The sequence below is a fragment of the Orussus abietinus genome, unplaced genomic scaffold (assembly GCF_000612105.2).
Source record: "Orussus abietinus isolate OABI.00-Male unplaced genomic scaffold, Oabi_2.0 scaffold215, whole genome shotgun sequence".
Taxonomy (NCBI): Eukaryota; Metazoa; Arthropoda; class Insecta; order Hymenoptera; family Orussidae; genus Orussus; species Orussus abietinus.
Window position 1 is genome coordinate 28,951 of NW_019394413.1, and position 134,458 is coordinate 163,408.

The window sequence follows — 134,458 nt, forward strand, 5'->3', positions numbered from 1 at the left end:
AAGTGTTGTATTCAAATCGACTGATTTGAAGGGGGTTTCACTTCACCTTAAACCGCGATACTTATTTCCTGAGAAAACTTGTGTTTCTGGGACTCTTTCGAACCTCGTATTTCAGAACTTCTAGAGGAACGGAATTGTATATTAGTTTGTAAAGAAATCTCTGAAATAGGATAAAAGTCAAACAGAAGTAAACATTCCTTGTTCTTTAATGAAACCCTGTAAACATATGTATGTTCGATACAACAATTTCATAAATAACTGAAAGAAGCTTACATCAGCCAAATAAATCAATTTCGTGGAAGGAGAGCACCGTCTCGATTTATTGCAGCCTAATAAAGTCTCATCGGATCGAGAGGATCTTCTTGAGCCAAATGAATTTTCTTCAGCCTCTGTAAATTGCGACATTGCCCCTACCAACTGCATTGATCCATTTGCAGGTTTGGCAAAGTTTGACCCATTCCGGTTAAAACCAGCGGTTTTTTTTCCGTTTTTTTTGTTTACAGTAAACCAAATACATTACATAAAACCCCCCTCGGTTTTAACCAGGGTTTTAATCGGTTAGACCACCTTATAAAATCCATTGGGATGTAAGCAGCGTAAAATTTATTCTAATATTGCGTGCACCCTGGACCTACACGTGCGCTCCACTTACATTTAAACAAATTAAAGTAAATTCAAACCTATCTACGAAGTAGATAGCCTTCAAACGTATTTTTGTTCCTGCGCATACTCGGGATAAAGCAACGAAAAGAACCTTGTTTAAATATGGTTTAAATCAGGTTTTACCCCCTGTTTTCTAGGCAACGATTTAGGCGGTAAAAACCAGCAATTATGGTTTAAACCGGTTAAAACCATTGGGCTGGGCTTTATGTAAAAAAAACCGTATTTATGCCAACCCTGTCCATTTGGCTGCCTAGAATCCTCTGTTCGATGTTCGGATTTCCTACTTTTTACCGTCACCTTCGTCACGACGAAACCAATTAAAGTGCAAGTAAACGAAGACGATCCAATTAGCTGTGACTAGTTACCTGGATTTTTATGCTGATCATTTTTTAAATCGTCATGCTTACCCGAGTCATGAAGAGGACATGGCATGTAGCCATATCGTTTGTCCACGTGTACCAGCGACTTCCCTCTTTGACCAGTGGCCATAATTGCAATCTTGGTCACGTACCACAGAAAGGTCTCATAGAAGAAGAGAAAGCCGGTGGAATTAATAGTTGATCGATCGATCGTTGCTTCCCTTAGATGTCGCTTCTTTCTTTTATCCCACTTGGTTTTTCTTCTACTGCCTCTACTTGAACTTCTTGCTTTATTCTACTTTAACCCTTGACGCGTACTTCTTCCTCTTCTACGTCTCCCTTTTCTACTTTGCAGTTTAAATTCACCTTCCTATCCGGCCTATGATCGTGATCTTGCCGAAGATCGAGCGGATCTTCATGCCCAGCGATCTTCGCTGATCCCTCGTGCTCGAAGACGTCCGACCGGCGGGACTCTCCTCGAATTAACTAATTAACGTCTGGCTCTATTTCTAGTCCAATTAGAGCTCACTGTGGCGGACGTCGGGACACTTAATTAGTGCCGAAATAATTGGCCTTATACTCCGCGAGCCACCAAGAACCGCGACCCTTTCGCGATTTCTTCCGAGAGCTCCTCTTCGTCTAGGTCTTCTTCCTCGAGCGCTGGTGTCGTTCAAAGAGTCAAATAATATATCGTTAGTCTTCAAGTTCTTTCACCGAGCCGGAGGATCACTTGTAAAGTGAGTACAAACCAGGGCTTAGGGTTTTCTCAGAGTAGAAAGTAAGGGAAGAAAGAAGAGAACCGTTCCGGATTTTCCCACCAGCGAGAAAAAATGGCGAGGAAATGACTTCTTTCTTCTCCTCTTGACCTATGTTTCTCAATTTTCCGTTATTGCGACTAACGACTGGACCTACACTCTCGCTCCTAGGATGAAAAATAGGTGGCGAAACTTCGTCATTACTTCCACTCTGGTCTCTTCTTTATCTGGGGGAGAGCCAAAGTTCCTGGATACTCGACACTTCCGATTTTTCAGGGATAACAAGAGAACTCCGAATGTTTCCTTCCTTCTCGACTTTGTCTAGTTTTAGTTCAGATCCTGTCGGAAGTTTCTATTACTTCATCGCCGCAGATTGTCGGTTCGTCTCTTCTTGTCCTCGCGAACTGCTCTCGTTACCCCGAAGTACATTTCCGATTCTCCCTCAAAAGAGATTCTTAGTGACCGGAAGTACTGCCATATCGGTGTCGGGAGATAAGGCCAGCTCCTGGTTTATTTAACTGATCCCTCATTAGCGTGGGATTCGCCCTCAAGGGGTTGGGATAACAAGATTATCTTCTCAGATATGATATTTCCATGCTATTCGGCTGCGATTAATTGAACGACTGCATTGGGTACAATAATCAATAGTGGTCGATAAGTAGTATAAAATCAGCTGATCCCTTGCATACTTCTACTTATCGAAAAGGCACGCCAGGGAGAAGTGTCTCGAGATCTCGACGTTATTTCTAATAAAATCGGCTGCGTTAAATAAACATACCTTTCTATAGTGCGCATACTCCTCCGTATACAATCTGTATATATTACCCACAATGCACCGCCGTAATGAATTAAAGAATAGATTCAATCGTTCGATCATTCGATCATCCCAATAAGTGAAAACCTCATAGCATCGCTGGGTCTATCTTACGTTAAAGTTTTACTTTAATCCCTTTTATAATTGATAGTAATCCCTCGACAACTCACAAAGTTGCCGTAAAAATTGCCACCTATTTACTGCTTCTTACCCGGCATGGTTGTGCTCTGAAGAATTGACTCAATTAATTACAAACAGGACAACGTCCCACTGGTGTTGTTTACCGTGCCGGTAATATCATTTTTACGTGTAAGGCTCAGTTTTAATCTCTTGGATTAAGTGGCAAGGTAGAAAACCTTTAGCATTTACTATTACGGTAATTACGGAACCTCGCAGAGGTTTTTGCCGTTGTCATCCAAAGCGATGTCTATTGCCCAGCTCCAGTTTCGGAGCTCGACGAAGCACTTCATTTAATTATGTACAATCGGGAGCAGATTTTCCGTTTCTCCCTCTAGCGATTTACCTTTACGTTTACAGTTCGATTTAACCATCGCCAGCAAAAAGGTAGGCCGTAAACATTTTTTCGCTAGTTAATTACGACACCCCTTCGAAACTCGCAATGTTGTCATCCAAACTAATGCCTTTTCTTCAGTTTTCTGTCGACAGGATAACTGATATAATTATTTACATTCGAAGCAACATTCTCTTGTTGATACAACGCTGCTCGGTTAATTTTACATTAGCGTTTACCCCGTAGTTTTTATTGCTGTTTTCGACAGAATGCTAGATTTGCATGTGTAACCAAAACTAGATTTTGCCCCTGGGGCCCCTTCCTCCTGGGGATTTAATCCCACGTTTGCGGTTCAATTCGCTTCCCACGAAGTAACAGGTTGAGAGCCACCCCAAGAAGTAATCGCAGTACTTTGGAGAGGGTCTTTAACGTTGGCGTTCAGACCGGCGTCTAGAGTCCCGGTCTACCGTCCAGTTCCCGGAGTGGTGATCAACTGGGCGGGACGACCGCAGCTGGGAAGCTCGGTAGGTAATTTTCCGTTAACAGCTGAATTTACAGCTCGATCGGCCCGATTATCCCAGATGAAAAATAGGAAAATCTCCCTAACAGGTAATCGTAGAATCTTCCGAGACCCCTGGTGCGTAGATAGCGTCTAGCGTCCCGGCTTGTGATCCGGTTTCCGATGTAACAGCCTGGTCATAACGACCGCTGCTGGGAAACCTCGTAAACGATATTACGTTACAGTTTAATTAATTCAATTTAACCCCCGGAGGCTGCATTACAAATTCCCGTAACACGTAATCCTAGAAACCCGTGGAACGCAGCGACGCGAGCCAACGTCTAGTGTCCCGGCCTATCGCCTAGTTCCCTCCGGGTGGTCGAATGGACACAATGGTTACGACCACCAGACTCCGTAGTTGATTTAAACGATAAATCTTTTCAACGAGTAATTGCAAAGTCTCGTCGGTACACCGACCAGCGTCCAGGGTTCGATCTTAACGTCCAGCTCTCGGTGTAACGTCCAACTGGAACGGTCAGGACTCGACGAGCGATGTTGTATACGTATTTCTAGGTCTACAGCTGAATTGAATCTCCACAGGCTGAGGTTAGAAAACCTCCCTAATGAGTGATGGTAAACCCTGTGGAACGCCGCGGCGTCGGTGCACGGACCGGGGTCTAGCGTCCCGGCGTACTGCCCAGTTCCCGGTGGATAGTCGGATGGACGCGGTGGTCACGGCCGCGAAACTCCGTAGTTGATTTAAACAATAAATCTTTCCAACGAGTAATTGCAAAAATCTCGGGCGCCACGGCGTCGGTACACCGACCAGGGTCCAGGGTTCAATCTTAACGTCCAGGGTCTGTGTGGCGTCCAACTGAACCGGACTAGACCCGAAGACCGGTGTTATGTACGTATTTCTACGTTTACGGCTGAATTGAATCTCCACAGGCTGAGGTTACAAAACCTCCCTAACGAGTGATCGTAAACCCCCGTGGAACGCCGCGGCGTCGGGGCACGGACCGGCGTCTAGCGTCCCGGCCTACTGTCCAGTTCCCGGCGTGGCGGTCGACTGGACGGGACGGCCGCGGCCGCGAGGCTCGGTAGGTAGGAGCGAGGATGCTGCGGATGCAGAGGAGACTCTCCCTCTTTCTCCCCCTCGTTTCGCCGCATTCCGTCCCTCTTCATCCCTCCCCAGCCCCTGCGCCCTGTGCCCTGCGCCCTTGCGCCCGCGGAACCCCCTACGCCGACCGGGCCTAACCCCAGCCCCGCTCCATGTCGCAATGTATCCGCAGTCGAAACCCGCCGAAAGTAAACCCAACGTCTTTTCTTTGCGGAGCCTTCCGACGAAAACTTACCCTCTTTATATTGAGGGTATGCCGGTTTTGTCGGTGCCGAGGGTAAAGCGGGTACGCAGGAATGATTACTTAACGTGATATGAAAGAGTCAGCCTATACATATGTGCCCATAATTATGAAAGTGGTCTAAGTCATATATTTTTTGTTTCGAAATTACATTGAATTAATTTAGTTTAAAATAATGTGGCGTGAAATAACTGATAAACTCTTTTTTTTTTTTTAATTTTGACTTAGACCACTTTCATAATTATGGGCACATGTGTATCCAAAAAATCCAATCGTTGGTGAAAGTATTCTCCGAATTGGGTCTACCGATTCGTTTCTAATTTTACCACGTGAATGTGGAGGCTCTACAGTAGGTCCTAAAACTCATGAAATTTTATATTTCATCCAAAATTTATTTACTTGTCACGGACTAGAACCGACATGACGTGGTCCCTGCACGTTTTCGATGTCTTATACTTCTTGGAGGCTTAGAATTGAAAATGAAGAGTTTCAGGACCTAGCTCGAACAATTTAGAATACCGTAGAAATGGAATATTACAGAGTTATATGGGAAGATATGGAAAATACTTTCACCACCGATTGTAGGAGAATGCTAGCTTGTCTCGGGGCTGATACGTGTTTTTAGAGCAAAAATTTAGTTGCAGCTACACGTCACAGATGGCGACGTTGGTCCTAAACAGTTGTTAGAATAATGATTCACTGGATTTCGACAGTTATACATCGATCTCTTCATCACTGCTTTACCGAAATGACATATGGAATGCTTCAATTAGGATAATTCTCAGCGTAGACAGTAAAAGACTTCGACATAAATATAAATGTCGGTAACGTGAAGCGCCAGCTTATGTTCCCACTTGAGTATTCAAAATGACGTTTCCACCAAAAACGGTACGGATGAATTTTAATTTATCGACCAGATTTTGGCCATCGAGGGATAGAATAATCTACCGGAACGTTGGCAATGATTTTCTAATTATTAGTTGCTACGCTAACGATGATTTCTCGGCAAGGAAGGAGGTGTTTTCGGTCAATTTAACCCTTTCGTTACCTTGGACGAGATATCTCGCGACGCAATACTGGCCGATCAACGCTTTTGACGAGATATCTCGCGATCCGATACTGGCCGATCAACGCTTTTGACGAGATATCTCGCGATCCGATACTGGCCGATCAACGCTTTTGACGAGATATCTCGCGATCCGGTAGCAGCGGATTAACGCTTTTAACGATAATCTAGCTTTCTAGCACCAATATTTTGACATTCTAGATGAATACATTTTATAACTAATTCTATTCGTATAGCTGAAAGGAAGAAATAAATACAGCTACTACCGGATCGCGAGATATCTCGTCAAAAGCGTTAATCGGCCACTACCGGGTCGCGAGATATCTCGTCAAAAGCGTTGATCGGCCAGTATTGGGTCGCGAGATATCTCGTCCAAGGTAACGAAAGAGTTAATGAGCCTAATTTTGCGATCGTATCGGTTTATGGAGAGTCGACGTTAACGTCAGATTTAGGATTATTTGTCGATGTACATGTCAAGCAACTCGCGATTAACAAGCCTCCTAATTAAAGCGACAGTTAGCGGGTATTGAATGCGCGGATTCTCAACTGCGAATTGTGGACACAGACTGTATGACCCTCATAACTAATAATCGCACTTCGGGGCGGCCGATCAATCGAGTACACACGTGACAACTGTATCTACATTGTAGGCATTGACAGGGGGGTGTGATATGTTTTCCTTCGTTTGAATCGTTCGCAGATTTAGCCCACGACCAAATTTGATCATCAATCAAGTCCGATTGCTCAATTACTGTGTCTCGCTTCCTGAGGTAATTTTACACATGTCACGAAACATGAGCTCTTTGTTGAAAGAAATCAAGGAAGCGTACATATCGCAAGAAACGCGATAAGAGGAATATTCTAAGCAGGATACGCGAACTCATTGTGCATTTGCACATATGTCTCCGAGAAACTCATGAGACGGTTCCTAATTATCGATCACTTCCCCTAGTAGCACAGAATAATTTCTAAATATTTTTTATAATTTTTGCTAAATATCTCAAGCGACAGATTTTTTAAGACGTCTCGTAGATTTAATTCCAAGATATCTAAAATATTTGTTGAAAATCTCAATGACATATTTAGTTTTAATTATTTAAAAACATTTATCGAAATTATGTTTTTAATTTGTAAAATATAATAGAAATACGTTATTTACTTTACGATTATTATCGGACACTTCATTTGGTATGAAAAGACACGAGAAATTTTTGCAATATTTTCGTTCCGCTATTTCATAATGGGAGCAAAACGTGCGAGTTTGATTTTAAATATTTTTAAAACGCTTATAATGTATTCGGCAGGTAATATTAAAAAAAAAAATACTTATATTAAAATGAAACGAAACGTTTTGTATATCTGTAAGAAAGATATTATGAATCACATGGAGCTAATATTGTACAAAATATTATGAAAATAATATTCTTAAGTAAATATTTTGCAAATATTTCAAATGTCTGCTGAATATTTACAAATTGTACGATATTCTTAAATATATAGAAAATATAACAGAAATATATTATGCTACTAGGGTCTTATCTCGGGAAGTCCCCGTGGGGTATCTCGCTGACGTAAAACGGCAAACTTCATGTCAAATTTGACTGATATACCCGATACACCTTATCCGCGAGATTTCATCTTCAAGAATATCGACGAGTCCGATAAGAGAGCGCGTGGAGATTTGTCATCCAATAAATTTACTCCTACTTGCTAAAGAGAGGTGACACTTTACATACGTAATGCGTAACGTATAAATATGTTTTCGACAAAATCACGTACGTCTCCTAATCATCGATCACTTTCTTATCTTGAAATGTCTCAGTGGGGTATTTTACCCTGGTTAAGGTGAAGTGAAACACGTCGAGGAACTTGATCGACGTCGATAAAGAATATTTTTCTAAATGCCTACGTTACCGACGTTCGTTTTTATATTCACAGCTATGTCGAATTATATTCGACATTGTACAAAATGGATGCATACTCCACCTGTCGTTTTCGTACAATAAATATCAAGAAATCCAAGTAAAATTCCAGAAATCCCCTGTATTTATGGTTTCCGAGGCCCTAATTGACTGCAGAGGGACCCCCTACGCCATCTGTGATTTCGAGGTCAATTAAATTTTCACTCCGAGACCTCGTATTCCCATCGTTTTGGCATAGAACCGCATACAACAATTTTTTTTGCCTGTATCCCGTTCAAATGCGAGTTTATCGATTACCAGAGTGTTTTAAATTGTTGTAAAATTGTCCTGACCATTTCGTTTCTCATATCGGAGCCTTCGATAATTGTATATTGATCGAAATATGAGAGTTCGAGGCCATGTTGGTTCTGGTCTGGGGTGAGTTAAAAAATTGTTTCCAAAAATCCAAATTTTAAATGTGTCAGGTCAATTCTTAGATGATCAGGAGTGATGTGTCAAAGTTTCGGACAATTTGGTCTAATACCCTTAAAAAAAAGTGTTGTATTCAAATCGACTGATTTGAAGGGGGTTTCACTTCACCTTAAGCGTCAATACTTATGTCAAATTTCGCCTAAGCTCCATATATCTTGTCCATAAGAATATCGATACCATCGATAACAGCGCTCAGAGAGGCTCTCTAATCGGGTAGATTTATTGTCTAATTAATTTACTCCCACTGACTATGTAGAGGTGACGTTCTGCCACTCGATGTGTTATCCTGGCTGTGAACCATAGCAAGCAGATTGCTATCACAACGCCTCACCGCAGTTAAGCAGTAGGCGGTGATTGATATCGATTACTTGCTCCACGTCCTGCCGAGTATATTTAATGATAAACAAAGCCGGGGGTCGGGAAAGATTAAGAAAAAATTAATAGGTGTCTGAAATTACAAGACGAACACAATTTGAAATCCACGCAATGCTTTTATGGCAGTTTCCGTATTGTCGCGAAGTCGCTAGTCAATCGAGATCGGTAATGACGATCTTAAGGTGATATGAAAGTGTCACATATATATCCACACACCACAAAGACAAAATATTTATAAATCCACTCCAAACTGGTTGCACCGAATCATTTGAAACTTCAGCAAGCGATTACGAAGACCCTAAGGAAGAACGCGATGCTCGTGAAATTTCATTTTTCAAACGACTTTTTTTTTTTTTTTATTTAGCCCAGACTAGAACCAAAGTGACATTTTGCTTTTTCGAAAAATGAAATTTCACGAGCGTCGGGTTCTTCCTTAGAGCCTCCATAATCACGGGTTAAAGTTTCAGATAATTCGGTGCACCCAATCTGGACAAAAAGTTATATAAATATTTTTACTATTTGGTATGTATACATGACACTTTCATATCACCTTAAGGGGTTTTGATATTTATCATTCGAGTTTATCAGTGACATTAATTTCACGTCATCATTCGAAAGAGATGCAAGAATTTGTCTTAAACTTTGATAATTAAATAGACCAAACGAAATGAACAGCACTGATAAATTCGTATTTACAAGTCCTCTTAATTCGTCATTAAAGGCACCCTCGTGATTCTCGCTAATCTCATACAAAAATATACAATGTTCTTGCATTATGTCCCACTTAATAGTATCTACGAGAGTGTATTGGGTTCTTTATCTGGCCTCGTATTAGGAACCATAGGGAGTTGTCGCGTTCAATCGATTCGACGAATCTCGTGCATAAAAGACGTCTACTTGTCCTCATCTAAGTATATCCGAGTCGATTCCGTGAATTACGATTCGCCTGATTGCACTGACTCGCACACAGAGAGTGTAATTAAACCTGCACGACGTACCGTAGAAGCATTCCGGCATTTATGCAGAAGGATGCGGTAACATTTGCAAGTAGAGCACATATAAGAGGCATTAATTGCACGCTAGTTAATTATGGTGACGTCGTTCTCGGAATCGATCAGTTGTTATGTCGTCTTGAGGTACTTTATGCTGCGACCTTGGCTATGATTAAACACGTTGATTAAAGACGCCGGCCTTTAATGATTTCAATAGATGCTCGGAGGTTAAATTAGGAAATAAATGTCTCATCGTTGCCGTGCATTTACATACGGGCTCTTTAGACTTCTACAAAATGGCAGCAATATCTAATGTGCAAAACAAAATACCGAGTTTCTTGCTATCGATGTCATTTCTCGCGCCTTTATTTCCGCGCTTCACGGTGGACTTGTTGTGAAAGTTCGTATTTTTAAATATATTCCATTTCTTTGGTTTCTAATTTAAATTACTTTTATACCAGCTGAATATATAACACACATAGGACTGTTATTTGTTTTTTTATTATAGAAGATTTTATGCCCCGGTTGATGCAGCCCCATGGGATTCACCTGATCACCTCGTATTATTTGATTTATAAGGTGCTTTTTATATGGATGATATGAAGCAATATGGAATATACGTCCACGAATCGTTGGAAAAGAGAATGCAACAAATACTGGTATTGATATTGAATAGAAAACTATAACTTGAGAATTATTAATTAATCACAAGAACTGTAGTTTGCTGCGCCGTTTTTCATAGACCGATGCGATTTTCTCATTATCAAATATTTTCACACGATAAAGAATTATGCACAAGGTAAATTCGATTCTGCCTGTGGATATCTGTTTTCAAGGCGTAACAAATATTCTTTGACTTTTGTTATTTAGTGCCTGACTCGTGAGTGCAGCAATTATTTGAATAAATGGTTACATGAGCCTCCGAGCACCTATGATTACGGTGCTTAATTCATTACTAAAACGTTTTCTTCACGCACATCACACAAAGGAAGCACATTGTCCCGTCTACTAAAATCTCGCGCGTTAAATGCATTCACTTTCCTAAATGCAAACTTTCTTTGCTCTTGCGAACATTTCTGGTAATGTTTCTAACGAAAATGTTCGCTGAGAAACAACAACGAGCGATCCTTTGGATCGTTGGAAGCGATAGATCCTCGACGCGCAAACGCCGATTCCTCGGAAATGGCAGATTCCGATACTCCCGTTCGAGTTTTTAGTTTTATGTACACGCGACTGAAGAGTATTTACAAGAAAACAAGGCAGTCTTTCCTTAGAAATCTCTGTTGGTCGCCGTCTATCACGACTTAGAAAGGTTTGCGAGCCTCTCCTGTTCTCGGCGCCTCTCCCATTGGTTGACCCTCTTCAGAGGATAGCATATCACCGCCGACATCAGGATCAAGGATCCTGAGAGGTAGAATGAAGCATCATAGCTCCCTGTAGCATCCATGAAAGCTCCTGAAAGAGAAATAAATGCCAAATCATTCCCAAGGAAAGATTGCCCAAAATATATTGCATTTTCTCTCCAATATTAAGGTGATAGTAAGCCTATTTATATCTGAGAAGTCAAATCGTTGAGGAAAGTATTCCACAAATTGGGTGCACCTATTCGTTTGAAATTTTACTCCGTGAATATTGAGGCTTTCAAGTAGATCCTGAAACTCATGAAATGTTATTTTTCATCCAAAATTTATTTATTTGTCATGGACTAGGACCGACATGGCGTGGTCCGTGTATGTCTTCGATGTTTTATACTTCTTGGAGGCTTAGAATTGAAAATTAAGAGTTTCAGGACCTAGTTCGAACCATTTGGAATACTGTAGAAATGGGATATTACAGAGTCAGATGGGAAAATATGGAAAATACTTTCACCAACGATTGCAGGAGAATGCTGGTTTGTCTCGGGGCTAACATGTGTCTTTAGAGCAAAATTTTAGTTGCAGCTAAACGTCACAGATGGCGACGTTGGTCCTAAACAGTCGTTAGAATAATGAGTCACGGAATTTCGAAAGTTATACATCCATCTCCTCATCTTTACTTTACCGAAATGACATATGGAATGCTTCAGTTCGTATCATTCTGAACGTACACTGTAAATGACTTCGAGATAAATATAAATGTCAGTAACGTGACGCGCCAGCTTATGTTCCCACTTGAGTATTGAAAATTGTTTTACCGTTACCACCAAAAAGTGTACGAATGAATTTTAATTTATCAACCTCGATTAAATTTCTCAGCGCCTTTCATATCGTCTTAAAATATTTGAATAAAAGGATAAGAAGTGAGTTCAATGATTAAAATCGATTATTGATAAGCGCTAATCTCTATAACCAATATCGCTTAGACTGTTCAGAGTGTTGAATTCGATATAAAGGTAAATGTTAACGATGTAATTACCTGCTAGAGGTGCACCAACAGTGGCGGCAACCCCTTGGAAAAGAAGAAGCAGTCCGAAGGCATTTGTAAGTTTCTCCAGTCCCATGAGATCGACCACGAGAATCGACCTCAAAGAAGCGAAGACCGCTATAAAATAAAAGTTATACAATTATTCATACGAACATGAAATATATGATTAAGTACGAAAGTGGAATTTTATAAACTGTTTCATCCTATTCATTTTATAAAGTATATTTGTATGACAGATATTGCAGACATTGTAATCAAAGAGCTATTTACATGCTTTTGTCATCGCACTATATCGCGATCGTCTAATAAATATGTACCATTTCTAACAATATAATACTATTCTCATCATCTACAATAGCTTTTGCGGGAGTACTATTGCTGATTTCTTTTCAGGAAACTTTTCGTCTACTATGATCAATATGTAGTTCACGAAACAAGTACATATCAAATTAACGCAAAATAGAAACGGTTCTTATATATACTCAACTGAAACCGACTGCATAAAAGAACTGATATTCTTCCGATTGGGAAATTACTGATAATATGGTCGCTATTCCCCCGATACTGATAAAGATGTTGTTAACTACGAGAGCATCCACAAATGCAAATTATCGCGAAATAAAAATGGTTCTCACATATACTCAACCCGAAACTGGCTGCATAAAAGAATTGATATTCTTCCGATAAGGAGATTCCTGATAATATGGTCGCTATTCCCCCGATACTGATAAAGATGTTGTTAACTACGAGAGCATCCACCCCCGGTATGCTGCTGGCCACTCCGCATACAACACGTCCCACGGTGTTACCAATACCGATCACGGAGACCAAGAACATCGAGGTCGATGCTTGGATTCCGGACATGATGGCCCGATCTGTTGGCAGAGAGATTTATTCGATAGATTGCACACAGATATTATCGAAGCAAATGGTCTGGGAGTAAAATGCTGAATGCTAGTTCGCTCCGAGATAAGATAAATTTCGACCGGACGCATGCATGTAAACGCAGAGCATAGATGCCAAAAATTCAACGTCCTGAAATTTGTAAAGAGAAGAGGAACTCTGAGAGCTTGTTATAATTTACATTTATTCGTTAAATACCAAATCGAGATCGTTCAATCTACTTTAATCGCAGGAAATAAAGAGTGAGACTTTTCGTCCTGTATTTATATGAAGTTCTACGTTTTCATTATTCCCAAATAATTTGGATCTTTGTACTTATAAATGAGAAGAAGATTTAATTGACGAAAGTACTCGTTAAAGTCTACTGAAATTATGTAAATTGAATTGTGTATTCTAAACTGTACCTGGCAGATACATGAAGGGCGTATAGAATCCCATCATAGTAAGGCCTCCACTGACTGCTAAGATCAAGAAAGAAGGGCTTTTAAGCAGGCTCAAATCCAACATAGTTGTTAAGATTCGTCGTACACTTTCTGGACACAGGTAACAACTTCCGCTTTCCTCTTCCGCGACATCTCTTGCGGTTGGTAACCTGGTTACGGACATGTGATAACCAACCGAGGACAACTAGAAAAAGAGATTGACTTTGTAATCGCCTTCGTGGGAACATTTCAATGATTTTAACCGGTGATCAAAAAATATATTGGCAACTTCGTCAAGTTACATTAAAATTGTATCAATTTATATTATTTTCTGTGTTATCTTAGGCTTCCCACTTATCGATTTAAGGCATTTTTACACATTCAATTTACCATAGATAAGAAAGGACGAGAATCGATTAAAGTTATGTGCAATTGTTGTCAGGCAGATACCTGGGATTTATAATGCGGCAACCTGTGCAAAGAACCTCCGTAAAAGATATCATCTCTGTAAAATGGCCTCTGTGTATCTTTGGTTAACGTCCCTCTTCTGCTCGTCCTCAAGGACTTTTGGCTTCCGTCTGAATTGGCCCGCAGATGACGTTCGCTAATCGTGTGCCTTCGGATCTGAAAAAAAAAAAAAAAGAAGTGAGACTCGTTACAAAACCTGCTTGAAAGATATCCCACTTGAAAGAATCAAGGACACTCGTTTGGCTTTAGAAATGTCAGTGTTAACCAAAACTACACACCGTTGGTATCCTTCCGTTGAGCCTAGCCAGATCTCCACTCAGCAGATTGTTCTCCTCTTCCACAATTTTTAGTTCTTGGTCGTCGTTGACGTCCAACTCGGGATAAATCGGAACAGATAATCTCTTCTCCGAGGTGCTCAGTTTTCTCTCTAACTTTGGCACCATGTTCATCTTATGTAACGAGTGCAACGAACGGCTACTAAAATGATTAAAATATAAAAGATAAACGTCACTAGTTGTAAGAATACCATATAACCATCCAAATCCATAATGATAATTAGGAAACATATTATTATTAGGAGAAGGCGTTAAGGAAATTTTGAAACATCAAAAAGCCTTGAAAATTGTTTCTTCGATTTTATATGTTTTTCTTTTTAGACGTCATGTATTGTGTAGGAGGATTTTATATGTAATGAAAGGTAATTACTTCATTATATCTGGACTACTGCCAATCACTTGAGCCGCTGTAGGGTACTCCATATTGTTGTTGGTCCCAAAAAACCGATGTCTAATCGGTTGACCCACGTGCAGCGAAGTCGTAGAAACACCTTTTCCCATCAAAGGTGTTTTGGTTTCGTTACCGACATCTTCCGGTTGCTGCGCCTTTACTTTAATTCGAGTCGGTTTCAAAGGACGAAACATCGCTCCAAAAATCGCACAATTCAGAAGCATTCCTGGAAACAGAACTTAATGTTACGTTCTAGATCATGAAACGATTTTCTTCCTTGAGAAGCGATTGCCTTTGATTTCATACGATAAAGAACAATGCGATTCGATGACAAGTAACAATCGGCCTTAAGATGTGATGAAAGGCGCTGAGAAAATTAATCGACGTCGATAAATTAAAATTCTTCTATTCCCCTTTTGATGATAATGCCATTCCGAATACTTAAGTAGTAACATAAGCTGGCGCGTCACGTTACCGACATTTATATTTATGTTGATGACTTTTACTGTCTACGTTGAGAATTATACGAACTGAAGCGGTCCATATGTCATTTCGGTAAAGTAATGACGAAAAGATCGATGTATAACTGTCGAAATCCCGTGAATTCATTATTTTAACGACTGTTAAGGGGCAACGTCGCCATCTGTGACGTTTAGCTGCAACTAAATTTTTGCTCGAAAAATACGTATTATCCACGGGATAAGCCAGCATTCCATATTTCCCCATCTGACTCTGTAATATTCCATTTCTACGGTATTCTAAATTATTCAAGTTAGGTCCCGAAACTCTTCATTTTCAATTGTAAGTCTCCAAGCGTAAAATATCGAAAACGTGCACGAACCACGCCATGTTGGTTTTAGTCCATGATAAATAAAGTTTTGATGAAAAATGAAATTTCGTGAGTTTCAGGACCTACTTCAGGGCCTCCATGTTGACGTGGTAAAATTTTAAGCGAATGGGTATACCCAATTCGGAAAATACTTTCCCCAACGATTTGACTTCTCAGGTATATATAGACTCTCTTTCATATCACATTAATAGGCTTCGTAATATTCTTACGAACTGAAGCGTTACATATGTCATTTCGGTAAAGTAATGATAAAAAGATCGACGTAAAACTGTCGAAATCCCGTGAATTCATTATTCTAACGACTGTTAAGGGGCAACGTCGCCATCTGTGACGTGTAGCTGCAACTAAATTTTTGCTCTAAAAACACGTGTCAGCCCTGAGACAAGCCAGCATTCTCTTGCAACCGTTGGTGAAAGTATTTTCCATATTTTCCCATCTGACTCTGTAATATTCTATTTCTATGGTATTCTAAATTGTACGAGCTGGATCCTAAAACTCTTCATTTTCGATTTTAAGCCTCCAAGAAGCGTAAAACAGCGAAAACGTACACGAACCGCGCCATGGTGGTTCTAGTCCGTGATAAATAAATAATTTTTGTCTGATGAATGAAATTTCATGAGTTTCAGGATCTACTTGAAAGCCTCCATATTCACGGGGTAAAATTTGAAACGAATAGGTGCACCCAATTCGGAGAATACTTTTTCCAACGATTAAACCTCTCAGATATATATACGCTGACTCTTTCATATCACGTTAAGATTGCGGTAATATTTTGGGTATTTCCAACCATGTCCAGATAATTTCCGCGTGATTTCGAGCATTAAAATCCATTTCCTGAATTAATGCCCCCCGTTATTTTCTTTGCGGATACAACTCTGTATACCATATCTTTTGATAAAACCAGGAGTTTTATTTTTTCCCCCACGAAGAACAGAAGGAGATTAAAGGACCTTACCACCCTGGATCAGCAATGCTCCTCTCCATCCGAACTGCTTGATTAACAAATCGGAGATAGGCGCAAGTAAGAAGGCTCCGATCCCGGAACCGCAGACTGCAATGCCGGTTGCCAAAGCTCTCCATCTTTCGAAATAAAATCCCGTCGTTATCACAGCGGGGACGTAAATCAGTCCGCCAGCGATGCCTCCTGAAGATTTCATTGAAAAGAAAAACAATAATAATAAGAAAGAAATGATTGAAGGTACCCTTTATTGGAATAATGCATGATAACTTCGTGTAAAGTAACTTTGGGAAACAAGGCCTATATGGGGAGCAAGGTCCATGTATATATTTCACCATATAGCAAAAGTGCAATGTTTGTGGCTCCCTCTGCCAATTAGTAGGACAAAGAAGAGTCCATTGCGAGTATTGTCGAGGCTGTGGACGGATCCATGGTAAACCGAGATTGATAAGAAATATTTCCGAGTGAGTTTGACCAAATTTGTTTGCAGCGTTCAAGCTGTTATCACAAAGTTTTATACAGTCCTGTTCTGCCTAGCAGGTATGTACTACCTTACACTTTTCTCTACATCCTGTTGCACGAGTTTTGTTGAAAAGGTTGTTGTTTTAAAAATGATAACTTGGAAATGTAAATTGCGCCGAACGGAAACAAAGCCCGGCATAGGACAGCATAGCGCAACCAAAGATCTTTTTCAAAAAAGACATGAAACTATGACTAGTTGCTGGAAATACAACGTCGCAACAAAATTTGAGCGAAATACCTTAAAAAAACGAAGCCTGGTATTTGAAAGAAGACCGAGAACTGATACCGTAGCCTTTATCAAGAAAATAGGGTTGCCGATATGCGGCAACGTACCTTGTGCAAGAAATATCTTTACGAAGAATGCTCGAAGACAACATTCGAGGATCTTGATGACATAACTTGCCCTAACAGTGCAAATTAATGTGCATTCTCCCATCGATGTCCGTGGGCCTTATTACCTATACGGTTCGGTAACAAAACCCAGGAGCACCATCCTGCAATTTTTTTTAATTACGTATTTATTTAGAATGATATTTTCTTTTTATAGTTCGTAGCTGAAACAAATATTGTTCATGTACCCTCTTCTCAAAATACTTTATGTTTTGGTTTCTACAGGCCTTTCAAGTTATGGTGGGCTTTATTATCCAAAGTTACCTTATGTAAATTTATGAAGGATGCCCCAAGAAAAACGTCTCCGAGTAAAAATGGCGACGTTCTTGGTAGAAGTCGAAACAACATGTCTAGCGGCACTTCCAATAAATGGTCTGACATTTGTAACAAGTAGATTGCATGTACGAACACCACCGTGGACTGAGTAATTGGACATACCGTTGCGTTTGTAATCATTGGAATACATTAATGCACGGCACAGTGAATGGAAAGAATATAAAGTGCACTTATCATCGAGTTAGTCGCAACTGTTACATCAGTACCCGGCAAGGAGCTTTGCTTTGTTTTCCAGACTATTTTCCATCCCAGTGATTTGTATAAGAGGGCGGATTGATAAGAACTAATGAATCCATTTCTCTGAATTTCAGTAATTGCATCCTCCTCTTATCGGTGTGCGGATACTCGAGGTAATGTAACACTTAATCGTACTTTATTATTAGTAATATAAGGTAAACGAATAACAATTTGTAAGATTTGTAAGAAGAAAGAAATGCTTTATTATCTATCGTTTATGACTGTCAATTTGGAAATATATCGAAAAGGACCTGGTAGAATATGTTCGTAGATTTCAACATTGTTCTAGGTCTCCCGTACTAGGATTGAGATAAATATAAATAATTTAAGGGGGCAACAAAATTGATTTTATGAAATTACGTTGTAATATATCTTAAAGTCGTCCGTGAACGAAATATCTTTGCAGCGTAATAAGAATTACGTTTGCATTCCATAATGCAATCTTCCGTACAGAGTACATACTGCGTGACGTTATTCGGAGGGAATTGAACGATTTTATCCAACGAAGCGAAAATCCAGGGGTTATTGTCACCGACTTATTGTCAAAGTGGTATCCATTTAGAATACGCACTGCATGAATGAGATTGCAAGGGTGTCGTAAACAAACTTATGCAAGACGTTCAAAACGCTTACTCGAAGGATCACTTATTCACTCGTTGTCGAATCTCACCCACGACTGTAATCTCGATCAATATAAGATAATGTATATCAGTTGCGACACTGTAATAATTAAGATTAATCTCGAGGTAAATGCACTTCATGGCATTCATTCATTACCTTTCATCTTAATGTAAGCATAGCAAATCATTCATTATACGACATCTCGAAACGACATTTTCACGTTCTCTGTAGTCTGTTTAAGATGATATGAAAGGCGCTGAGAAATTTAATCCAAGTCGATAAATTAAAATTTATCTTTACCCTTTTTGGTGGTAACGTCATTTTGAATACTCAAGTGGGAACATAACCTGGCGACATTTATATTTATGTTGAAGTCTTTTACAGTCCATGTGGAGAATTATACGAACTGAAGCGTATCATATGTCATTTCGGTAAAATAATGATAGGGTGATCGACGTAAAACTGTCGAAATCCCGTGAATTCATTATTCTGACGACTGTTTAGGACCAACGTCGCCACCTGTGACGTTTAGCTGCAACTAAATCTTTGCTCTGAAAAACACGCGTTAGCCCTGAGACAAGCTAGCATTCTCTTGCAAGCGTTAGTGAAAGTATTTTCCATATTTTCCCATCTGACTCTGTAATATTCCATTTCTACGGTATTCTAAATTGTTCGAGCTAGGTCCTNAGATCCAGTTTGTAGGTGTCGTTAAGTTTCATCTTGCTTTGTTCTCAATGGTAAAAAGGAATTTGAAAGATCTTCTTGATGAATTTTCATTAAGCGAATGGCGTTATTTCTAATAGTAAATGGTTTCTTTTACTCAAACGTTCCTGTATGTTTATGTTGTACAGGGATTAAGGTAACTTTGGGTAGTAAGGCCCATGTGGGTAGCAAGGTCCATGCTTATTTTTCACCATATAGCAAAAGTGCAACGTTTGTGGCTCTCCCTGCCAGTTTGTAGGTGTCGTTAAGTTTCATCTTGCTTTCTTCTCAATGGTAAAAAGGAATTTAAAAGATCTTCTTGATGAATTTTCATTAAGCAAATGTCGTTATTTCTAATAGTAAATGGTTTCTTTTACTCAAATGTTTCTGTATGTTTATGTTACACAGGGATTAAGGTAACTTTGGGTAGTAAGGCCCATGTGCATAGGCCCATAGCAAGGTCCATGCTTATTTTTCACCATATAGCAAAGGTGCAATGTTTCTGGCTCCCTCTGCCAGTTAGAAGGACAATGAAGAGTCCATTGGGGGTATTGTCGGGGCTGTGGAGGAGTTCATGGTAGACTGAGATTGATAAGAAATAATTCCAAGTTAATTTTATAAAATTTGGTTGCAGCATTCAAGCTGTTGATCACAAAGTTTCGTGAAGTCCTGCTCTGTCTAGCAGGTATATAGTACACTTTATACTTTTCTCTACATTCTGTGGGATGAGTTTTGTTGAAAAGGTTTGTTGTTTTAAAAATGATAACTTGGAAATGTAAATTGCACCGAACGGGGAATAAGGCCCAGCATAGCACAACCAAAGATCTTTTTTAAAAAGGATATGAAACTATGACTAGTTGCAGTAAATACAACGTCGCGACAAAATTTGAGCGAAATACCTTAAAAAATCGAAGCTTGACGCTTCGAAGAAGACCGAGAACTGGGACCGCAGCCTTTATCAAGAAAATAGGTTTGCCGATATGCGGCAACGTACTCTGGGCAAGAAATGGCTTTACAAAGAATGCCCGAGCAGAAAGCTCAGAAGCACTGTCCTGCAATTTCTTAAATTACGTAATTGTTCAGAATTATATTTTCTTTTTATAGTTTGTACCTGAAATAAACATTGTTCATGTACCCTTTCCTCATTTCCCCTTCCCAAAATACTTTATATTTTAGTTTTTAGAGGTCTTTCAAGTTATGGTGGGCCTTATTACCCGAAGTTACCTTATTGTAATAATCTTGAAGTGTTGGAAGAAACTAATTTCATCGACAAACTTGCAGGATAAATAGTTACTAGTGAATTTTCTTTTAATAGTTCTGTGCTAATTGTGTTTATTTTTGGAACGGAGCTGACGTTTTGAGCACTGTATGACCAACTTATCTGGAGGGTATTTTTTACTCTCAATTCCCCCCAGTTAACCATTCATCAAATATTTGTTATCTCGCACGATTGCACGACGTGACGAATGTTTTGTCAGCTGAAGGCATTTCGATTGACATAGTATTCTTTTATTTAATTCTTTTCCTTGACGTCAATGTCGCCGAAATTTAATAGAGCAAAGTTGATTGCACTCGTTGCGGAAGTTCATACATTTTCTTGTGTTCTCTCGAAAAGTATAAATATTGTTAAGGAATGTTGCGGAAAAACCGGCAGATGATAAATATCCTATCAGCTTCTTGTATACAAATCTTTTTACGTTTTTTGCCAACACTTTCATTGCTTCAACATTGATTGCAGTCTTTTTATCAATTTCACGGTGTGCCGTCAATTTGACCTCATTCGATAAGTGAGCTTTCATGCAAATACAACATGCAAAATCCCTGGAAAAGATTAAAAATTCACAATTTAAATGTCCTTTATTTTCCTACCGTGTAAAATTTCTTTAGAATTCCAAAATCTTTAAAAACATTTAAATGCTGAATAAATTGTTTTAAAAAGTATCATAAGGTTGTATCGAAATGTAATGATTTAATTCCATGCGTCGTCTCCTGATTTAAAACTGAAGTAAAAAAGTAAAAAATACATTTTATTTAACGGAACGTAGCATTAATTATGTAACAATATTTCTTTCAGTACGTATAGTCTGTATTCAATTTGAATGTTTTTTCATCCAGTCCAACTCTGTAATTACAATTAAAATTATGCCGGCATAACTTTAATGGACACGATATGTACTCAGAAAGCATCGGCATCATTATTCGACTTCAAATAAATTTTATTCTCTCGGTGAAATTCATCGATATTAAATAAAATATGTAAGAATCTAGAAGGTTGACTTGGCAAATCATACCAGAGTGTAAACAAGCTGGCGGGCGTAAAGCGAGCTCACGGTAAACACCATTTGGAATAATAAATTACGCGAGTGGAGCACTCCCGCACTACTATGCAAATTTCCTTACTCGCACGTGACACGTGTCACACACGGAAGAATCAAGTATTTCTACCAGGATGCTTACGGGTTGTATACCTATAGGCTTTACGATTTTCTAAACTATAATGTTACGTTTTGTGTCTGTCTGCAATGAGACTAAAATGCACTTTTTTTTTACGAATTTAAAGAAAAAAAAGTGACAATAATATAAACATCGTTGTCCGTCACCATCCCGTAATATCTCTGAAATGTAAGACTTAATCGAAATAATATAAAAATAAATATGTATGTCATTTTTATAATATGTGGTGAATGGAAAAGATTTGCCTTACATTTCACACGTGATAAGAGTATTTATTCCTAATTATCAAGAACTAATGGATCTGAAATCAGAACTGGAAACTCCCCCGACTTTATCATCGAACTTCTGATGCTAAATATAAAGAATATTTCTATAAAACCTCTATCGCACCTGGTATCGTATAAAACATTTGCATCAATAAACTGATCACGATGACCGTTTGAAATTAAATTATAATACATTATTATAATAACTCCTATTTCCAAAAAAATTGCCGCTACATATTGTACACCTGAATTGTTGCCAAAAAGTTATTAGAGTTTCATTCTACTTTATATTTGTCCAATTGATGTTAATGACACTGATTAAAGATTATGATTAAGGTAATATGGAAGGGTCATTCTATGTATTCATATATATATATATATAAACATTTTATAATCAATATATCAAAGCGTGAAAATGTTTATAAAACTTTTCTCCAAACTGGGTGCACCGAATTATTTGAAACTTTAACACGTTATCATGGAGGATTATCTGAAACTTTAACGCGTTATCAAGAAAGAACGCGATGCTTGTGAAATTTCATTTTTCACAAAAAAAAAATGTGGCTTGGTTCTACTCTAGGCTAAACAAAAAAAATGTTGCATCAAACAATTTTAAACTTCGATACGCGATAATGTGGGCCTGAAGGAAGAACGCGATGCTCGTAAAATTTAATTTTCACAAAAAAAAAATGTGATTTAGGTTCTAATCCAGAGTGAATAAAAAGAAATTTAGTTTGAAAAATGAAATTTCACAAGCATCACGTTCTTCCTTGGGGTCTCCATAATCACGTGCTAAAGTTTAAAATGATTCGGTGCACAGTTTAGAGAAAAATTTATTATAAATATTTTGACGTTCTGATATATAGAATGACCCTATCATTTTACCTTAAGGCAATATGAAAGTGTGATATATACATAACAAAAAGTCAAAATATTTATAAAACTTTTCTCCAAACTGGATGCACCAAATTATCTGAAACTTTAACACGTAATTACGGAGTCTCTAAGGAATAACACGCTGCTCATGAAATTTAATTTTTCGAAAAAAAAAGTGTACTTATCTCGAACAAGAGCCAAAAGATTTTTTTTCCTTTTTTTTTTTTTTTTTAATGAAATTTCACGGGCAGCGCGTTCTTCCTTAGAGCTTCCATAATCACGTGTCAAAGTTTTAGATAATTTGGTGCACCCAGAAAAATGTTTTATAAATATTTTGACTTTTTGGCCCGTACATATCACACTTTCGTATCATCTTAATCATTATAATATATCATGTAAATCATTATAAATCATGATATAAATATTTTGATTTTTTGGTACTTATATATCATACTTTCATACCACCTTAATCCTTCATCGTCGCCTTTGCCCAGCGTGCATTTTTCGATACTCACAGCTTTCCTATTTCCATCGACGGGGACGCTTTCGGGGTTGATCGATCGGGGCGCGAACTAATTGCTAGAGAACCCACCTCGTTATTGTTGTCCTCGGCGAAGTCCTCGAGCTGCAGGACGTCTTCGAGCTTGGCCGGAGGGTGGCCATTGGCCCTGGGCTCGTCGTGACGGCGCTCGGCGTCCTTGTCGGCGGCGCCGCTCATGGTTTCCGTCTTCATCCCCGTCATCGTACTCCCAGGAGTGCCCGTGTTCGCCGGAGTCGCTGTCGCGGCCCTCTTCGCGATCTGCGCCCGACTGCGAGACGAGAAAATCGGACCATTCGCAAACACGGGGAGAGAAGAAAAAAAAAAAAGAGAAAAAGAGAGGCGATTGAGTAATTCGCTGATTAATCGGCTGGGCGAGGAGAGCGAGGGCGCCAATCAGAAGCGAGTAAGCCGATGCGGGATTTCTTTCAGGATCTGTGATCGATCTCGCTCGTGTGCCCGACCTTCCGGGAGGAACGAACAAATAGGAACGGAAATTATTTCTTTGGACTATTTCAATTTTTCGATGGGAGACTTTTAACACTTTTCGAGGGAAACTTCTTACACGAGGGCACGTGTAAGGTCCCGTGTTATACAATGAGCGCGTTTCGGTATGTCAAATTGTGGACGGTTAACTGCTATTTTCATTCAGCTTTGGGTTTTAATATTAACACAATTTGCGTAAACGTTTCGGTTAGTGTTATTACTTTTGAATGTTGTCTATAAAGTCACTTAACGGCTGCGCTTCCGGTTTGCCGAAGTTGGCATTAAAATCGCCGCTTATTATTCTTCGTATCTCGTCCCAATTCTATTGTTTTACAGCCAATTACTACTTACATTTATCTTTGTATTTTAGTATTGGCACAGTTTGCGTATATTTTGCTTTTACAGTTCATTTCTATTTAGGTTTATTCATCTTTGTGTGTTAGTATAGAGGCAATTTACGTAAGCGTTTTCCCTCGTATTGACACGTTATTTTCGCGATTTATTATTGACGTTTAAAGTGAAATAAAAGTAATAAAAGAAGAAAAAAAAAGAAATGAAAATAATTTGTGCCCAAAACAACCAGTATCGATAGCACAAAAACATTATGTAAAAGAATGATTCATGATATCTAATAACTCCCGTTAACATAAGGTGATATGACAGGGTCATTTTATATATCAAAAGGTCAAAATATTTATAATATTTTTCTCCAAATTGGGTGTACCAAATAATTTAAAACTTCGGCACGTGATAACACAAGGCATTAAAGAGTTTAAAAAAATCGTTCTATGGCCGCAACGCGCGTTGTAAATAAAACTCTTAAGGTGATATGAAAGGATCATTCCATAGATATAAAATGTTAAAATGTTCATAAAACTTTTCTCCAAACTGAGTGCACCGAATCATTTGAAACATTAGCACGTGATTATGAAGGCCCTAAGGAAGAACGCGATGCTCCTCAGATTTCGTTCAAAAGAGAACTTTGTTTATTTAGCCTAGAGTAGAACGAAGAGAACACTTTTGTGAAAAATAAAATTTCACGCATTCTTCCTTAGGGCCTTCATGATCACGTGCTAATGTTTCAAATGATTCAGTGCACTCAGTTTTGAGAAAAGTTTTATGAACATCTTAACATTTTATATGTATGGAATGATCCTTTCATATCACCTTAAGAGTTTTATTTACAACGCGCGTTGCGGCCATAGAACGATTTTTTTAAACTCTTTGATGCCTTGTGTTATCTTGTCGAGATGCAGTAAGGATAACTGATAAACATTTATAACGCATTGCTCTGTGATATCGCGTCGAGAGGAAATCAATGTGTTAGGGGTGGTTGGTGATCATTTATAGCGCATTCCCCTGGGTATGCTTCCACCAATTTCTAGGATTAACTTTTAGGTGTATACGTGATTTTCTGTGAGGTACTCGGTACTAACAAATTGATAAATTGCGGCGGGTGAATGTGATTAATTACTCTGTTGTCCTAGATAACCTACTTATACAATCAGTTCCTGTGTATAGCAAAAAGTGTGGGTCCACCCCGAGATTGAAATGAGTACACCAAGAATTATTCCCTCCCGGATCTCCGCTTCTTATTAATTGCAGTATCTCGTGTTAATAGGGTAAAGTTGGGTAAATTGTACCGAGTTTACAAAACTGCCAATAGAAATGTTTTTGGCAGGATGTTTTAGTGAACGACTCATATTTCATTTACCTGTGAAATACTGCATGTAATGTGCACACATGCAGGTACATACACGCTATTTAACACGGTAGACATTCAAATGAAATATTCCTTACAGTGGTACGATTTAAACAGCTCATTTGGTAAATCGTCCCACCAGATGAGTAAATTGTCCTCTTTTATTGTAATAAAGTCGGATAATTTTTACCACATACGAGAAATGGATTCACAGCAAAACATTGACCATATAAGTAAAATTCGGAAAAGAAAATTGATTACATAAATCATATTCTACTATAAAAAACGTATATATGAAATTCAGTAGATTTTACATTAGCGCATTTTTCATGAAACCACATTTTATAATATAATGGCTTCTCTCATATCTTAAGATAACCATGTTCCATTATTCTTTTTTACGCCATTTCTAAACAGAATCACGTTTACCGAAGGGTGACTATTTAGATAACCAAAGTTTTGAATTAATAAACACAGTTGGGATAATTGTACCGGGATGAATTACCCGATTATGTAGTGGGACAATATTGCCGATCGGGACTTGTTTTCAGTTTTATAATTTTTAAAATGTCCGTTTAGGGTTATGCAAAAGGTAATACATGTATTGGCATGAAAATTAAATTAACTTTTTAACATTTATTGGTGACAATTTTTTAACGTACCCCACATGGGGTAATCGGTTGGAAACGATGCGGCAAAATTAGTAATGCATTGGCAAACTAATGTAATATGCCTTTGACTTTAGTATTCACCGGTGCTGCCACCAAATATTAGGTATAAACAAATGTTGCAAGCCTATGTTCATAATTTTCCAGTTATATAGCCATTTCTTAGGGTGTGCTTAAATATCGTACTAGTACAAGTTGACCGACGGTACGATATCTCCTACTTACCCTAAGAAATGGCTATATAACTGGAAAATTACGAACTTAAGCTTGCAACATTTGTTTATACCTAATATTTGGTGGCAGCACCGGTGAATACTAAAGTCAAAGGCATATTACATTAGTTTGCCAACGCGTTACTAATTTTGCCGCATCGTTTCCAACCGATTACCCCATGTGGGGTACGTTAAAAAATTGTCACTAGTAAATATTAAAAAGTTAATTTAATTTTCATGCAAACACATGTATTACCTTTTGATAACCCTAAACGGACATTTGAAAAATTATAAAACTGAAAACAAGTCCCGATCGGCAATATTGTCCCACTACATAATCGGGTAATTCATCCCGGTACAATTATCCCAACTGTGTTTATTAATTCAAAACAAATGTTCTTAAATATCGTACTAGTACAAGTTGACCGACGGTACGATATCCCCTACTTTTCCCTACCCTAGAGAAGTTGTCTGCTTTTTACAGATAGTTAGTATTAATTTATGGGGCATATTTCCCTGGGTACATCTGCCCCACTTCCCTGAATTACTTTTAATCCGTACACGTACCTATTTATTCAGTGCATTCTAATGAATAGACTAACAAAAAAATATATACCAAAATTGAACAGGACATACAGGTCTTCAGATACCGACAGTAGACTTCTTTTTTCAATATTTGGGATTTTCAAATATCAATATTTTGTTTCAGAGTTCCTACATAAATGCATGACACGTAGAAATAATTTCTTTGATATACATTTCTTTCGGTACGTCGCTTTACACCTATTTCCCTCGGTTCAAAATTAGTGCACATATTTCCCCCGGCGCACCAAAATATTTATTCTAATTTCGTGCAACGCGAACTGGACCTCTAAAAATAACCCGAACAGCATCCCTGTGATTAATGAGGAAAGATTGGAGACTGCAATCACTCGGTGGAGGGGACTCCCTCCACGGGCGACGTCGCGGCGCCTGAGGGAGCGTCGCGACGCTTCGCGATCGAGGCGATCGAGTCGCCGATTCGCGATCGACGCGAGAAAACAATATTTGCCTCCTCCCCCTCGGAGTGTTTGCGTGGTAAAAACTTTCCAAGACGATAAACTCGCGAGTTGGTCGTTTCCGACGAAACTGATCAACGTTCGAGTCGCGTCGAAAGTCACGTTAGTTGGATCGAAGTACCTTATTTAAGATGATATGAAAGGCGCCGAGAAATTTAATCGAGGTCGATAAATTAGAATTCATCTATACCCTTTTTGGTGGTAACGCCATTTTGAATACTCAAGTGGTAACATAAACTGGCGCGTCCCGTAACCGACATTTATATTTACATTGAAGCCTTTTTGCAGTCTACGTTGGGAATTGTACAAACTGAAGCGTTCCATATGTCATTTCGGTAAAGCAATGATGAAGAGATCGACGTAAAACTGTCGAAATCCCGTGAATTCATTATTCTAACGACTGTTTAGGGCCAACGTCGCCATCTGTGACGTTTAGCTGCAACTAAATTTTTTCTCTAAAGACACATGTTAGTCCTGAGACATTGTCTTGCAATCGTTGGTGAAAGTATTTCCCATACTTTCCCATCTGACTCTGTAATATGCCATTTCTACGATATTCTAAATTGTTCGAGGTAGGTCCTGAAACTCTTCATTTTCTGTTCCAAGCCTCCAAAAATCGTAAAACAGCGAAAACGTGTATGGACCCCGCCACGTTGGTTCTAGTCCGTGATAAATAAACAAATTTTGGATAAATAATGAAATTTCATGAGTTTCAGGGCCTACTTTAAAGTCTCCATGTTCACGTGGTTAAATTTGAAACGAATCGGTACCCCCAATTCGGAGAATACTTCCACCAACGATTTGACTTCTCAGATATATCTAGGCTGACTCTTTCATATCACTTAAGGTAAAAATTTTTAAGATGGCGTGAAAGCACCGAGAGGTTCTGACAAACCGCCCTGTACTCCCGATGTATATTTTTGGTTTATAATAGTGATTCAAACTTAATGATTTAGAGCTACAGAAAATTCCGAAGCTTGTCAAGCGAGGCATAATGCTTCATTTGAATAATTATTCAAGGTGACAAATTACTCGATATACAAGGTGCGAGGAGAAACATTTATGATTGACTTTAATCGGCAATTAGATTTGGATATAGTTTGAGGAAACAATTTTCGAGGTAACAGACACGCGGCATGACCTCGTCTCGTATTAACCGGAAATTGGTCATCCGAGTGGACGGGGATGCAATTGAACTAGTAATTAAATAACAATTCGGCTACCACCCGGGCTCGCGCGTCGATTTTACCGAGGACCTAAGCACCGCTGTCACGTGCTATCAGGCCGATAAGGACAAGGAAACCTTGACCCCCTGCGTTGACCTTACGGAGTCTTGCGTTCGACTTGCTCTCCTGGTAAAGTCTAAAACTCTCCACGGCTGTTAATTGACACTTTCCGTTTCGATTTCGATAACGATATCCTCGCCCACTGAGATAGCAATCTGGCTAAGATAGTATGATTTTCTTTCTAGTCACTGGCCTAAAGACGCCTTAAACAGGGAAAAGTATCTTCCGCTTTCAGGAAATTATTTCCCACTTATCTCGTATCAAAAACTGTACAAACTCGTACTTATACTTCACTTTTATCATTAAAAGACGTCTTTTAATATTAAACGCGAGGCATGAACATGGATCGGTGAATATAGATTTTGTGTGTATAAATAATGAATTTCTTCGGAGAAAAAAATTAAATATGTAAAAGGGAAAATCAATGAGATGGACGATATCTCTGACCCTAACGTGTTTCGTAATTTTCGGAGCTTGCCTTGATTTCACGGTCTACGGTGTTAAATAAGTTACCGTTTTAATTACATCGCGACTTATGTCGGCGTGAAAATTAGCATACGATTTTATCGGCTGCCGCCCGATGAGGCGCCTTGGTCGAGACTTTTATTTCTTCGGACTTTAATCGCCACTTTCGATGTCGATTTCGACAGCCTCGCGATTTCGTCGCTCCAAAAAAGGAAAATAACCGAGACGATGCTATTGCATTGCTCGAAAAGTGTGCTTGAAAAGTTTCCGAGTAAAGTGAAACTCCTTGGACAAATATAATCGTTCGCACGTAACTTTTAATTTGCGAGGTCTACACTTGCACGATAAACATTTGTATTCCATAAGTGTTAAGTAAATTTTCGAATGCTTTTGAGATACTTCTTTTAACACTAGAGTTTATGAAACGTTACTTTTCATAAGCGACGTCTACACTTGCACGATAAACATTTGTATTCCATAAGTATTAAGTAAATTTTCGAATGCTTTTGAGATACTTCTTTTAACACTAAAGTATATTAAACGTAATTTTTAATTAACGACATCTACACTTGCACGATAAACATTTGTATCCTATAAGTGTTAAGTAAATTTTCAAATGCTTTTGAGATATTCCTTTTAACACTAAAATATATTAAACGTAATTTTTAATTAGCGACATTTACACTTGCACGATAAACATTTGTATCCTATAAGTATTAAGTAAATTTTCAAATGCTTTTGAGATATTCCTTTTAACACTAAAATATATTAAACGTAATTTTTAATTAGCGACATTTACACTTGCACGATAAACATTTGTATCCTATAAGTATTAAGTAAATTTTCGAATGCTTTTAAGATATTCCTTTCAACACTAGAGTATATGAAACGTTACTTTTCATAAGCGATGTCTACACTTACACGATAAACATTTGTATCCTATAAGCGTTAAGTAAATTTTCAAATGCTTTTAAGATATTCCTTTTAAGACTAAAGCATATTAAACGTAGTTTTTAAATAACGACATCTACACTTGCACGATAAACATTTGTATCCTATAAGTATTAAGTAAATTTTCAAATGCTTTTGAGATACTTCTTTTAACACTAGAGTATATTAAACGTAATTTTTAATTAGCGACATCTACACTTGCACGATAAACATTTGTATCCTATAAGTGTTAAGAAAATTTTTGAATGCTTTTGAGATACAGGCTGTTGATAAACCGTCGGTGCCCGTGATTTATCGAAATATCCCACTATGTTCATGATAGTAGGGGCGTCTGATTACTACCATCACATGTATAGTCGCTTACTATTCCCGATAAGAACAGATTTTGTTATGAAAGCGCAACAATAATATCATATATCAGAAACGTTTCTCAACGGCAACGCAATCGTGGTAAAACACGTGATTTTACAGATCATGATACAACTATACATTTTGCGACATACGAATGATCGAGTAAACATACATTCTTGAAAGAAAGTATTGTAACTCGTCAACATTTGTTCGGATGTTCTATCTAGACATGTTATACATGTTTTATAACATTTCATTTTTATACTCTATAAACGTATGGTACAAATGTCGTATGTAAGTATATGAATTTTCCTATACAATTTCACAAAATCGTAATTCGTATAACATATTATACCATGATATTACAAGTTATAACATTATAGATCTCTAAAGAAATGTGCACTAATTCACTTTTAAGACATCAAATTTATAATTTTACTGCAGCATTATACCCCACAAATGCACAAATTTTATAGATATTTCTTATCTGTTTTCGCTTTTTATAAGACATACGAAATTATGTTCACGATTCTCGGTAACTCGTCATTTTGACAACGGCCGATAGGCAGCCACTTTTTAAAAACGGAGACGTTCAGTGTCAGTCAAATTCCAACCGAGCTACGGATTGAACCGAATAAAGATTCTTATTTCCTCAAAACCCCTCACATTTTTAAGGTGAAGTGAATCTCCCCTCAAATCAGTCGATTCGAATAAGACACTTTTATTTAAGGGTATTGGATCGAACCGTCTGAAACTTTGACACGTGACTCGTGAGCATCTAGGAATTGTTCTGGCATTTTCAAATTTGGATTTTTCAAAAAAATTGTTTAACTTAGCCCAGACCAGAACCAAAATGGTGTCGAGTTCTCATTTTTCTATCGATATCCAACTGTTGAAGGTTCTAATATGAGAATCGAAGGTGCCAGAACAATTGTACGACAATTTAGAACACTCTGGTAATGGATAAACTCGCATTTGAACGGAATAAAGGCAAAAAGAGTATTTTATGCGCTGCTATGTTAAAATAATGGTAATACAAGGTCTCGGAGAGAAGATTTAGTTGACACGGAAATCACAGATGGCGCATGGGGTCCCTTTGCAGTCAATTAGGGCCTCAGAAACCATGAATCCAGGGGATTTCTGGAGTTTTACTTCGATTTCTTTATAATTATTATACGAAATCGACAGGTGGAGTATGCCATTTGGGACAATACCTAATATAATTCGATACGGCTGTCAATATAAGGACGAATGTCGGCAAAGTAGGTACTTAAAAAAATCAGTTTCACCGACGTCGATCAAGTTCCTCGACGTGCTTCGCTTCACCTTCAGTAGAAAATATTTTTTAACAGAAAATCTGTATGGAAAAGGCTATAGAGGACTTCGATTTTCCGTGAAACCACGGATGAACTTGATCAAAGTCTTGTCTTGGAAATTTTCTACAAAATGTGGAACAATCTAAAACACGATTTCAATGAGAAAAGAAAGAATGAAATGCCGATTGCAATATACATATGTACCTGCTGAGTGGCGGGAAAATGAAAGATCGATTGTACGTCTCCGGAACTCGTACGGATTTTGCGAAGCTGTAAACAGATCTACGGTGAAGGAGTAACTGACTAATGATGAAGTGTATCGGTCAGATGAAAGCTACCTTACTCCGCAGTACACTCAATTGACGTTCGTTTATCTAATTAATTGTTAACCGACTGTCAATGTACCATAAGACAGTGCCATTAACGCTCATTAGCGATCGCGCTTAGATGGTACTATTTAACCCAAATTGAAACGTGGAAGTCTCCTTTCATTCATCTCGACTAGACATATGTCGAGTTCTCTGTAGATATTTTGCCACGAGATACAGCTGATGAAATTACCACTAATGTTGGAATAAAGATAAATGCAAGATTCATTTATTTATCGCCTAAGTCTCCATTCATTCATCTCGACCCGAGATATTTCAAGTTGTTTGCAGATATTTTGCCATGAGACAAAGCTGATGAAATTACCAATAATGTAGGGATAAAGATAAATGCGAGGTTCATTTGTTTATCGCCTAAGTCTCCATTCATTCATCTCGACCCGAGATACATCGAGTTGTCTGCAAATATTTTGCCACGAGACACAGCTGATGAAATTACCACTAATGTTGAAATAAAGATAAATGCGAGGTTCATTTGTTTATCGCCTAAGTCTCCATTCATTCAACCCTACCAGAGATATTTCGAGTTGTCTGCAGATATTTTGCCACGAGACAGCTGATGAAATTACCGATAATATTGGGATAAAGATAAATGCGAGGTTCATTTATTTATCGCCTAAGTCTCCATTCATTCATCTCGATCCGAGATACATCGCGTTGTCTGCAGATATTTTGCCACGAGATACAGCTGATGAAATTACCACTAATGTTGGAATAAAGATAAATGCGAGGTTCATTTGTTTATCGCCTAAGTCTCCATTCATTCATCTCGACCCGAGATACATCGAGTTGTCTGCAAATATTTTGCCACGAGACACAGCTGATGAAATTACCGATAATGTTGGGATAAAGATAAATGCGAGGTTCATTTATTTATCGCCTAAGTCTCCATTCATTCATCTCGACCCGAGATACATCGAGTTGTCTGCAAATATTTTGCCACGAGACACAGCTGATGAAATTACCGATAATGTTGGGATAAAGATAAATGCGAGGTTCATTTATTTATCGCCAAAGTCTCCATTCATTCATCTCGACCAGATATATTTCGAGTTGTCTGCAGATATTTTGCCATGAGATACAGCTGATGAAATTACCAATAATGTTGGGATAAAGATAAATCGCAAGGAATTATTTCTGATCGACAGAAGGCATGTTCAATTCTGCTCAATGATTTCAATTTAAAAGATTATATTCCCTCAAGGATTAATATAGATCGCTGTTTTACCTCTGTTTTTAAGTATTTACAAAATGCATTATGTATTGAAAATGAGTTGTTTTATAGTTGGATATGTAAATCAGGATTTCGGTTATTATATCCAATAATTATCAACGTCAATATCTTTTTTGAATCACTTAGAAGTTTCTGTGGCGTGATATGCTTTTTTATGATTACTCGCGAACGATAACTGTTCCACTTGATAATTTGTCACTTACAAGAATGGTTATCGCGACAGGTAAATGACCGTATATCGTCATTGATAACTGATCGTCTATCGAATTCGTCGATTACTTCCTCTTGAAGAAATGGTCACATGATCAAGTAGGAGAGATAATGTACTATAACTTTACGTACACTACTTAAAAGAAATTGAAGCAATTCGAGCCGCTGATTAAAATCTTTTAATTCGTTACAAAATTGTCAATTTTGTCATTTTCCTATCGAAACGTATAATTATGCATTCCACAATGCGGAATGGAAATCCAATATTAAAATTTAATAAGACCGGGATTTAAATTAAAATCTACATTGTTACGTATGGCATTTAAGCTATGCTTTCATCGCATTGCATTAGATACATCGAAATTAACAATAAACATATCTAATAAGATACATGGTGCTAAAGAAACAAATAAATAAATTGGGAAATAAGTCCATCCATTACTGTAGTTTCTCAATTTCGGATTTCTAAAATTAGTGAAAACCAACTGTTACTTTCCAAATCTCTTGCGAAATGCCTTAATCTCGTGCTTATCGAATTATCGGTATTCCTCGGCCATTAATATTATCGCTGACAAGAGATATACCACTTATCTATCCCGAATGTCAAGAATTCACTCCAAGTTTCTATGACCGACGACCTTTGTTGATGACGACTACTACAGGAAATACGATTTCTGTCTAGACTATTGTACGTGTTAAGGGTACTAAGGGAGTACCAAGAAGTCTCTCAAGAACGTTCATGATCCGTTATCATTGCGCTTGTCCGGTCGATACGGACTAGAAGAGATTACAGAGTGATTCCAAAGGGGTTCATGCAACAGGAGCTAATGGAGCATTACCTCGATAATTATTCTCAATTGTATAAATACAGTCTGAAGAAACTGTCGAACATGCGATTTAATGCGCAACTGCGTCATAAGTCCGGAAGTAATGTTTTGCCATTTGGGGTTATCGACGAAAGTAGTTTCTCATTATTTTCGAGGATAAACCTCGTCTAATGAAAAGTCGAACCTCGACAGTCTGGAACTGTTCATTACGGCTAATCGTCTGCGTCCCTGTTGTAAGAAAATCAGGATGAAGGTTCTTCATAATTAGCTTTTTTATTCCGTAACAACATGATACCTGTTTATCAGAATAATTTAGCATGCATTTATATGGCAGATACTTTCGTTTCTCCTATGTTTACCCCTTAAAAAGCACGTTAAGTATACGTTCGCGGTGAACAGCCGATATTTCCTCAATAAACTCAAGGTCGCCAAATTAAAATAAAATGTATGACGGCCAATCTTCTAATATTGTTAACAGGTCATGGTACTAATTGCCGACTTCGACTTGGCGTGGCAGGGGGAAATAAATATGTTAAAGTAGAGCTCAAGAAGGAATATTTACACGAAACTGTCCTCTAAGGAAACATGCTTGAAATTGTATAAGTAACGCGCGTTAATTTAAATATGGTAATGCTTACTATTAACTGCCAAGTCATGTAATGTGGGTACTAACTTGAAAATTACAGGGGTACCATGCGCACGTAGTAAAAACCTTGACGGCGTTCTTAAATCCAATCCCTCAATTACTACCGCGTGTTATAATTCATAAATTCCAGTGTGAAGTGCCTTTCAATTACCCGGTACAAAGAACCGAACAATTTGTTTAAGGAAAAACGCCATTACATTATTGAACTCGACGGATATCCCAATTTAAATACGAGCTTGACAAATGTCCGCAGAAGGAGTTAAATTCTTGCACGAGAATAAATGTTCGGCAAAAAGTGAAATTATTCGGCATTGTTGCAAAACGAAATCGAACAGTAGTTGCAGAGAGATTGCTGTGCGTGCAATTCCTACTACGAAATACTATTTTTTTAATGTTACTTATAGTTAAATTATATCATTAGGCACGCAACAAATTCAATACGTTCTGAAAAAGGGCGATAATACTGAATAATCTATCATTCGAACACACGCATGAGGTTAATTTCTATTCTATGTCACCACGCGTGCCTATTGTATTCAAATGAAAACCGTGCAACCTTCTCTTTTACTTTACGAATGAATCCAGATCTCCATATTTCATCGCACCCGAGGGGCTATTCATTCAGAAATCAGTAAAAACGATTTCTTTCATTGAGAACCGATTTCCTTTGATTTCATACGACAAATAACAATGCGACTCGGTAACGAGTGGCAGTCAGCCTCAAAATTGCGGCAATGTTTTGGTCATGAAGTAGTATAAGGAGACATAACCTCAATGGTCAGCTGCACAGAAAATGATCCCGGAATTAGGACCCAGGATCTCACAAGGAAGGTATCCCAAGTAGATCTCTCTGATTTAATTTCATTTATAATATGTCATAGTAGACAAAAACTAAGCGACACGTATTTTTTTTTTTTATCTGCCATTTAAACACTTTAAGGGGGAGAAACCACCATCCAAATTGAGGCATGTCAAGGGGCGATTTGGCAGTTTCACCCACGAGAACATAATATTTCTTAACTAATCCACCTGGAAAAACTTTTTCATAACGAGAAATGAAAAATATAATTTTGTCAATTAAAATAAAAAAAAGTTAAGGGGTGAGCCACCCCTCACAGGCCTTACTTTGGATGGTGGTTTCACCCTCCTTAAAGTGTTTAATGGCGGATAAAAAAAATACGTGTCGCTTAGTTTTTAGTCTACTATAACATATAAAAGAAATGAAATCGGAGATCGACCTGGGATATCTTCCTTGTCAGATTTTCGATGATCTCACGATACGAGCAGTACTTGCGGAAAATCAAGAAACTCCAATCCTACGTGACCAAAACATTTCCTACCGACGTAAATGACATAAAATGCCTTTAATTTAACAATTAAGGTACGCAGAGCGAAACGATAATCCGCGGACGAGATACAGAATGTAATGTTTTTAACGCGATCAAGACTAGCAGGCACACTATCAGATTCAGAATTTTTAATTCCAAAATTCCATCGAATCGCTCTCAGCACAAGATCGCAAAAATCTGAATATCTCGGACCCCTAAAGTGGGGACGATTTCAATACATGGCGTTGTATCTCCTTATAATACTTCGTGGTTTGGTGATTTTCAACAATTACCAGCTGATTTTCACGTGATTTCGAGCACTGAAATAAATGATTTCCGGAGATAATACCCCCTTGATTGCATCTATACGCGTTATATATTATTAGAATAGCATATTTTTTCATCGGTCCAAGTAACCGATCGTTATTTTTACTTCATTAAAAGTTTCATTCGGTTTCTAGGGGATTTCTTTTGTTCCTCTGAGGCAAGGAAGGTATCAATCGAATAAGTCATGGATTCCATGCGATCGAAGGGATCGATACCGCTTCCAGCTAGTTCCTGGGTTAATGGGCACCGAGCACGTGCACGGATCAAAGTCCACTGGTTTATCTCGTTCGCTTGCATTTATTTACCAACATTCATGTCGCGATCAACTGTCTCGACGAGTGCTATCCGTAAATAACTGCAAACGGGCCAATAAACCGTGGTAGCGTTCACGGTCCGGCCATATTCTGCAACGGACTCGCCATCATGCTATCTCTATCATATTCTTTTCCCATCAGTGAAAACTGCGGAAAAAACTGCTGCTTACAAGAAAATAAGCTACCCAGCGAACGACTTTTACTTCCCTCAAATCTATGATTCGATGCCGACAGTGCAATGGAACGAAAATTTCCTCGACCGATTGCGTAGACAGCGTCTGATGATTACAGAAATTGTTGGGTACGTGCATGTGTGATAAATTAAATTCAACCTCATGCATTCAACAATCGGATTTCTTAAATTTTCAGGATTTTAGCCCTAATGCCGGAAAGAACATTCCTTCGCGTTTCTTTATCGCTTTACTCCGGTCGTGGTAATTATTGCCGTGTTTTTTCTCGGTTGTAAAATATGATCTGCAATAATTGTTACAACCGATAGTGCAATGGAACGAAGATTTCCTTGACCGATTGCGTAGACAGCGTCTGATAATTACAGAAATTGTTGGGTACGTGCATATGTGATAAATTAAATTCAACCTCATGCATTCAACAATCGGATTTCTCAAATTCTCAGGATTTTAGCTCCAATGCCGAAAACAATTTTCCTTCGTGTTTCTTTATTGCTTTACTCCGGTCGTGGTAATTATTGCCGTGTTTTTTCTCGGTTATAAAGTATAGTCTGCAATAATTGTTACAACCGATAATGCAATGGAACGAAGATTTCCTCGAACGATTGCGTAGACAGAGTCTGATGATTACAGAAATAGTTGCACACGTGCATATGTGATAAATTAAATTCAACCTCATGCATTCAACAATCGGATTTCTCAAATTCTCAGGATTTTAGCTCCAATGCCGAAAACAACTTTCCTTCGTGTTTCTTTATCGCTTTACTCCGGTCGTGACAATTATTCTGGCGTTCTTTCTCCCTTATAAAAAATGGCCCGTAATAATTGCTACAACTGTATTAAAGCGATAAAGAAAAGCGAAGGAAAGTTGTTTCGGCATTGGGGCTAAATTCCAGAAAATTTGCGAAATCCGATTGTTGAATGCATGAGGTTGAATTAAATTTATCACGCATGCACGTACGCAACAGAAATGATGTTTATCCTCTGCAGTATTGAGTTTCCGCTTTTTATTCAATTAATAATTAGCAAATATCTATCGAAACACTCGTCGGCATAATGCTGAAGAACATCTATATATCCGTTATTGATTACTGCATGATAGTCGACAAATTAAGTCATTTATCGCTCCCATGAGTGATAATTGGGTTAAGTATGGATAAATGGAACTTCGAACACGGTGACAATGGTTTTTATGATAAAATAATAGAAAATACAGTGACTGCAAATAAAATTGTTCAACAGAGAGCAATAAATGTATCGAGTACGCTGCCACCTCGTTGGGTATCGTTAAATAGAACCATTTAACCGTAACCACTAAATTATTTATCAGTTCCACTTTTCACTACCGCTTAATTCGTATATTCATGATTTGCGTCACCCCCTGACACCAAGGACATTAAAGCGGCATTATTAAGGCTCAAGTTAAAAATACGAGGAAAATTAATTGCATCTAGGACAAATTGAATTCAAAACCGTCGAAATATTTCAAGATTCTTCACATTTCCTATACGTCTACGAATGATCATCTTCATTCATATTTTTTACAACAGTTAACCCAACGGAAAAGTGCAATGACTTGGCTTTTCGTTTCAAATTGCGTGTCTATCCTAAGGTCGACCTTTGTTTGTTTTATCATTTGATTGTAAGTTTATCTCTTTATACCAATGTGACGTGTGATAACATCGAGATTACACAACGCCAGCGTAGCATCCTAATACTGAATGACGTGTCGTACAGAGGCCAAATAAAGTTGCGCGTTCTCTGGAATTATGGTTAACACTAGGTTTACGGGGCCCGTCAATTTGACGGAATTCAAACTTCGAAAAGAAATACCGAAAAAACCATAGCATTAATTTTAACCATTTTTGTATCGTAAATTAATCATTTCATCCAAAGAATTTGTACACGCAATTATTTTTTCCTATGCCTTCTAATTATTAAAATCTGTATGTAGTATACCTATCTCTACGAAACCCGTCAAATTGACGGACTAGCTAATTTCATAAACAATCCATATATATTTGCTTCGTTGCAGTGAGTGTAAGGCGAAGATGAGAGTGAAAGTTTGCATTGAAAGTGGAGAAATAGAAGGATCTTCGGATAGTGAAGAGGAAAACTTCTTGAAAGGGTGTCGTAGCAAGAAAAGGATGCGCATTCTTTCTAGTTCTGACTCCGAGGATGAGAGGACGAGCATTCCAATCATTTCCGTGATAATTTTTAAAAAAGGACTTTTTACTTATTAATAATTTATTTAAACGTAAAGCCTAGTGTTGTTTAATACAGACTTAATTTGAATAAATCGATTTTTTTAAAGAAAATGCGTGTTTTCGTTTACCCGTCAATTTGACGGGTGCTCGTAGAAACAGGTATATAAAAAACGCCCATAAACCTAGTGTTAAACAAATCTTGCACATTTTTATAAAGTTATTTTGTAGAAAAGTCGAACTATCGTTAAGCTGGTTATGAGCGAGTTAGATATTTAGGGAAATATTTAGATATTCAAATTCCCACGATACTGACGTTTCTTCTATATTTTGATTAGATTCTATAAGAGGTTTAGAGGAAGAGAAGAATCTTCGATTAATTCGACCGGAGACTGACTTCACTCGTCTGTTTCCAAAAGTGGCCGTCGTTAAGGTGGCCCTTTCATATCACCTTAAAGATATTTAGTATGACCCTATCACTTTAAAGTGATATGAAAAGGTCATATGTGCCCATAATTATGAAAGTGGTCTAAGTCATATATTTTTTGTTTCGAAATTACATTGAATTAATTTCGTTTGAAATAATATGGCGTGAAATAACTATTAAACTCATTTTTTTTTTTTAATTTTGACTTAGACCACTTTCATAATTATGGGCACATATATCCAAACGTCAAAACATTTGTAAAACTTTTCTCCAAACTGGATGCACCGAATCATTTGAAACTTTAACACGTGATTATGGATGTCCTAAGGAAGAATGCGATGCTCGTGAAATTTCATTTTTCAAAAAAAATTTTTTGTTATCTAGTGTAGGCTAGACCAAAATCACATTTCTTTTGTGGACAATGAAATTTTACGAACATCGCATTCTTCCTTGGGGTCTCCATAATTACGTGTTAATGTATCAAATCATTCGGTGCACTCAGTGTGGAGAAAAATGTTATAAATATTTTGACGTTTTATATATATATATATTATGTATATAATATTATATATATATATATACATATACATATATAATGACCCTTTCATATCACTTAAAGGCGACAGGTCGCTGAAAACCGTTGACCCACGTGGCGCTGTTTTGTGTCGTAGGGCATTTTACAATTCCGCATTACTAGTTATCCTTTTTAAAATTTGCGGGAAATACTTTGGTCACTATAACGAAAGTAAAAATGAAGAAAGTGAAAGACAATAAAAGCGAATATAAGAGATTTTCAAGAACGGGCATTATGAGTCGTAGGACTTTAACCCTGGATGAGTAATATCACTTCACAGAAACGCGTTATAAGTAGATAACCAGATGAACATAGTGTTCCTGTTTCTAAACATATCTCTCAGGAGAAGAATTTTTAAAATCAATTAAATCATAAAGAAGAAGTGTTAAAAAATTTACCGGCAATGCAAAGTATGCATTAAACTATGATATGTTACTAAATATGTCCAATAGCCGGCGTAACCTAATGTCTTTATGTACTAAGTGTTAATTAACAAAACTGCACGGTTTCCCGAGAAAGTTTTAATCACCCAAGTAAGAAAGAATTTAAAATACCTACTCTTAACCATGAAAAACAGGTTTCTGAGTTTCTGACGACTATTCCAGATAGCGCAACTCCAACTTGCACTAAAGTCGGACTCAAGGTAAATCCTGAATAATGTTTAAAGGACAGGAACAACAAAACCCCCTGTAGCAGCGAATATTGGTAATAGCTTGGTGTGATATTGGTCCAAAATTATCTATTGATACACCATTGCCAATTGTCGGGCAAAATTGAGCCAATATCATATTTCGCGTCGTAGTAAATATTAAATTCAATATATTGGTGCAATATTGGACATTTTAGCTAATTTATATTACGATGTCATATGCTACCAATAAATTAGAAAGCTCACATTTTAATATTGTAGCAGTACTCACAATAGCCGCTATATTAACTAGTTTATCAATATTGTTCGAATTTATATTGCTACACGGGACGTTACATGAATTTATACGAAATCAAGCATGAGCAGAGAGTCCAGAGCAATTAAGGTGACATAAAAGTGGCAGCTTTGCGGCCAATCGTTTATGAAACTTTTCTGCGGACTGGACTTATCATAACTGTATATAAATCAATAAGAAAAAGAAATGCCACGAGTGTCAGGACCTTTCTTAGGACCTCCCTATCCAGGTGGTAAATTTTCAATCAATTCGATAAATCCAGTTTGCAGAAAAGTTTCATCAACTTTTCAAACGCCACTTTCATGTCGCCTTAAGGTGAAGCGAAACCCCCTTCAAATCAGTCGATTTGAATACAACACTTTTTTTTAAGGGTATTAGACCAAACTGTCCGAAACATGACACATCACTCCTGATCATCTAAGAATTGTCCTGACATTCAAAATTTGGAGTTTTGGAAAAAATTTTTTAACTCAGTCCAGACCAGAACCAAAAGGGCGTCGAGCTCTCGTATTTCGATCAATATACAATTATCGAAGGCTCTGATATGAGAAACGAAACGGTCAGGACAATTTTACAACAATTTAAAACACTCTGGTAATCGATAAAGTCGCATTTGAACGGGATAAAGGCAAAAAAAGTGTTGTATGCGGTTCTATGCCAAAACGATGGGAATACTAGGTCTCGGAGGGAAAATTTAATTGACCTGGAAATCACAGATGGCGCAGGGGGTCCCTCTGCAATCAATTAGGGCCCCAGAAGGTATGAATCCAGAGGATTTCTGGAGTTTTACTTCGATTTCTTTATAATTATTATACGAAATCGACAGGTGGAGTATGCCATTTAGGACAATACCTAATATAATTCGATACAGCTGTCAGTATAAAAATGAACGTCGGCAACGTAGGTATTTGGAAGAATCTTTTTTACCGACGTCGAACAAGTTCCTCGACGTGTCTCACTTCACCTTAAACTCTTTTCCCTCGACCAAACGTGTCTCTTTAACAGAATTCACCTCTTGAAATTCTTTTTAGATGAAGGAAATAAGTGAAAGATCTGTAATTATGAATAAGGGTAATTACACGATCAGCCGTCGAGTTAACTGCAAGTAGAACATTCAGGGTGCTTCACCCCTGCGGCCTTTAACCCTTTAACCCTTTTAGCCGCAGTTAAACGCATCCTCTAATTAACCGTGGCTTGCTTGAAATTCTTCGCCTTGCGAGAGTCATCGGAAAAGGCGAACGATGTCGAATGAATCATCGACAATCTGCTCGGGTAATCAACCTTTAAAGGGGTTCGAAACCGACTCCTTGCCAGGTAAACTTATCGGCGTACGAACATCTCATTATTTTTTGCAATTAACACCGTGAACTGCATGACACTCTGACAGGTGCAGATCTGAATCAGGGAGGTCATTTCGTGACGAAGGAAAAGATTATTGAATCGTGAAGGGTTGTGAATGGAGCGTGAAAAGAAAAAAAAAATTAAACCAGGTAAAGATCTTGACCGATTACTTTATTTCGATCAGTCACATTAATCTCGATTCAGAGATAGTTAGCGTTGCAGTCTCTCTGTACGAGTGCGGATAATTACGAATGTATGTGCAGCCAGGTGTGCAAGGTGTACAAGGTGTACAAGGTGTGCAAAGTGCGCGAGGTGTGCAAGGTGTGCAAGGTACGGTTACACCTTCGGTGTCTCGTGTCAAGGTTGCCCGAATCCCGGAGAAAGTGATCGACAATACGTCAGTAACTTGAAATTCTACGTAACGGTTATTTGTAAATCATTTTTGAGTACATAGAGGGTAACGTGAGGACAGGACAGAGGTACAAAAGTTTCTAACGAATCGAGCACGTGTCCCGCGTTAGGTCGCAGCGCCATCTTAATTTTGCCAGACGGTAAACAAGAATAGAAGAAAACACCCCTTTCATCAGATTTGATTACACGGGATTCGATTTCCTCGGACAGGAAAGTATCCCCCTGGTTAAGATATTTAAGGTGATATGAAAGCATCAAATATACATACCAAAAAGTCAAAATATTTATAAAACCTTTCTCCAAACTGGGCGCACCGAGTCATTTGAAACTTCATTACGAGATTATGGAGGCCCTAAGGAAGACCGCGATGCTCGTGAAATTTCATTTCTCGATGAAAAACGTCTATTTATCTCGGGCAAGACTAAAGAAAAAAGACATTTTCTCCTCGGAAAATAAAATCTCTCGAGCATCGCGTTCTTCATTAGGGCCTCCATAATCACGCGTTAAAGTGTCAGATAATTCGGTGCACCCAGTTTATAGAAAAGCTTTATAAATATGTTCACGTTTCGATATATACAGAATGGCCCTATCATATCACCTTAGTCGTCGGAGTTTCCCGCAAGTCCCCGGACTGTATTTTAAAAAGTACTCCGAAACCAAGTCGGTAAGCTCACCTGGCAAGAAGTCAACATCGAACTCCCTTAAAGTCCACGCTGATTACGAAATCGATCCCAGAATCGTCGAAAAAGCCTCCCGTGTCGTTCGTCGGACCCCTCGCGCCACGCTGCACCTCTTGCGCATTCCTCTCAATAGTGCGCCGCTAAACGGGATAATTTATTTAAAAAAGAATCAGTGAAACAGGTCCCCGACGACTTCGAGATTCCTCGTATGCGAATCGAAGCTCGACACGATACATCCGGGAGCCGTTAATTCGGATCGCAAGACTCTTGATGGCCGAAGATCGGTCTCCCTCGGCACCCACGGCAGTAAATTTGGAGAAAGAGAACAGATAAACCGCGATCGAAGGGCAAAATCGGAAGTCGAAAGCGAGATAACTCCCTTGGGATGCAAACACGTGACTACGCCGTGTCCACGTGGGCCGCCGTGGAGATGCCGAAATAGCTCGCGAATCTGCCGCGGATGGGCGGAGAGAGGCAGAGAGAGAGAAAGAGGAAGCGAGAGGGGCCGATGACACGACGACGGGGGCGAAAGGGAGGAAAGATGCGCTACTTACCGCGGTCCGGCTGCTTCTGTAGGTCGCGCCGCCGCACTGGTCGGCGCACCGCCGGTGCGCACGTGCTACTCCGCGTGCGCGCGCACCCGACGAGGGTGAGTAGGGCCGCGCGAATGCGCGAACCCGCTGCGCAGGGCGTTCGTCTAAGACCGGCAGGAACTAAGTGTACAGAGGATCAAGGATATTGCGTATACTCTGCGAATCGGTTGACATTTCCATCTGAAACGATTTTATAAAACTATCAATGCTAGAATAAGGAAACAGTGCCCGGGGAAAGTTGCTCGATGACGCAGGAGCACGTAATGTAAATTTTAAATCTGTACAGGGCATGCGATAAAAGGCGCGAATGGAACAGAACTCGGACAAGATTTAGGAGAAAAAAACGATCTTTCGGTCTCGTTCATTGAATTAGAATTCTTTCTTATAATGGTCCGATAGTTCATGGTCGAATGAACACGAGTGGAAGTTGTTTGAAGAGAAACGATAACGCGGGAAGTCTCAAGTCGTGCCTCGTACTTACCCGTGGGGTTCTACTTTCCGAATACCGCTAGGTCTCTACCTAACATTTTATTTTAAGTAATATTAAGAAAGAAACTCTAAACAGCGTGTGCTCTCCCTCGTTCTTTACCTCCCCTTTGTTTTTCTGCGTACTTCCGCACCCCAAACCAGATAACAGCCCTGGGAAAGGCACCATGCGGATTCTCTGGGAAAGACGACTTTCCACCTATTTCCCCTTCAACCTGTCCCCAAACCAATCACGGGAGACATTACCCTTCTCAATCTTAAAAACCCACCAATAAGCATCCTTCTCTGCATCTAGGAACATCCGGTTTGGTACAAAAAGGCCCGCTCCGAAGGGCTCTGTCTCTTTGACCAGCGAAGTTTGACCTGTCTCCACTCTGTAACCTGCGTGCGAGGCACCTGTAACTCTGGGCGAATACCAGCCCCCTTAAATCATTCCTGTAAACCACGAGGCACCCGAAAATAAAGTATCTTTATCGCTTTACTCGACGAGGTCTTTGGCTGGTTTCAACCAACCGGAAGCGAATCCGAAAAACAACCCACGAGGCCCGGTCCGATCGAAATCCTCAGGCAACCGTTATCGGTGCTCCTGAGCAAACGATCCCCGACCTAACGATACCTGTCCGAAATGATTTTTTGAACCACATCGCTCTCCCCATGAGCGCTAAATTACGTCTCCCCGTGACATCGGTAACCTTCGTTCGTAGCATTTTGTCCGCACGCTAATGATTTAGGAAATACTGCCGGACGTGCATCCGGCAACTCACCCTGTACCCCGAGTGCAAGTATCCACGAAGCTCTCGCCTGTCCCGAGCTATTTCCTTTCGTCGCAACCGTCTCGTAGCTCCTGCCGAAGGCGGCAAAATTTCAACGGCGAGAAATGTGCTCGGGTGAGCGAACTATTCTCAGATACGGGCACGGCTGAGCTTCGAATCGAACCCTCCGAGGATGAGCGGCCGCGACGATTTTCAAACCCCGAGGACCAGCAGTCGCGCGCGAGCTGGATCAGCTGGATAGCAGTCGTCGATGCTCGCGTCGGACTGGAATCTCGAAGAAGAGGCGCGCATACGGTTAGCGCGCTCGCTACGACTGGCGATTAGTCGACGCTGCTAATTCGCCCGACAAAGCGGGCACTAGCCGCTCTCGCTCGGCCTCCGTCCCTCGCCGTCCCCTCTCGCGCGACCGGTAGCCGATACGAAAGTGCGCGGCTTCGGTCGCGATTGGCCGAGCGGGAGGGGCTCGTCCCTCTTACGAGTATCCCTCTCGAGGGCGCCCCAGCGCGCACTCGCACGCGCGGCGACACGTGGTCGGCCGAGTCGCGCGCCCACGCGGGAGCAACGCGACCGGGAATTCCTCCGGACCAATCAACGCCGACGGTCGATCGAGGTCCGAAGGACGGCCGAGGCAAAGAGCCACGACCGACCTTTCGGCCTCTTTCGGTCAAGGAAAGGTCCGCTACCTCTGCATGTAATTCAATAGGTTTGATCGTTTTGCCAACAGTTTTTACACTTTTACGAAAAGTGTACACTTTGGGGTTCGTTTTGCGTGGGCATCTACCCCGAGGGTACACTTTCTCTACACTTTCTACCCTCGATCCCGAACGAGGGCAAGAAGGGTAGCCCGCGAATTTGGCGGCAAATTTGAAAATTGAAAAGACCAACCAACAGGAAAATACAACATTTATGCTACTGTCTCAACGTAATATAAATAGACCGACCTTTCGGCCTCTTTCGGTCAAGGAAAGGTCCGCTACCTCTGCATGTAATTCAATAGGTTTGATCGTTTTGCCAACAGTTTTTACACTTTTACGAAAAGTGTACACTTTGGGGTTCGTTTTGCGTGGGCATCTACCCCGAGGGTACACTTTCTCTACACTTTCTACCCTCGATTCCGAGCGAGGGCAAGAAGGGTAGCCCGCGAATTTAGCGGCAAATTTGAAAATTGAAAAGACCAACCAAGAGGAAAATATAAAATTTATGCTAACGTCTCAACGTAATATAAATAGACCGACCTTTCGGCCTCTTTCGGTCAGGGAAGGGTCCGCTACCTCTACATGTAATTCAATAGGTTTGATCGTTTTGCCTACAGTTTTTACACTTTTACGAAAAGTGTACACTTTGGGGTTCGTTTTGACGGAAGTGACGCAGACGTCGCTGTTCGTTTTGTGTGGGCATCTACCCCGAGGGTACACTTTCTCTACACTTTCTACCCTCGATCCCGAGCGAGGGCAAGAAGGGTAGCCCGCGAATTTGGCGGCAAATTTCAAAATTGAGAAGACCAACGAACAGGAGAATACAAAATTTATGCTAATGTCTCAACGTAATATAAATAGAAGTAATTGTTAATGCATCTTCTTCGTGTATAGAACGATTTAGCGTTTTAGTTTAGTACGTAATGTTTGAAACGATTTACAATAATTATGTATTACTACCTAACCGCGGTTGGAATGAACTAAACTATTATTTTTCTCTGTTGTAGTTAAATTGTTTTTCATCCTCCTGTAATAATATTCTGACGCTTATTGATCCTCAATACCTGAAACTCGTGAAAGGAATTTTCAGCTTCTACAATTACAAGGTAATAGAACGAATTGTAGGAAACGAAGACGGCTCAAGAATGAAGGCTGGAAGAAGCATTACATTTTCGTATTCATCTTCGTCCGATACGGATAACCTCAAAATCGCGTACCTCTTTACTAAATCGTTCATCTTGGACTTTCGTGAGGTTTCCGGCGTTCGGAACGTCGACGAAAGTGTATCTACCCTTCTGCACTTTTCAAGAAAAGTAGTACTCTCGTTACCCTCGAGTATAGAAAGTGTAATCAACGCGAACAAACCTAACGAAGGCCGGGATTTTGCCGATATTTACCATTTTCTTCAAATGTATTCATTAGGAATCTTATGCGCGGAGAAAAAAAAAAGAATGGGCAGGAAAACACCACAATTGTGGGAATCGTAACCCTAGTGCAAGGGAACATACGAGACAAGGACAACCTTCGGAGGAGGTTGCATTAACCAGCGCAACATAGTAAAAAGAATATAGTAAGGGCTACTTCACTATTTAGTCAACGTAACTACAGGGAACGAGTTGTTCCAACATTGGGCATAGCTACGAATATACATTTATAAATTTACCGGCGACATAAAGAATTCGATTTTTATGATTACATACGTTATACATATGTTTCTGTCAGAGTTCTCATAAATTTATAACCTTAAGGAGTAAGATGTCATTTGATGCTCGGAAGGGTGATTTCTGATGATTACTTCCCTTTTTCCTCTTCTTCGGGGAGGGGTACAGTCATTGTATCGTAAACGTAAGGGATGGTAACGGGTCTTATATGCAAACGAGCAGTCTGCATCGTCTGCGAGAAGTTTTGCCTCCTGGTGATCCTGTCGAACCTAATGGAGCCTAACCATTGTTTCTGTAATCGCATAGGTAAATTTAGAATAACCTCGCAACGGGTATAACCTTAATATAATATGTGGTTACAGCTCCCAGATAAACCTTTCATTTTCCTGGGCGTATTGTACCTTCTTCGTGTAATTAATATTACCATTCCATTTTGTCAATTTCACCATTTCTGTGGTTTTACTTCCCACAGTATTTTAACCATGTCCCTATAGTAATTGTAACGAAATTATTTTTTTTCCGTGTACGGTTTCAATGTGGAATGTTAGGTGTACGGCCAATCAACGAGAAAACCCGAGTCGTTTTAGCCTTACTTTGAACCTTTGTAACGGAAGTAAGCCCTTTTATGATCCTATTTCGCTCTATAAATTCTACTTTTGACCTTGTCGACGTCTCACTTCCTACGAATTAAGTCCTACGCCGAGCCGAAATCTTAGCGCCATTTTGAACCTGCGTTATTTAAGTAAAACCTTTTTTAATCGTATTTCACTCTTAGGTTCTACTTAAGATGATGTAACAATGGCATAAGAGGGATCAATTGTTCGTGAAACTTTTCTATAAACTTGGTGTATCGAATTGTTTGAATGTTTACCACGTAAATATGGAGGCTCCGAGGAAGATCCTGACGCCCATAAAACTTCATGTTTTATACAACCTTTTTTGAAACGTCTATAAACAAATTTTAAAAAATTGAAACTTTGTTAGTGAACATGCCCTTCATTGCCTTCTCGTTCACGTGGTAAAGTTGGAAACAATTCGGTACACCTAGTTCGAAGAAAAGATCCATAAACGAGACCTCTTTGACGTCACTTTCATGTCACCTTAAGAACTACAATTAAAGCTTATCAAAAATTCGTTTTGGAAAGACTAAAGGAGAAACCCGAGTCCAAAATTGTAGCTCGGCTTTGAACTAAGTAAGACCTTCTTTGATGTAATGTCATTTTTCATGTCCTATTTTTACCCTCGAAAGTCCTACTTCACACTTTATTGACCAGCGAATTTGGAGATAAATAGCGATCACAGGTATCGCAAAATCGATTAAGAGACTTCCGGTCGGTAATGTGTTAATATAAATGAAGTCCTACTTTAGGCTTAAAAGTAGAAGAAATGAAAGTATCTATTACTTTTAAGATCTAAAACAGGCCATTTTAGGCTCACAATTATAGGTTCTAAATTGGATCATAATTTCGACTCGCCTCGTTGATCTTTTCAAGACGGTTGATAAAACGAATAATAGGAAATCCCGAAAAATTCACTATGAGAGAATTAGTTGTTAAAACCAATGTACTACTAACTGTTTGTAGTTGAAACTTGAAATACGTCAGATTGAATTAGATTTATATGATTAACAGTAGTTTGTGTTAAGTCAATGTAATCAATCTTGATAGGTTGTTCGAAACATGTAAGCAAACAGACATAAAGACTGACATTATTTCTCTACTTTTGCAATACTGCATATATTTTTAATACCGAACGAATAGGTAGAAAATAAGGAACGAAAGAAATAAATCAGGAGATAAAGATACGAAACACGGTTGTGATATTATAAAGCAATCCTATCTGTTACTGTAATCTAATTTGTACCGACCGGACTGCCATGTATACATGTCACCGTGAATGACCGAAATTGGAGAATGTCGACTTTCACCGGTGAATGTCAACCGATACCAAATACGTCGGTGAAAGATCGAATATTTCATTACATTGTTGTACATTCGGACCCTCTCCAGTGTGTGTCGACAATCACACACCGGTGAATGTCAACATTTACCGGTGTAAGTCAGAAATAAGGGTATTTAGCAAATATTTCGGACATACACGAAGCGACTATGTGAATGTTGACATTCACCGGTGAAAGTCGACATTCTCCAGATTTCAGTGTTTCACTGTAACATATATACTTAGTGTCCAAATTTGCGGTTTCATTCAGGTTTTCCGGTTTTTATCTGCGCTAATAAAAGCAGAACCGGGCCTCGGGAAGTCTTTCGAACTTCCTTTCACTATCGATAAACGCATGGGCTTATGTACGCGGGTATCCTTTGAATCCCAATTAGTCAGGATCTAATAACCACAGGTGCATCGAGTGGGGTAAATACGATATCAGCTGCGACGCAATTTATGAAAAGCTGATATAAGGTAACTTTGGGTAATAAGGCCCACCATAACTCGAAAGGCTTGTAAAATCTAAAATATAAAGTACTTTGAGAATAGGAAATAAGTAAAGGGTACACGAACGACGTTTATTTCAGGTACAAACTATAAAAATATAATATAATTCTAAATATATTCGTTGTTTAAAAATTGCAGGATGGTGCTGCTCGGCATTGTTACCTGAACGTGTAGGTAATAAGACCCACGGACAATTGATGAGAGGATGCACATTAATTTGTACCGTTAAGGCAAGTTATGTCATCAAGATCCTCGAATGTTGTCTTCGAGCATTCTTCGTAAAGATATTTCTTGCACAAGGTACGTTGCCGCAATCGGCAACCCTATTTTCTTGATAAAGGCTGCGGTCCCAGTTCTCGGTCTTCTTTGAAATACCAGGCTTCGCTTTTTAAGGTATTTCGCTCAAATTTTGTTACGACGTTGTATTTACTGCAACTGGTCATAGTTTCATATCCTGTTTGAAAAAGATCTTTGGTTGCGCTATGCTGGGCCTTATTCCCCGTTCGGTGCAATTTACATTCCCAAGTTATAATTTCTAAAAGAACTTACCTTTTCAACAAAACTAATACAACGATATGTAGAAAAAAGTGTAAGGGACTACATATCTGCGAGACAGAGCAGGACTTTACAAAACTTTGTGAGAAACAGCTTGAACGCTGCAACCAAATTTGATATAATTCACTCGGGAATATTTATTATGAATCTCAGTTTACCATGGACCCGACAACAGCCCTGGCAATACACCCAATGGACTCTCATTTGTCCTACGAGCTGGCAGAGGGAGCCACAAACATTGCACTTTTGGTATATAGTGAAAAATAAGCGTGGGTCACGCTATCCACATGGGCCTTAAGGTGAAGTGACACACGTCGAGGAATTTGATCGACGTCGATGAAGAAGATTTTTCGAAATGCCTACGTTGCCGACGTTTGTTTTTATATTGACAGTTGTATCGAATTATATTGGGCATTGTACCAAATGGCATACTCCACCTGTCGTTTTCGTACAATAATTATATAGAAATCGAAGTAAAACTCCAGAAATCCCCCGAATTCATGCTTTCTGGGGGCCTAATTGACTGCAGAGGGACCCCTTGCGCCATCTGTGATTTTTAGGTCAATTAAATTTTCACTCCGAGACCTCGTTTTACCATCGTTTTGGCATAGAAGCGCATACAACACTTTTTTTGCCTTTATCCCGTTCAAATGCGAGTTTATCGATTACCAGAGTGTTCCAAATTGTCGTAAAATTGTCCTGCCCCTTTCGATTCTCATATCAGAGCCTTCGATAATTGTATATTGATCGAAATATGAGTGCTCGACGCCATTTTGATTCTGGTCTGGGCTGAGTTTAAAAAGTAAAAAAAAAATCCAAATGATGAATGTGTCAGGACAACTCTTAGATGATCAGGAGTGATGTGCCAAAGTTTCGGACAGTTTGGTCTAATACCCTTAAAAAAAGTGTTGTATTCGAATCGACTGATTTGAAGGGGGTTTCACTTCACCTTAATGCCCAAAATTACCTTGCATGATATTATCGAGTGGCCAGGCAACAGGGATCAAATTTTCCTAAACCTTTGCCGATACGTCGGCAAGCATTAATCGATCGAACGGAGACATAAAAATGGAAACTTTTAAATCGAACCTTTCCACGCACTTTTAAATGGTATCGCAAATGTCATAGGTATGCAAATTTGTCAGCGACCTGCTTGCATGTTTAGTCTACCCACTGATTTATTAACGAAGTTTATCCAAGCTTCGATAGGAGTGAGAAAATCGCTAGTAAGAAATATTGAATACCGATCTAACACGCGCTTCGCGAACGATAACGCGCAACTTGTCTGACAGCTCCCGAAGAACTGCACTCGCACTCCGCGGCGTGATCAATAGAAGACACGTGCTTCGGCAGTTTTGACAGCACGTGGTGCGCACACCGGCTGCATACCGCACCATTAGAACGTCCACTCTACGACACGTAGTAGAACTTCCTTGTAACGAACTACACGTGACCCTCGCGATCCTTCCTCCATTTGGGGGAAAATCAAGGACACTCTTGCGGCCAAGGTTAAGTAATTTTGCGTTCCTCGAGGTTTTTTACGTGTATTACGTAAACCACGTAGTTTATCGTAGAAAATCGTAGAAAACCAGTAAATTACGTTTCCAATATGAAGGATGTGCAGATGTGCGATATACGGCATCCACTAGGTTATAAACGTATTTTAGCACATATGTAAACACGTAAATATTTTTATGGAATAATTAATTTCACGCTTGCGTTCAGAACGTCTTTTAGCATGTATGTAAACACGTAAATATTTTTATGGAATAATTAATTTGACGCTTGCGTTCAAAACGTCTTTTAGCATGTATGTAAACACGTAAATATTTTTATGGAATAATTAATTTGACGCTTGCGTTCAAAACGTCTTTTAGAACATATGTAAACCCGTAAATTTTTTTATGGAATAATTAATTTGACGCTTGCGTTTAAAACGTCTTTTAGAACATATGTAAACACGTACATATTTTTATGGAATAATTAATTTGATGCTTGCGTTCAAAACGTCTTTTAGAACATATATAAACACGTATATATTTTTATGGAATAATTAATTTGACGCTTGCGTTCAAAACGTCTTTTACCATATATGTAAACCCGTAAATTTTTTTATGGAATAATTAACTTGACGCTTGCGTTCATAATTGTTTAGAATTTTACGTTTCCAATATGGCGGATGCCAAAGATGCACGATATATGTATCCGCTAGTTTATAAACGACTTTTAGCGCACGTGTAAACACGTAAAAAGTTTGGAAGAATAATTAATTTGGCGCTTGTATTCAAACTTCTTTCGACTTGACCCAGTTTAATATGAAGTTTCTAATTGGATTTATTATTTCCTATTTATAAATAGGAAAGTGTAGTATACTTCGCGCCCACGTAGGAAACTAGGAACGTATTATACGATGTAACATACGCGGCGAAAACAACGTATATTACATGACGTACTATACCTATCCAACTCTGTTTGCGACCGTGAAGGTCGACTGATCCATCTATGAGCATATTTACGAGATAACTCATAGACTATGCCGTGGTTGAGTATTCCTAGCACATGCATATTTTTCAATGATCCGCTGAGTTGGCTGAATTATTCAGTGGATTTATGGAAAGATGGATCAACTCGTATGGGACCGGTTACAATGTTTTCCACTGGAGAAATTTAAGCTCAACGCAAGGTTGAGCTGGATAAATCGAGCTAAAGTGTATGCAAATCGATTTAACTTCGGAAATGTTTGCCACTTGGTTTAATGGCACAGGGTAGAAATAGTGTGGGTATGTTACCGTGAATTACCGAAATTGGAGAATGTCGACTTTCACCGGTGAATGTTAACAGATACCAAATACGTCGGTGAAAGATCGAATACTTCATTACATTGTTGTACATTCGGACCCTCCCCAGTGTGTGTCGACAATCACACACCGGTGAATGTCAACATTTACCGGTGTAAGTCAGAAATAAGGGTATTTAACAAATATTTCGGACATACACGAAGCGACTATGTGAATGTTGACATTCACCGGTGAAAGTCGACATTCTCCAGATTTCGGTGTTTCACTGTAACAGGTACATAGTACCCGTAAAACATACGTAGAGCATGGAAAGTGAACAGCTAAATGACGGTACATAAATACCGATTGACCAAGTGCATGTTCGTTCAATATAAAATACACTTTGTTTTACTTCAGGTCTTTCATGGGGTGTTATCACTTTCATAATAGATTCTATTAACAATTTGCGGAATTCTACGCACTTCGTTATTTCCAGTTTATATCTCTTGAGCTATGTTTCAAATGCTTAACAAAATTAATATATAATCTTGACGAGATTTGTCCCATTTACAAAGTTTTACAAAAGTAAGAAAGGAATCATCGTAAAATTAATTTATCTTTGCTAATTCTTCTTTTCTTCATTAATAATTTTAGCGGTATCAAAGAATCAATCAAAGAACACGGCCAAATATTTGAAAAACTCTCGATCAAGTTACGATCATTCTTACGAAATGAATAAACAGTGAGGTGTATATAGATTATTAGTTCTCTATTATCATTAAAGAAAAGTCATAACAGAACAAAAATGGAAAACGTAACACAGTATATTTAACCTAAACATAATTTTCAATTCACGAGATCGCAACTGAATTCAAAATAATAACGGTACCCATGTACGTTAATAGTCATGCGAAAGAAATCTTCGTACAAATTACCGGGATGAGTGAAATCGAGTAAGACAGGAAGCATTAGATTTCAATAATAAAAATTCATAATTCCTCTTCAATTTCGATAAACATCACCTAATACATTTGTTCTTCTTTGTACCATATTGTATATTAACATGTTCACGAGAGGTGTCGCGTACCTATCGCAAGTGCGTATGCATGCGTACGCGTAGTAAGTTCGATAGAGGCGACGCGTATATGCAATGTTAATATATAGATTGATCGCGTACGCATACACACGCTCGAGGAGTCCGTGAGCGTGCACGTACATTAATTACACTCTTAACATAATCGTAATTAAGCATTCGTACCGCGAGAGCGCTTATTACGCGGGGATCCAGATTTAAGTTAATGCGTGTGGTATATCGCATTTGATTCAAACCGCAAACACTGTCTTCTCAACGACAATAACGAAAATAAAAGTGTAACAGACGCAGTAGCGGTAATAACAGCAGTAGTGCATGAAGTTACAGTATCAGTAGTCATAGTAAATAGTAGTAGTAGCAGTAGCAGTAGCAGTAGCAGTAATAGTAGTAGTAGTAGTAATAGTAATAGTAGTAATAGTAGTAGTAGTGTAGTGGTGGTGGTGGTGGTGGCGGTGGCGGTGGCGGTAGTGGTAGTGGTAGTAGTGGTAGTAGTGGTGGTAGTGGTGGTAGTGGTGGTAGTAGTAGTAGTAGTAGTAGTGGTGGTGGTGGTGGTGGTGGTGGGGTGGTAGTAGTAATATTAGTAGTAGTAATAGTAGTGGTGGTGGTAATAGCAGCAGTGATGGCAACAGTAATAGTAACAGCAGGAGCGATAGTGGTACCAATGTTGGTCGATGACGTCGATAATAATAAAAATAAAAATGTCGTCCTATATACTATGTACACAGCGTAACGTTTGCGTTTAGCATTCAACAAGATTTACAATGATTTTCACTCGTTAGTGTGTGTTTGTGTATAGGTAAGAATGTATAATATACATAGAATTTGTATATGTGTAGATCACATAATGTCAATAATAATTCTTTCACTAGTCTTTTTAATTGAATCGATTAGGATAATCGATTAATTAATTAACGGCTCCCGCGAGGTGTGCGGCAATTGCCACAGGAGCCACGCTCTAAATCTCGCACATGCACGAATCGGCGTCGTTGCATCGCGTGCACGCGTCGAGATATATATATATATATATGTCCATATATATTTATACGTTTACCGTTCTTTAGTTGATTAGTTTGTGTTAATTAATGTGCTTCTTAGTCCTTATCGCATATTTGAACGACAACGGCTAACTAAACGGTCATTCGATTAATTAACCCAAACTAGCTACGGCGAACGAGGACCTCGTACACTAACACGATAAAAATCCTAAACGGCATAATTAATATATTAATAAGTCTCTATCTAATCAAGTGTTACTGCTCATTAATCAATATATTAATTAGTTTTCTGAAAACCGCGATTCGGTATAGAAATCAGCGTCACAATTAACTAATCTCATCGCTTCGTTATAGCTATTATACAAGTAGTTTTATACTATTTACAATCGTAAGTCTCCCTCCTCGACGGCAAACTGTATGTTTCGCCCTGTAACTTATTCACACGGCGTGTCTCCATCAATGTATTTACACATGTCGCTCGCGTGGAATTAAAGTACTTATCGCGTTACAGCCAGAAGCTGCGCCTCCGGAGTCGGATTGGTGGCAACTCCGAGTGAGAAAGGTCGCAGGTGGATCTCACTTGGATCAATGTCCGTTCTACTACTTACAGACCAAATTAAAGTACATTCTTAGTCGATATGCACGTGCAAAAGCGTGTTATTTTTTTTTTGTTTCCACTTTTCTGAAATTTTCATACTGTTGATCGATACTGATTAGGTTAATTAAATATCCTATTCAAGAGCGACTTCTCGAGAAGGCAATAGCCCTCCCCCACCTGTGACAAAACTCCGTGAATCGGTTCAAACTTAACATTGAGCGAGACCGGCCAAATTTCCAAATTGCGAACACGCCCAATGTCCCGCTGTATGTGCCGCCCGTTTTGTGCTTCGTCGATTAAATACGTACAAGTAAAGAAATACCTTTTTCAAGATCTCCTCAAAATGGCAGCCCTATCACAGCGTGGCTCGGAGTAAAGGCGACTTCTTCTTTCCCTCTCTCTCTTTCTGTACAGAACGGTGTTGGAGGCATTGACTTCAATTACAGAACGGATTCTATTTGCTTGATCTCCTTCTCGGGTTGCTCTTGGGGTGAAGGGGCAGTTTCTACTATTTCCGGGATTTCTTCTTCATTTTCCTCTTCGATATCTTCATCGATAGGCGTCAATGTATCTAATATCACAGGTTGTGCCTGCAACGCGTTACAAGCAATCGGTACAATCCCACCGCATTAAAATGAACGATCCTAGTCATAGAGAAGGAAATAATATCGTGAGTGACTTTACCTCCGGCGTGGTGCAACGTTTCATCGCGGGCGCCATGAAACTGGTGATAGTACTGACAAAGAAAAAAAATCCTGCCATAAAAAATGGGATACTGTAACTTTGTGTCGCATCGTAAACGACTCCGGCCAATGGCGATCCAACAATGGCGGCTGCCCCCCTAAATAAGATCAGAAGACCAAAAGCGTTGGTCAACTTGTCAAGGCCCAGGAGATCCACCAAAATAATCGATGTCAGCGAAATGTATCCAGCTGATGTTAAAAAAAGATCAAGGGATTAGATTCACTTCATGTACAAACGCCTCATAATAAATTGGAAACGCTACCATAGTTAAAAAAAAAAAAAAAAAAGTAGTAATATGAAAAAATGTACTTTTTAATAAGTATAATTGGAAATAAATTGCTGTGCTAAATACAGAACAATTGTTCGAAGTTACCGCAAAGCCAGAAGATATCACTATACTTACATATCGCTATCCCGAAGAAGATACTCATCACGATATAAGCAGCGTAAGTGTGGCAAAAAGGCGTTGCTGCGACCGCGACGGTGGATATAATTAAGCAAATGTTATTCAACAACAAAGAGTCGACTTGTGGGAAGTCCGCAACGTAGCCGCAGGCCACACGTCCAAAAGTATTTGTGATTCCAATAATGGATAGCAGAAACGATGCAGAATTCGGCTCTATTCCCTAATAACCAGAATTGCAGATTTAAAGATAGGGAAAAAATTGATAACAGGAGTCGAGGAGCTACATTTTAAAAACTCACGTCCAGAACTGCGGCATCCACTAAGTACACAAACGGGACGTATAATCCAGCCATTCCGAAAACGTTACTAATACCAATTAAAAGAAATACAGGATCTTTCAACAAGGACATGTCCATCATCGTTGCCAGGGCATCTTTGAAGGAGTCGGGCAATACTAGACATGGGCAAAGTGGCTCTGAAAAGAATGTAATCAAAATTACATGTACATCTAATATTACTATATTGTATATGTAAAGGTGGATTCAGACGTGAGCATTTTTGCGCATCCGAACCGCTTGCTTGCGTCTGAATGGTTTTGTCTGTCCGTTCGCCGTCATCGTATCGGTATCGTTCAAACTAATGTTTTGCAAAGATACTTTTTCACTGACTATCGGTCCCCGCAATTTTGTGCGTGCATGCTTTAATAATATGCCTATATATATATATATAAGCTGACACTTTCATATCACGTTAAAGCATGCACGCACACGTAACTCATGTTCAGACATGAGCATTCGTATAGATATGCAAAAATGGTCACGTCTGGATCCACCTTAATATTATATTACAATAGTTGATCTCATTTTCATAGGAACGCATTTGAACACTACTTTAATTTTTCCAGTTAAATACGGTACCAACTGTGAGCGATTAGAATGAAACCAAATTCACCTGTTAAGACGCAAACAAATAATACTTACGCTGTGGTGCTTTTTCAACATCTCCATCTCGAACGTCCCCGCGTACAGATTTTGGAAGTGAGATCACACTTTGACGGTAATTAGCAAGGGACTTTTGACTTTGGTATTCTGGCAGATACACCACGCTTCCACTGTAGAAAATATCCTTTCTGGACAAGGGCCGTACCATTAAGGGCTTCTCCTTCGGTATGCTAGATTTACTTGTAAAGGTAATGCTCTCGCCGTCCTTAAGAAAAAGAAACAGACAATGAGGATTTTATAAAACTGCAGATAGACATGAGTTCCAATATTTTGGCATGCAAAGGTAAGCTAGAGCTTGAGGTAGATACAATGTGAGTACAGAAATACAGATTGGGAGGTACGTTGCAAAATTAGAATCCAGTATTTGAATTAAAAAGAAAAAGAAAAAATAATAATAATACATGAAAATACAGAAGAATCGTTATTACAATAAAATGAAAATCTTTACAGGCATGTTCACCCACCATCGTATAATTTAAAAAAGATCCGATATCTTTCCTTGTAATCTTTACATGAAAATAATAATAAACTTCGTACTTACATCGACTTCGGTGTTATTATTTCGAGATCCTAGCATGCTATTCGTCGAGAGTCTCAGATGCAAGCTCTTCCTAATGTCCCCGTTCGAATTCAACGTCGACCTGGAATTCTTGATCGCACTTAAGGATGGCTTATACCTTTCGCCAGTGCTGGTCTTACGAATTCTGTCGAAGAAGGGCACGGATCCATTTTTAGGCAATCCTTGAACGTGGGTCGTGAAGGCGGGCTGAGAAGCGTTCCTGGGAATGTTTGGCTTGTTGAACTCGTTCTCGGATTTGTCAGTGGTATCTTTGGTGTCCTTGATATCGTCTACGGCCTTCCTGCTCCTGGATTTGGTCGACACTGCTTTCAAATCCATGCTGCCGCTGTTGCTGGTTGCTCCGCTGGACGAGTGCTCTTGTACTTTTACTTCCGAGATCGTTGGTAGAGTCGGTACTGTTGGTACTGGTGTTAAAGGCGTTCCTTTAATATTACAAGTGATTGAATTCTGTTACAAACTGATAGGATGTATGAAACGAACCAAACCACACTATCGATTGTAGCGAGGCATACGAGGAACCATTTACGTAGAATTCTGATGTGAAACTGTTTTACAAAACAGTTTACTCCGCAGACATATATTGGAGCTGGACAGAAGTTGATTGTAACTATATTATTATGGTTAAAACATGGTAAAACAGGTATCATACAGCAAATGAGCTTACTACAATTGCATATATGTATCCTGTATTGTTCATTAGTAAATTTAAGAAAGAACATTTTTGCCCTGTTTTAACAATAATAATGAAGTCTCACTTTTGTCCAGTCATTATACGCTTTTGTAGCCTACTACGTGGAAGCCTAATAAGTATTGGTAAATGATAGAATACTGAACTATTTATGTACGGAATTGAAATTCTTTCAATACGAAGACGTTCAATTTCTGGATACACACCATAGACTGAATTAAGAAATTTGAGATATAAAAATCCGCTTTAGAGACACGCATGAGAACTGTGAAATATTAACGTGTAAAAAGTACCGATTCTCTGAACTGGGATTATTTTCAATAAAGCGTTGTTAATTATAAACTATCTGTAATGAAGTTATATTTCTAAATTAGCTTTCAGGAATGGCAACTTCGTTTCGAGTGTGTCACAAATATACGGATTCAGATACTAATCTATGCTCGAACATTTTCCTTATTTTTGGATTCTTTCTTCTAAGTCCGTATTAAATATTTAAGGTTTACAGAGTAATAAGCGCATTTAAAAAAAGACCGTACTTATATTAGTTCAATATTCTGAAGTTCAGAAATTAAAATTGTTGTTCAATACGAAAGAATGGATCTCGCCTCGATAAACAAGATGAAGATGAGAAGGTGCAAAAAAAGGTGGGAATGCTAGCCGCTCTACACAATCTTACCAGGCACTAATTGATCTAAGTTGAAGCTAGAGTGTACACCAGGATCGATGTTAATAGGCATTTTCATCCTCTTCTCCATTGACCCATCAGGTAGTTGTACCATGAAGTACGAACCGCCGATACTTCCACGTTCCATTTGGAACCTTTTTTCTTCGGCCATTCTTTGCAGAAGCGGTTTGACGGATGAAGTCTTTGGATACTCCAAAGGTCTCATCATGGCGCCAAATACCTGGAATGAACATTTTTCTGATCAAAAAAGTATGCCCAGTCTAGCGATATGAAATTCAACGTAAAATAATGGACATGTCCTCCCTCTTGTGTCCACATGTACGTGATTAAGATGATATGAAAGGCGCTGAGAAATTTAATCTATGCCGATAAAATAATATTCACCAATACCCTTTTTTATAGCAATGCCATTCCGAATACTTAAGTGGTAATATAAGCTGACGCGTCACGTTACCGACATTTATATTTATATTGAAGTCTTTTACAGTGTACGTTGAGAATTATACGAACTGAAGCGTTCCATACGTCATTTCGGTAAAGTAATGATAAAAAGATCGACGTAAAACTGTCGAAATCCCGTGAATTCATTATTCTAACGACTGTTAAGGGGCAACGTCGCCATCTGTGACGTTTAGCTGCAACTAAATTTTTGCTCTAAAAACACGTATTAGCCACGGGACAAGCCAGCATACCATATTTTCCCATCTGACTCTGTAATATTCCATTTCTACGGTATTCTAAATTATTCAAGTTAGGTCCCAAAACTCTTCATTTTCAATTGTAAGCCTCCAGGCGTAAAATATCGAAAACGTGCACGAACCACGCCATGTTGGTTTTAGTTCATGATAAATAAAGTTTTGATGAAAAATGAAGTTTCTCGAGTTTCAGGACCTACTTTAGGGCCTCCATGTTCACGTAGTAAAATTTGAAACGAATAGGTACACCCAATTCGGTAAATACTTTCCCCAACGATTTGACTTCTCAGGTATATATAGGCTCCATTTCATATCACATTAATTGGCTTTGTAATATTCTTACAACAAATAGCTTAATACGTTTTGTCACTCAATAAATATTCAAGTACGCTAGTCGAACGCAACGACTTGTAGTCAATCGATTGGTTACTCACCGCACAATTAAGAATAAGGCCGGCTAGAATCAGATTTGCTCCTTTCCAACTGTATGCTTCTAATAGTATCGTGGCTAAGGGCGCAAATGCGAAAGTACCAAAACCCGAACCACAAACGGCTATGCCCGTAGCCAACGATCTTTTGGTTTCGAAATAATACCCTACACATACCACAGCTGGTAGGTATATTAAACCAAACCCTATACCTGTAACATTTCACATAAGAATAACTCTCAGAACCATTTGTTTCTTATGTTATGTTATTAACGGGAAATAAGATTGTAAATAAAGTATTATAAAATCGTAAGATGAAAGTAGTTTAACTATTTTCCTTCGAATATTTACCTCCCATGACACCGTAAGTCAACATTAGCATATTTACAGAGGTGGATAAGGTTGAAAGTACAAATGCCGCCGCTCCAATGAAACTGCCAGCCATACACACCGCTCGACAACCATATTTGTTTGTCAGTGCACTGACGACAGGACCTAGACATTGATTGTTACGTTAAAATGAAATCCACTTAATTGTTCAATGAACTATATAAATCATATATATGATTCTTACCAGCACTTAGGTACATGCCAGAGAGAAGAGATCCAACCCAAGCAGTCTTGCCTTTTCCCTCCCCAAAATACTTGACAAACTCTCCGAGGAAGACACCAAAGGTATAGGCAATACCATCCACTATCATGTTACACATGAATGATGCAAATACCACCACCCAACCGTAACCACCATCAGGTGGTGGTGGTATATCATGATATTCACAGAGCGATCCTGCCTCATCTTCCGGTGAAGTCTCTTCGGGTCCTCCATCGGTGTTCGTCAATCGTGCCTGCTCCTCCACCGAGTACTCACTCTCCGTCTGTAAATATTATTATAATAATTAGTCGTCTATTAACACACATTCATAATATTTAATACTATATAATCCATGCAAAGAAATTATTTGATTGATGCTTGGAATTGGGAAGGAAAAAAAGGACGATGTTTGAAACGCTTAAACATACACCCCAATGGACGATAAGAAATAATAACTTAGATACAAGTCAAAGCACTATATTATTAAGAATTGTACTCAAGTGTAATAGAAAAATTACCACAAATTAAATTCATTTTGTTATTCTCTTCGGGCAAAGCAATATTGCTTAGTAATGTGCCGAATGCACCTTGTCTCATCTTAGATTTCCATATTCTTCTTCTAGTAACCGGTAGTTCACCTTGAATAGTATTACAAGGAAAAAAAAAACTTGTTGCGATACGCATAAACGATTCAAGCCCTGATTGGAAAACTTCTATGTATGGATACGAGGGTGACAATTTAGAAAGCACCGTTCAATAAGGTTAAGTTAATACTTTACTCAATGCTTTGCCATATTTGCATATACAGGGAAACCGGCTATGATAGTTCATAGAAAATGTCCTTTTTACACGTATTGCATACGCAATTTTAATGAGGGAAGCTTGACTCACACAATAAACGTAAACTATAACCTTTCAAAGTGACATTGCTAACATACTACCAGTCTTATTTTTAATGGCATTTTACATGGAATAAAAGCAATCTTAAAGAGCTACAGCTAAATTACGAGTTTGATGTACGTCTTTGTTAAAGTCATGTAAAGTGCTCGGAACACATCCATCCATACCACACGTAATTTTGGCATTGTGCTCGCTTTGTATCAACGTCAACTTCACAGCAAATTTAACTTCAACCACAGCATTGACGTCGGGCCAATGTTTAGATTTTTCAAAGGAAACCATTTCCTCGCTATGAGGAGGTCATAATTATTAGAGCAAACGTCTTGCCGGGAAATAGTCAATACAACCTTGGAGGAAATTACGTAAAATCTTGAGTCATGAAAATGATATCTCAAATATATCAGATAGAAAAGTATTCCTGTCGCCACTGTGCAATTATACATAAATATAGAAAATAAAAGATTATCTTCGGACTCCATCTGCACAAACAAGAGACAAAAGCAGCAACGGATTGCTTTCTTTGTACCGTTGTGGTCTTCATAATTTAAATGCATGCTTTGTTTGGAACGTTGCCAAGGCAGGTGTGTGCGAAACAATGTCAAATCTCAAGCTCGAACGAGTTACACATTCATCGGTATAGAACATTAACAAACTACTGCCAGATAACGTCCTCATGGCACAAGTAATTTCCTTGCAACTATGCGCAGTTTGACCTAGCGTAAATGCAAATTACATATTTTATCGTCTAATGCATCGATTAACATTAATACGCATTACACGACAGCCTCCTAATACAGAAGTACTACCTAGAACCAATTTAACAATTTTCCTCATCGAAAGCCTCTTGATGATTCGCAACGTCTCTACCAAGAAAAGCAACTGAGACGGTATATCCATAAGCAATAACACACTTCGAGCACTGCGACACAAGGTCCATCCTATCCAACGCACTAAGTCACAGGTTGCAGGCAGTTTGCAAATTTCTAGCAAGCAATTATCCAGTAACAAGGCGCTATAAACACTTTGCACGTAGAGAAGCAATGGCGAGGCAGATCGGTGCGCATCGGTTGGAAGTTTCTCGCAGGAAACGGTAAATCCGTCGGAAAGGTCAGTCTTATAACATCCGAGTTCGTCCGGCGAGGAAACTCGAACAACGCGGCTCCTTGTTCCCGACTCACGCCGGTCGTCCCTACAAATAGAAAGTGTTTTCCCGGCGGTAACTGTGCGAGGTTAGCCGGCGTTCAAAGCATCCGTGAGGCGTCGAAACCGTCGAAATCCGTCGAAATCCTTCGGATCTCGACGAAATGGACACCCGGAGAAATCAAGCTTGTCATTTGACCGCGGGGCCGCTTAATGACCTTGTCGCAATGGGAATTGATTGGAGCAACCGGCGATGACTGGGCCGGAATCGAAGGTCGGCGTCGATCAGCTGATCTCGACTGTCACTCTCCGCCTAACCGGGCGGGACTCGGGCTCGGGCGAGTTCGGCCTTGTTTCGTTAACCGAGGCTGGCCCCGTTTATGGTTGCGTTCAGGGTTGGGTAATTTCCCCTTTTTCGAGCTTTCTGACTACATTATGTGAACCACGCAGTTTACCGTAGAAAATCGTAGAAAACCAGCAAATTACGTTTCCAACATGGCGGATGCCGCAGATGTGCGATGCACGGCATCCGCTAGGTTCTGAACGTGTTTTAGCACATAAGCTAACACGTAATATATTTTTTATGGAATAATTAATTTGGCGCTTGCGTTCAAAATTGTATGAAATTTTACGTTTCCAATATGGCGGATGCCGCAGATCCACAATATATGTATCCGCTAGGTTATAAACGTCTCTTAGCGCACATGTAAATACGTAAAAATAGTGAAGGAATAATTAATTTGGCGCTTGCGTTCAAAATCCTTTTAACTTAACCCAGTTTAATACCAAATTCCTAATTGGATTTATTACTTTCTATTTATAAATAGAACTTCGCACTCACATAGAAAAGTAGAAACGTATTATACGTTGTAATATACGTGTAGAAAGTCACGTATATTACATGACGTGTTATGCCCACCCAACCTTGGTTGCGTTAGGAGTGACATGGGTGCAAAGAACGCACTCACGTATTCTACGTTTGTAACTTTGCATCTTTCGAGTGCGTCTCCAACCAAGCTTAGCGTCTTGATACGAGTTAACGTCGGCCTCGTTTCTAACCAGGTGGATAAACGAGGTCCAGCCTAGTTAGTGGGCACATTTAACGTTGGAGGGAGCTGCATGCAAAGATTTCTATGCAAACTTAGCATGTCGAAATATCAGCAGTTACCGAAATCAAACATTCGTAAAAAAAAAAAGGTATCAGACGAACCCTCAATATATGTTCAATCCCCTATTGATGATTCAATGAGTTGATTCACTCATCATTCAATCCCCCATAAATGATATCAATCCCCCATTAATGAGGTCTTCACGCATTTTTATAGAATATGTACAGGAAATTTTCGGAATCAAAAGTTCGTAGGACGTGTAGTACGTCAACTTTTTGTAATTCCTTCTGGGATGATTTTACTACTTCCCAAGTTTTTCTTTTAACTAATATGTGCATTATTCTCTGATCCGAACCCTACGACACAAAGCGACGTAGTACCGGTCTTCGAAACAAGGAAAGTGGAGAAAGATATTTCCGTTCTTCTGGAGCTGGTACTTTCCTGTTTATAGGGTGATCTTGATGGGGTCATTTATCCTTTACTTTGTGATATTTTGTTTTTGCATTTCGTTGTTTTAAGGTAATATAAAAGGGGTATATATAGAGCGTCAAAATATTTATAATTTCCTTCAAACTGGGTAAACTGAATCGTTGGAAACTTTAACGCGTGATTATGGAGGCCCTAAGGAAGAACGCGACGCTCATGAAACTTCATTTTTCGAACAAAAATATGTGCCCTTGGTTCTAGTCTGGGACATACAAAATTTTTCTTTGAAAAATGAAATTTCACGTGCGTCGCGTTCTTCCTTAGCGCCTCCATGTTCACCTGCTGAAGTTTCAAATTATTCTGTGCACTCTGTTTAGAGAATAGTTTTATAAACATTTTGACGTTTTGGGGGGTGTGTGTATATATATATGTACACTTTCATATCATCTTAAATCACGTTGGATTAAGGGAAAGTGTTGGGCGCGCCTTATTATCAAGCGATTGTAACCCAGGAGCCCTCAAAGATATTGATTGAAATCCTGATCTTAACACGATTTAATAAAATAAAATAAAAAACAGTTATCACATTTGCGCAAACGTAATTTAATTTGTTATTGACAGTTTTCCTCGGTGTAAATCCCAACTTCACCTTCAACGGTGCCCAACTCTTTAGAAGACAAGAATCCCCAATATTAAATTAGCTCCAGAGCCTGATCCAATCCCTGATCTGATATTTGATTTTTGCTTTTAAGGTGAAGTGAAACCTCCTTCAAATCAGTCGATACGAATACAACACTTTTTTTTTAAGGCCCAGACCAGAACCAAACTGGCGTCGAGCTCTCATATTTCGATCAATATACAATTATCGAAGGCTCCGATATGAGAAACGAAACGGTCAGGACAATTTTACAACAATTTAAAACACTCTGGTAATCGATAAACTCGCATTTGAACGGGATAAAGGCAGACAAAGTGTTGAATGCGCTTCTATGCCAAAACGATGGTAATACGAGGTCTCGGAGTGAAAATTTAATTGTTCTGGAAATCACAGATGGCGCAGGAGGTCCCTCTGCAGTCAATTAGGGCCCCAGAAAACATGAATCCAGAGGATTTCTGAAGTTTTACTTCAATTTCTTTATAATTAATATACGAAAACGACAGGTGGAGTATGCCATTTGGTATAATACCCAATATAATTCGATACATCTGTCAATATAAAAGCGAACGCCGGCAACGTAGGCATTTAGAAAAATCTTTATCGACGTCGATCAAGTTCCTCGACGTGTTTCACTTCACCTTAAGTACTCTTATTTTTTCTAGTCGAAATATAAGATCATTCAAGAAATACCTCGACCCAATACGTTTCAGTTCGACGATTACGAGGAAATCGACGACGAAGCCTACGGACTAACGTTAATGACCCAAATTATATTACTTTTTTTTTCTTGTTTACCAGAGAAAGGACAAAAGAAAGCCTATACCCCCGGCTGTGGAAACTAGTACCAGGCACCATTTCATTTTTCATTCTTTTCCCTGCAAACACTTCTTTGTCCTATCGATTAAACGAGTTCGATGCCAGACTACCCGGGAATAACCGGAAACCTCATTGAATATTTTCCACTTTTTTACAAACCGATCTACAAGCTGATTTTAAACAGAACTCCAATCATGCAGCAATGGTATCCCTTAAAAAAAAAAAAAAATTCAAGAAAACGGAGAAATGCAAGACAAATAAAATCAGAGAAAAATCGAAGACTTCAATGAAGGTTCGTACAAAGTGAGAGTCGCCCACAACTTCGAGATACGTAGTACTATAATTAATACCGTACACGAACCGTTAAGGTCGAATTCCAGGCTCTACTTTGAAAATTTCTCGAAAAATCCGGTTTAGGGAACGTTGGTCTAAAAGCCAGGCTGTGCTCTGGGTATATCGTTGTATGCGTGTATAAATATCCCCAAGCCGTATAACCCTTAAGGTGAAGTGAAACACGTCGAGGAACTTGATCGACGTTGATAAAGATTTTTCTAAATGCCTACGTTGCCGGCGTTCGTTTTTATATTGACAGCTGTATCGAATTATATTGGGTATTATACCAAATGGCATACTCCACCTGTCGTTTTCGTATATTATTTATAAAGAAATTGAAGTAAAACTTCAGAAATCCTCTGGATTCATGTTTTCTGGGGCCCTAATTGACTGCAGAGGGACCCCCTGCGCCATCTGTGATTTTTAGGTCAATTAAATTTTCACTCCGAGACCTCGTATTACCATCGTTTTGGCATAGAAGCGCATACAACACTTTTTTTGCCTTTATCCCGTTCAAATGCGAATTTATCGATTACCAGAGTGTTCTAAATTGTCGTAAAATTGTCCTGACCCTTTCGATTCTCATATCAGAGCCTTCGATAATTGTATATTGATCGAAATATGAGAGCTCGACGCCATTTTGGTTCTGGCCTGGGCTGAGTTAAAAAATTAAAAAAAAAAATCCAAATGTTGAATGTGTCAGGACAACTCTTAGATGATCAGGAGTGATGTGTCAAAGTTTCGGACGGTTTGGTCTAATACCCTTAAAACAAAGTGTTGTATTCGAATCGACTGATTTGACGGGGGTTTCACTTCACCTTAAAATACGGATAAAAAAGATACTCCACTCGTCCAGATCTCGCGAAGTCGAGGGAGAAAAAAGCCTTCGCAAAAGGTCGACTCGTCCCAAAAGAGCTATTGCGCCGTTTCCAAAACGAGGACAAGAAAATTTGCGCCTCGTTTCGAGCACATTAGGCTACCATATACGCCCTTGTAGAGGTCGACTCGTCACCCAAGACTACCAACCGGATGTTCGATTTTTTATTATCCGTCCAATGGCCGTGAAAAAGTCAAGCGATTAGACTAAGCCGAGCGCAGTGTTCCGCGATCGCGGAAACACCCACGAGTGAAAAAAAAATTCCGCGATACCTCGAAGATAAGAGTCGCCTCGACCGCGCTTCCTCGTTCCACGGTACATACATTATCCAAGATATATGTTCTCCCAATTGAGAAATAAATATTTATCGAATTGACGCGTCGAATTTTCGCGTTGCTCCGCGCCGTTCGCGCAGGCTTTTAAATGTATTTGGCGCGAAACTCCACCGAGTTTCCTGATGACGTGGTACCCAAACGTTAAAATTAACCGCGGGATGGAAAACGAAAGGAGAAGAAAAATAATCACCCCGTTAGACGATTGAGGGGTGACACGAAAGTGTCGCATATACATACCAAAAAGTCAAAATATTTATAAAACCTTTCTACAAACTTGACGCACCCAGTCATTCGAAAAACTTCATCGCGAGAACATGGAGGCCCTAAGGAAGAGCGCGATCTTCGTGAAATTTCATTTATCAAGGAAAATCTTTGGTTATTTAGCCTAGGCTAGAACCAAGATCACATTTTTTTTCTTTTGTGAAACAGTGAAATTCCACGAGCATCGGGTTCTTCCTTAGGGCCTTTATAATCACGTCCTGGGGCTTCGAATGATTCGGCGAACTCAGTTAGGAGAAAAGGTTTATCAATATTTAGGCGATTTAGATACATTGAATGACCCTTTAATATCCCCTTAATGGATTTTAAAAGACGTTCAAATGGCCAGGATAAATTGACGAAGCAAGAGGAGTTTCCCAAATCCGGGGGCAAATGGAGACAAAGGGCGGAAAGCTCGTGGAAGGATAAAGGTGGGAGAAGGAGAAGTCGGAGCGCTCCGATCGCTCGCGCATCGGGAGGTTAGGCCGCGTAAACACGCGGGGAAAGTCAGCGAGCCCGCCTCGATGCGCCTTGATGCGCGCGAATGCGCTCGGCCACGGCAAACGGCTGTCAAGGCTGAGTCACGTGTCCACGCCACCCGGGCGATTAGCGGCCGGGAGGAGAGGATCGGGAGAAACACGCACCGTGCTGATCTTCCGGACCCGCCTCGAGCCGTACTGGCTGTACTGTGACTTGTTGAGCGAGACGCGCGACATCCTGGTGGGTCCCGCGTTGGGCGCCGCGTCGAGGAAGCGCACCCCGTAAGGAGGTTAGGAGAGCGAGCGGGCGGCGGAGAGAGGGCTTCTATTAATACGGCGCGCCGCGGAGTCTCGGCAGCTGTGCGCGCTCCGGGCGTTTCGAAATCGGCCTGCGAGGGTCCCCGGAGGGAGGGCCGAGTCGAGGTAGGGCCGCCTTTAGGAGCGAGCGTCGTCGAAGTCCGCTGCCATCTTTCTCGAGGACGCCGTCTCGAGAGCGGCTCCGGTCTCCTCAGTGGACCGCCGACCCCGGCATCGCGAGCCCATGGGTCCCGCCGCCACGCCGCGGCCCCCTACGGTCTCAGCCGCGACCCGGGCTCCCGCAACTCGCGCGAATATCGCGCACCTGCGCTGGCACGCGCGGACACGCGCGGACTCTCGCCACGAGCTGACGACGACGAGCCGACCGACGCGACTGCCAAGGCGCGCCGACCGCCCCGACGCCCATCGCGCCCCCGGCCTCCTGCCACTGCCGATCGCGCCAATCATCGCGCTCCTTTCGCTTCTTTTCTCCTCCCGGCCGGCCCGCCGGCAAGTTCCGTCTCGCTCGCGCCTCCGCCGCGCCCGGTGCCGCGCGCTCTCTCGAGAGGCCTGTCGACCCCTACCTTACCGACGGGAACGACGGTAGTTCGCGCGCCCACCGCCGCAGCGAGCGCGTCCCGAACTAAGGGCACTTGACGCGCTGCCCTGTCATCGTGCCCGGTCACGGCATCGTGGGTCAATGTTTCCCGATCGGACGCGTGCCCCTTCGCCCCCGATTCCTTTCTTCGATTCTAATTTACCCCCCAAATATGTCGCCGAGAGGAATTACGGCCGATTGATTCTGGATTCGTCCAGTTGGACAAATCCATTCGGAGCAATAACCCGAAGGTGAAGAGATCAAGTATTGAGCGTTTCAAAATGGAAGCCGGTCGCCAACCCCAAGGGGTACGCGGGTAATATGGCGTTCTTTCCATTGGCTGTTAGAATGTTCTCGCTATGAAGCGTCGGATGGAAATACGGAAAAACACTGAGCGCTTGGGACGGAAACGGAAAGTGCCAGCTGTTGTCTCTTTCCTTTTCCCCCTGATATTCGCAGGATTAAATATTAGGGATCAACGATTCGAGCGCAATACTTGTATGCGTGATATATTACTTCTAAACGAAAGTAAAGCTTGCCGATGTACGCAGTTTGGGAGATTTATACGAGAAATGGAAATAGCCTTCCTTTTGCGAGACGCGTCACCCCCACGTAAACCGCTTCATGTTTTCATCGGGCTGTGGGCCGTAACTACGTTCCATCTTGCTCCGTCTCGGTGGCGGTCGTTAGGCGTGCTCTTTTTTTTCTTTCCGCCTTTACCGACGGCGCAGCAGCCACGCCGTCAGTCGCGGCGGATGCAAGGCGAACTAATAATAAACGGAGGCACTTGTCATGCCGTCCCTGCCATTGTATTCGGTCACGGCCCTCTGGATCACATTATTCCCGTCCCGGTCATGTCGAGGAATGAACCCCATTTCCTAAAGATCCGAAAACTCAAAGGCTACGACTGATTAGAGATAATCACGGTGCGGGAGTTGGCGAGTTTTAAATCTCCCGGGAAACTGGGAACGCCGACTCGCAGCGTCGGGCATTTATTTTCTCTCGTATCATGCCGCGATACGCGTAAAGAGGTTATGTCTCGTTTATATGACTGAACGTCAAATTATCCCTGATTTAAACAATACATTTGGAGGTTACTATAAAACTCTTTATGGTGCCAGATGATAAATCGTAATCTTAGAACCAATGCTGGTCTGATTGCAATGCACTACGTCAAATCGTTCCCGTTAACTTAGTCCTAATAAATTAAATCGTTAATGTACACTAATCTATTATAACTGAACATGACAGCCACGTGCATTTATACATCTTCTAATTTGTCATTTTTCCATTTTACGGATTTTTATGTAAAACTTCCGTTATGTAGGGGGGAAAAATGTATGTGAATTTCCTTCCATTTTTTTTCTTTTCAGTGTCCCAGTGAACACTACTATATAATTGTTGAGTAAATGTTACGTTTTACGAAACTAACATGTTATATAGCATAAAAGTATCATGGAAGTTAAATGTTAATTATTACTCCCCACTTATGTTATGTAACATGTTATATTAACGTTATATTAATGTTGTCATTTCCGTTACTTTAAAATAATATTAATTTCTCATACATTTAATAAAAAAGACCACGAAATTTTATCCAAAATTATATCATTTTTTATTTTTAATTATTTTTTGGTACTTGACAACAGTTAGATATTAAATGACAAATCAGACGTTCAATGAAATTATGTAATGATAAACTATCTGATTTTACTTAAAGACGATTAGGATTTCATTCGACTAGTAAACAATGACCGATAATGTATATGCGCGTATGAATTTAAGGTACATTTTTTTCATACGAGTAGTAAACAAAATATGACATATATTAATCTGATGACATTTGACGATCAATTATGACAATGACGATGATGATGTAAAAAAATAAATGACAGTTAGCATCAATGTAGTTCTGTTTTGTTACAAATATGTGCTGCATATACACAGTAATCTCAGGACAGTAACGTAATGTAAGATGAGAGTAACAAAGTTATGCTACATTTATATAGATGTGATACTAACAAATGTTATGTAATCTGTTAGCTCTATGTTACGTAACTGTTAGGTTTGGTGTTCAGTGGGGTACGACTTTGTCGGTGAATATTATCCAAAAGCTAAAATGATGGCACGACTACCTGACTGCCAATTTCGAGCACAATAGCGATCTGTCGGCGTGGCATTCGTTCAATTTTCTGCGTAAAAAAAAGGCGTCAGGGAATTATATAAAGAAGCATTTGACAAAGAGGCATCTTGCAACATGTTGCAGGAAATGTAGTTTCGTAAGATTGCGGACAAGAAGCATCTGAACGTGCATTAAAATGGCGACGACTCGACCAATTAAAATTAATAAATAAACCGAGATAAAATTAAAAAAAAAGGTAGTTTGAGAAGATTTTTCAGCTAAACAATATGTGTATATATATGTGAATATGTGTATTCCCACATTGAAGTAGAAAAGATTAGGGCATAGTGAAACATTTGCATTATTCTTGACTGTGTGAATATTTAAAAATTCCTACCATTGAAGAGTGCACTAGATAATAATTTTTCCTTCTTAGAGTCTTCAACTTCAGTTGCAACACTGACGACTATTAGATATACATGGTGCTATGACATTCCAAAGTAAACTTTTTTTCATGAATTGTGTTTTTAATAACAAATACCTTTTTCGGGTATTCGAGTCATGCTCATATCGCTGGAAATGCCCGAAATTTAGGCGATCTCTTTATTTAATGATTTAATTTAAGGATTTTGCAAATATGACGTTAAACGTTACGAGATATCATGTGGAGTACGGTTAAACAATGTTCCTCTGTGATCCACGTGTTTTGCGATCTGCCAAATTTAAACTACCATGTAGAGTAATAGAAGTGGTTCGAAATCGAAAAAGATGAACAGACATTGGTAGTTTTAATTGGTATGTTGAGAGCTGTGCATTAGTAAGAAATGCAAAAAGTGGATATGTGGCATTTGCACAGATAAAAACCCTGATCTATAAATTCAATGAGCCTCTTGACAAAGTCATGACTGACCAACGACAATGTCAGGGATGCCAATTTTCTAATGAAGTAATGTCTTTTTATAAACCAGATTGAGCTCAATTTTCGTTTGTTCGAAGAGCGTAAGTTACGTTAATCATTTTAACTTGTTAAATAATATTAAATATGAAACTACGTTTATTTCATTGGATCGCTCCTATTGTTGCATTTTCACCCCATGAGGGAAGCAAAGTGAAACAGTTTCATTGCTTATAAATATCTCAACTTATAAGAAGATTCGACGATATTGAACAAACAAAGAGTCCTTTACTACTTAGTAAAAAAAGTCTATTTAGCAACATGCACTAAGTCCCATTCTTCTAAAGATTATACTTTTAAACTTATCGCGAATTGAAACTTTTTTATTCCATAGTGCTCTAATCGCCCCTAGATGATATGAAGGTCCTACAAAATCCCGTACTCGTAGATAAGGTATCCTGTAATTGAAGCTGAGAGTTCTTCCGTCATTTTATGACGTACTATCCAAATGTGACGAATTAATTGCTTCGGTGGCTAATAACTCGTTATCGACCGTTTACAAGCATTTTAATTGGCTGTTTCGATAACTAATAACCCCTTATCAATAGGTTGCAAGCTTTTTGTCGGCATATCTTGAATAAAGTAGTAAGTAGGCTGAAATCAGGGCGAGTAATGATAATTCATAACGAGCGAGCAGTTCCGCACTCGGATCAAGTAATATACAAGTACATACAATGATATCTCTTAGCCTCAATATTATAAAGTTGAATGTTGCCCTTACTAGCTCTTCGATATACGAAGACGATATAAACAGCATTGTGCACTATATCGGTAAGCATAACACTCAAAAATAAAGTTCTGGACAAACAAAAAGAAATTACCACTGATTTTATCTTATTCCTTATATAGAGAAATTTGCAGAAATGTTAAACAGGAATTATGTGCTTTACGTGCCACGAAGATTTAGTAAACTGCACAACCGCAATAGTTATTTAAAAATATAAGAGGAATTTTAAGAGGACACCCTTTCACTGTGAGGTTGTTCAAAGTTATGTAACGCATTGCTTTGTTTCTTTTTTTGTGGAGACTAATATTTCCGATTCTCTGTCATTTTCAGACGCACAATAGATGCAACAATTAAGAACTGATTCGTGGTAAATGCGAGAACGGCTGGGTAGGATGAAAGAAGCCGACTTACTTTATGCTTTTTGTGCAGTATGAGTCAACGGAGGAAATCGTTTTCTCGAATTGCCGCGGTGGGATCGATATGTAACGAGTCCGAGGAACCTAACTACGCTGCTTTTTAAAGTGAAACGCTGGAGCAGGTATTTACGTCTCAATTTGTTTTTTCCCTCGCTGCACCACTCATGTCATTTGCACAAAAGTAATAAGAGCATTCGAAGTATTGACGCACTCACGACAAGTAGAATTTTTTTTTCTTTCGCTGCAAATTCTTTACTTCAAAAATAAGCTGGGTACTTTCGGTAACGGTATTTTCAATTGTAGACTGAAAATTCCTGACTGTTGGCAATTTTTGCGATAAACTGGGAAATGTAAGTAGAAAACAATAATTCCACGTTTATACTTTTAAACAAGTGAATGAAAACTCCAGAATTCAAATGTTATCAGGTAAGATAAACTGGAGTAGTTTCATGACAAACATTTAGCAAACCAGGTATTTTCTTCGACTGTTTCCTATATTTCACTAACATGTGCATTTTAGTAATGTAAAAGTCTTGTCGTCCTTTCGTACAAAAATAATAAGAGTATTCAAGGTATTGATACGCTCACAAGTAGAATTTTTTTTGTTACGCTGCAAATTCTTTACTTTAAAAATAAGGTGGGTACTTTCGGTAACGGTATTTTCAATTGTAAACTAAAATATCGTAACAGTTGGGAATTTTTGCGATAAACTGGGAAATTTAAGTAGAAAATAATAATTCCACGTTTATACTTTTAAACAAGTTAACGAAAACTCCAGAATTCCAACGTTATCAGGTAAGACAAACTGGAGTAGTTTCATGATAAACATTTAGCAAACCAGTTATTTTTTTCGACTGTTTCCTATATTTCACTAACATGTTTATTTTGACGACTGACACGTGTATTTTAGTAATGTAAAAATCTTGTCGTCATTTCGTACAAAAATAATAAGAGTATTCGAAGTATTCACACGCGCACAAGTAGAATTTTTTTTGTTACGCTGCAATTTCTTTACTTAAAAAATAAGCTGGGTACTTTCGGTAACGGTATTTTCAATTGTAGTCTGAAATATCGTAACAGTTGGGAACTTTTGCGATAAACTGGGAAATGTAAGTAGAAAACAATAATTCCACGTTTATACTTTTAAACAAGTGAACGAAAACTCCAGAATTCCAATTTATCACGTAAGATAAACTGGAGTAGTTTCATGACAAACATTTAGCAAACCAGTTATTTCCTTTGACTGTTTCCTATATTTCACTAATACGTTTATTTTGACGGCTGACAGGTGTATTTTAGTAATTTAAAAGTCTTGTCGTCATCTCGTACAGTAGCCCTTGCTATTGTATTTGTAAAATGATTTGACGATAAGACGTGCCAGAAGCTCGTCGGTGAAAAGTTCCCGGGAAAAAATATTTATTTAAGTATTGGGTTACTTTAGATCAAAGTGGATAATTACATAGAACATTTTAAAGAATACGGATATAATGTAAATTGGAATCAATCGAGTCTCATTCCAATGAATATGTAAATCATATTGACCCTGAGATAAGATCTGTTCGAAATGATATGAACAAATACAAAATTTTCCAGAAATTATCTAACTACTCCAAAATATCCAAAATCCTTCAATTTTAACTTTTCGTAATGGAGATCATACTACTAAATTATTTATGCATTTTGATGAAACGAAAACGCGTTAGTTATAAACTCGTGGATTATTGTTCATATAACTGAAGCAGAAAAATAAATGCCATACCAATTTAAGAATAACTACCCATACGCGATAAAAAAATAAAATTTTAAAAATCGTTTAAATTTGCGAAATTCCACCGGTTTGAATTATAGTGAAGCCTTCGGTCCACCGAGTTTCAAAAGTATTTTATACCTTCTAAAATTATTATCCGTCAATCAAGAATGAACATTTGTTCGAAAGCTGGCATCTTTCTGAATAACAATTAAAAAAATTCGAATGTAAAAGATGCTGAAACTTTTTTCGGAATAAAACCTAAAGTCAGCATTCACGATTTTTCAAACTGCCCAGGTTAATTGGATTAAAAGGCACAACCTTTCCGTATATATTTTTTTAATTTTAGTTGCTATATTCTACACATTGGATCACCTCATAATGAATACAAAACTAAGCACGAAAATCTGTCGAATAAATTTTGCATCGGTTTTGAAAATCTTCCGAGGGCAATGCCTACGTGACCAGTTGTAGTTGAATTATGGATCGAAGATCGCAATCATCCAATTTCCCTGGATACGCAATGGAGTTCCCGCTAACGATTAACGACCAGCTAAGGCGATTAGAAATCTTTTTACCTCTTGAGTTTACCGACATCTTAGTTTCTCCCTATTTCTGCACTGAAAAGAACTCTCAAACTTTTATACATGAATATGAGCGTCAGAGGAATCGAATCGATTGACATCTCACAGAGAACAAATTTTCTTCTTCCCATGACATGCGACTCTAACCGAGAAAAGTTTCTTTGTGATTTCATTACCACTTAGGAAGTACCCCAGATATGTATATAGCAAAGTTCCGGATAATGAGGTAGTTTAAAAAGTGGTCACTTTAAAGACACATTGTCTTGGATGATTATTCAACGATTGTTCCTTCGATTATCAATTAGTGTTCCTGATCCAGATATTCACTTGTCAAAGTTCCAGATAATGAGGTACTTCAAAAAGTGATCACTTTAAAGATACATTGTCTTGGATGATTATTCAACGATTATTCCTTTAGTTGTCTTCCTGATCCAGATATTCACTTATCAAAGTTCCGGATAATGAGGTACTTCAAAATGTGGTCACTTTAAAGGCATATTGTCTTGGATGATTACTCAACGATTGTTCCTTTAGTTATCAATCAGTCTTCTTGATCCAAATATTCACTTATCAAAATTCCAGATAATGAGGTAGTTAAAAATGTGATCACTTTAAAGACACATTGTCTTGGATGATTATTCAACGATTATTCCTTTAGTTGTCTTCCTGATCCAGATATTCACTTATCAAAATTCCGGATAATGAGGTAGTTCAAAAAGTGATTACTTTAAAGACACATTGTCTTGGATGATTATTCAACGATTGTTCCTTTAATTACCAAATTAATCTTCCTGATCCAGATATTCACTTATCAAAGTTCCGGATAATGAGGTAGTTCAAAAAGTGATCACTTTAAAGACACATTGTCTTGGATGATTATTCAACGATTGTTCCTTTAATTATCAATTAATCTTCCTGATCCAGATATTCACTTATCAAAGTTTCGGATAATGAGGGAGTTCAAAAAGTGATCGCTTTAAAGATACATTGTCTTGGATAATTACTCAACGATTGTTCCTTTAATTATCAATCAGTCTTCCTGATCCAGATATTCACTTATCAAAGTTTCAAATAGTTCCGTGCAGTGACTCCAATAACCGGTGGGAAACTAACGAGAGATGTAGGCAAGCTCACCAGGTAAAAAGTGAGTTTCGAGTCTTTGTTCCAGGTAAATTACGCGAAGCAGATTTAAGTGAAGGTAGAAAGACTTATCATGATAGAGAAATACCATCGTCTTCCGTCCCAGCAGCCGCAACACTCGCGAGTAATTGCGAGAGCCGCGAACCGATGCGCTCGCGCGGCACAATGTCAGTATGGCCGACGTCGCTTATGAATTAATTAGATAACAACCGCCGGCAATTAGAACTGGCGTGCACGCGCATGAAAACACCATCTGCTTCTCATCTCTGGGGAAAAATGTCGAGGAAAGTGTCTCGCTTGCGCGTAGGCTCAAACAAGATAGAAGTATTTTTTACTCTTGTTCCAATAACGTCTAGCAAGACAGCGTTTAAGAAGGGAAATGATACGAGCAAGTATTTCACATATAAAGCTTAAGACCTGAATACCTGATGATATGGACCAATGGATTTGTGGACTGAAATAATCATTTGATAAATGCTTAAGGTGAAGTGAAACCCCTTTCAAATCAGTCAATTCAAATACAACACTTTTCTTTAAGGGTATTGGACCAAACTGTCCGAAACTTTGACACATCACTCCTGATCATCTAAGAATTGTTCTGACACATTGAAAATTTCGATTTTTTCTTAATTTTTTAACTCAGCCCAGACCAAAATCAAAATGGCGTCGAACTTTCATATTTCGATCAATATACAATTATCGAAGGCTCTGATATGAGAAACGAAAGGGTCAGGACAATTTTACGACATTTTAGAACACTCTGGTAATCGGTAAACTCGTATTTGAACGGGATAAAGGCAAAAAAAAGTGTTGTATGCGCTTCTATGCCAAAACGATGGGAATACGAGGTCTCGTAGTGAAAATTTAATTCACCTGGAAATCACAGATGGCGCAGGGGGTCCCTCTGCAGTCAATTAGGGCCCCAGAAAGCATGAATCCAGAGGATTTCGGGAGTTTTACTTTAATTTCTTGATATTTATTGTACGAAAACGACAGGTGGAGTATGCATCCATTTTGTACAATGTCGAATATAATTCGACATAGCTGTGAATATAAAAACGAACGTCGGTAACGTAGGCATTTAGAAAAATCTTCTTTATCGTCGTCGAGCATGTTCCTCGACGTGTTTCACTTCACCTTAAAATTTCATAACTACTTAAACATGTAACATGTGAAATATCACGTTGTATCAAATTTTAATGGCTGTCTGTAAAAGCAAACGAAATAATTTCCTCTCGAATGTGACTTTATCAGTTGAAAGGCCACTCCTTTGATATTAATATTCTTTTATTTTTAAGTTTCAGGGGGTTTATTGCAGTAACCTTCGAAAACAGGGAGAAATCAGATCTGTGTTCTTCTTGTAATGAGTGAATTTCAAACGTCTTGGAGAATATTGTTAAACAAAGATTACAGAATTCTATACAAATCTTTTTGGATTTCGTAAGGAATTCGATAAGTCGGTCAGGCTTTGTTGAATTGAAGTCCTCGTGACCCGATTTCGTTTGCTGTTCTTTGCGCAGGCCCGGAAGTTATGTTTATTTATCTGAGAATATCGATATTTCCCGAGCCCAAGGGTAGGTAAATGAAAGCCTGTAGTCCAGATTTACTTAGGTCTCAGATTTTCTGAAATGACTAACTAGTGAATCATGAAATTTACTGATGTTCCTTCTCACCGTTTGATGCCCTTTCTCCTGTTATCGCTTTAGTTCAAGTGACGATTTCACTCGCACTTCATTCCCATCGTGACAAACCTCGAGGTTTTGTCGAACATGCGCGAAAATCGATAAATTACGAACACCCCAGAATTTCGTTCAGATAAGAACAATTTCATCCTAAGTGGTTTAAGTACTCAGCTGAGTCATCCGTGTTTGTCTTTGCCAGCAATAAGCAAAAGAAATAAATGAAATACCTCCAAATTTTCCCGCATCATTAACTTTATGTACCCTCTTAAAAAGGCAATAAATTCGTCTGGACAGATAAAAAGACCCGACATATTATTTTAAATGTCCTAAACGTTGCTTAATCGGCATGACTTTAAGGTACTTTTGCGTCGTATGTTGTTAGATTCGGAAATATATTTTTTTCCCTTATTTGGGAGAGGAATTTTCTTTATTTCAGGTTTTCAAATGATTCGCCCCGACATTGTACAATTCTTAGCTATCGGACACCTACAACTGTAGACACAAGATAACAAATCCAACAAACACTCAAGAGATAAGACGCTCCATCTTGGAAAGGTAGATCACGATTCGTTGCTAATAAATCAGAGAGTAGATCGAAGGACATCGAGAAATGTCACGAGACCTCGAATACCGATGTCTATGATATTACATCGTCTGAGAGAGTCCGCTCCATCATCAGCGTCAAATAGAAATCTCGCAATAGTTGCTTCTTTTCTCCTGTATATATTTTTCAAGTGGCACTTTACTCCTTAAACTAACGACCGTCTAACAAGGGAGGTATCCCAAGTCGATCTCTCCGATTCGATTTCTTTTATAATATGTTATAGTAGACTAAAAACTAAGCGACACGTATTTTTTTTTATTTGCCATTAAACACTTTAAAGGGGTGAAACCACCATCCAAAGTAAAGCCTGTGTGGGGTGGCTCACGCATTAATTTTTTTTTTAATTGAAAAAATTATATTTTTCATTTCTCGTTATGAAAAAGCTTTTCCAGGTGGATTGGTTAAAAAGTATTATGTTCTCGTGGGTGAAACTGCCAAATCGCCCCTTGACATACCTTTGGATGGTGGTTTCACCCCCTTAAAGTGTTTAATGGCAGATAAAAAAAAAATACGTGTCGCTTAGTTTTTAGTCTACTATAACATATTAACGTATAACTATAACATATAACATATAACTTCTGGATTATAGGTTTACAAGTAGAAGAAATGAAAATATATGTCTCTTTTAATGCGTTAAGTAGAATCTCAACTGTATAGAAGTTACCCTTCTTTATATATTCCCTCGACATTAATTTTAAAAACCTACACTTAGAGGTTCTAAGTAAGAAAAGAAAATTTCAACTCAGAGCGGAATTCGATAAGTCGCCGTTTTCAATCACAAGTGCATACATTTCAAACTTATCAATTACAAATACAAACATACAAACTTAAAGCATGGGTGGAGCACGCAAGGACGTATCTCAGCGGAATAAATGGTCGATCCTCCATCTGAAGATCCGTCACATCCGAAGTCGCTGCACGACTCTAAGCGATCAATTACCAGGGTGTCGGCCCACTCAGTAATTTCGAATTAAGCTCGTCGGACGGGCCTTGGGAGCTCGGCGACCACGTGGAAAGGAGGAGAATCTGCCCTTAATAAAGAGTCGTTAACTATTTGGACATGTTTGCCCTCTCGATCCCTCGACAGCCCGACACAAATGTAACCTCAGGATTACATACGAGGTTTGTTCGCGTTGACTGCACTTTCTACCCTCGAGTGTAACTAGTATACTACACTTTTCTTGAAAAGTGCAGAAGGGTAGATATGTTACAGTGAAACACCGAAATCTAGAGAATGTCGACTTTCACCGGTGAATGTCAACATTCACATAGTCGCTTCGTGTATGGCCGAAATATTTGCTAAATACCCTCATTTCTGACTTACACCGGTAAATGTTGACATTCACCGGTGTGTGATTGTCGACACACACTGGAGAGGGTCCGAATGTACAACAATGTAATGAAATATTCGATCTTTCACCGACGTATTTGGTATCTATTGACATTCACCGGTGAAAGTCGACATTCACCAATTTCGGTCATTCACGGTAACAGATACACTTTCATCGACGTCCCGACGCCAGAAACCTCACGAAAGTCCAAGATTAATGATTTAGTAAAGAGGTACGCGATTTTGAGGTTATCCGTATCGGACGATGACGAATACGAAAATCTAATGCTTCTTCCAGCCTTCCTTCTTAAGCTGTGTTCGTTTTCTTCAAATCCTACAATTCGTTCTATTACCTTGTAATTGTAGATGATAATTCCTTTCACGAATTTCAGGTATTAAGGTGAAGTGAAACACGTCGAGGAACTTGATCGACGTCGATAAAGAAGATTTTTCTAAATGCCTACGTTGCCGACGTTTTTTTTTATATTGACAGCTGTATCGAATTATATTGGGCATTGTACCAAATGGCATACTCCACCTGTCGTTTTCGTACAATAATTATAAAGAAATCGAAGTAAAACTCCAGAAATCCCCAGAATTCATGCTTTCTGGGGGCCTAATTGACTGCAGAGGGACCCCCTGCGCCATCTGTGATTTTTAGGTCAATTAAATTTTCACTCCGAGACCTCGTTTTACCATCGTTTTGGCATAGAAGCGCATACAACATTTTTTTGCCTTTATCCCGTTCAAATGCGAGATTATCGATTACCAGAGTGTTCTAAATTGTAAAATTGTCCTGACCCTTTCGATTCTCATATCAGAGACTTCGATAATTGTATATCGATCGAAATATGAGAGCTCGACGCCATTTTGGTTCTGACTGGGCTAAGTTAAAAAATTAAAAAAAAAATCCAAATGTTGAATGTGTCAGGATAACTCTTAGATGATCAGGAGTGATGTGTCAAACTTTCGGTCAGTTTGGTCCAATACCCTTAAAACAAAGTGTTGTATTCGAATCGACTGATTTGAAGGGGGTTTCACTTCACCTTAAGGATCAATAAGGGTCAGAATATTATTGCAGGAGAATGAAATACAATTTAACTACAACAGGGAGAAATTATAGTTTAGTTCATTCCAACCGCGGTTAGGTAGTAATACGTAATTATTGTAAATTGTTTCAAACATTACGTACTAAACTAAAACGCTAAATTATTCTATACACGAAGAATGAATAAGTACTTCTGGTTATATTACGTTAAGATGTTAGCATGAATTTTGTATTTTCCTGTTGGTTGGTCATTTCAATTTTGAAATTTGCCGCCAAATTCGCGGGCTACCCTTCTTGTACTTTCTCGGGATCGAGGGTAGAAAGTGTAGAGAAAGTGTACACTCGGGGTAGATACCCTCGCAAAACGAACAGCGACGTCTGCGTCACTTCCGTCAAAACAAACGCCAAAGTGTACACTTTTCGTAAAAGTGTAGAAAGTGTAGGGAAAACGAACAAACCTACGAGAGCCACAAATGAAATTATCGAAGGATCATCGAACGCGCGGCAATGTTATCTACGAGAAATGCGTCATTGCATATGCGTTTCAAGCCAGCTAGAAACCACAGATTTATTCCGTTATCACCGAGAAATTATCATCCCATCGTCTATTTATCTTGAGAAAGATATCACAGAAATATGCGAATCCGGCTTTACAGGATTCAAGAATGCAAAGCCATTGTGGCCACTGCCAGCGTGGATGATCAATCTGTCGCGATAAGTAAAAAATATCTAAATACATGTTATATTTTTCCTTTCTAACGAATATCTGTGATAATCTCTCTTGATGATAAGCGTACTTTCAATTCGAGTATCGGGCCTTGGGAGCTCGACGAACACGTGGAAAGGAGGAGAATCTGCCCTTAATAAAGAGTCGTTAAGGTGAAGTGACACACGTCGAGGAACTTGATCGACGTCGATGAAGAAGATTTTTCGAAATGCCTACGTTGCCGACATTCGTTTTTATATTGACAGCTGTATCGAATTATATTGCGTATTGTACCAAACGGCATACTCCACCTGTCGTTTTCGTACAATAATTATAAAGAAATCGAAGTAAAACTCCAGAAATCCTCTGGAGTCGTGCTTTCTGGGGCCCTAATTGATTGCAGAGGGACCCCCTGCGCCATCTGTGATTTCCAGGTCAATTAAATTTTCACTCCGAGACCTCGTATTCCCATCGTTTTGGCATAGAAGCGCATACAACACTTTTTTTGCCTTTATCTCGTTCAAATGTGAGTTTATCGATTACCAGAGTGTTCTAAATTGTCGTATAATTGTCCTGACCCTTTCGATTCTCATATCAGAGCCTCCGATAATTGTATATTGCTCGAAATATGAGAACTCGACGCCATTTTGATTTTGGTCTGGGCTTAGTTAAAAAATTAAAAAAAAATCGAAACTTTTAATGTGTCAGGACAATTCTTAGATGACGAGGAGTGATGTCTCAAAGTTTCGGATAGTTTGGTCTAATACCCTTAAAAAAAAAGTGTTGTATTCGAATCGACTGATTTTAAGGGGGTTTCACTTCACCTTAACTGTTTGGACATGTTTGCCCTCTCGATCCCTCGACAGCCCGACACACATGTAACCCCAGGATTACATACGAGAGCCACAAATAAAATTATTGAAGGATCATCGAACGCGCGGCAATGTTATCTACGAGAAATGCGTCACTGCATCTGCATTTCAAGCCAGCTAGAAACTCCATATTTATTCCGTTAACACCGAGAAAATATTATCCCAACGTCTATTTGTCTTGAGAAAGATATCATAGAAATATGCGAATCCGGCTTTACAGGATTCAAGAATGCAAAGCCATTGTCGCCACTGCCAGCGTGGACGATCAATCTGTCGCGATAAGTAAAAAATATCTAAATACATTTTATATTTTTCATTTCTAAGGAATATCTGTGATAATCTCTCTTGATGATAAGCGTACTTTCAATTCGAGTATCGGGCCTTATTCGAGCTCCAAATATTACACGAGGAAAAAATATACCTGTGAAGTCAGATTGTAAAATCTGGGCGTTTTCTGAAAGGTCTAATTGTTTTATTAAACGCGGCCAGATGATCAAACCTTTCTTCACTTGGCTTTATTTTACAATCCGACTGGTTATTTTATAAAGCGACTAGGCATTTTATAAACCATCAAGAAACCACCGCCATGTAGTCAAACTCATTAAATTACCGCCTGTCTTACATCTAGGCCATTCTATAAAAAGTGCGTTTTTCTACAACTTAACCTAACCTAACCTACTTATTTACATAGAATAAAGTATATTTTTTATCTGTATGTAAAAGTGCTGTTCTAAACACTGCACCATTTCTTATTAAAACTCGTTGATTAGAACGATACTTATAAAATTACTGAAATTATTTATCTGGAATATAATAAAGCCGGTAATTTAATGAACTTAACAATGCGGCGGCGTGTTGTTAGTCGTTTTACAAAACGTCTAGCCGCTTTATAAAATTGCTAGTCGGATTGTAAGATAAATCCAAGTGAAAGAAGGTTTGACCATTTGGCCGCGTTTTATAAAACAACCGGACGTTTTACAAAACGCCGAGTTTTACAAAGGGTTAACGACATACTGAACGATCAAGACCCCTGGTACGCAAGTACGCATGGGTGTACCAAACTTAGACTTTCCCTAACCAAATCTGAAGCTATTTGAATACTATTACGTCCATGTAGCCACAATCTAAATCTCCTGTTTTTCATATTTAAGGTGAGATGAAAGGGTCATTCTATATACATCAGAACGTGAACATATTTATAAAACTTTTCTCCAAACTGGGTGCACCGAATTATCTGAAACTTCAATAAAGTACGTGTACCAGTTGGCGAACACCACCTTAAATAATTCCTTCTATTAAGCATACCATTAATAATGGCTGTTCGAACACTTGTACATTCGACTTTTCCATCGTCTTCGCAGCATAAATAATAAATTACTCAATATTTACATGTATATAGCATGTGTTTTGGAAACTAGAAATTCTGTTTTTTACGTTGATTCAAGTCATCTGTACCTCATATCGGTCTTTATGTGCTTAATTTTTATCCGAATCCGAACGACGTCTTAAGTGTTCGACCCCTGGTACACTTACGTGATAATGAAGGCCCTAAGAAAGAACGCGATACTCGATAAATTTCATTTTTCGAAAAAAGAAAGGAATGTCTTTTTTATTCTTCCCATAGATAGACATTTTTTTTAGAAAAATGAAATTTCACGAGCATCGCGTTCTTCCATAGGGCCTGCATAATCTCCTGATAAAGTTTCAAATGATTCGGTGCACCCAATTTGGAGAAAAGTTTTATAAATATTTTCACTTTCGCTATGTATATATGACACTATCATATCACCTTATATACTCCATATTATAACAAATAAGTGTAATAAAATTGGAGAATACTCCGAACCAACATACGCACCCCGTCGTTTCCGTGCCTCCCAACCAGAAACTTTTAATTCGATAAGAACGTTATATCCACCACCCACGTACATCGAATGACGTCCTGGGAAGGACTCACGTCTTCCGAAATTCCGGAATTATTATCAGGGGGCCCAATATCTTATACCGATCGCCAAGCACTATCACCGGCGATTTACCTGAACTTCTTTTACCCGAGTGGATTACTTTACTTTAAGTCGGAGATTCCAGAAGAGACCGATCCACTTTCTCACGTACCTTGGTTCTAGGTGACATCGTCGGTTCCGGAATACCCCTACGATCGACGTACACCGATGCACCCTCGGCCAGGAGAACGACCACCGCTGGAACCGGCCGGACAGTGTCCAGCTATTCCGAGGAACGAGCTATATCAAAATGCGGCCGACTCCAAGTGACTTATCACTCACGGCGAGTAGTCCCATCCGATTCCCCTCTCTCCGGGCTCTCTATCTCCGTCGGCGTCGGGGCCGTCCTATCGCGCCATCCTCCTCTCTTCCCGAAGCCCGCGAGCGCGCGACCGAGTTACTCATAGTGCGCGAGCGAATGCGAGCGAGGGAACAAAGCGAACCGCCGTAGGTACAAAGTTCTAGTCGAGTGCTACCCGATACCAGATGCAGAACTTGGATTGCCCGACCCGGGTCACGGACTATAGGGGTGCCCAATGCCGAAGGAGGGTTAAGGTGAAGTGAAACCCCCCTCAAATCAGTCGATTCGAGTATAACACTTTCTTTTAACCCTTCGGCTACTAAGAGCGCCCGACATTTGGTCCAATATTGCCTGCACGGTCAGACGAATTTCGCCCATATGTCGAACCATGTGTTCAAACGGTTAAGGGTATTGGACCAAATTGTCCGAAAATTTGACACATGACTCGTGACCGTCTAAGAATTGTCCTGACACATTCAACGTTTGGATTTTTTAAAAAACTTTTTTAACTTAGCCCAGAAGAGCGCTCGACGTTTGGTCCAATATTGCCTGCACGGTCAGACGAATTTCGCCCATATGTCGAACCATGTGTTCAAACGGTTAAGGGTATTGGACCAAATTGTCCGAAAATTTGACACATGACTCGTGACCGTCTAAGAATTGTCCTGACACATTCAGCGTTTGGATTTTTGAAAAGACTTTTTTAACTTAGCCCAGAAGAGCGCTCTACGTTTGGTCCAATATTGCCTGCACGGTCAGACGAATTTCGCCCATATGTCGAACCATGTGTTCAAACGGTTAAGGGTATTGGACCAAAATGTCCGAAACTTTGACACATGATTTGTGATCATCGAAGAATATTGTCCTGACACATTCAATGTTTGGATTTTTTAAAAAACTTTTTTAACTTAGCCGAGACGTGAACCGAAATGGCGTCGAACTCTCATATTTCGATTGATATACACTTATTGAAGGCTCTAATATGAGAAACAAAAGGGTCAGGACAATTGTACGACAATTTAGAACACTCTGGTAATCTGAAGGGGGTTTCACTTTACCTTAATGGTCAAATGGAGACATTTCCGAAAAGTTCTCACAAGAGAGTTCAACTTCAACGTTTATCGGAGTTCGTTGACCTCGCTTGAAAAATGAATAAGGACGATGAAAGGAGAAAGAGCAGCCGTGACAATTTGGAAGAGTAATTCCGACAAGTGGATGACAGCTGGATTCATTTCCACGGACACTTTTTGTCTTTTTTCAGAAGACCCGACATGAATGATATAGATATTGAATATCTGACTAATATATTTTCTTCTATTTCGTGACTTGCAACCTATTTATCGATGGCCCTTGTCCTTCGTACAATTAATGACACCTTTTTATGTTTCCATAAATGGTAAAGTTTAACTTTTAAAGTTTCTGTTAGAAACAGGTACTTATTTAATGGAAGTTCTTTAGCTGGACGAAATTTAATTTCATGTATACCTCGTCATATTGTATTATCACTTCAGAGCACCTATCATCTGATAAACCGGCGCTGATAGTGAAACGTTATTGGGTATTCCTTTATTATTACACAGATATTGCTCCATTTATCGCAATCTGTTCTGATTGTGTCTATAAAGGAGGAACATGTATTTCGGCTATGCGTACAAGATAGAATTATTTTTCAAGATATTGAATCTGATCTGGAATTCACTTGTTCTAAATTCAAATTTGCGAATGAAAAGGGTAATATCAGCCTCAATGTCATTTGTAACGACGACGTGTAAACAATTAACAGTATTATATGTATAACTTTTATAATTAGTATGATACGACTTTTGTAATATGTCTTCCTAAGAAGTAATACATTTACAATAATAACCACTTGTAGTACTTCGAACAATATCTGCTTACCAATAATTTAATATTAGAAATGAACTGTACAAACGGTAGTTCTTGTTTAAAGGCAAGATAATCCACTTTCATCATTTAGATGGCACACACCATTCCGCCTTTTCCTTTATCACGAAATGATATCGTGTACTTTTTTTGACAAATGTACATTGAACGTGAATTATTATTTAAATCAATTCCTTTTGTTTTAATGTAGGAAAAAAGAGTGCGGTAGACTCGGGAATCATCGAAACCTCGATATCACTTTACCATAATGGGATGTTTTCATGCTATCGCTCAAACCACTCTGTCAGAGTCTAAGTTTCCTCATTTCGCGATAATTTCTGTTCAGTTTATAGGACTAAGCAACTGCAAACTACCGGTAAACAAATAATTCCCAGGGTAAGTAATGATAATACATAAGACATGCATTAAACCCTAAAATCCATAAAAGAGAAGTTTGATTCCATTTTTAAACCCCTATATTCCTTTCGGTATTAAGAATGAGTTTTAACAATATGAATATTAAATTACATTTCTAATACGTGACGATCAGCGTACACTTTTGAAACTTATTGAAGTATTCAAAGTACATAGGCGCGCACGATACAACAATCTCCAGCTGATCGATTATAATTTATAAGACATATATGCATTAAAACGTTTATACAAGATTTCACGGAAGCACTGTACTTCATGCACACTCTCAAAAGCACCGATTACTCCTATCCCAGTTTTGACCCCCGCAGCTCTCGCCTACGCGATACGTCCATTTCTAAAACACTCGAGAAGCATTGTTCGTCATGCAGATATGCGCAAGCAAGGACTACCCCGACGTCCACCTTTACATCACCTGCGAAAGCGGAGTAGCGCCAAGGAGATCCAAGGCGCGCATGCCAGAAGCCATTAACAAACGACTCACGGGATTGTTTAAGATGGTGATGGAGGGGTTGATCGTGAGGCCATCGTCGTCGCCAACGGGCTCCTGGAAGTTACCCTCTCGGCTGCCCGCGGGACCCATTTCCGGGACGCGGCGCTCCCGGGGCGCTACTGCGGGTCACTGCGACCCTGAGGAGGACCCTGCCGAGGACCCTGAGCCGGCCTTGGCGAGGATCCTGCGCGATCGATTCGCCCCAGTCGAGGCCTCAGGATGCGGCGACTCCCGGCGTGCGTGACGCTCCCATTCACTCGGCTCGCCAAGCCCGAACCAGGATCCCCAAGGACGAGGGAGCACGCTCGACGACGAGTCTTCGCGCTACCCTAGAACGTCCTTTCCCTCCGAGGGTCCTCTTCCCTCCGGGACCGGCCACGAGTCTTGCCCGTCCCGTCCCGTGCTCTTCTCCGGGGAACTACGAGAGCCGAAGCCTAGCTGAGGCTGCACGCTCATCACAGTTGCACCCGGACGACGCGCCCCTGTCGAGCCGCCGTTTTTTCCCTGGGATCCAACGCGAACGTTGGTCTGGACAGAAAAACGAGTAGATCCTCGGGTGGTCGGCCGACTTTTGGGATTTATTTGCCGCGCGGTGAAAAGTCGTCGGGTCGAGAGTAACCTGGGGGCCGGGACCCAACGTTCAGCGTTGGGTTTGCAAGTTTCGTTAGGTAAGAGGTGAGACGCCCTTCGCCACGACCATGGTCGTTAGGGTTTGACGTAGGATGTGGATTTCAAGGATCACGTTGGTGGGACCGAGTTTTTCCGTCACTTCAGCGATGGCTTCGGTCTTTCACTCGGATGTTTCACCGATTCTGTCGGAGTTTTCAGGGGCTTAGGCGGACTTAGGCTGCGACGTCGAAACCTAACGCTGGAGTGCCTTGCGCACTCGTCCTGTGGAAGATGTCTTGTCGTTGTTCTGCTGAAGCCCTGGAGCTCTGGGACCGAACGTGGGTCGTTACTTTTAACAGTGCCTACCGCTCGGTACCGATTGCTTTACCTTCGTTTTAGGAATATCTCGGGGAAAGAGAGAGAAGTGCCCCCTGCTTCTCTTGTCTCCAACGAATCCTTTTCCAAGGTTTGATCAATGTTGGAACTTCCACTCGGCAAAATGTCTTTATTCCTATATCTCCAGTCCGCTCCAAGGGCGATCTCCAGAAGTTTGTCCGAGATCAAAATCCTTCCTCGCGCGTATCACCTCCGAGTTACATAGGGCACGGCCTAGAATATCTGCGATCACTTCCCGGTCACTCACTGAACTCGTCCTCCCCATCCAACCGCCGAGGGCCGTCCGATCGGACGATCGAAGACGTTGGTCATCTCTTCAGGGACGGAATGTACTCAGTTCCAAACCCTGTGCTCGATCTTCGGACGTTCCTAGCTTCTTCAACGATTCCTGGCGACGATGTTCCTCGAAGCGTCGCGTAGAAAGATTGGACGAAGTACGTGGGCCACGACTGGGGTGGGTGTCGCGACTTTTGAGTGACGTCGCGTCGCCGGAATGACGGACCGCCTTCGGGTCTTCGAGAGCGGCGCTTCCTCGGGACAGTCGCCGAAGAAGGTCTCCGCTCTCGGCCTCGGACACTCTTCCCGGCTTCGGGGATGGTCGCGGGTGGGAAAAGCCGAAAATTCCCAACTATTCCCAGCTGATCCCGCGGGTGGGTAGCGCCGCGGCGCCCCGGGATCAATAAACCGACGCCGGCCGCCGCTCTCTATTCCTTCCTGCCTTCCTGCCGTGGTTTTCCTCTGACGGACGCCCGGCGCCGCGACGCCCCTCTCTCCGACCTACCAGGCAGGCGCGATCTCTCCGGAGCGGAGGAAACGCGCGGCCGCACCGACGCCTTCGGCGGGTCGATAATCGAGTGCCGGGGACCAGTTGTGGACGAGTTCGACGTGGACCGACCTGCTAGCTGATAGGCTGATGGACTCTTTCTTGGCGTCGCGACTGCGGCGTGGGTTGAGTTCTTTTTTCCAAACGATTGGGTAGACCTTCGGGTTCGAGCTTATCAATATGCGTCATGTTGGTGGAGATGCTCCTGATAAATCCCAAATTAAACGTATAAATAGACGGGCTTAAGGTGATATGAAAGGGTCATTCTATATATATATATATATACTAAAACGGAAAATATTTATAAAACTTTTCTTCAAACTGGGTGCACCGAATTATCTGAAACTTTAACACGTGATTATGGAGGCCCTAAGAAAGAACTCGATGCTCGTGAAATTGCATTTCTCGAAAAAAAAACTCTTTTTTTAGTTCTTGTCCGAGATAAATGCAAATTTTTTTTCTCGAAAAATGAAATTTCATGAGCATCGCGGTCTTTCTTAGGGCCTCCATAATCTCGTGATGAAGTTTCAAATGATTCGGTTTATCCAGGTTAAAGAAAAGTTTTATTAATATTTTCACTTCTTGGTATGTATGACACTTTCATATCATCTTAATGATATTCGTACATTTTGTTATGAATAGATCAAGTTGAACTGAGAGAAAAATGTTGATTTTTGGTGAAAATAATTATTTGTAGCAATTCGGATGTTTCTTGCTGAAGAAACTTCGAGGCTCCGGTAAAGTTGACTTTCTAACAATTATCAGAGTTGCAATCCAAAAGACGGCAAGTTTATATCGAGGAAACATGATTTTGTAAAAAAAAAGGTCCACGAAATCGGTCTCAAGTATGTCTGAAGAAAATATTTATGGAAATTATATAATATTTTTGTTATTGTTGTATTGAACTCAAACGATCTAATACTTGTTATAACAATCAGTTATTCATTCTAACACGTTTATGCTCAGTAAATGTAAAAATATGAACCAAGCAGACTTGGGGAAGCTGAGCTGAAGAAAATGGACTATTGTTTGTAATTTCTTTCAATTTCATTCGATTTTATTTTATTGAGAGTAGTCAGTAAAGGTCTTTTCCTCGTAGGAATTTATTTTTTTTTAGAAAGTGATTTTCCCGTTTAGTATGAAGGTTGAATTACCGATGAACTCTTTCTTGACCTTGCGACTCCGGCGTTTGGCTGCATTCTTTCTTTCAAATGATTTGGTCGACCTCCGGATTTAGAATTTTTAATATGCGTCATGTTGCTGAAGATGCTTTTCATGAATACCTAATTACATGTAGCAACCCACGAACTTAATGATACGTGCAAATTGTATCATGGATAAGTTGAAGTTGAACTTGGTTGGGCGTTAATAGGCTGATGGAATGCTTCTTATTGTTAGAGCCGCAACTACGGCATTGGTTTGGGCTGTACCGTTCTGCAGGATTGCATTGATTTCCATGTATAGAGGTTCTATCGATACGTCTGGAATAATATAAGATTAACTGCAGGGCCAAGACATATCAAGGACCAGTTCGACTTGGATCGATTTGAACGCCGATATACCGACGGGCTCTTTATTGATGCCATCACTGTGGCGTTGGCTTGCACTCTTCCATCTCGTCCGATTCGTTCGATCTGCGATTTCAGAATGCCCCGTCCATCACCCTATTTAAAATATGTCTGTAAGTAGTTATATACACGGTAGTAAAAAAACCCGAGATCGATACTTAAAGTTCATATCGAAGTACTTTGTCGTGGATCGAGCTTGAGCTGTCCCACCCTACGCGAGCAGACTTCTACGTTTATTTTCCAATTCTTAATGTTCAATTTTCATGGGGTAACTATACATTGTTTTCCCCCATGATATATATGTGCCCATAATTATGAAAGTGGTCTAAGTCAAAATTAAAAAAAAAATGAGTTTATCAGTTATTTCACGCCATATTATTTCAAACGAAATTAATTCAATGTAATTTCGAAACAAAAAATATATGACTTAGACCACTTTCATAATTATGGGCACATATATTCGCGGTAGCCGAGAAAAAAAACTTAAGAAAAACGTTAACACCCGTCGTAGCTAGAAATAATTGAGTGCCGCCATTGAACCAATAAAATTCGCTACCTCCACCATCGGTACACCAGATCGTTTCAATGAAGCAAACGAATCCGTTATACAAACTTCTCCCTCCACTATTAAATCTCTCGTTATGGGACCGTGAAAAAGAGTCGTACCAGACCTTCAAGTACCAGCGGTCGATAACAGGTTCTTCCGCTAGAGCGAATTGACATTGAACGTCGTAGTTCCCGTGGCAACCGGTCGTACCGCGAGGTCGCCACTGTCCAACGTAAGGTCCCTCAACTTTGGAATGCGTCCAGGTGAATCATGGTAGTCCATGTGCAATTCCTCGGAGATTCCTCGGCGAGTAGCGCAAGATTAAAATTAGCCTCGACAACGGGCGCTTCTCCAAATATAAATCACTTTTCCATTCAGCCGCGAATAGGAGCGCTCCCTTTATATCGAACTGACGGGTTAAACAATTCCCGCGGAAGGATCGCGGGAAGTGAAACGCCGTTTCAGGGCTTTCATTTGAATTTAAAGCGACGCATTAGCATTCCCGCTTGTTTCTTTCTTCATTCCAGGGGTACCGTTCAGGTCGAGATTATCTTCCCGGTAGTTATCCGCAGGTTGGCCTTCGCAACTCGGCGCGCTTAAGCCTGCCCAGCTACGTCGTTGCGTAAACTACAATCAACTGCAAATGGGCAACTGTACACAAGTTTGAGCATATGTCCTAACAAGACGGGTGAGGCTGGACGGGACCAACAAATGCGGAGAACGTGTTGCATAATGTGCACCTCTAAGCGTAAATTGCATATTTCGCGCGAACTCGCATGTAGGTGGGACAACGTTGGACTCTTTAAGGCGATGTGAAAGTGGAGTCGGAGGTTTTGTTTATAAATCTTTTCTCCCAACACGGTTTGCCGAATAGGGTGAAACTTTACAACGTGAATAGGGAGACTATAAGGAAGGTCCTGAAACTCATGAGATTTCAATTCTTTTCGAATTTGTTTATAGGTATTCTAAAAATAGTTTATAAGAAATGAAATTTCGCGAGTTTCAGGACCTGCCTTAGGGTCTTCATATTCACTAATATAATATAGAATAGGGTGAAACTTTACAACGTGAATAGGGAGACTATAAGGAAGGTCCTGAAACTCATGAGATTTCAATTCATTTCAAATTTGTTTATAGGTATTCTAAAAATAGTTTATAAGAAATGAAATTTCGCGAGTTTCAGGACCTACCTTAGGGTCTCCATATTCACGTTTTAAAGTATGGAACGATTTGAGACACCCAGTTCGTAGAAAAGTTTTATGAAAGATTGAGCTTTCGGACGCCACTTTCACATCCCCTTAAATGATATTCTTGTTGGAAAGTATAAGAACGGCGACAGATACAATACAGTGTTTTTCTTTTTCTCGATTTTCTTAGTATTCTCAATGACTAAGTCGGATAATGAAAGTAAAATAAATGGAAACGGAAACCTTCTAAACCGTAACGGCATAATCAATGAAAGGCAGTACAAAATGTTAGAGTTTTGCGAGTTCATTTCGAAGATCGTGAAATTAAACATTTTTAATACGTTAATGATACGTAAATACGTTTTCTCAATTAAGAAAAAAAGACGCCGCATCGCAGCCATTAGAGCGAGGGCGATGAACTTTTCTTTGTACTCTTATAAGAAGTTCCACTTGTTAAAACGTCATTTTCTTTTTTTTAACATACCCGGTTACTCGTAATTATAAAGCATCTCTCTGCAGCAGCAGTTACGAAGTACTCCTCTGCTTTAGTTTTCTCAATTTTTGAATTGTCCACGACCTCGAGTAATACATGTAAAATACTGTTTGCGATTTAAAAACGCTAAAAAATTAAAGAATTAATGTAAAAAGAAATGATAGACATCTCAGGAAAGCGACATGAAAACATCCGGAATGTTTAGTTTGCATGGAATTACGACATTCTATAGGTGATTGCATAAGAAACGATGTCACATGTCTTGACATAATCGACAGTGGTCATACCGACGGTAAGGATATAAAAAACCTGGAAATATTCACACATACGTGTAAGAGGGCACACCGGATGTTAACCATGCATCTTTACCGACGATGCACACTCACATCGTTGAAACTGATACAGATATTTACACCGCAGGAAGTCTCCGGCGTCGGAGAATTGCGTGGATTGCGTAAACAATCGGCGAAATCTCGGGCAACGGTGATCGTTTCTACGGGAGAGCTGCAGCCGTACCGCTTCTACGGTATTTTCAAGGTATCACAAATCCTCTCGTGTCTTCCTCTTCAAAAGTGAGCACACACCTAAAGAAAATTCATGGAAGTTTACATACATTTTTACACCCTACATAACTGGTTTTAAATAGAAAAATGATCAATCAGAAAATGTATAAATGCCCGTGACATTGTATATTTCCTGCATTCCTGCATTTTCGCTTGAATTAAATGTAACGTTACATTGTATTGGGTTGTTCGGAAAGTAATTTCGTTGTTTCCCAACAGAGGACTTAATTTTTTTTCAACTTCACACGTAAGCCGCATAATCATTATATATTTTGACAGCTGATCTAGCAAGGCTTGCTTGTGAAAAAGTTTGATTCATTCTACGCAGTAGTTTTTGGTTGGTACCCTTTCAAATATGGAAAGTGAAAAGCGGCATTTTCGGCATATTTTACTTTTTTACTATCGAAAAGGTAAAAATGCTGTTCAAGCAAGAAAAAAATTATCCGACGTGTATGGAGAAGATGTATTGACGGAACGCCAGGGTCACAACTGGTTTGCAAAATTTCGATCCGGCAATTTTGATATTGAAGATGCACCACGTCCTGGAAGGCCACTTAAAGCTGATGAAAACACAATAAAGGCATTAATTGATGCAAACCGGTGAATAACAACTCGTGAAATCGCTGAGAGATTAAATTTAGCGAATTCGACCGCTCATGATCATTTGCAACGCCTAGGTTTAATCTCAAAGCTCGACATATGGATTCCTCGTGTTCTTGCGGAAAGAAATTTGTGTCATCGCATCGACGTCTGTGATTTGCTTCTCAAACGTCAAGAAAATGATCCATTTTTGAAACGCATCATCCCTGGGGACGGGAAATGGGTTGTTTACGACAATGTTACACGCAAGAGATCATGGAGTAAAAAAGATGAACCGAGTCAAAGAACTTCGAAAGCTGAAATTCATAAAAAAAAGGTGATGGTATCTGTTTGGGGGGATTTCAAAGGAATCGTTTTTTTTGAGATTCTACCGAACAACACAACGATCAATTCTGAAGTGTACTGTCACCAGCTGGACAATTTGAATGATTCACTTAAACAGAAGAGACCAGCATTGATCAATAGAAAAGGTGTAGTGTTTCACCAAGATAATGCGAGACCTCATACAAGTTTCTTAACTCGCCAAAAGCTTCTACAGCTTGGATGGGATATACTGCCACCCCCACCATATTCTCCAGATCTGGCACCTTCTGATTATTACTTGTTCCGGTCTTTACACAATTTTTTAGACGGTAAAACCTTTACTTCAAATGAGGAGGTCAAAAATCACCTGGATCAGTTTTTTAACAGCAAAAACTAAACATTTTATGAGCGTGGAATCATGCTACTGCCAGAAAGATGGCAAAAGGTATTGGACCAGAATGGACAATATATAATTCAATAAAATATTTATTCGCTATAAAAAAATCGTCTTTCATTTTCATAGAAAAGAAACGAAATTACTTTCCGAACAACCCAATAATTTTTCTCGAGGCATGTAAGACCTTTATCATGTATGTAAATCTACGGGTTACCTAGTCAATTTACATATTGATGCGGATAAATATACGCTGCCGGGTAAAAGTACATATTAGGAGGTAAACTTAGCCAATCAAATCGTCTAAATTCAATCACGTGATTCTCACGCGTCTTCTTGCTTGAGAACAATGCCAAACCCGTCGAAATATGTCCAGCATAGACGACCCAGCGTGGTGCATAATTAGTTGTTGCGGGTGTTTGGACGTTGAAGATTCAGGCAATCTCTGGAGCTGACTTGCCTCAGTCTGGTGCTATCGAATTGACGTGAAAGAAGTAAGTACCTAACAGGAAAGAGTCATACAATTATCGTTGCGTTTTCATGTGGAATATGTTTTAATAAGTTTACGTCTAGGTTAACATATGAGGCCCATCGATATTATCACCGATTGGAAGATTACCCCCGAAATTTACACATATAATGTATATCAGTTATACATTTTACATGTAAAATTACTCTTTATGTTTACATATCAAATGTACATCTACAATACATTCTTTGGGTAATTTAGATACCGAATGTGACATTACCCAGACAATGTAATTTTTCTGTTATTAATTGTGGTATTAAAATAACCCATGTGATCTAGGATGTAGATTTTTATCAGTGCTATTGTTTACGTCAATTTCTCAAAAGTGCGATTCGTGAGAACCCGATCCGCAATTAAAATTCAATTCTTTCTGGAATATTTCTCCGACACTTTGTGCAAAATTTACTTTAATAAAGACTTACGATTTGTTGTTCATTTGAAAATCTGGTAAACATTAGAGACAGACAATAGAACCACCCTGTTATCATTAGCTAAAATTAATTTACCGAGGTAGTTTTAAGTGCAGTTTTGAATGAAATTGTTTTTATTGGAGTGCAGTCAAATTCGGGGATTACGCCTTAGATGAAAGGGGCGTTACATCAAGAGCCGCCTTCGTAAATATCTGAATTGACCTGGATCTACCGGAATAGAGCTATAAATGTGCACCCGATGGATAAATAAAATTAAGAAAAAATTGTGAAATAAAAGCAAGTTCTTTTCCGGGAAGACGTTCGACCAGTTAATCGCGATCACACCCTAATCGGAAGTCGGATGAGATCTTGGTCAATTAATTGATGAATCTCTCCTGGATCGGAGTACATCAAAATCAAGTCGCTATAAATCGAGAAATATTTCTTTATAAAAGGAGCCAATTAATCGTGGAGTGATATCGCCTTTGGTGTTCGTGTAACATACCGATCGAGTATCCAAGATTCACAATTACCTAAGAATAACTGTAAACTCGTGGTTCAAGCTGAACCAGTTAAATCTAATTAACGATAAACCGAGCCGAAAAAGGAACACTCGTACGGTTAGCTATTGATTACATTAAATATTTTTTACTGCAACGGCAAGGCCCAACGCATTCGAAAGCCGGTCGTGACGGCGATCGACGGTCCAGAGTGCAGTCGGTCACGCGAGATTAAATTGTCAACGCTTGCAAGCAGCAAGTAGGCTCAGTTAAAATTAAAAATAATAACCGCGAAAAAGTAGAGAATCGGAATTCTCACGACCAGGAAGAGTCGACCGAAAAAAATAGTCCTTTCGAGGGCAAAGTCTGGCGAGACGGAAAACCCGCGTGTGACGACCAGGGGCTTGAGTAAATTCCCGTTTTGTTAGGCTTATGACGTAAATTACGTAAACTATGTATAGTTTACCGGAGAAAATCGTAGAAAAGCAGTAAATTACGTTTCCAATATGAAGAGTGCCGCAGGTGCGCGATATACGGCATCCGCTAGATTATAAACGTCTTTTAGTATATACGTAAACACGGAAATATTTGTAGGGAGTAATAAATTAAATTCGGCGTTTGCGTTTAAAGTTCAATAGAATATTACGTTTCCAATATGGCGGATCCACGATATACGTATCCGCTAGGTAATAAACGTCTTTTAGTATATACGTAAACACGTAAATATTTGTAGGGAGTAATAAATTAAATTCAGCGCTTGCGTTCAAAATTCTATAGAATATTACGTTTCCAATATGGCGGATCCACGATATACGTATCCGTTAAGTTATAAACGTCTTTTTAACGTACACGTAAACGCGTCAGTATCGTTAAGGACTAATTAATTTGACGCGTTCAATGTTCTTTCGGGTTAACCCTGTTCAGGGTTGGTAATTTCACGATTTTCGAGGTTTTTGACGTGTATTAAGTAAATCGAAAAAAAGAGTCCTTTCGAGGGCGAAGTCTGGCAAGACGGAAAACCCGCGTGTGACGACCAGGGGCTTGAGTAAATTCGCGTCTTTTTAGGCTTATGACGTACATTACGTAAACTACATATAGTTTACCGGAGAAAATCGTAGAAAAGCAGTAAATTATGTTTCCAATATGAAGAGTGCCGCAGGTGCGCGATATACGGCATCCGCTAGATTATAAACGTCTTTTAGTATATACGTAAACACGTAAATATTTGTAGGGAGTAATAAATTAAATTCAGCGCTTGCGTTCAAACTTCTATAGAATATTACGTTTCCAATATGGCGGATCCACGATATACGTATCCGTTAGGTTATAAACGTCTTTTTAACGTACACGTAAACGCATCAGTATCGTTAAGGACTAATTAATTTGACGCGTTCAACGTTCTTTCGGGTTAACCCTGTTCAGGGTTGGGTAATTTCACGATTTTCGAGGTTTTTGACGTATATTACGTAAATCAAGTGGTTTACCGTAGAAGACGTATAAAATCAGGAGATACGTATCAAATATGGCGGACAAGACAGCGTAGGGCATGCGGTATCCGCTAAATTATAAACATCCATCTTGTACATTTTTTTCATTCCATAATTTACTTTTTGGTCTCCCACCTTTATACATTTTGATTCAAATATTGGTTACGAATCTTACGACTTCAAATAGCCGTTATCAGCCGTTATAAAGAAACGTGAAATGCACATACATGCATACATTCGAAATGTCCAAGGCTGATTTCGAATATGCGCGGATTTGTGGATGCGTAAAGTGCAATCCCTTTAATAGCCAATGAGAATATGTCTTAGAGGTAAATAGGTGGACTCTCATTGGTTATTGACGATTTTGCGCATGCGCTTTGCACGTTTAGTTTGGGGTAATATACTTCGTGCCTGTGTAGAAAACTAGGGACGTATTATACGTTGTAATATACATCAGTATACATGTAGAAAACCACGTATATTACTTCACGTATTATACTTACCCAACCCTGACCCTGTTTAATATCGAATTTCTAATTGGATTTGCTATTTTCTAATTAGAAATGGAAGGAGGCAATATACTTTGCGCTCGCGTAGAAAAGTATAGGTTGTAACGTACACGTAGAAAACCGCGTACATTACATGACGTATTATACTTACCCAACCCTGGAGACGACGATCGACGGCCCAGGGCAGTCGAGTGCAGTTCAGTACACCGCCAGTCATGCGAGGTTAAGTCGTAAACAATCGAAGGCTTGAAAAACGATCCTGCTGGGAAAGGTACCGAAATGATGACACGTAAAATTAATCGTTGCATGAATAATTGAATGGTACCGAATGGGATAGTTTGTTTGAATAACAATGATTACTGGTCAGGCGGAGATCGGGTTTGCCGCGCTCGACGGTCCGCAGGCAGTCCAGCGTTCCGTCATTCATGCGAAGTTAAACCGTAAACAGTGTGCGGTACACCACGCCTTAGGTCAGCTTTGAGGGAAAACTATCGCCCGTAAAGGCCCCTCGAGCATAATTAAGGCGATAGGTATCGACCGGAGGTAAGAACGTGCTAAAGGATCGTTATTTTTCAGGGTGATGTCGGGTTTGGCACGTTCGAAAAGCCGGGCGTGATGGTCGACGGCGAGCGACGAGCCAGTGTCTCCCCATGGGCGTCCTAACCAGAAAAGAGCCGTGAGTCACGCCACGGTAGCACCCTGGTTGCACCGTAAAGAGTGTTAATATTCCCGTTCTAAATTTAACCTGGTTGCGAGGAAATCCGCGCTCGGTAATCGGATAGGTTCGCCATGATTTCAACAGCTGTCGCACGCGGGCCCGATGCCTACGACCCCGACGTCCCGTGCGTTCAGGTCCGTCTCGGCGGTCTTAGGAAGATTGAGGTTAACGCATCGCGAGGAACGCCCGTAGCCGCCTTCTAGCTGGGCCCTCGACGACATTCATGAGTCGACGGGCGTCGCTTTTCGCCGCTATGCATCCAAGGAACTAGAATACCAACGATCGGATTTAAGGCACAACCATGGATAGTCCAGGTTAGAATTTCAATGGATCGCTTCCTTTTTTTTATCTCACCCGTGAACCTGGCCCTTCGACGGGCAAGATTCTTACTTAATTGGCAGCTTTCTTGCCGAAAGGATTTTCGAGTATAAAGGTTATTTAGTGAACATAATTCTTCCTGGGTAAACATTCATTTGTTGCTATGCTTTGGTGTACCGTTCTCGAGGTTTGATGACATTTTTTAAATTACTCCCAAAGATCTGAGATGGTTCTGAGATCGTTGTTTAGCACAATTTAGGCTTCAAATTTTAGTCAGCGGTTAGGCTCGATGGAATGCTAAGTCATTTTGAGACTTTGTTCCTGTGCTTCGGAACGGTGGATGTAGAGCGAGTAGGTTATGTTGTATATCAGAGCGGATGGAGCGGTTTCTAAAACAATAATTTTCCTTCTCGATTGAAGCTGTACAAATGTTTAGATAAGGTAGATGTTATATAATTTATGTTGTTACTGTTAAAATTAAGCAATTTAAGGTATGTAATATGATTTAACGAAGATATAAAAGAGAAGAAGATGGATGCACATGGAAATGTCGCAAGAAGTGAATGACTTTTGAAATCGATGTGTCTTTAAAAGTAATACCAGCTTTAGAATATGAGTCTTTTTAAATACGCATCGAAAATAACCTTTCATTCAAAATAACCTTTATTTAAATTTTTATTTAACGTCAGTAGTATTTTCAAAATTCTGACATGGTTTTGGTTAAGACAATTAAGATATTTCGAAAATAAAATTTGAATACATATTAAAAGCTAGACTTTATAGAAGGTTGCGTAATTTTGTTTCGGTCGAGATCAGTGACTCGATGAGCCAGAACTTTAAATTTAGCTTAAAGGTCGAAGGCAAAGATGTATACACGGGCAAAATAAACATTTACTTCTAGGGTCAAGTTTATTTATTTTTAATTAGCTTGAATTGGCATTTTATAAGGTCATATTTTGTATTGGATAAGGTTGATTATTTTGAGGTACTGGATAATGATAAAAGTATTCTTTAAAACGTATTTCATAGTAGTTAGGATAATGTATTTTTGGATCATCAAAGAAATACGTTTGGAATGAGGAAGCAATGGAACCCAAAATGAATGGCAAAGCTCCAAGAAATGTCATAGTTTTGCAATTTAATGTGTTGATTCAAATCAATACTTCAACGGCTTTATATTAGATCGTTGGCTTCTATTTGATACAAGATAACTGTTAAACTAAAATATAAATTTATTGGCCAAATGTTAATCATATTTTTTGTGCTTATAATAATTTTTAAGAAAGAGAATTATAAATTACTTCTTCTGTTTAAAAATTCTTTAGAATAAAAAGTTTGGAAGACTTATATTACATTAGTTATATATAAATATATGATATATGACTTCATGCTTCTGTGGATTTGTTTGTTGATTTATTTCTATTCTTTTCCAGGATATTCCAAACCCCTGAAAATGAGTTCTTCAATGTCTTTGTTGCAACCCTCTGTCAGTAGTCCAGAGAGCCCAAAGCATGCGAAGACGAGAGCAGGTCATCCTTACAACAGCCTTACAAAGAGAAGGTACGTTATCTTTGTAATATAACGTAAACGTTAAGCTGGTATCTTACATGACCTGTTTGTCATATTTGCAAAGTGATAAGGCGTATGTGACATAATGTTCCAATGGGAATGAGAATGAAGTATTTTTAACTGGTTTGTGAATATCACTGTTCGATAAAAAATAGAATAGTCTTTGAACATGTAGGTTTAATATAATATATATTAGGGTTGATATGTGAATTTTCCATTTTACTAAATAGCCATTTTAAGTAATTTATATGTAAAAATTTAAGTAAACACTTTATAAATACTGGTTCCATCCATGTAACACTTTGTTATACCATCTTTTACATTTTATATTTATTTCTAATAATGATATTCACCAATGGTTACATGTTCTTTAAATAATATAGGAAAGACTTGGAGCACAGACACTGGTTACGAATTTCTGGAAGCCGAGAAGAGAGTAAAGACGACTTTTGGGCAGCAATTCAATCCAACTACAATTATATTATGAATACTAATTTAATTGATACCTGCAAGGTCAGTTAAAACAGTAATATGAGTACTAATTAAAATACCAATGAAAAGAAAAGTAAATTTGAATGAGAACTCATGTTTATAATAATGTGCGTAATAATTATGAAATGTAACTGCCCTTCCAATTAAATGAAACATTTATTTTTACAGGATGCCAATGGAGACTTGGCTTGGGATGAGAGTGACGTCTCAACCCTTCCTTGGGGTTTAAAAGAAGTCAGCGGTCAATTTTCAGAACTATATTCCTGGTTAGATGTCCTTCAAGAGTTAATCTACTCTAAAGAGGAGAATCTTTTGGACAGAAGTCTTCGCGCAGTATGTATTCATTGTTATGCTTACGATCAATAATATATAAATAAATTAGTCGCTTACACTTACATAATCGGAATTAGTTGGTCAAATCAAGGACTATTGCATTGAGTACTCCTAATGTCAGATATTTGTTCAGCTGCAGAAAGTATTTGAAAAGCGATACATAAAAGCACTAAAGTTAGCTAATACTAGAAAGCGTATGATCTTATGCTCCACTGTTTTGGGAATCGTCCTAAGAGAGATAGTCGCAGGATGTACTTGTGTTCACTTCTTTTCTCTCAGCGCATATATGTACACTTAATATCTGAGCATCAACAAAACTTTTTAAGGAACTGTGCGAGAAAAGGATATAATTATCACCAGGGACTTCTCTCTTGACGCGGGGACTAGCGGCTCGTGCGCGTTCCCATATTAGTAAAGTTCAGTACGAGGTATTATTCACTCGGGGAATCATGAATTTTAGTGCTCGAAATCACGTGAAAATCAGTTGAAAATCGCAAACAGAAATCATTGGAAATTTTTGGAAATTATCGAATCATTGTCACAATTTTAAGGCCTATCGTCACCTGTTACTAAATAACATTGCCGTTTATTATATGACATTAAAGGTAATCAGTTCTCAAAGAAGGACATCGTTTTCACTGATTTCCAAGTGAATAGTCAATATGCATAAAAGGATAAAATCAAAAGTCAAAACATCGACATCGGTTCATTGAATGAAGATAGTATCAGACAATGTCACGTGTCAGATGTTTGAAATGTTATTATATTAACAAAACGTCTTTTCTAATGCTTAGCAGAATAGTGTCCATGGTATTTAAAGATGATGTTGGCTAATTATTCAATCGATTTTGCAATCTGATTATCGTGGGAGCTATTTAGTCTTTGATATGTTACTTTTCTACGAGAACTATATATGCACATTTCTTTGCAAGGATTACTATGATAAACAGCCGTTTAGAATCTCTTAATTTAATAACAGATTTTCGAAAAAGATTGTCCACTATTCATAATAATGTGTAATGATAATTCAGGCTCACATGGAGGAGCTGCAACGTAAGGCATACCGAAGAAGACTGTTTAACGAGCAAGCAGCAAAATTAATGTCTCGAACGCCAACTTTGAAGGACGAAGTTGCATGGCGTGTCGATCATTTGAACACAAAGTGGGAATTAGTTGAGCAGATCATGGCACCAGTATCGGACCAGCCTGTGTCCAATCAACAGGACGTTTCGGCAGGTATGACATAATTTATCCGTTTTCTAATAATCTTCATAGAAAAAATTGTATATTTCTTGATATCACAACCGTACAATGTAATTCCCTTGGCAAAGGTTCAATTTCAAAGAATGTAAAGTCCTAGCCAACATCCATGCAACAAATACAATTGATCATCTTATTTGAAAATTATTTGTAATTTATTCAGCTCTGAATCGATATTAAAAAATATTAATCCTTCTTTCCTTTCTAAGATTTTGAGCACGAGGCGAAGTGTTTGAGAAAATGGTTACATAAGATGGAATCACGTCTTCAGCCACTGAAACTTCGTGCAGATTGGTCTCGGTTCGATCTTGAGGAAAAAGCGATGGAACATATGGTAAGTTTTGTTATTCTGTATTTACAGTTAATATCGTTTCAGCGAATTTCAGTCAAAGGATCTCGCAAATGAAGACTTATACATCTTGTTTATCGCAATTTGCCATTGCAGGTAACGTACACATTCATGACGGTATCAATTACAGTATAACTTGTAGACCGTTATGTTTATTAAAAAAGCGAGATTAGTAGTAGTAGAGTAAGTACTTTTCCTTGAATTTCAATTGGTTAAAATCTAATAAAACTTGTTTATTTTGTTTTGTTAACGTTAAACATACTAGAAAATGTTACTTCGTGGTATAATTCATGTTTTAATCGTTAATCGCAAAGGTTATGACTGATCATGACACATGAGTTTACATAACGTTATATATACTGTTACATGCATTATAATTTTGACACATGCAATGCTACGGGAAGAACATTTTTTTCTGCATAGCAAAACATGGCGAAATAGGATGTATTTGTTATTTTTTCAGAGGATGAAAATGTACAGAGATGTAAGGTAGGTTTAACATGCAAATTGCATTTTTTATGTGCAGTCAATTTACTTGTGAAATAACATTTTTAGTGTATTCTTCGTCGCATAAAATTAGAATTCTATGCGGATGAACTGGGTCAGACTCAATGTAGTAGACAGACGGTATCTGTACATGTTGTGAAGCACCCAGTGGTGTCAAATACGTTTAATGTACCGAAACGAGCGCATATTAAGCATACTGTGTACACGTTAAACGACGAAGCGTTCTTCGCAGTATAATTTACTCAACAGTAGAGTACATTCGTCACTGAAACTATTGTTGCATAAAAATGTATATTATTCGAGACGTTCTTTGTCTTTGGACCCTAACTCATAAGAAGCGTGTCGCAGATAAGCGCACGCTGTTGAGACAGTTTCTATAGATCTTTAAAATTGTAGAACTGTACGAATAATTATCCATAAATCTTATGATTTTATGGAGTTTTTTTTATTTATGATGGTATGAAAGACGCTGAGAAGTTTAGTCGAGATTGATAAATTAAAATTTATCTGTACCCTTTTCGGTGGTACGTTACCGACATTTATATTTATGTTGAAGTCTTTTACAGTTTACGTTCAGAATTATACGAACTGAAGCGTTCCATAAGTCATTTCAGTAAAGTAATGATGAAGTAATCGATGTAAAACTGTCGAAATCCCGCGAATTCATTATTCTAACGACTGTTTAGGGCCAACGTCGCCATCTGTGACGTTTAGCTGCAACTAAATTTTTGCTCGAAAAACATGTGTTAACCCCGAGACAAGCCAGCATTCTCTTACAATCGTTGGTTAAAGTATTTTCCATATTTTCCCATTTGACTCCGCAATATTCCATTTCTACGGTTTTCTAAATTATTCGGGCTAGGTCCTGAAGCTCTTCATTTCCGATTCTAAGCTACTAAAAAGCGTAAAACAACGGAAACGCGCACGGACCACGTCATGTTGGTTCCAGTCCATGATAAATAAATATATTTTGGATGAAAAACGAAATTTCACGAGTTTCAGGACCTACTTTAGGGCCTCCATATTCCCCTGGTAAAATTTGAAACGAATATTTTCACCGACGATTTGACTTCTCAGATGTATATATAGGCTAGCTCTTCATATCACCTTAAGACGCTCGTTCGCAAATCGTTTTTTTTCAACTGAAATATATTTTCACTTTTACCTATTGGTAGAAACTGGAAACTTAGCATGAGGCAAGTAGAATATAACGCGAGACGTAGACTAACTTTAATAACGTTTACAATTCTAAGTGTCTAACGGAGTTTTGAAATGATGGGCTACGGTAATTGTCATCAACCATCTCTTCTAATCGCTCTATACCAGTTGGAAGGAGAAAAAGGAAAATTGCGGGAATTTTGAGCATTTAAGGCCATTAACTTCGCTCCCCGTCCACATCGCGCTTCCGTTGCTTTATGGCTGAAAACTAGACGTTACGCCTTGAAATTATCCGAGGAAGCCACGCGGAAGGGCGGAACACGTGCAACAATAAACGAGCAGAGGGGCTTGCCCTTCTCTGTGGCTGTGCTGTGTTAACATTTACCCGTCGGTTCTTTCTCTACCGGCGAGGTCTCTCCGTTTGGAAATAGAGTGCCTTTCAGCGGAGCCGTATGAATTACGACTTTTACGATTGGAAACACTGGGGTCAAACTTTTGTCACAGGCTTGTCTCCCTTTGTCTTTTCGGTTTGCCTTGGCTGGGATTTTCTCGTTTTCTCCAATATTTTCCACAAATAAAGGTATTTACATATTTTTACGAGAAAAGAAAAGGTTTCGACGGAGACAGTTAAATTATTGAAATAAAACCCGTTTCTTAGTCTTGAAGTTCGTCCTTGGTTTTTTTACCTGGCTTCTTCGGTTTATAACGTAGTTAAAAAATGTTGCTTTAATCTGTCCATTTCCCTGGATGCGGACAAATACGTTTCTTGAACAGAATGATTTAATTCAAAGGGGAGGCCAGTCAATTGTAGCGGCCTTCCATGACAAAATTTATTTCCATATTTTCAAGGTCGTTTCTGCTTCCTCTGAACTTGATTTTAATATATCATAGATTTCCAGGCGATCGACATTGTAAAAATAAGTTATCAGTATCGATCACTTGATATTCTCATGTACAGAGAAAAGAATAAGAATATAAAGCTCGTATTCGTACCTCACTTTTAGGGTTAAGGTGAAGTGAAACACGTCGAGGAACTTGGTCGACGTCGATCAAGAAGATTTTTCTAAATGCCTACGTTGTCGACGTTCGTTTTTATATTGACAGCCGTGTCGAATTATATTAGGTATTGTACCAAATGGCATACTCCATCTGTCGTTTTCGTACAATAATTATAAAGAAATTAAAGTAAAACTCCAGAAATCCTCTGGATTCATGCTTTCTGAGGCCATGATTGACTGCAGAGGGACCCCTTGCGCCATCTGTGATTTCCAGGTCAACAAAATTTTCACTTCGAGACCTCGTATTACCATCTTTTTGGTATAGAAGCGTATACAACACTATTTTTGCCTTCTTCCCGTTCAAGTGCGAGGTTATCGATTACCAGAGTGTTCTAAATTGTCGTCAAATTGTCCTGACCCTTTCGATTCTCATATCAGAGCCTTCGATAATTGTATACCGATCGAAATATGAGAGCTCGACGCCATTTTGATTCTGGTCTGGGCTAATTTAGAAAATTCTTTCCAAAAATCCACATTTTGAATCAGTGTCAGGACAATTCTTAGATGATCAGGAGTGATGTGTCAAAGTTTCGGACAGTTTGGTCTAATACCCTTAAAAAAAAGTGTTGTATTCGAATCAACTGATTTGAAGGGGGTTTCACTTCACCTTAAAATATTGTTTAGTCATTTAAAGACTGCAGATAAAAGTCGGTTCTTAACGCTAAAAGTGAGGTATGAGCACGGAGATAAGTCATTGTGCCGCTCTTCGCATGAGTCTAAATAAGTTTTCCTGTTGAAAAAGGAAGGAGAAAGAAAAATGGAAAAAGATGAATTAGCGCACCCTAAGCTTGACAACCTGTTCCAGGAAGCTGCACCTGGTGTTTCCCATCGGTTTGGCACACGTTTAATGCTTCGGTTATCCGCCCCTAGACCCTGCCGGGCAAATATATCCCTGGTACGAGCATACCGTACGACTAATTACCGCGTTTAAGATGATATGAAAGGCGCTGAGAAATTTAATTGACGTCAATAAGATAAAATTCATCTATACCCCTTTTGGTGGTAATGCCGTTTTGAATACTCAAGTGGTAACATAAGCTAGCGCGTCACGTTACCGACATTTATATTTATGTCGAAGTCTTTTACAGTCTACGCTGAGAATTATACGAACTGAAGCGTTCCACATGTCATTTCGGTAAAGTAGTGTTGAAAAGATCGACGTTAAACAATTGAAATCCCGGAAATTCATTATTCTAACGACTGTTTAGGACCAACGTCGCCATCTGTGTTGTTTAGCTGCAACTGAATTTTTGCTCTACAAACCCGTGTTAGCCCCGAGACAAGCCAGCATTCTTGTAATCGTTCGTGAAAGTATTTTCCAATTTTTCCCATCTGACTGCAATATGCCATTTCTACGGTATTCTAAATTGTTCGAGCTGGGCCCTGGAATGCTTCATTTTTTATACCTCCAAGGAGCGTAACTTATCGAAAACGTGCGCTGATGATGCCATGTTGGTACTAGTCCATGATAAATAAATCAATTTTTGGATGCAATATGAAATTTCGTGAGTTTCAGGACCTACTTTAGGGCCTCCATTTATATATTCCCCGTGGTAAAATATGAAACGAATCGGTACTCTCAATTCGGGGAATACTTTCACCAACGATTTGACTTCTCACGAGGAAACATGCCCAAGTGTCCGCCCTCAATCTTATTGATTTTCATATATGTTGAAAAACACAAAAATCTAAGAGACACATGTTTCTTTTATATCTACAATTGTCCACATTTAAAGGGTGAAACAACCCCCCTAAAGTTTGGCGAAAATTCGATTTTTATAATAATTTTCATAGAAGCAGTGGAGGGATTTCGACGAACCTTGGTATAAACGTCTTCCGTATAAGGACGGTGAACACATAATATTATCCAGCAATGCTACCCCCCCCAGGGGGTGAACTATCCTTAAGGCGACATTTTTTTGTAATACCTATTAAACAAGCACTCCTACTTAAGTTCCACTTACGCGATGTGATTGCTCACAAAAAATGAAGAGATACGTGTTTTTTTATTTTTTACCAATAAACATTTACACACCGGTTGTAAGCAATGAATGTAGGTGGTATACGAGTATATTCAGACTAGCTTTATTGGATTATATCGTGACCAATTCATTGTACATAAATCTTGTGAACGTGCTAATTTCTCAAAATGTCGTTGGTTATCATAACATGCAATTATTAATAAATAAATTTAAAAAAAGTTCAGGAAATTAAAATAGTTTCGCAACAGATCCGGTGACGCAGTTATCACCCGTTTCCAACTAGCAGTACAATCTCCTTGGTGAAATGGTAAAATTGGATTTTTACTGTTTTTACAAATGTAGAGTTAGCGATATTTGTAAATAATTGCATGTTATGAAAACCAACGAGATTTTGAGGAATTAGCACATTCACAAGATTTATGTACAATGAATTGGTCACGATATAACCCAATAAAGCTAGTCTGAATATACTCGTATACCACCTACATTCATTGCTTACAACCGATGTGTAAATGTTTATTGGTAAAAAATAAAAAAACACGTATCTCTTCATTTTTTGTGAGCAATCACATCGCGTAAATGGAACTTAAGTAGGAGTGCTTGTTTAATAGATGTTGCAAAATAATGGCGCCTGAAGAGCTCACCCCCTTGGGGGGGTGTAGCATTGCTGGACAATACTGTGTCCTTATACAGAAAACGTTTATATCAAGGTTCGTCGAAATCCTTCCATTGCTTCTACGAAAATTATTATAAAAATCTAATTTTCGCCAAACTTTAGGGGGTTGTTTCACCCCTTAAATGCGGACCATTGCAGGTATATAAAAACACGTGTATCTTAGATTTTTATGTTCTTCAACATATATGAAACTCAATAAGATTGGGGGCGGACACTTGGGAATGTTTCCTTGTCAGATATATGTAGACCTTTTCATATCACCTTAATGCTTCGGTTATCCGCCCCTAGACCTTGCCGGGTAAACACATCCCTGGTACGGACATACCGTACGACTAATTACCGCGTTTAATGTATGGCGCGCACGAGACGATGGCAAGGTGTCCGCGTAAGTAATCCGTAAACGGGGTACAAGCGGTCTTTGACGCGTTACCGTACTCGAAGGAACCAGGTCTCGGGCCGGAGAACGGCACTCTTCGCGATTCCGATTCCGGAGAAGATCGTGGATCGACTCGAGGAAGTGAAGGTGCTTTACGGAAGCCGATCCGAGAGTCGGCGAGGGAACGTTTATCGACCCGTTAACCAGAGACGCGGATAATGGCTCGCGAATCGTTACGGGATCAATAAATATCGCGTGTTGGGGAACAGCTTCTGCGGCTCGGTCCGGCTATGTATCGACTTTATGCATGTACAACAAGTTGTGTTTACGGCCATTTGTGCATAATAGGGCGGCTTTAACAAGGGCCTGATTTTCAGGCGAAATCAAACCTGTCGGTGGTTCCATGGCGTATTGGGAGCGAATCGAAATAGAAATCGACTGGTCGATTTGATTTGGCCATATCGAAATTTGATGCGTGGCGAAATGAAGGGTAATTGATATTAGAGGGGTAACAATGTCGAGGCGAGCGATGGACGTGGGATGGAAACGATTGTATCGAGATTGAATGAACCATGAATTTCATTAGTAGATAGGCCGGTGTGGATGTTTCATGAAAATTAATCGGACACATATATCGGTTCAACGTGAAATGAAGAATAGTCGTCCCACTCGTAATGTAAGACGTGAAATTTGATCGACGTCGGTAAAAAAGATTCTTCTAAATATATACATTTCGAAACTTATATTAACACTTTACCGGAAGCATATTAGTCGGCTTTAAGATACCCGTGGTCGTCATTTACTTCCAAATTCGTCGCTAGGTAAAGTGTTATCAGCTGTGTCGAATTATATTGGATATTGTTCCAAATGGCACACTCCATATATCGTTTCCGTACAATGATTATAAAGAAATCGAAGTAACACTCCAGAAATCCCCTAGATTCATCGGTTTTAATGCCCTAATTGACTGCACAGTGCCACCCAGCGCCATCTGTGACTTCAGTGCTAACTCAAATTTTGTTCCGCGACCGCGTCCTACCTTCGCTTTAGCTTAGAAAAACACTTTTTATGCCTGTATCCCATTCAGACAGGAGTTTAACGATTACTGGAGTGTTCTAAATTGTTGTACAATTGTCCTGACATTTTAGTTTCTCATGTTGGAGTCTCCAATAATTGTATATTAATCGAAGTATGAGAGCTCAGCGCCATTTTGGTTCTGATCTGGGCCGAATTAAAAAATGTCCTTTCGGAAAAGAAAAGAAAAAGTTTGCGTAAGCGCTATCGTTGTTTAATTTCTTCTTTCTTTCTTTCATATCATTTTAAGTGCATGCATGTCGACTTTGCATATTACCGGGTGAAAGAAACGGCAAGGATATTTTTAGGGCTCATTTTGCTGGGAAGTATTTCGAACAGTCGGTTGGGTTAGCGTAAGCGCTATCGTTTAATCTCTTCTTTCTTTCTTTCATATCATTTTCAGCGCATACATGTCGACTTTGCATATTACCGGCTGAAAGAAACGGCAAGGATATTTTTAGGGCTCATTTTGCCGGGAAGTATTTCGAACAGTCGGTTGGGTTTGCGTAAGTGCTATCGTTGTTTAATTTCTTCTTTCATTCTTTCATATCATCTTAAGTGCATGCATGTCGTCTTTGCATATTACCGGCTGAAAGAAACGGCAAGGATATTTTTAGGGCTCATTTTGCCGGGAAGTATTTGGAACAGTCGGTTGGGTTAGCGTAAGCGCTATCGTTGTTTAATCTCTTCGCTTGTCGGTACGCCTTAGAGATTATGCGAGGGCGTCGCTGAGTCCCCTTTTGTATATACAAGCAATGAAACGCGTAAATCGACATTTCGTTTTCTCGCCGCTAAGGGATCTCATTTAGCCCGGGAAGAGGAGCAGAAGTGGTGGGAGCCGTTTCGGAATTTTATAAATACTCATATAGGTCAGTGACGTGGACCGGCTAAATGTTAAACAGCCACGTGCCTCATCCGAGTTTATCCGCGATCCGGAAGTCGGCCGAGAAGCCGATAATAAAATCTTCGGATCAGTGCATTAGTCATGCCGATCGAGCAGGTCGTACGATACGTTCTCATTTTTCGTCTCGTATTTTAATTGCTATGCCTCATCAATCGAGCCATCTCTTGCCAAAGGAATGCTTGGTTGTCTTGTAAAATCAATCCTCTGAAACAAAGGGGCCCTATTTCGTCCAACTTCGTCTTAAACAATGGGAGCTGATGAATCGTTTATCCCAATTTTTGTTTGCCGCCAGCAAATTGATCGTTATACCTCACGCTTATCAGCTGGTGGTGATGATTATGAATTGTGTAGGAGGCGAAATTACCGAAGCGAAACTGCTGTTAACGAGGATATGGTTTTGTAGATTTACAGAATATTAATTGGCTTATTGTTCAGAACCATATGTATAATCCTTAGGGAGACGTATATAAAATGGATCCAAGTGTTCCGTTCTAGGATTGTTCAGAACTATATGTATAATCCTTAGGGAGTCGTATATAAGATGGATCCAAGTGTTCCGTTTTAGGATTGTTCAGAACCATATGTATAATTCTTAGGAAGACGTATATAGAATGGATCCAAGGGTTCCGTTCTAAGATTGTTCAGAAGCATATGTATAATCCTCAAGGAGACGTATATAAAATCGATCCAATCTTTCCGTTCTAGGATTGTTCAGAACCATATGTATAATCCTCAAGGAGACATATATAAAATGGATCCAAGTGTTCCGTTCTAGGATCATTCAGAAGCATATGTATAATCCTCAAGGAGACGTACATAAAATGGATCCAAGCTTTCCGTTCTAGGATTGTTCAGAAGCATATGTATAATCCTCAAGGAGACGTATATAAAATGGATCCAAGCTTTCCGTTCTAGGATTATTCAGAAGCATATGTATAATCCTTAGGGAGACGTATATAAGATGGATCCAAGTGTTCCGTTTTAGGATTGTTCAGAACCATATGTATAATCCTCAAGGAGACGTATATAAAATGGATCCAAGTGTTCCGTTCTAGGATCTTCGACCAAATGCAGTTCCGTCCACTGTTCATAGGGACAGTTCAGTATCAGTTGTTTAGGCAATGATCACGTCTTTTAAACAATGCTCGCGTTTTCTCGCCCATGATTCTTGAAATAAGCCCGCCCATGGACCTCCGATCATTTTGCCTTTGTCCCTTTGAATTGTTTCCTTCAATTGTAAGCGCGAACAACAAATTATATTACAGTCAACGGCCGTACTGTAAATGATTTGGCAATTTAAACCGGGACAGCGGACAATAAATGACAACGCAGCAAGGCATAATAACAAGTGGATGTATATTGCAATTGTCGCAATGGCTTTCATGGTCGGGCCGAAGAAGTTATTTATTTATTTATTTTTTTAACACGTCGAGCTCGGTCTTTTGAACCCGTGTAATTCGAAGCTGGGGTATTTAATTCCAACAATTTCATGCTGCGGTTAATTCTTCCAGCGGTCCGCTCTTATAATGTATCGCATATGTATATACATATATTATGTAATATATTATACGTATGTAGCGTTGGCCGAGCATAACGGGAACCAGGAAAGGACCTTACGGACATGGACAATGAACAACCACCGTAGTAGTTGAACCGAAAACGCGTACAGGGAACAGTGCAGCCTCGGAACCAACAACCGAACAATGAATAACTCGACTGAAACGAAGTACGCGAGCTCGGCCTTTCGGGCTTGTACCATTCCAAGTTGAGCAATTTAATTCCATCTCTTCTACTCGGCAGCCGTCTTTCACCAGTCCGCCTTCGTGCCGCATCACATGCATATAACCTTAAGGTGAAGTGAAAACTTACCGAGAGATTTGCGGGAATGTGCCATTGGATAAAAGGAAACGTTTAACGCCTGGCTCAATTTACCTTCGTTATAGTATGAGATATGTGCTTCTGATGTCACCGTAAAACTACCCCGCTATTGTTGACGAGTAGGGCGGTAATTCATGACATGGGAACATGCAAGTGTTTACAAAAGTTTATCTTATTTCGGGTATAGGAGTGTACCCATTGTCGTTGTGTTTCGTCCCGGGTCTGCCTGTGCGGACTCGTGATAGTAAGGCTATCATGCAAATCATAGCATGTGTGTGTACACACACATGCTATGACCGCTACACTATGACTAGGCTGGACAAAGAACGAACAAGTGGACAAAACGCGGAATCGCGAATACTAGTAGGGGTTTTTAGATATTATTTTGAATTTGCCAGAAGTCGCATGCGCTTTGAGAGGACGGAAGAAAAGGTTGGGGTGGTTACGGAATCAGAAGCGGAAGCATAATTAAGGGTTAATACGTTACGTGGGAGAAGAATAGATGAGCGTGACGCCATAGGGCGGGAACGCGTAATCCGCGAGCCATGCGGCATCGCGGACCGTAATTTCAGTAACGTTAGGTTATTAAAGGGGAACAACTGAGCACGAAATCCTCGCTCCGGCGATCGCGAATCAAAAGAATCCGAGAATAAAGTGGAGGCAGGCAGTTGCCCACCCCTTCGATATTCCAGGACGGGGAAATAATTGAAGCCACTTCAGGTCCAAACGTCTTGCAAGAGGCATCCGAAACGTGAAACGGGTCCTCAGGAGACCTTAGGCTCTCTCGGTGGACGAATAACAAGATCACCGAAGATCCCCTCGAAGTAAAAATCCGCGAGCGGTCTTTTCGTGGTCATTGTCTTGGTAAAAAAAAAAAAAAGAAAAAAACAAGCGGGACGGAACTACGGCACGAACCCTGGGCGACAGGATCGCAAACGTCGAGGCTCCCCCGAGGGTCGGCGAGGGCTTTTCTCCGAAGCTCGAGCCAATAAAATAACGTACGCGGCTCGTCCCACGGTGCGGCGGAGTCCGCGGCCAGCCTCCGGCTGGCAGCTGCCGCCGCGTGCTCCGGCATCTCCGCGTCGACAAACCCGGCAGGGGTGGTGGGGGGGAGCGGAAGCCGGCGTGCACTGGTCGGGCGGTCGGCGGGGCGACGGGGGGAGCCGCTCGCGCTGGTAGTTTTGTTTGCAGCCGATCTTTGCCGAAGCCGACCTTTCGGCCGGGAAAGAAGCCGTTCGTTGGCGGTCGGGGGTTCGGCCGAGCGGAGCCGAGTGGAGCCGAGCGCAGCCGAGCGCGCGTTGCCGCGAGACTCGGGCCGCGCGCGGCGGAGTTCCTCCGCGAGCCGCGCGCCGAACGGTCGGACGCGGTCCCACGCCCGCCGTCGCCACTAGGCCCAACGGAAACGAGCGTCGCCCCCCGAGGGGCCCGTCCTCAGTGGTCGGGTACTCACCGACCGGTACACGCCGACGCTCGGTCCCCGGTAGAGAGGGTGCGCGCGCACCACCGCTCCCGCTGGACGCGCGAGTGAAAGTGCCGCCTCGTCCGCGGCTCTACTTCCGAAGGAGCTTCCCGAGGAGACGCGCGCCGGTGACACCACGTGTTTTCCCTGCGGACCCGGCGACGCGCGACGACGCCCGACGGCGTCGATGACCAGGGAGAGGGAGCACCAGTAGGTGCCGTTCTCGCCGGCGGAACGTCCTGCAGGTACGAGGAGACGCGGAGGAGGGATCGGGAAGGACCTCGGGCCTCCCCGGAGGATGCGACGAGCGCTGCGTTGTTTAGGGTTGAGATAACCGAGTCTTGGCGAACGCGGCCGAGGATGCGCCGGCGCAATGATCCCTCGAGATTTCTCGAAGGATTTTGGCGCCTTCTTGGGCGGACTGTACGAGAGACGGTGAAATCCTTCCAGGAGGGCGAGGTTTCTTTCAAGGTCCTGGCGGGAAGGGGACGGGGCCGAAGAATTGAGGCGATACGAAAGGGTCATTCTATATATACATTATACATATTATATATATAATATTTTATACATATATATAACTTTTCTTCAAGCTGAGTGCACCGAATCATTTGGAACTTTGTTTTATACACACGAAAATGACCCTTTCGTATCACCTTAATGGCCCCCTTTCGTGCGTGAATTCTATTGTTTACGAGATCGCGGGCACTCTCCGGATTTCGATTTCTTCTCAGTTGGACCCTGTTGGTGGCCAATGTTTATCCGTTAGTTTTTAATTTTTACGTTGCCGTTCTCCCGAACGGTACCGGCATTATCCCAGGCAGAAGAAGAAATGATTATTCGCGTAAAGTTAATATACGGTTAGCTTCGCGACGGATTCGATCGAACGTTCGGAGAGTACTCGAGGCGGGATTTGGATCGACGCTACGTGTGAGACTTTTATGCGCACTCCGCGAGAAGATGGCTATTGGCATAAGTCGGAGCCAATATTCGCCGGCGGAGAGAGAGAGAGAGAGAGAGAGATATATATAAGCGTGGGTTAGAAGCACCACGATCCGCCTAGTGAAGTCACTACCCTTTATCCTTGAGGCCGTCTTGGCCTCTCAAGTTAGGCCCTGCGAGTGTAAGCGATCTCCGAGGTTAATCACCGGCGACTGTGGTGTCATAGCTTGAATGGTTGGACTCGAAGAATTTTTTATGCTTTTTTTTTTCCCCTTTTTTTTCGTTTATTTTAACAAACCCCGCTGCTAAAGTGTCTTCCGATCATTACTATTTTGATTATAAATGTCGAAGGGCATCGTTTACTTTTCTTTTCGTGGATATATTACCGCTAAAACTACCACTGGCCGGTCAAATGACCGTTTTTTTTTTTTTTTTTTCAAACGAAACTGGTAATGGGTGGATATATTGTCGGTAGATTTAGGGTTGATAATTGATTCGGGACACGTCGGGGAGATAACGGATCCTATGATCGTCTAAGGTGATATGAAAGTGTCATATATATGTACACGGGAAAACGTCAAAGTAATTATAAAACTTTCCTCCAAATTGGGCAGAACGCGATGTTCGTGAAATTTCATTTTTCGGAAAAAAAAAAAATTTGTATTTATGTCGGACAAGAACGAAAAAAAGACATTTTTTTTTGTATAGAAAAATGAAACTTCAAGAGCATCGCGTTCTTTCTTAGGGCTTCCATAATCACGTGTTAATGTTTCAGATAATTCGGTGCACCCAGTTTGGAAAAAAAGTCTTATAAATATTTTCACATTTGTATATACGTCTTTCATATCATCTTAAGGGAAATAGGGACAGCTCATTGGATATTTGAGGTAATTCGTGAATAATTGCCGATTAAGGTGAAGTGAAACACCCTTCAAATCAGTCGATTCGAATACAACACTTTTTTTTAAGGGTATTATACCGAATTGTCCGAAACATTGACACATCACTCCTGATCATCTAAGAATTGTCCTGACACATTCAAAATTTGGATTTTTTTTTTATTTTTTAACTCAGCCCAAACCAGAACTAAAATGGCGTCGAGCTCTCATCTTTCGATCAATATACAATTATCGAAGGCTCTGATATGAGAATTGAAAGGGTCAGGACAATTTTACAACAATTTAAAACACTCTGGTAATCGATAAACTCGCATTTGAACGGGATAAAGGCAAAAAAAGTGTTGTATGCGCTTCTATGCCAAAACGATGGTAATACGAGGTCTCGGAGTGAAAATTTAATTGACCTGGAAATCACAGATGGCGCAGGGTGCCCCTCTGCAGTCAATTAGGGCCCCAGAAAGCACGAATTCCGAGGATTTTTGAAGTTTTACTTCGATTTCTTGATATTTATTGTACGAAAACAGATCAGGTGGAGTATCCCATTTGGTACAATATCCAATATAATTCGACACAGCTGTCAATATAAAAATGAAGATCGGCAACGTACGCCTTCAGAAAAATCTTCTTTATCGACGTCAATTAAGTTCCTCGACGCGTTTCACTTCACCTTAAGATCTGGTTCTGAAACTTTAGTCCCACCTGGAATGGACACGTGCTATTTAATTATCCCTTTGCCCTTGAAGTGTTGAATTTCAGGGTTTTCTGTCGGTGACCCTCCAGGTGGTAATGCCGGTTGACTAATGGACCGCACGTCGTGGTTTAATGGTACCTCGGGTAGGGGTTCCTGGATCGTTTGTAAGCGTATCTTAAAACTAGGGTAGTAGGTATGACGGAAATGTTTAGGGTACTTCACTAGAGTACATAATGGCAGGACTGGAGTTATAGTTCCACGTTACGAGATATGTAATATCTCATGTTTTTTCCGCCTTCAGAGAGAGAAGAAGAAGAGGCCATATAATGAGGTGTCCCTCTGCCAAAACTTTCCACTTCTTAAACGTTTATTTTTAACCATCACCGAAATGGCTTCTTCGGGTTTGCGCGGTTTTTGCCCAAGGTGTTATCCGAGAGGGAAACGTAAAAATCGCAGGGACCCTTAATATGATATGAAAATGACACACACACAAAACCCACATGCTGAAGTTTCAAATTATTCGGTGCGCCCTGTTTGGAGAAAAGGAGGGCGAGGTTTCTTTCAAGGTCCTGGCGGGAANTTAATGTGTATTTATAAAACTTTTCTCCAAACAGGGTGCAGCGAATAATTTGAAACTTCAGTATGTGATTATGGAGGCCCTAAGGATGAACGCAACGCACGTGAAATTTCATTTTTTAAACAGAAATGTTGTATGTATCCCAGATTAGAATCAAGGACACATATTTTTGTTTGAACAATGACATTTCATGAGCATCGCGTTCTTCCTTAGAGCCTCCGTTAATACGTGTTAGAGTTTCCAACGATTCGGTGCACCCAGTTTGGAGAAAAGTTGTCTAAATATTTGGACTTTTTGGTATGTATATATATATATATGACACTTTCCATATCACTTTAAATGACCTAATTTGTGAATTTATTAGCCACGTGGAGGTAGAAGAGAGCCACGCGGGAAAAAAAAAGACGTTTGCAATTTTAACAATGGACAGCATTACTGTTGAAGTTGTACTCTTGTCGCAAGAATAATCGCACCGACGGCAAAAATGTTTGCAGTAATGTCAAACGTGTAAATGTAACCGTTGGGGAGGTTTCTTTATAAAGACATGCCTTCTAAATTAGTAAACTATTTCGTAGCAACAGTTAAAAAAATATTGTTGCCGCTATTCGAAGAAATGAGCGACGCACAATTTATCGTTAGGAAAGAATATTGCATCCATGAATAGCATTGGGTGTTGCCTCAATGAAATAATCGTTCTTTTGTTATCAACATGACCAACATTTTGCTGGCCCATTTTCAAGTGTTCACGTTTGTTTAAGCAAGTAAAATTTATTTCGTTAGGCATTTGTTATTTCTTTTTTTTCTTTTTTAAACGAGTTCTTCGCACACGCACATCACAAGGGCGCGCGTTTGGAATAGTTAATTAGAAAAGGTATTTAAGTTATTTCGAAAATTTCATACCTCCCGTCAACGTTCACCCTGAAGACACGATGAACCTTACCTGACCCATTTCGTGAGTCTAATGGACTTGAAAAAAAAAAAAAAAGAAAAAAGAAAAAAGAAAGTCCAAAAGGGTCGAGTTTACCGATTAGTTTAGTAACTCACTGTTAAAGGCGGGTAGACGTCTTGACTGACCGATTTACGAATTTAGTAGACGTGGAGATAGTCGAGGGTGCATGCCGGGTCCAGTGTTCGAAGAAAGGAAGAAAAAGAAAAAGAAAAACTCGCGTAGATCGTTTTAGTGTGGTCGGTTCTTCAGGGTGCGCCGCAGGAGGGGCAAGAACGTGTCCTGGAATAATTTGAAAATAATTCCCGGTGGGTGGGCCTTCTCGTTAAAAATCACTTCAGGGTCACGACGAGAACTAAATCATACGTTCAAGGGACTTAATAACGGGATAGAAAAGTAGAAAATACTGTTTCTGAACACCTCCGTTTAGTCTTTTCCGGGGTTCTTTCGGTTTACCCATTTTGGTCGCCTAGCGTCATGAACACCAAAAAAGTCTCAACTATTTGTTTCGAAAATTGAGTACCCATACATGAAAGGGGGGGGGTGTCGTATGATATCACGAGTAAAACGGATAAAAATGGTGATCGAGACTCCTTCGGTTAGTCCAGCTAATTCAGAGAAGAAACGGTGAAGCAACGTATCCCGAATTGTCAGTCATAAAAAATGAAATATCCTTCGATGATACTCATCTCGAAGACCCATAAGGAGTTTCTGTTTACATTTCCAAATCTCGGGAGCAAATATTATACGTAGCCGTTTGTCCAGGGTCGGCAAAGTTTGACCCATTCCGGTTAAAGCCGGCGGTTTTTTCCGTTTTTTTCTTTCTTTCTTTTTTTCTTCCAGTAAATAAAATACATTACATAAAACTCACTCGGTTTTAATCTTCGAAAATCTATCAGAATGTATGTAGCGTAGAATTTATTTTAATATGCATTATGCACCCTGTACATGCACATGCGCTCCACTCACGTTCAATAAATTAGAATAAATTCTAAACTATGTACGGTGTAGGTATCATTCGAACATACTTTCGTTCCTGCGCATACTCGGGATAAAACAATGTAAAAAGAACCCGGTTTAAATACGGTTTAAACCAGGTTTTACCCCCTGTTTCTTAGGTAACACCTTAGGCGGTAAAAACCAACAAATATGGTTCAAACTGGTTAAACCCATTGGGCTGAGCTTTTTATTAACCCTCTATGGGCCGAATTTTTGATTAAATAAAAAAAAAAATTGGGGGAACGAAAAATCAGCAATTAGGAACCTATATATGCAAATGGAAAAAAAATTTTTCATTTAAAATGTCACCTGAAAGTTACACGGGCCCATAGATGGTTAAAAAAAAATAAAAGAAAGAGAAAACGGCATTTATGCAAACCCTGCCTTTGTCGGGTCCAAGTTTATCCGTTTACCGGAAATTTGAATGGCCTTCGGCCGCCTAGAGAACCGAAGAGTGGATCAATCCAAGGGCAGTCTAGCCTACGGAACCGCGGGCGATATCGGAAAAAAAATAAAGAAGACCCTCCTCTTAGTCCGTTTAGCCGGTCTGGCGGGCTGCGAGGAGGGGACGTGTCCCGGAATAATTCCGGAATTATCCCGGAAAGGCGGCCCCTCCCGTTGGCGTTCGCCTCGGCCGCGCACAATGGGCCTTCTCGCCGATGCCAATGGACCTACCGCCGAATTCCCTCCTCCTCGTCCTCCAAGACTTCTCCGTATATATCAACCGGGCCGGTCGGAGAAGCGGGAGGAGGCAGGCCCCGGGTGTAAATCGATGCCCAGACCCACGAACTCCGGAGCTCTAGAGCTCGCCGACACAATGGGTTTCGGTTATCCGGGCCCACCTTCGATTCTAATCGCATCGGCGGTGGGAGGTTCGTCAAATGCTGTTCGTTCGACACGGCGAGGAGTCCTGACTTAACTCTTTGAGGCACGGTGGTATTAAAAGTGTCCCACCTTTTAAGGTGAAGTGAAACACGTCGAGGAACTTGATCGACGTCGATAAAGAAGATTTTTTCTAAATGCCTACGTTGCCGACGTTCGTTTTTATATCGACAGCTGTATCGAATTATATTGGGTATTGAACCAAATAGCGTACTCCACCTGTTGTTTTCGTACAATAATTATAAAGAAATCGAAGTAAAACTCCAGAAATCCTCTGGATTCGTGTTTTCTGGGGCCCTAATTGACTGCAGAGGGACCCCCTGCGCCATCTATGATTTCCAGGTCAATTAAATTTTCACTCCGAGAACTCGGATTACCATCGTTTTGGCATGGAAGCGCATATAACACTTTTTTTTTGTCTTTATCCCGTTCAAATGCGAGTTTATCGATTACCAGAGTGTTCTAAATTGTCGTAAAATTGTCCTGACCATTTCGTTTCTCGTATCAGAGCCTTCGATAATTGTATATTGATTGAAATATGAGAGCTCGACGCCATTTTGGTTCTGGTCGGGACTGAGTTAATAAATTTTGTTAAAAAATCCAAATTTTGAATGTGTCAGGACAATTCTTAGATGTGTCAGTTTTGGACAGTTTGGTCTAATACCCTTAAAAAAAAGTGTTTTGTTCGAATCGACTGATTTGAAAGGGGTTTCACTTCACCTTAAGCTCGATACCAGAATCGGTGTAAGCTAACTCTGAGTAATAAGGCCCACCATAACTTGAAAGACCAGTAAAAACTAAAATGTAAAGGATTCTGGGATGGGGAAACGAGCAGAGGGGACACGAACAATGTTTATTTCAGGTACAAACTATAAGAAGAAGATATAATTCTAAACAAATAGGGAATTAAGAAAATTACAGGATGGGGTTCCTGGGCTTTGTTACTAGAACGTGTAGGTGATAAGGCCCGCGGACGTTGATAGGAGGATGCGCGTTAATTTGCATAGTTAGGGCAAGTTAGGCCATAAAGATCCTCGAATGTTGTCTCGGGACATTCTTTGTAAAGCCATTTCTTGCTCAGAGCACGTTGCCGCATATCGGCAACCGTATTTTCTTGATAAAGGATGCGATACAAATGTGTTCCTTCTTGACTATTCGATGGTAAGTTTAGATGACTCACTTGAAATACTTATGTAACTCGGTGCTACGAAAATCTTACTAAATTTCAAGCCGTAGCCATTTTGACACTTTGAAAAAAGGTATCATATTGTAGAATTAATTTTCGGGTCGGGAAGGCATGAGAGACAAACACGCGACTTGTTGGATTGGTCGGTAAAAGTTAATTTATTATTAGCACATGNGAGATATCTCGCGACCCGATACTGGCCGATCAACGCTTTTGACGAGATATCTCGCGAACCGGGAGTAGCAGATTAACGCTTTTGACGATAATCTAGCTTTCTAGCACCAATATTTTGTTATCATAAACGGGGGCACTCTTCTTTTTTTAACCGATATGCTGTTTATTTTCCTGCTTCACATAGGCGGGCAACAATCTATGGGTCCATAGCTAAAGTGCTTTTTTCTTTTTACCGTTTGGGAGAAGATGGCCTTCTGTACAAAGCGAAAACATATTCTCCGTCAAAATGACGATTACGTTTTATTGTCACTTGTAACCGTCTAGAAAGTGGGAAGTTCGTAAATCCCTATGCGACTGTGGGAAGTGTCCTAGCTGTACTCGATGCAGTCTAGGTGTACTTGGCGGTGTTAATGGTAAAGGGAAAAAGGGGGAAAAAAAATCGATGTTCACGGTATCACCTTTTGTTGGGGGACTTGTCGATGCCGACACTTCGATATGTACACGAGCTCTCGCGTGGGCGATATATTTGAAGCAATAATGTAGTAGTGAACAGGTTTCCTCCCTTTTTACTCATATAGGACGAAGGAGGATGCCTCTAGATGGCATCGACGAGAGGAGTTGCCCGACCGGGCGATGAAGAGGACTCTAACGTTTGTTTCTTGTATAATAGGCGTACTAGACGGCTGTTAAGGTGAAGTGAAACCCCCTTCAAACCAGTCGATTCGAATACAACACTTTTTTTTAAGGGTATTAGACCGAACTGTCCGAAACTTTGGCACGTCACTCCTGATCATCTAAGAATTGTCCTGACACATTCAAAATTTGGATTTTTTAACAAAATTTTTTACTCAGCCCAGAGAAGAACCAAAATGGCGTCGAGCTCTCATATTTCGATCGATATACAATTATCGAAGGCTCTGATATGAGAATCGAAAGGGTCAGAACAATTTTACGACAATTTAGAACACTCTGCTAATCGATAAACTCGCATATGAATGGGATAAAGGCAAAAAAAGTGTTGTATGCGCTTCTATGCCAAAACGATGGTAATACGAGGTCTCGGAGTGAAAATTTAATTGACCTGGAAATCACAGATGGCGCAGGGGGTACCACTGCATTCAATTAGGGCCCCAGAAAGCATGAATCCAGAGGATTTCTGGAGTTTTACTTCGATTTCTTTATAATTATTATACGAAAACGACAGGTGGAGTTTGCCATTTCGGACAATACCCAATATAATTCGATACAGGTGTCAATATAAAAACGAACGTCGGCAACGTAGGCATTTAGAAAAATCTTCTTTATCGACGTTGATCAAGTTCCTCGACGTGTTTCACTTCACCTTAACGGCGGAAAAAAAAAAGAGAGGGAAAAAAAATAGAAGCCGCGTTCTCGTTATCACCTTTTGTTCGGAGATTTATCGGTGTCCGGATTTCCCCGCGTGTAATTGTCATTATGTGGGCGATCTTTGCGGGTAACAATGTCCGAGTAAACAGGTTTCGCCTCTTTTTGGTCGTATTCGTCGAAGGAGGATGCCTTTATGTGGCATCGATGAGGGAAGTTGCTCGATCGGACGACGAAGTACCTGGTTTTCTTATGGTTTGCGCCGAAAGACTGGGACGGGGATTATTACGGGCGCGTAAGAGCGTTTGCCGCGAGTGCGCGAAACATTACCCCGGTAACGAGCCGTTTAACTCGGATCATATACGTACATAAATACGTATACAGGGTGTCCAAGAACTCGTAGCAGCCTATATAGAAATTTGTCTAGTTCTCACAGTATAGAAATACACTTTTAGTTACGTTTGCATTCATCGGTTAACCCTTTCGTTACCTTGGACGAGATATCTCGCGACCCAATACTGCCCGATTAACGCTTTTGACGAGATATCTCGCGATCCGGTAGTAGCTGTATTTATTTCTTCCTTTTAGCTATACGAATAGAATTAGTTATAAAATGTATTCATCTAGAATGTCAAAATATTGGTGCTATAAAGCTAGATTATCGTCAAAAGCGTTAATCCGCTACTACCGGATCGCGAGATATCTCGTCAAAAGCGTTGATCGGCCAGTATCGGGTCGCGAGATATCTCGTCAAAAGCGTTGATCGGCCAGTATTGGGTCGCGAGATATCTCGTCAAAAGCGTTGATCGACCTGTATCGGGTCGCGAGATATCTCGTCAAAAGCGTTAATCGGCCAGTATTGGGTCGCGAGATATCTCGTCCAAGGTAACGAAAGGGTTAAATCCAACTGATGAGAGAAAATATAGGGTAGAGTCCGGATAGACGCCTACGTTTTTAACATATGCTTCCAAAGTCGGTATTTCCTTTCGTTTCCAAACAATCCCATGTCCATGTCATACCGTCATATTTTATCTTGATTATATGCTACAATTATTTGCCCAGGATCAATAGTTGTTATAACAGAAGAAATGTAAAAAAGATCTCGATTTGGGCATCTATCCCACCCTTGTGGGAGAATAAACCAAATCATAATCAATTTGTTTGAATAATCGTATTTTTAATCTTAGCAAAGTTAACAAAAATAGGTTTGAATGGTTAACGTAGGCATATACGTTAGAACAAACATTTATTTCCTAGATCTACTTTTAGAATGGTAACGCCTCGGAATTCTGTAATAGAATGTCTTTACTTGGAGTAAATATCGTTAAATACTCCGCGTTGAATGTAAAGAAAAATGAGAAAAAACTACAAAATTACATATTCCCCAAAAGGCATCTATCCCTTTAATCTGATGCACTGATTTCTTTTTAGGCGATCATAACCCTACGCACGTGCATGCTTCGTGGGGGTTGCGTCGTAAAGGAAATGCCGGGGGTAGGGGTGTCAGGTCGCTAAAAGTTAATTTTTTTAAAGATCTGCAAAACATGGCATCCATCCGTATTTTGCCCTAAGAATGAAAAAGAACATTTCAAGTATCCCGCCGTATCCGCCATGTTGGATTTTAGTTCAGCCCTTTTCCCTGCGGTGGCGGTAACGCTAAATTCGTCCCCGTCTGATAGGGAATCTACTCCTGGTGTTTATAATTTCTCGTACCCTCTGAATCGCTATGGTGCCAACACTAGTCTCACCCGGACTCGCACTCTGTTCGCCTCTCTTACCGCGAAGCGCCATCGGCGCGAGCGAGCGCGATCGAGCGCGATCGAGCGCGATCGAGCGCGGAAACGGGATCGGGCGGATCGGGAGATCTCGGTCGGCGGGGCGACCCGCCGTCACGTGACCTCGCCGACTCAGCTGGAATGTCTAGGTTGGTTTCGCTACGGTATTTGTAAATTAATACTCCACCGACACGCGATACGCCCTCAAGTGCGCTCTCCCCCCCCGCCGAACCCTCTTTGATTCTTTGTTGGTCTACTTGTCAGAGAGCGGGCGATTCGATCGCGAATCGGAACTCGCTCTCCTCCTCTTCTTTGGCAGATATTCTTGCCTCGGCCCTGCCACCCGTGGAGCGATGTCCCTTCTTCGAAAGTGAAGTTTTTTTTCGCGATCCCGAGATGAGGGCTTCCGCGGTACTTATCTTGGAGGGAGCGCGATTGACCCTTTCGTTACCTTGGAAAGAGATATCTCGCGACCCGATACTGGCCGATCAACGCTTTTGACGAGATATCTCGCGAACCGGGAGTAGCAGATTAACGCTTTTGACGATAATCTAGCTTTCTAGCACCAATATTTTGACATTCTAGATGAATATATTTTATAACTAATTCTATTCGTATAGCTAAAAGGAAGAAATAAATACAGCTACTACCGGATCGCGAGATATCTCGTCAAAAGCGTTGATCGGCCAGTATCGGGTCGCGAGATATCTCGTCAAAAGCGTTAATCGGCCAGTATTGGGTCGCGAGATATCTCGTCCAAGGTAACGAAAGGGTTAACGGAGCGGGAATGGGAGGGGGATTCGCGAGGATCGTACGAAGTGTGGTACACTGGCGGACGAGAATGCCTCCCCTGCAGATACGGCATCGCCTGTGCAGGTTGGGAGGGCATTGATGTCTCCCAGTGTACTTTGGTTCTTCGAGGAGGAGAAGTGGGTTTAGGCTGGGATTACGGACACGCGAATGGGACGAGGTGGAGGGACTCGAAGATCGGGTTTGAAGTTACGCGGAGACAGGGGTGGAAGGGTATTTTGATCGATACAAATAGACGGCTTGTGTGTAGTTTTTGGCTTCATTTTCGTACGACTCGATCCGACGTATCGTGGAATGACGTTCAATGGTGGGGTAAGGTAACTTTGGGTAATAAAGCCCATCGTAACTTGGAAGTCTTGTAGAAATTAAAACGTAGAGGATTTTGGGAAGGGGAAATGAGCAGAGGGTACACGAACAATGTTTATTTCAGGTAGAAACTGTAAAAAGAAAATATAATTCTAAACGAATGCGTAATTTAAAAAATTGTAGGATGGGGCTCCTGGGCTCTGTTCCCAGAACGTGTAGGTAATAAGGGCTACGGACATCGATCGGAGGATGCACGTTAATCTGCACGGTTAGGGCAAGTTATGTCATCAAGATCCTCGAATGTTGCCTTTGGGCATTCTTCGTAAAGCCTATTTCTTGCCCAGAGCACGTTGCCGCATGTCGGCAACCCTGTTTTCTTGATAAAGGCTGCGGCCCCAGATCCTGGTCCTCTTTGAGGTACCAGGCTTCGTTTTTTAAAGGTATTTCGCTGAAACTTTGTCGCGACGTTGTATTTCCTGCAACTAGTCACAGTTTCATGTCCTTTTTGAAAAAGATCTTTGGTTGCGCCATGTTGCCCTATGCCGGGCCTCCTTCCCCATTTGTCGCAATTTACATTTCCAAATTATAATGTTCAGAACGACAAACCTTTTCAACAGAACTCATCCAACAGTATGTAGAGAAAGGTATAAGGTACTACATACCAGCTAGACAGAGCAGGAAGTCAGAAAACTTTGTGACAAACAGCTAGAACGCTGCAACCAAATTTCATAAAATTCCCTCCGAAATATTTCTTATCGATCTCGATTTACCATGGACCTGTCCACAGCCCGACAATACCCCCAATGGACTCTTCTTTGTCCTAATTGGCAGAGGGAGCCACAAGCATTGCGCTTTTGCTATATGGTGACATATAAAACATGGGGCTTGCTCCCCAAATGGGCCTCATTACTCAAAGTTACTTTAGGAGTTTTCGGAAGAGAGTTTCGATACCGGGCGCTAGAATTTACGTTCAGGTCAGAGACCGGAAGAACTTTTTTTTATTTAACTTTTTCTTTCCCTGGGTGAATCTTGGTATGCGTAGCGATAACCTTTATCCCCCTTCGGGGTTGACCGATAATGAGCGTTGCTGTACCTCGGACTCGCGGCTTTATGTCTGCGTTATTATCCGGCCCAATTAGAGGGGGAAGTGTGGTTGTAGGATTCGTCATTATGTCTAGATGGGTGATAATTGCCTGTTTACATCCTACGTTTATATTTCTCTGGGCGCGTGCTCGTAACTACAATAAATTGCTATTCCTTCGCTCAGGAACTCCTGCCGTCCGCGGCGTCGTATCGACTTTGCTCCATTACTCCGAGCCAACCTCTTGCCCTTTTCCTTCGCGTGAGTAAAAATATTTCAAGGAGTAAACTAACGTAGGAGGTGGAATTACCGAAGGCGAATCTACTATTGACAAGTCTATATTTTGTAGATTTACAGAAATACTAATTGACTTATAGCTCAAAACCAGATGTACAACCGTTCAAAGAGACGTATATAAAATGAATCCAAGTGCTTCGTCTACGATCCTCGACCAAGTGCCGTTCCACTGTTCGTAGGGACAGTCTTGGTCTAGCCGTATCAATTGTTTAGGCAATGATTATAACGTTTAAACAATGCTCGCGTTTCCTCGCCCATGATTCATGGAATAGGCCCGCCCATGGACCTTCCATCATTTTGCCTTTGTCTTTTCGAAATATTTCCTTCACTAAGTAATGAGAAAGAAACCTGAAGAACACATTCGAAGGAAATATTTCGAAGAGGGAAGGCAAAATTATCGGAGGTCCATGGGCGGACCTATTCCCAGAATCATGGGCGAGGAAAGGCGAGCATATTTAGAAGATATGAGCATTGCCTAAACAATTGATACGGCTAGACCAAGACGGTCCCTGCGAACAGTGGACGGCACTTGGTCGAGAATCATAGAAGAGAACAGTTGGACCAATTTCTATACGTCTCCTTGAGGCTTATATATATAATTTTTAACGATTAATAATCTGTGAATCTACGAAAATATAGACTTGTCAATAGTTGATTCGCCTTCGTTAACCCTTTTGTTACCTTGGACGAGATATCTCGCAACCCAATACTGGTTGATTAACGCTTTTGACGAGATATCTCGCGACCCGATAGTAGCGGATTAACGCTTTTGACGATAATCTATCGGGTCGCGAGATATCTCGTCAAAAGCGTTGATCGGCCAATATTGGGTCGCGAGATATCTCGTCCAAGGTAACGAAAGGGTTAATTTCACCTCCTACATGAGTAAAAATATTTCAAGGAGTAAACTAATGTAGGAGGTGGAATTATCGAAGGCGAATCTACTATTGGTAAGTCTATATTTTGTAGATTCACAGAAATACTAATTGACTTATAGCTCAAAACCAGATGCACAATCGTTCAAAGAGACGTATATAAAATGAATCCAAGTACTTCGTTCTACGATCCTCGACCAAGTGCCGTTCCACAGTTCGTAGGGACATTTTTGGTCTAGCCGTATCAATTGTTTAGGCAATGATTATATCTTTTAAACAATGCTCGCGTTTCCTCGCCCATGATTGTTGGAATAGGCCCGCCCATGGACCTCCGATCATTTTGCCTTTGTCTTTTCGAAATATTTCCTTCACTAAGTAATGAGAAAGAAACCCGAAGAACACTTTGCATCGTCGATTTCGCACAAAACTGTTGGTCTTTTCATTGCGGCGGGTGCGTTTTATTCCTATCGTATTTCATAAAGTATGAAATAAACAAGCCCCGTTTACAGTTTCTTTTACTCCTTCTCTATCCTTCATGAAACCTTGCCGATTTGTATTGCGGAGTACCTCGTTCCAATTCCCATGGATTATGCGACAAGAGCTGTGGAAAAAGAAAGAAAGAAATCGCTGAACGAGCAAATCCTGACCTTGAAAATATTTAAAACGCAATTATAATCGAATAATGTAGGAGTAATTAAAATATACGTGTCTACTATTGACTGTTTCCTATATTTCGTCGATCTTCTAGCCTGGGATGATTTTGTAAGATTTTATAAGTTAATATTATAAGTCAAATTTGCGTGTATGCCTCAAAACTAGAGTATTCCCAACGAGAGCCAACTGCTCGATTCTGTTCAATGGGCGGTAATGATTGTCCAAGATTAAGTGCCCTTTCTGTCCATTCCTGACAGGGGCAGTCTTGGTTCAGCCTTATCGTTTGTTTAGACGACAATGACGTCTTCTCGGCCGTAATCCCTGAAATAGGGCCGTCCATGGACCACCGATAATTTTGGCTTTGTCCCTTTGTGAATATTCCCTTCGATAAATTTAACAAAATTACAGCACTGCGAGAAGCACTGTTATTTATGTATCTTACAAGAAAGGTATCCCAGGTCGATCTCTCCGATTTGATTTCTTTTATAATACGTAAAGCGACGGGTATTTTTTTTTATCTGCCATTAGACACTTTAAGGGGGTGAAACCACCGTCCAAAGTAAGGCCTGAGAGGGGTGACTTACCCCTTAATTTTTTTCCCTTTTTTTAATCGAGAGAATTATATGTTTCATTTCTCGTTATGAGAAAGCTTTTCCAGGTGGAGCGGTTAATAAATATTATCTTCTTGTAGGTGAAACTCCCAAATCGCCCCTTGACATGCCTTGCTTTGGATGGTGGTCCCACCCCCTTAAAGTGTTTAATGGCAGATAAAAAAAAATACGTGTCGCTTAGTTTTTAGTCCACTATAACATATTATAAAAGAAATGAAATCGGAGAGATCGACCTGGGATACCTTTCTTGTTAGTCATGAGGTACTCGGAAGATACCGAGATATCTTACCACTCAGGGTTGGCATAAATCCGTTTTTTCTTTTAATACAAAAAACAGCCCAGTCGGTTTAACCAGGGGAATTGGGTGCCAATTGGATTTCAAAAATATGGACAAGAAGAAGAGGAAAGTAATAAGAAATAGGCGGAAGAGTGGCCGGGTCTCAGAGAATCGCAGATAGATGTCTGCGGTTCTGGCGGGGCGCAATCTCGTACTTCATCTCTGGTTGAGGACGCGCCCGGTCGCGTTGTCTTCCATCTTTGAGGTTTCCGAGTGGCGGAGGGTACACGTAGGAATGCTGAAATATCGGGGCCTTACACACGTACCGATCATTACCGCCCATTGGCTCGCGGTATTATGCTTTCTAACGACCGACACGATCCGGCCATCCGGCTTTCCCCTGGCGCGTTGCTGGAATCCCGGCCCGGGAGCAAAAAGGAGCCCCGCGACTCGCGATTAATTCGCGAGATACGAATTATTCCGCCGGCGAGCCCGAGAGCTTCATTCACCTTCCCAACTCGGCGAGTCGATCGCGAGATAGGCCCGGTGAAACGCTTTCCTTGCAGGAGAAAATCCCTCCGATGCCTTTCGATTTATAGGGCCGTCGCGCCGCGAAATTCCCCGCGCTCGTGGGAAATTAAAGGGCGGGGATAAAAACGAGGCTTTAGTGAAAGTCGTGGGAAATGGCGCGGCTGGAAGTGGCCCGCGAGTGACTTTTTTTTCATTTGGAAGGTTTCGAGGACGGGAAAATATCGTTCGGTTGCAATTAATATAGGGACATGTGTCTTGAAATACCGTGGGAAGTGAAACCACACAAATGGTGAAATTGACCACATGGCATGGGAAATGTAACCTTGCGAATAGGAACCGCATCCATGGCGCTGCGCTTAAGGTGAAGCGAAACCCCCTTCAAATCAGTCGATTCGAATACAACACTTTTTTTTAACGGTATTAGACCAAACTGTCCGAAACTTTGAGACATCACTCCTCGTCATCTAAGAAATGTCCTGACACATTAAAAGTTTCGATTTTTTTTTAATTTTTTAACTAAGCCCAGACCAAAATCAAAATGGCGTCGAGTTCTCATATTTCGATCAATATACAATTATCGAAGGCTCTGATATGAGAATCGAAAGGGTCAGGACAATTTTACGACAATTTAGAACACCCTGGTAATCGATAAACTCGCATTTGAACGGGATAAAGGCAAAAAAAGTGTTGTATGCGCTTCTATGCTAAAACGATGAGAATACGAGGTCTCGGAGTGAAAATTTAATTGACCTGGAAATCACAGATGGCGCAGGGGGTCCCTTTGCAGTCAATTAGGTCCCCAGAAGGCATGAATCCGGAGGATTTCAGGAGTTTTACTTCGATTTCTTTATAATTATTATACGAAAACGACAGGTGGAGTATATAATTTGATACAATACCCAATTTAATTCGACACAGCTGTCAACATAAAAACGAACGTCGGCAACATAGGCATTTAGAAAAATCATCTTTATCGACGTCGATCAAGTCCCTCGACGTGTTTCACTTCACCTTAACCCCTTGCCTTACGATTTAAATTCCAATAGCGCGTTTCATAAACTCGAAAAATGTCGGTCATATATTGGGCCATTTTACGGTTTGGCTGAACTTTCAACGTCTCACACGTCTCTCATACGTTTTGTTTTACATTTGGCCCGATTGACATATCACGTCTCTCACACGTTTTGTTCACGTTTGGTCCGATTGATATACCACGTCTCTCACACGATATTGTAAGTTAAGAGGTTAAAAGATGCAGGAAGGATCACAACTTGAAATGGTCATATTATCTATACGAAGAGGTTATAATAAGTACAATAAGATAGGTTTATCTGGGAGCTGTAACCATATTATAGTAAGGTTTTACCCGTTGCGAGGTTATTCTAAACTTGCCTACGCGATTGCAGAAACAATGGTTCGACCCCATTAGATTCGACAGCACCGCCAAGTGGAAAATCTCGGGGGCGATGCAGACTGCTCGTTTGCATATAAGACCCATTACTATATCTTACGTTCAAGTTACAATGACTCTATCACTTCCCGAAGAAGAGGGAAAAGGGAAATGATCATCGAGAAACCACCCTTTCGAGCATCAAATGATATCTTACTCCTTAAGGGGATGTGAAAGTGGCATCCGAAAGCTGAATCGTTCATAAACGGGTTTCTCAAATTGTTTCATACTTTAAAACGTGAATATGGAGACCCTAAGGCAGGTCCTGAAACTCGCGAAATCTCATTTCTTATAAACTATTTTTAAAATACCTATAAGCAAATTTGAGAAGAATTGAAATTTCATGAGTTTCAGGACCTTCCTT

The 134,458-nt window shown here is 39.9% G+C and overlaps 4 protein-coding genes and 1 long non-coding RNA gene across 10 annotated transcripts; 1 reads left to right on the forward strand and 4 right to left on the reverse strand.

Annotated features, from left to right (window-relative positions):
* Nucleotides 1-9,282: 9,282 nt before the first annotated feature.
* LOC105695873 (monocarboxylate transporter 3) lies at nucleotides 9,283-17,942 on the reverse strand. The gene is made up of 9 exons (XM_023432236.1): nucleotides 17,869-17,942; nucleotides 16,516-16,704; nucleotides 14,690-14,936; nucleotides 14,263-14,461; nucleotides 13,967-14,140; nucleotides 13,499-13,721; nucleotides 12,827-13,066; nucleotides 12,183-12,308; nucleotides 9,283-11,243 (listed from the first exon to the last, which is right to left on the reverse strand). Exons 1-9 carry the CDS (start codon nucleotides 17,894-17,896, stop codon nucleotides 11,086-11,088), a joined length of 1,584 nt encoding a protein of 527 aa, XP_023288004.1. The 5' UTR covers nucleotides 17,897-17,942; the 3' UTR covers nucleotides 9,283-11,085.
* Nucleotides 17,943-23,250: 5,308 nt separating this feature from the next.
* On the reverse strand, nucleotides 23,251-46,145 carry LOC111673936. The gene is made up of 3 exons (XR_002762174.1): nucleotides 45,840-46,145; nucleotides 44,551-44,769; nucleotides 23,251-23,731 (listed from the first exon to the last, which is right to left on the reverse strand). It is a non-coding gene; the product is annotated as an uncharacterized LOC111673936 (long non-coding RNA).
* A 9,268-nt stretch (nucleotides 46,146-55,413) lies between these two features.
* Nucleotides 55,414-56,699, reverse strand: LOC111673935 (uncharacterized proline-rich protein-like). Its single transcript, XM_023432235.1, has 2 exons — nucleotides 56,681-56,699; nucleotides 55,414-55,790 (listed from the first exon to the last, which is right to left on the reverse strand). Exons 1-2 carry the CDS (start codon nucleotides 56,697-56,699, stop codon nucleotides 55,414-55,416), a joined length of 396 nt encoding a protein of 131 aa, XP_023288003.1.
* Nucleotides 56,700-56,750: 51 nt separating this feature from the next.
* On the reverse strand, nucleotides 56,751-86,890 carry LOC105695872 (monocarboxylate transporter 12). Of its 4 annotated transcripts, none has more exons than XM_012417868.1 (11): nucleotides 69,986-70,502; nucleotides 62,472-62,772; nucleotides 62,249-62,392; nucleotides 61,904-62,109; nucleotides 60,766-60,994; nucleotides 59,363-59,805; nucleotides 58,801-59,026; nucleotides 58,120-58,295; nucleotides 57,818-58,040; nucleotides 57,355-57,602; nucleotides 56,751-57,260 (listed from the first exon to the last, which is right to left on the reverse strand). In XM_012417868.1, exons 1-11 carry the CDS (start codon nucleotides 70,055-70,057, stop codon nucleotides 57,111-57,113), a joined length of 2,418 nt encoding a protein of 805 aa, XP_012273291.1. In that variant the 5' UTR covers nucleotides 70,058-70,502; the 3' UTR covers nucleotides 56,751-57,110. The 4 variants fall into 4 exon arrangements, with proteins under 4 accessions (XP_012273291.1, XP_012273290.1, XP_012273292.1 ...); XM_012417867.1 differs by having other exon boundaries at nucleotides 59,363-59,823; nucleotides 69,986-70,057; XM_012417869.1 differs by lacking the exon at nucleotides 69,986-70,502 and adding an exon at nucleotides 86,764-86,890 and having other exon boundaries at nucleotides 57,111-57,260; nucleotides 59,363-59,823.
* Nucleotides 86,891-97,388: 10,498 nt separating this feature from the next.
* LOC111673934 lies at nucleotides 97,389-106,380 on the forward strand. 3 transcript variants are annotated; one of them, XM_023432232.1, is made up of 8 exons: nucleotides 101,070-101,149; nucleotides 101,256-101,355; nucleotides 101,482-101,711; nucleotides 103,149-103,275; nucleotides 103,668-103,797; nucleotides 103,945-104,109; nucleotides 105,141-105,345; nucleotides 105,579-106,380. In XM_023432232.1, the coding sequence occupies exons 3-8, from the start codon at nucleotides 101,699-101,701 to the stop codon at nucleotides 105,773-105,775; spliced, it is 837 nt and encodes a 278-aa protein (XP_023288000.1). In that variant the 5' UTR covers nucleotides 101,070-101,149; nucleotides 101,256-101,355; nucleotides 101,482-101,698; the 3' UTR covers nucleotides 105,776-106,380. The 3 variants fall into 3 exon arrangements, with proteins under 3 accessions (XP_023288001.1, XP_023288002.1, XP_023288000.1); XM_023432233.1 differs by lacking the exon at nucleotides 101,070-101,149 and adding an exon at nucleotides 97,389-97,738 and having other exon boundaries at nucleotides 101,256-101,711; XM_023432234.1 differs by lacking the exon at nucleotides 101,070-101,149 and adding an exon at nucleotides 100,901-100,950 and having other exon boundaries at nucleotides 101,256-101,711.
* The last annotated feature ends 28,078 nt before the right edge of the window (nucleotides 106,381-134,458 follow it).

Excerpts from the sequence above, each read along its gene's own strand:
- LOC105695873 (XM_023432236.1), bottom strand. The coding sequence starts at position 17,896 with ATGTATTCCAATGATTACAAACGCAACG. Across the intron at positions 13,722-13,966 it reads TGCCGCATTATAAATCCCAG|TTGTCCTCGGTTGGTTATCA; the intron begins GTATCTGCCTGA and ends CTCTTTTTCTAG. Across the intron at positions 13,067-13,498 it reads GCCCTTCATGTATCTGCCAG|ATCGGGCCATCATGTCCGGA; the intron begins GTACAGTTTAGA and ends CTCTGCCAACAG.
- LOC105695872 (XM_012417867.1), bottom strand. The coding sequence starts at position 70,057 with ATGTCGCGCGTCTCGCTCAACAAGTCACAGTACAGCCAGTACGGCTCG. Across the intron at positions 59,824-60,765 it reads CTTAGATCAATTAGTGCCTG|GAACGCCTTTAACACCAGTA; the intron begins GTAAGATTGTGT and ends GTAATATTAAAG. Across the intron at positions 58,296-58,800 it reads TGTTGAAAAAGCACCACAGC|AGCCACTTTGCCCATGTCTA; the intron begins GTAAGTATTATT and ends CATTCTTTTCAG.
- LOC111673934 (XM_023432233.1), top strand. Across the intron at positions 103,276-103,667 it reads AACAGCCTTACAAAGAGAAG|GAAAGACTTGGAGCACAGAC; the intron begins GTACGTTATCTT and ends TAAATAATATAG. Across the intron at positions 105,346-105,578 it reads TCAACAGGACGTTTCGGCAG|ATTTTGAGCACGAGGCGAAG; the intron begins GTATGACATAAT and ends TTCCTTTCTAAG.